Source organism: Taudactylus pleione, unplaced genomic scaffold (assembly GCF_031769625.1).
Source record: "Taudactylus pleione unplaced genomic scaffold, aTauple2 ptg000642l, whole genome shotgun sequence".
Classification (NCBI taxonomy): domain Eukaryota; kingdom Metazoa; phylum Chordata; class Amphibia; order Anura; family Myobatrachidae; genus Taudactylus; species Taudactylus pleione.
Genome location: NW_028285044.1, coordinates 4621336 through 4765514, shown reverse-complemented (window position 1 = coordinate 4765514; position 144179 = coordinate 4621336). Strand labels below are relative to the sequence as shown.

The 144179-nt window shown below is 43.2% G+C and overlaps 1 long non-coding RNA gene and 1 pseudogene across 1 annotated transcript; both read left to right on the top strand.

Annotated features, from left to right (window-relative positions):
* Positions 1-41562: 41562 nt before the first annotated feature.
* Positions 41563-86609, top strand: LOC148479026 (uncharacterized; annotated as a pseudogene).
* Positions 86610-122964: 36355 nt separating this feature from the next.
* Positions 122965-134559, top strand: LOC148479025 (uncharacterized). Its single transcript, XR_015872011.1, has 3 exons — positions 122965-123013; positions 128970-129123; positions 134175-134559. It is a non-coding gene; the product is annotated as an uncharacterized LOC148479025 (long non-coding RNA).
* The last annotated feature ends 9620 nt before the right edge of the window (positions 134560-144179 follow it).

Below are 144179 nucleotides of genomic sequence, written 5' to 3'. Positions count from 1 at the left end.
TATGTCATCCTCCATGTGGGTGGACAAAATCAGTGTGGTGTGGTGAAAAATCGCTAGCTAGTTTCTATGGAAACATTGGATAATGTGTAGCACAGATATTGGGGCAGGCAATTTGCTGCCCCAAAAATTGTTTGGAAAAATCGTCAATTGTTCATCGATCTGATATATCTTACCGTGTGTATGCACCATAAGTTGTCGGGTTAATGCATCTCCCCCAGAGTGAATAAAGCTGAGATCTGATATCTCCTGCATAAGGTTATTCTTAAATTGCCTCAATATTTAACTCATACAGAAATGTAATTTTCAAGATTTTCAGGAAAAAAAGAGGTTGATCACCAGGCCCCTAAAATTTTCTTATGTATAAAGTAACAGATTTTAATACGGATTGTGTAAATCACTGCCTGAAAGATGGGGCACGCTGTGCGCAGTAACATCTGATTCTAATAGTGCTGGCAGAAGTATTTACCAAATCTTTAGCACAGTAGGGAATAACATGTACTTGTCAGGAAATTGTGATGGGATTACTGAGTTTTCTGATGAAACTGGGTGTATGTTCTAGTCATGGGAGCCAACTTTTAAAAATTGTTGGGGTGCTGTAGTTATGACCGAAAAATGCCATAGACAATATTGGGGTGCTCACCAATGGTGCACCTCGGGGTGTTTCTAAAGGAACCCCTTGTGATGGACACATTTTTTTTCTGACACAAAGACAACGTTGTCTCCATCTGTACACTGAGACTGTCAGCAGCACGCTTTCAGAATCTCTCCCCCTTCTGGTGTAATGTGGGTGTTTGGGGAGGGGGCGGGCCAATATGATGCATATATATGCATATATATATATATATATATATATATATACTACGCAAGCGGACTGGCACTCAAATGTAGAGATATTAGTGACAACTGGTGGGTGCCTTCAGTCAATGTACACATGCACTATAGAAATAAACTGCGGCACTCCAAACTTGAAATATAATAGACAAGCTGTATTGGACAATATACTGCCAACGTTTCAGAGTAGCAGCTCTTTTTTCAAAGCAGCCAATATACAGCACATAAATAGTCAGCTGACTATTTATGTGCTGTATATTGGCTGCCTTGAAAAAAGAGCTGCTGCTCTGAAACGTTGGCAGTATATTGTCCAATACAGCTTGTCTATTATATTTCAAGTTTGGAGTGCCGCAGTTTATTTCTATAGTATATATATATATATCCCAAAAAAAGTCCTTATGCAACAAGAACAGAGGGCACTCACCAAAAGCCAGTAGTTTATTTTATTCCAATGTCCCACATGGGAGAATAGATACAATTTGATCGGGATTTCGATCCCGGAGGACCTTTGTCCAGACAATCATCATATATATTCAAAAAATAAATGTTCCACCAACACACGTGCATCACCCGTAGCATCATAACACATATTAAACACTGGTCCCCATTTATATCATACCTATTGCCGCCGCGCGTCTAGTCCCATGTGGAGCACATCCCGGAAGTAACAAACACTTCCTGTCATGTGACACAAGCAACACGCTGGTCTCCAATACACTGCGGGCACATGACTTGTTATCCAGCACGTGCAACACGCTGCGTCACAGTGCGTTGCTATGCAACCAAAAAACCACCGGTCTCCCACACAGGGCTTACACATGGCTAACGTCACCTATAGAAAGCGTGATGGCCATGCAAACAAACATCAATTAATATACCACTGCTGAGCATCATGGAGTTGTTTACACTGTGCTATACACTATCATTTCTAAACCCCTTACTCACAGATAGCAAATGCTGACACTAGTGATCCTAATTTTGGCGGATGTCAAAGGCAAGATACAAATGAGGACCAGTTATACATAATGAAATACTTATACAACTATAAAAGCACACCTATAATAAAAAGAACATTAGTCCAAATGGACTATTATGATGACCCACTATCACTGTCCATTATACCCTGCAACTTTTTTAAAAAACATGGTCATTGAATTGGACTCATTCAGTCCACGTGGGGTTAGTGTCCCAAGTCGAAAAATCCACAGACTCTCAAGTTTAAGCAATTTCAGTACCCTGTCCACTCCTCATACGGGGGGTGGTACCCAGTCAATCAGTCTACACCTCAGTGTGGTTACCTGATGGTGCAACCTCCAAAAATGTAAGGCCACCGGTTTGTCCGAAACTCCTGAGGTTAGGGCTTGGCAAATGGATAGCCGATGATTAGCCATCCTTTCTCTGAAGCATCGAGTGGTCATGCCAACATATCCCCACCCACACGGACATGTGAGAAGGTATATGACATGATCCATAGTACAGACCAACTTATATTTAGTCTTTATCTGATGCCCAGTCAAAGGATGTGGAAAAGAGGGACCAGTCTGCATTGCGCTACAGGTGATGCATCCCGTGCACTTGTAGCACCCAGGTTTCTGGCTATGTAGCCAAGTAGACGTATACTCTGGTGTTGGTCTCAGTGTAGTCCTCAATAACATCTCCTTGAGGTTAGGTCCTCTCTTATAGGACATCAGAGGTGCTCGCACACCAACCGCTTCCAGCTTTTTATCCGAGGAAACAATAAGCCAATGCTTTCTCAACGTCTTCTTGACCAATGGTGTCTTGTTATCATATGTACTTACGTGCACCATCCGATCTTGTTTTTTAACAGTGTTTCCCTGTATTCCCGTCAGAGCATGATGAGCTTTGTCTTTGGTAAGGCACCTCTGTATCACATCCTTTTTATAGCCCCGTTCACTAAATTTCATCGTCATCTTGGTCAGTTGTTCTTCCATTCTAACACTATTTGTGTTATTTTGAAGGACCCGGAGATATTGTGAAACCGGTAGACTTTCCAATAGATGGATAGGATGAAGACTGGTAGCCTGCAAGATGGTATTCCTGTCAGTGGCTTTTGTATACAGGGTATCTTGTCCAGGAACCATGGGAATATCTCAGTGGATTCATACTCCGATATGTAGATATTTGCATAGGCCGGAGCGAGATTAGAACCCATCGCTGTTCCTGAGCGTTGCAAGTAATAATCCCTTCGCTGTTCCTGAGCGTTGCAAGTAATAATCCCTTCCACCAACTCCAATACAAAGTCAATAGGGGGATGGTCCATTCCCTCATCACCCGTCCAACTCCTAATCAACGAGTTACGGAGGGCATCCAGACCTCCTTTATGTGGAATTATAGTGTACAATGAACATACATCCATTGTCACTAAATACACATGCGATGGAACATTCCCAATAGATCTCAATTTCTCCAAGAAATCACCTGTATCTCTAATATAGCTCATATTATTAACCACAATCGGTTGTAACAATGAGTCTACATAGACTGTTAATGGTTGTAATGTGGAGTCTCTAGCGGAGATTATTGGCCTACCAGGCGGGTGCACAGGATCCTTGTGCACCTTCAGCAATGTGTAAATGATCAGACTCACCGGGTAGTCAACCCTTAGATAGTCCACCAGCTCTTTCCCCAACCAATTATTGGAGTATCCCAAATCAATCAACTTGTCCGCTTTGATCTCCTGCTTTGGGTTATAATCCAATTTAACATAGATATTATCATCTGCTAATTGTTTTAGAATTGCTGCATTGTAATCCGACCAATTCTGAACCACCACAGCTCCCTCTTTGTCAGCAGGTCTATACACAAGGTCGGTATTATTTCGCAGGGAGCATAGGGCCAATCTTTCATCTTTGGTCAGATTATCAAATACACGGGGGTCAAAAGACAATGGCTTTTTCAATTTATTATTAACCTGTTGTTCACCTTCAACACCAGGAAAACATTCCTTTAATCTAATCTTACGTCCAAACCTGTAATGTTGAACCCCCCATTCAAATGCATTATGCCTAAATGTTGGTACAAATGACAAACCACGGGACAGGACACTCATTTCGGGTCCCGATAAGGGGGTAGACGACAGGTTAAACATAAGATCTAAGTTCTTCTGCGTCTCGCCCTTCTTTTTGTAACCACCTCTCCTCTGATGTAACCTGTGCCTCTTTGTTGTCGAGTTACCAGACTTGGTACCCCTAAAAAACGACTTGTTGTTGTATTCTCTGTATTATCTGTATCTGACGTAGACACAGAAGAAACAGTATCAACGGCTGATAAGGCCACTTGCCTATTTGATCTAAAAACTCTGGATGTTTTTCTAGTACCGGAATCTCCAATGAGCCACCGATACACAGTATGATTTTTATAATCGGTGTTAACCGTTGTAAGTTTCTTTCTTTTAAATGCAACCAAGTAATTTTTATAAACCTCAACTTGTGCAGACAATTTTTCCAGCCACTTCTCTGATTTATCATTAGCTAGTGTCGCACTATGTAGACTATCAAAAGAACCAATTTCTTCTTTAGTTTTTCTTAATTCAGAACCCACCTCTTCAACAACTAAAAGGATTAGGTCTAGGGAGCATTTTTGAGAATGGCGCACCACCGGCTACAGAAGACCGGATTATTGCTGGCCGATGGTGGGCACGTTGCCAATTGTAAACCCCCGGGGTATCTGTTTGGTCCTCAAATATTCAGACAAAAATTGGCCGTGGAGTTCTAAATCTACTTCCCTTCGTTTGAGTTTCAAAAATCTATAATAGAGATCTACTGTCGTTTCAGCTGGTAGTCCTTGAAACTCAAACTGATCGAATAAACATTTCTCAGCATCATCGTCAGTTAGTGAAAGAACTCCACATTCTGCCTGCGCAAGTAACTCTTCATCAAGAAAACCAGATGCTCCTTGAGCCATCCTTAAATAATCCCTAATACACCAATACTATACTACAGTGAGATTCACAAAAAGTATATTTGGAGTAGGGGTGAGCGGGTTCGGATTTCTGAAATCCAAACCCCCCCGAGCCCCCCCGATCCGAGGCAGATCCGAGTCAGGCTCGACTTTTCCCGCCTGACTCGGATCTGAAATCGAGGCAAAACGTCATCATCCCGCCTTCCGAGTCTCGCGGGTTTTGGATCCTATATAAGGTACCCGCGTCGGCGCCATTTTCTCACTCGGCTGTGGACAGTGAAGAGGGAGGGTGGGAGTTAGGGCTGGCTGGGCTGTGTAGTGTAGTGTAGTGTAGTGCAGAGTAGTGTTGTGCTGTGCTGTGCTGCGCTGTGCTGCTGTTGTCCACTACTTCAAAGTCCATAGGGGCTGGCTGTGTTGTGCTGTGCTGCTGTTGTTAATAGGGGCTGTGTCCACTACTTCAAAGTCCATAGGGGCTGGCTGGACTGTGTTGTGCAGTCAGTTCTCCATAGGGGCTGTGTCCACTCCAAAGTCCTGTGCAGTGTCCCAGTCCTAAAGGGGTGCTGTAGTGTTGTCCAGGGGGTGCTCTGTCCATCAGGGGTGCTCCCCCCAAGTGCTAAAAAAATAATATTTTTTGTGTGTTTGTGAATTGTGTGCGCAGTAGCCGCACGTGCATCAACAAAGTAGTGCCAAGCGTGCGCCTGTGTCATAAGTAAAGGGCCGGCTGGCTTGACCGTTAAAGGGTGCTGTAACCCCCAAAGTACACTCCAGTCCAAACCAAAAAAATAATTATTTTCTGTGTTTGTGAATTGTGTGCGCAGTAGCCGCACGTGCATCAACAAAGTAGTGCCAAGCATGCGCCTGTGTCATAAGTAAAGGGCCGGCTGGCTTGACCGTTAAAGGGTGCTGTAACCCCCAAAGTACACTCCAGTCCAAACCAAAAAAATAATTATTTTCTGTGTTTGTGAATTGTGAGCACAGTAGCCGCACGTGCATCAACAAAGTAGTGCCAAGCGTGCGCCTGTGTCATAAGTAAAGGGCCGGCTGGCTTGACCGTTAAAGGGTGCTGTAACCCCCAAAGTACACTCCAGTCCAAACCAAAAAAAAAATATTTTCTGTGTTTGTGAATTGTGTGCGCAGTAGCCGCACGTGCATCAACAAAGTAGTGCCAAGTGTGCGCCTGTGTCATAAGTAAAGGGCCGGCTGGCTTGACCGTTAAAGGGTGCTGTAACCCCCAAAGTACACTCCAAACCAAAAAAAAAATAATTTTCTGTGTTTGTGAATTGTGTGCGCAGTAGCCGCACGTGCATCAACAAAGTAGTGCCAAGCGTGCGCCTGTGTCATAAGTAAAGGGCCGGCTGGCTTGATCGTTAAAGGGTGCTGTAACCCCCAAAGTACACTCCAAACCAAATAACAAAATATTTTCTGTGTTTGTGAATTGTGTGCGCAGTAGCCGCACGTGCATCAACAAAGTAGTGCCAAGCGTGCGCCTGTGTCATAAGTAAAGGGCCGGCTGGCTTGACCGTTAAAGGGTGCTGTAACCCCCAAAGTACACTCCAAACCAAATAACAAAATATTTTTTCTGTGTTTGTGAATTGTGTGCGCAGTAGCCGCACGTGCATCAACAAAGTAGTGCCAAGCGTGCGCCTGTGTCATAAGTAAAGGGCCGGCTGGCTTGACTGTTAAAGGGTGCTGTAACCCCCAAAGTACACTCCAGTCCAAACCAAAAAAAAAATAATTTTCTGTGTTTGTGAATTGTGTGCGCAGTAGCCGCACGTGCATCAACAATGTAGTGCCAAGCGTGCGCCTGTGTCATAAGTAAAGGACCGGCTGGCTTGACCGTTAAAGGGTGCTGTAACCCCCAAAGTACACTCCAGTCCAAACCAAAAAAAAAAATTATTTTCTGTGTTTGTGAATTGTGTGCGCAGTAGCCGCACGTGCATCAACAAAGTAGTGCCAAGCGTGCGCCTGTGTCATAAGTAAAGGGCCGGCTGGCTTGACCATTAAAGAGTTCTGTAAACCCTAAAGTACACTCCAAACGAAAAAATTATTTTCTGTGTTTGTGAATTGTGTGCGCAGTAGCCGCATGTGAATCAACAAAGTAGTGCCAAGCGTGCGCCTGTGTCATAAGTAAAGGGCCGGCTGGCTTGACTGTTAAAGGGTGCTGTAACCCCCAAAGTACACTCCAGTCCAAACCAAAAAAAAAATTATTTTCTGTGTTTGTGAATTGTGTGCGCAGTAGCCGCACGTGTATCAACAAAGGAGCAGCGCCAAGCGTGCGCCTGTGTCCCATAAGTAAAGAGCCGGCTGGCTCATTTCTTAAAGGCTGGTGTAACCCACAAAGTGCACTACTCTCCAGCAAAAATAAAAAAATATTTTCTGTGTTTAGCCGCACGTATATATCAAATCGATATAACATAAATGGAGGACCAAACTTTCTCCGATAAAAATAAAATAGAGAAAGATCAAGAACCACTTCCTGCTAGTGCTGAAGCTGCTGCCACTAGTCATGACATAGATGATAACATGCCATCAACGTCGTCTGCTAAGGCCGATGCCCAATGTCATAATAGAGGGCACATACAATCCTAAATGACAAAGTTTAGGAAAATGACCTTGAAAAAAACTTTTAAATCAGCTGAAGAGAAACGTAAACTTGCCAATATGCCATTTACGACACGGAGTGGCAAGGAACGGCTAAGGTCGATCCCTAGTATGTTCATGACTAGTGGTTCAGCTTCACATGACGATGGAAGCCCTCCTCCCACTAAAAAAATCAAAAGAGTTAAGCTGGCAAAAGCACAGCGAAGAACTGTGCTTTCTAAGAAGATATCACAAATCCCCAAGGAGAGTCCAAGTGTGGTGGTGGTTGCGATGCCTGACCTTCCCAGCACTGGATGGGAAGAGGTGGCTCTTTCCACCATTTGCACGCCCCCTGCAAGTGCTGAAAGGAGCACCCACAGTCCACTTGCTGATATGCAAATTGAAGATGTCACTGTTGAAGTACAACAGGATGAGGATACTGGTGTAGCTGGCGCTGAGGAGGAAGTTGGCGAGGAGGATTCTGATGGTGATGTGGTTTGTTTAAATCAGGCTCCGGGGGAGACAGTTGTTGTCCGTGGGATGAAAAAGCCCGTCACGGTCATGCCTGGGCAGAAGACCAAACATTCCACCTCTTTGGTCTGGCAATATTTCTATCCAAATCCGGACAACAACTGTCTTGCCATATGTACCTTATGTAAAGGTGGAATAAGTAGGGGTAGGGACGTTAACCACCTAGGAACATCCTCCCTTATACGGCACCTGCAGCGCGTTCATAATAAGTTACTGTCAAGTTCAGAAACTTTGGCTAAGACCGTAAGCAGTCCAGGGACACCTAAATCCCGTTGTCCTGTTGTATCCAAGCGCCTGCAAACCACACCGTCAACTCCCTCCTCGTCAATTTTCTCCTTAGTCAGGATCGGAAGTAGTCCTGCAGGCCATGTCACTGGCATGACTGACTCTCCTATCGGGGATGCCTCCGGAGGATCCTGCATTGCTACGCCTCCTGCTGCCACTGCTGCTGTTGCTGCTGCTGGGAGTCGTTCAGCATCCCAGAGAGGAAGTAGGAACACCACTACTTTTACTAAACAATTGACCCTCCAACAGTCCTTAGCGAGGAGGATGAAGTACGACAGCAGTCATCCTGAAGCAAAACGTATAAGTGAGGCCTTGACTGCTATGTTGGTGTTAGACGTGCGTCCGGTATCCGCCATTAGTGCAGTGGGATTTAGACAATTGATGGAGGTAGTGTGTCCCCGGTTCCAAATCCCGTCTAGATTCCACTTCACTAGGCAGGCGATACCGAGACTGTACAGAAACGTCAGAAAAAGTGTCCTCAGTGTCCTGAAAAATGCCGTTGTACCCAATGTCCACTTAACCACGGACATGTGGACAAGTGGAACAGGGCAGACTAAGGACTATATGACTGTGACAGCCCACTGGGTAGATGTATCACCTTACGCAGCAACAGCAGCAGCGTCACCAGTCGCAGCATCTCAGAAACGCCAGCTCGTTCCAAGGCAGGCTACGCTGTGTATCACCGGTTTCAGTAAGAGGCACACCGCCGACAACCTCTTAGAGAAACTGAGGGAAATCATCGCCCAGTGGCTTACCCCACTTAGACTCTCCTGGGGATTTGTGATATCTGACAACGCCACCAATATTGTGCGGGCATTACATCTGGGCAAATTCCAGCACGTCCCATGTTTTGCTCACACAATAAACTTGGTGGTGCAGAATTTTCTGAAAAGCGACAGGGGCGTGCAGGAGACGCTTTGGGTGGGCCGAAAAATTTCTGGCCACTTTCGCCATTCAGCGACTGCGTGCCAAAGACTGTAGCGCCAGCAAACACTCTTGAACCTGCCCCGCCATCACCTGAAGCAAGAGGTTGTGACGCGGTGGAACTCAACCCTCTATATGCTTCAGAGGATGGAGGAGCAGCAAAAGGCCATTCAAGCCTATACATCCACCTATGACATAGGCAAAGGAGGGGGTATGCACCTGACTCAAGCGCAGTGGAGAATGATTTCCGTGTTGTGCAAGGTTCTCCAGCCCTTCGAACTTGCCACATGTGAAGTCAGTTCAGACACTGCCAGCTTGAGTCAGGTCATTCCCCTCATCAGGCTTTTGAAGAAGCAGCTGGAGAAAGTGAAGGAGGAGCTAAGATGGAGCGATTCCGCTCGGCATGTGGGACTTGTCGATGAAGCCCTTCATTCGCTTTGCCAGGATTCCAGGGTGGTCAATCTGTTGAAATCAGACCACTACATTTTGGCCACCGTGCTCGATCCTAGGTTTAAAGCCTATGTGGTGTCTCTCTTTCCGGCCGACACAAGCCTGCAGAGGTGCAAAGACCTGCTGGTGAACACACTGTCAGCTGAAGCGGAACGTGACAAGTCAACAGCTCCTTCTTTATTTTCTCCCGCAACTGGGGCTGCCAGGAAAAAACTTAGGTATCCTAAGCAACCCGCTGGCGGTGATGCAGGGCAGGCAGGACCAAGTTTGGACATCTGGTCCGGACTGAAGGACCTGGCAACAATTTCTGACATGTCTACTGTCACTGCATATGATACTGTCACCATTGACAGAATGGTGGAGGATTACTTCGGTGACAGCATCCAAGTAGGCATGTCAGACAGTCCATACCTGTACTGGCAGGAAAAAGAGGCAATTTGGAGGCCCCTGTACAAACTGGCTCTATTTTACCTGAGTTGCCCCCCCTCCAGTGTGTACTCCGAAAGAGTGTTTAGTGCAGCCGGGAACCTTGTCAGCGAAAGGCGTAGGAGGTTGCTTCCACAGAATGTGGAGAAGATGATGTTCATCAAAATGAATTATCAGCTCTTCCAGGGAGTCCAGCCTCCAGAACATACAGAGGGACCTGTGGTGGTGGATTCAAGTGGGGACGAGTTAATACTTTGTGAGGATGAGGATGTACACACTGAAGAGGGTGAGGAATCGGTGGATGAGGAGGATGAGGATGACATCTTGCCTCCGTAGAGTCAGTTTGTGCTGGGACACATTAATTGCCAGCTTGTTTTGTGGGGGCCCAAACGAACCAATCATTTCAGCCACAGTTGTGTGGCAGACCCTGGCGCTGAAATGATTGGTTTGTTAAACTGTGCATGTCCTGTTTATACAACATAAGGGTGGGTGGGAGGGCCCAAGGACAATTCCATCTTGCACCTCTTTTTTTTCTTTGCATTATGTATAGTTTGGGGCCTAGTTTTTCAAACTGTCATCCTGTCTGCCACTGCAGTATCACGCCTAGATGGGTCACATGTTTGTGCCGCCCACTCATGTCGCTTAGCATAGTCATCCAGCTACCTTGGTGCAACCTTTTGGACATAAAAACACTATTGTGAGGTGTGAGGTATTCAGAATAGACTGGAAATGAGTGGAAATTAAGGTTATTGAGGTTAATAATAGCATAGGAGCAGAAAAACCTACAGATTCTGTGATTTTACCTGTTTTTATGGTTTTTAAAAAAAAAATACAGATCCAAAACACAAAACCCAGAACCCAAAACACGGAAGGGTGGTTTTGGCAAAACCAATCCAGATCCAAAACACGAAGAAAGATCCAGATCCAAAACCAAAACACAAAACACGAAAAGTGGCCGGTGCACACCCCTAATTTGGAGTGACACTAAGAGAACTGTAAAATACATATAAATAGCTAAATCTAAATATCAATATCATACATATATAATATACTAAATATATGAAAAGATGCCAAGGCATATATACCACATGCAAACAAAAAAATCCAATCAAAGTGACGTTTCGATCCCGGAGGACCTTTGTCAAGACAATCATCATATATATTCAAAGAATAGATGTTCCACCAACACACGTGCATCACCCATAGCATCATAACACATATTAAACACTGGTCCCCATTTATACCATACCTATTGCCGCACCGCGTCTATTCCCACGTGTAGCGCATCCCGGAAGTAACACTTCCTGTCATGTGACACAAGCAACACGCTACATCTATTCTTTGAATATATATGATGACTGTCTTGACAAAGGTCCTCCGGGATCGAAACGTCAATCAAAATGTATCTATTCACCCATGTGGTACATTGGAATAAAAGAAACTACTGGCTTTTGGTGAGTGCCCTCTGTTCTTGTTGCATAAGGACTTTTTTTGGATATATTGGGACTACACGTTAGTCTTGGGAGGTCGCACCCCTCTGTTGGACTTATTGGGACATGAGTGCAGGACTATCGGACACACACACACACACACATATATATATATATATATATATATTATATATATATATAAAGGATATCACATCTACTATACTGTGGAGCTGAAAGAGTGTATGTGTGCATGCTGGCAGCATGCACACATGCACTCTTTCAGCTCCACAGTCTGTTGTATTGTTATGAAGCCTTGACAAAGGTTCCGGAGTGGAACCGAAACGTTGGCAACTATGGATTATGTGCATGCTAATAAAGCTTAAAGTATGTTTTGACTTCAAAAGTCTGGCGAGTGCCTTTATCTCTACGTATAGTAGATGTGATATCCTTTATCGTTAGGTTACCCACAGTTCAGTGGAAACTCTAAAGAAGCACCCCAGCAAATTACAAGATATAAGGTGTGAGTGCTGGACCACAGATACCTTGTCTATATATATATATATATATATATATATATATATATGTATATATATATATATATATATGTATGTATATATATATATATATATATATAATACTACAATACATTTGCCCCTGCATACGCACCCACAGCACCTACAGAGCTTGCTCCTATATTTATAGTGAACCTTAAGTGATGGGTAAATAGTATCTCAGAATACAATTGAAAATCATGATCATTTAGAGCGTTCCCTATTGAATCTTGGTATAAGACATAGAGGGCCTGATTCAGAGCCACTCGTAAGCGTCCACTCGTTCGCTCCGAGCGATGTTCCCACATCTGCGCATGCGTATGGGTCGTAATGCGCATGCGCCAACCAGTCATTGCGGTCGGAAATCGAGCACTTGCAAAATAGCGAGTGCCTGCTAATTTGAGTGACAGGATGAGGCGTTTGTGGGTGGTAACAGGGGAAGGTGCTTGAAAACGGGGAGTGGTGATCCGAACGCAGGCGTGCCAAAAGGTCAAAACGAGCGTTTTAAGGGTGTGCATAATTAACAAAATAGCGTTATCGACCACGTCACTTGGTTGTTTCTTAGCCTAAACTGTTCGCATGATTGCGGTAGGAAAATCCAACCACAAGCACTGCGAGCAGTTCAGATGCCTGTCGATGTACTCGATTAATCAAATAAATAGCGGAGATGACGTAGGATGCGAGCGGCCAGGGGGCGTCTTTACAAAATAGCGAGCGCATGTTTCGTTCGCTCGCTCAGACATAGAGGCGTCAACAGACCGCAAAGAGCGAGCGCTCAATTTAAATAGCCGGACCCTTTTTATGAACGAGCGAGCGCAAATAGCATCCGGCTCTGAATCAGGCCCAGAGGTAGAGGGCCAGCATCTTTCACTTATGACTTCCTATGATTCTATGATTAGAGAGGCGGACTGAGGGAGGGAAGGGGGCATTGAAAGCCCGAATATGGTAAGGCCGAATTCAGGTAAATATGACAGAGACGCGTATGCGCCTGTCAGGAGGCGTTTCTCTTGATATTCGAACTCTGGTGTAAAATATGCACTGATGATGATGACGACTAGCAGCCTTCTAATTGGCTGATTGCATTTGGACCCCTCTCATTGTATATAAATCATTAGTGTGGCTGCTATATTATATGAAGTCATGGCCATCTATTTACAGTATATTATTTAATTCATATTCGAATTTGGACTATGACTGTTATTTAACAGGAAAGACATTGGTTGTTTGTATTCAATTTGTATTCAATTAAATGTCCTTTGTACTTTTACTTTAGTTTTACAGGGATGGACATAATATAAAGGCTTTATTATTAGGCTGCCTTTCATTGATTTGTCTAAAGTTAGGAAAGCAGAATTGCATGATGGTGTCTGTAGTCCTAGATCGAGGTTCAGTGCGATAAGCTCCTAAGCCTACAGCAAACTACAACTCCTGGCAGCACGTGGGTAACCATTCTCCTCTCCCAGAGCTGGTTAGATAACTTGTCTGTACAGGGACACGCTATTGGCTGCATGTGTTTCTAGAACTGTACGGTAGCGCTGTGCTAGTCTTGTTTCTGGGAGTGAGGAGACTAGGGCCCTCATTCAGACCCGGTCGTTAGATGCAAGCGGTCGCTCTCAATGAGGGCGGCCGCTTGCATCTTGAAGTGTGGCCTCCTGGTCGCTAGCTAAGCTGTGGGTTACCACCCACAGCTTAGCAACCGACCAGGGTGATGGTCGCAATGGTCAAGACCATCTCGACCATCGGGGCTTGTGACGAGACCCTAAGGTTGGGTCTCGGCAAGCACAAGCCCCAGGGAGCTCCCTGCTCTGATCGAGCAGGAAGCTCCCCACTGACATCATTGCTGATGTCAGTGGGGCCGCCCCCAAACGGCAAGCGTTCTGTCGGGAACGCCTCCGTTTGGCCGGCCACCTCCCCGGCCCGCCTCCCAAACGGGACGAGCTGTCATTCAACATCGACAGCTCGCCCCCTAAGATGCCAGACCCGTAGCGACGGAGCGCCTGTCGCTAGCCGGGTCTCGCGCATGCGCACCTCAGTGCCGGCTCCGATGTGCGTATACCCAGTGGGTCAACATCGACCCGGTTGCGAGTGCTCAGCGCTTGCGACCGGGTCTGAATGAGACCCTAGGAGAGAGCAGTAATGTCCATATACAGAGGCCAAATCAGCAAAAGGACCCCTGAGACTTACTGATACCTGCCATCAGGTAGGTGGTGTGGAAGGTTACTCCAGCTGCTCCTGAGGGGGTGGCATTCAGCAATTTAGGGGCACCAAAGTGAAATTATATCTTACCCCCAATTTAAAAACATTGTGGTGTCCTGGTTCCCAATCTACAGGAGCCCCAATGTCTTGAAAAATGGTTACTAAGGGGGTGATTCAGCAAGGATCGCAATTGCAAAGCTGCATGCAGGCCATTCTTGCTATTATGCAAATGCAGCTGGAGGTGTATGAGACAGAGGTCGCAGGCTGGGATCACCATCGCGACCATCGGTGGTTGATGGTCGGGATAGTGGACGGCGCCGGGCCACCAGCCAGCTGAGTGAGCCTCAGCTTACTCAGGCTGGGTCGTTTAGAGCCAAGGACACTGCGTTGACGCAGTCCTTGAGCTTGCCATTCCTGGAAAACGGGGCAGACACTGCCCCCATTTCCGGGAATGCCGGTCGACCCCACACCGCCCCTGAAATGCATCTGCCTGTCAATCAGGCAGAGGCATAGAAGGGTCTGCATGCGACTAAGCAGGACCCATTCTGCACACTCGCAGGATAGGTCCTGTGAACGCGCACATTTCCGATAATCGGGAATCTACGATCAGCGGTGAACTTGCGTGCACTGCTGAATCAGGCTCTAAGTTCTCTGCCCACATGGTCCAGAAGACAAATTTTTGTTTGATGTTTAAAAACTTGTTTGAATAAATGACTTTAAAAAGGGCATTGTGGGTTTAAAACAGCATTTTCATGTACAATGCCAATAACATGACTGCAGATAATTGTCATAGCACAAATCTTCCCTTTCCCTACCAAACTTAATTTAACCACTGTAATTTACTAAGCACTAAACTGTATTAGTATTAAGGCCCTCATTCAAAGGCGCTCGCATAATGCGAGCGCTCGTTCTGAATGTGGGCGGCCGCTTCTCTTTTGAAGTGCGGCCTCCTGGTCGCTAGCTAAGCTGTGGGTTACCACCCACAGCTTTAGCGACCAACCAGGTTGATGGTCACGATGGTCAAGACCATCGCCACCATCGGGGCTTGCGATGAGACCCTAAGGTTGGATCTCGGCAACCGCAAGCCTCAGGGAGCTTCCTGCTCTGATCGAGCAGGAAGCTCCCCACTGACATCACTGCTGATGTCAGTGCAGCCGCCCACAAAACGGCATGCGTTCCTTAAGGAACGCCTCAGTTTGTGAAACCACCTCCCCGCCAGCCTACAAAACGGGGCAAGCTGTCGATCACCATCGATAGCTGCCCCTTTTGTAGTGAGCTCCGGAGCGAGGGAATTTCTCTCTCGCTCCGGGGCTTGCGCACGCACAGTGCGGCCACTGTGCGTGCGCAGGGCCTAAACATTGACCCGCTTGCGAGCGCTCAACGCTTGCGAGCGGGTCTGAATGAGGTCCTAAGTCCTGTTCCTGAGAGATTATTTCATTATTATAATTATCATTTTCTCATCTGAACCAATTTTCACTTTGTGCCTCAGGCTTCAGTGATGCATCTAATTCTTAGTAAACTGATATTAGTTCAGCTCAAAAAACGGACTTGTGTATGACGGTGAATGACGGTGACAGGCACAGGTACACTTTAAGGTTAATTTGAAAGCATGCCAGAAATAATGCAATGGTCTGTAACCCATAGCAGCCACACAGATATGTGTTTTCAACAGGTGTTTTCAACAGGTTAATGGATAATAGGTGAGTGTAATCTAACACATGGTTGCTATGGGTATTAATTGGATGTAAGTGAAATTGTTGTAAAAGTTTTGCACAAACTGAGTTTACAGCAAAGCATCTATGTGGGGGGATTCAATTAAACACAATGGCCCTCATTCAGAGCCGCTCGTTAGCGGCAGTACGCTCGTTCCGAGCGATGTTTGCACATCTGCGCATGCGTACGGTTTTTAGTACGCATGCGCGAACCAGTCAGTGCGGCCAAAAATCGTTGGTACGCAATATAGCGAGTGCCTGCTATTTTGAATGACAGAATGAGGCGTATGTGGGTGGTAACAGGGGAAGGTGCTTGAAAATGGGGAGTGGAGATCCGAACGCAGGCGTGCTTAAAGGTCAAAACGGGCGTTTTATGGGTGTGTATATTTAAAACAGCAGCGTCATTGTTCACGTCACTGGGTTATTTTATAGCCAGAACTGCTCGCAAATTTGTGGTAGCAAACACCAACCACAAGAATAGCGAGCAGTTCATACGCTGGTCGATGTACTCGATTAATCTAATAAATAGCGGACATGACGTAGGATGCGAGCGGCCAGGGGGCGTTTTTAACAAATAAACGAGCGTATGTTTTGCTCGCTCGTTCAGACTTAGAGGTGTGAACAGACTACAATGTGCGTACGGATCATTTGAATAGCCACCCCTTGTTTTTAAACGAACGACCGCAAATAGCGAACGGCTCTGAATGAGGGCCAATATTGTTTAGCTCAGGCAATTGGTGCTCGCAGCTATTCAAATGGCCGCACTGTAAACCTGTGACTAGAGGTGTGAGCAGAAATCCGACTTAAGTAGCGCCACGATGCTAGGTGCGGGATTACGGTGTGCGAAACCAGTATCGTGCTGGCCAATTAAGTTGGGGAATGCTGTTCACGTCACTAAACCTCAGGCATTAGTCGCTGTAAACTGCACCTCCCGACTTAATGGCCAGCCGTGATGCAGAAAGTTGAATAACTCCAGCTATTCATTCCCAGAGCTAAACAACATAACGTTCAAATGAATTCCCTCCTATGTTACAGATGTGCAAAGTTCCAGCGATAAAATCCCTTTTGCGTCACCCTCCTGTGCAATGCCATTATACACTGTGGGTCTGATTCAGAGATGTACGTCTGTGCAGCTTCGCAAATCCAAGTGACTGCGTACTAAATCGCAGCATCAGTCGCAGATCACTTGCTTATCAGGGTTCTAAGTAACCCTATGATCACGCAGAATGGCCGCAGGAACTGAGACGCTGGAGCCATATTATCTGTGTACAGAATCGCAGGCTGCAACATGTCCCCAGAATGGTTGCGACACGACTACGTTTTTGTTACCATTCCCCCTTTACCTCCCCAAATGGTCCCTGATGGTCAATCACACTGTAGTCAAATCCTAGCAGTGGCCACCGATGGTATAATGTTACGTGACACATGTGCAGTGCCATACGCATGTCCAGATTATCGATAATCGCTCAATTGCGTAAACATTGCGTCCATCTCTGAATCAGGCCCTGTATCTGTAAATTCACATTTCATAGATTTCATAGATCTGGGACAGTGATAGACAGTTCATGTTACTTCCTAGTGTGTGCAGAGTAGGACTGGGAACACTTAAGGACAAATTCCATTTGCAAACTGGAACGAAGCAAATATTTCATGCAATAATTTAGACCATTTTGCACAGTTATACTGTAGTGTTAGCAGATTTGTATTATTTGCAGTATGTGATCAAATAAGCTTTTTGTGTACTGCTAAATTGTCACAGCAGTTGCACAAAATCCAATGACAACAGACAACCCTGGTAACCTACCACCAGCTGAAAAGGTTAACCCATGACGTCTTTGATAACAGAGGTGGAGAGGTGTCTGGGAAACTTTATTTGACGTTTCTCTCTGCCCCCGGGGATTTGCTGACAAATGCCTCTCTCACTGCATGACTTCATGGGAGATACTGATATTTTGCAGAGGATGAATGGATACGATTGTACACAGAAGGTCATGTACAGAGAGAATTGGAAGAGACAGTTGACAAACCAGAGATTGGAACGTTATAATCTGAGGTCAACTATTTTTGGCACTTTAGGATAGTTTGTAATAAATCAATTAAAAAAATACAGAGTAATCTTTAATGTTGCACAGTTGCCTTATACCAGAAAACATGTTGTGCAGTTTAGTGATCTAAGAGAAACAGTTAATTAATAAGGTGCCAATAAAATAAGGATCTTTTCTGTGAAATATTCTGTTTATCATTAGGTAAGAGTGGAAGGTTATTATAGTTCTGTGCTGTTCAGTAACACAGGCATTTTAATGCATTATTTCTGCCTTTTAGACATGAATATACTCATGTAAAGAAGCAGTAATTGAAAGAAGCTCCATAAGATCAGTACGCTCCATAAGTTTTCCAAAAAGATCCCCATATAAGTATAAATTTAGTAAAAATGCAGCGTAAAAATCTAGAATGAATAGGAGATCATTTAAAAGCAGCAAGGGGCATATTAACTACAATCCGCATTTAAAATCCAGTTGTGTGGGGGGCCGGCACTTTACTGCATCTCAGCTGACTGCACACATCAGCAGGTCGGGTCACACAGCCTCCCGTTGCAGGTAAGTTTTATTTTATTAATTTATTTATTTCTTACACCTCTGTAGGATGTTATGTAGTGTGTTTTGCTGTGGGATTTGTGTAGTTGTGTTTACATTTGTGTAAATAGAATAGAAAAGCACTTTGCAGAGGAGCAATAGTTTGGGGCATCTGTTGCCAAAACAGATTAGGCAACTCTACTACAGTACATTAGAGGGTGCATAGCACAAGATATCATGACCCATTAGATAAATGTAGAAAGTGCTACATAATTGCACATTGCCTCACCTGTAGAGGTAGGATGTATGGCTCAGGGCCTTCAGAGTGAAAATGAGACTAGGGGTGATGTGCCATGAGAGAGAGCTATAGGAGATCTCCAATGGTCTATGTGGACTGTCACCTGGCTCAGGCAACAGCAGGAAGGTAGAGCATGGGGTGCTGTTATGTTTTTGGGCGCCAGTTCCGCTACAGGATAAGGAGCCCTGGTCAGGGCCGGATTAAGGGCCACATGGATCTGGGGCTTAAAGTGATCAAGGGCCTATTTTCCGAAGTGGTGAGCTGTGACCAGTACTGTGTGGATGTGGCCAATGTCATGTGAGTGTGTACACACCCTACACTATCAGCCCCACTGTCTGTAAATTCATTAAAGTAGAAAAAGTTGCATCATCAAGGAAAATAGAAATACAGTTTTAATACTTATGATTTATGGCCAGCCATGTGGGCATCGGGTCATCATTATGCTGTCATGATGATGGGTGTATTTTTCATGGAGGCCTGGGGCTGTAGTCCCATCCGCCTCTTTGTTAATTTCTCACTAGCCTCAAATCCAAAAGGGTGTTCAGCAGTGTATCCCACTGCAGCAGCGGACAGGAGCAGGACCCGCGGATTATGAGTTTCCTAATACAAGGGAGAAATAATAGCACTGTCCTCCAGTGTGGAGAAAGGCCGTCTGCCCCCCCTTGCTAGGTTGTTCTTATGATGCAAAATGGCTGCCCACCACCGAGCATGGTTATGTGTAATACTGAGTGTGATTGTATAATTGTACGTTTACTGTATTTACACTAGGAAACCTTGAAAACATAAAACAATAGCATTTTAATTGCAGTTAGTCAACAACATTGACCACATGGTGGATGCAGCAAGAAATACCAAGTCTATTGTAAATATGTCTTGTTGCATCATACTTGCCTACTTTTGAGAAAGCATTTCAGGGAGATTGTAAAAGCAACACCTATAAGCACGGCGGTAAAGTGGACGTGTACTGCTACATCTGAGAGGCGTGTCATAAAATTGAGTTATATCCAAAATGTAAAAGAGCCCAAAAGCAATTAGTAAGATCTATTTGTTGATGAAAACAAACTAATACTTTTCAGAAAATGTATGTAGCCATAGTGATCATTGTGCCTTATAGCCAATGCAGGGAAATTATACTAATGATCACATTTGAATGTATATACAGTATCTCTGTTTTTTTTCTAATATAATAGCTTCATAAGGGAGATAATGTGCAATCAGGGTGATTGTCAGACTGTTCAGGGAGTCAGGGATATTGCTGATATGTCAGGGAGTCTCCCTGACAATGAGGGAGAGTTGGCTAGTATGTGTCACATACTTGCTGCAGTCCTGAATATACCTGAAATATACACTGTGTGGTGGATGCACCTAACTTCACTGCAGGTAAAATGCATTTACAGTGTGAAAAACAGCATTTTACTCTAAAGGGAGATGTGTCAAGCAGTGTAAAGAGTAGAGAACTTGCCTATAACAGCCAATAAGATTTGAGGGGATATAGTTTACGGCCGCCAGTCTCAATCCCGACATCGGAATCCAACATAGGCGTCGGAATACCAACACCTATGTTAGTCCCGATGCCAGAACGCCGAGGACACCAGCCCGAATGACGGATTGGCAGGGGGGGTTTAAAGGATTAGGGTGTCTAGTGGGGTTAGGTTTGGGGGGAGGGGAGATTAGGGTTAGGCACCCCTAGGGGGGAGGTTTGGCTTCCCCAGGGAGAGATTAGGGTTAGGCACCCCCCCCAGGTGACTTAAGTTTAGGGAGCGGTAAGAGGGGGTTAGAGTTAGGCACCACTAAGTTAGGGGGGGGGAGTTAGTCACCCCCGGAGGGAGGTTAGGGTTAGGCACCATTGGCTATGGGGGGGCAGGGGAGGGTTAGGGTACTTACCTGCTCAGTCTGGATGTTCATCCTGGCGGGCATCCCTTGTCGCCGGTATTTCAATCCCATTCCAGCTTTGAGGTAGCATTTGTCAAGTACATTCTATAAAATGATAGGTAGAAGCTGATTGGTTACTTTGGAAAAGAAGGAATACGTTTTTTTTTAGAAGGAATAAGATTATCAGGGTAACATAGTAATCTGCTGTAAATATCATTATGACTTTGGGCCTGATTAAGATAAGGACGGTATTGCACAGCCGCAAAAAAGCAGCTGTGCAATATCATCCTAACTTAAAAGTATATTCAGCAGCAGGAGGTGTCTGTAGGAAACATCTGTGATCCAAATGAAGCGTCCATAGACGCTGTCTCGGATCAACATCGCGACCTTAAGTCGTGCTGGTTGTCCCTTTGGCCTACATAAGCTGAGACTTACTCAGCCTGGCCGGTTCCTGGCAGCTTGCTAGGCCAGGAAACCTGCATCCACTGTCGCAGACCCTGGCCTAATACCTCCATTTCTGGAAATGCTGGCCAGCCACACCCCCACTCCTTCCCCCGAATACCGCAGCATGTCAATCATGTTGTGGCTTGCGGGATCTGCAAGAGAGATCGCAGGACATGCACAGACCCCTGACTATCGTCGATGTAAGCAAATCATCGAGTTTGCATACATCTCTGAATCAGGCCCTTTGTCTGCAATCATGAAAACCCGATCTCTTTTCTCATAAGTGTTTGTGAATTACATTTTGTGACTGGCTGGGAAATGTAAAAACCTGTGACTTGCAGGCATCGTCAATACTCCGTGAGTCTACCTGATGTTTTCACCACTTAACTGACAAATAGTTTTTCTAAAAACCGCTCAGAAATTGGCATTTTTTATATGAGTGAATTTGGTGAAGAACATGTATTTCAACTGATCCAAACTTCTTCTTCTTATTATTATTTTCTTAACATTTGTAAAAAAATTGTTTTTTCAAACATCGGATCACCAACATCGGAAACATCGAGATCATTGTGACTTTAATTTTGACAGCGGCTTCAGGCACCAGGTACACTTACGGTGCGTACACACTGGGCGATTAAAGTGGACAACTGAACGATAACGATATCGGTTTCGTTCACTTTATCGTCCATTTTTTTACCTAAATGATGAACAATAACGATGAACAACGAACGATGTGCCTTCCCACAGGTCGTTCGTCTTTGTCGTTCATCGGGCAAACATCAGGCCAACCTGATGATGTTTTCAGGTTGCTGCATGTTGGGGGACGGGGGAGAGAGCCCGGCGCTGAACGATATCGTTAATGATATCGTTCAGCGGGTGTGCTCAATGTCATGGACGACATTGAGCACACCCTGCCAGGGACACACTAGACGATATCGCTCAGGGAGCATATCGTCTAGTGTGTATGCTCCTTTAGATTGTGAGGGGTAGGTAACTTTATTTTTTTCCCAGCGGCTGCTAATCTCTGTAGCCGCTGGGTGGAGGATCCTGTTGTGCTGACCGATCAGCAGTGATTGGCAGCACAGCAGACACTGGGGGAGGGGTGAAGGGTGCAGGCAAGCAGAGGGACTGGAAGGTCCCTCTGGTAGCAGCAGCTGTGAGAAGATTCTCTTCCTGCAGCTGCCCACACTGTTTATCTGACTGGTCGAAATATTGCAACCAGATAAAATAAAGCACTGCCTGGCGCGGTCGGAAAAATGCGACCATGCCAGCAGGGGCTTTCTAAGGCCCGTGTGCAGCGTCTGTTTGGGCCCCCTCCTCTCTGACGGCGGCTCAGCGGCACTGAACACTGTAGATTCTGGGTTCATGCCAGAATCTATAGCGCATGCGCGGGTCTCTGGGAAAATGGTGCCTGCGCCTACTTTCCTGGGGACATCTTTTCTGCGCATACGCAGATCACTGGGAACATGGCCACTGCCATTTTCCCAGTGAGTGTTTGCTGCTCTGAAGCGCCGGTCAGTTAGATCCAGTCAGGGCGCCAGCAGCAATGACAGCATGGACGATGGCTCAGGTAAGCACTGGGGGGGGGGGGGGCAGAACTACAGGGGGGATGACACAGAACTACAGGGGCACTACTGGGGGTACTGCATATGGGCACCTATACAGGGGACGCTGCATAAGGGCACCACTACAGGGGGCACTGCATATGGGCACCACTACAGGGGGAACTGCATATGGGCACTACTACAGGGGGCACAGTATGGCGGGCAGAACTACAGGGGCACTACTTTAAGGGGCACAACTACTGGGGGCACTGCATATGGGCACCTATGCAGGGGGAAAAATAATTAGTTGGATGAAACTAACGCGCTGTCAATCAAGCAGCTGGTAAAGGGATGGTCAGTCCCCAAAGATAATAGGAAAATGTAAATAATGTAAAAACCAGCGCTAAAAATATATAGGCAATAAATAAATGAATGGTAAATAGTAAATAAGTATGCCAAGATGAACGGTTGTAATTAAAAAATAATTGACATTTAATTAGACATACATCCACATAACAATAAATAAATAAATAGAAAAAATAGATGTAAAACTGTTCCGATGAATAGATAAATCGCCTGATAGGCAGTGATACAACTGTGGAATATAGCTATAAAGTATCGATTGAATTCATGAATCAATTACAATAGCACAACTAAAAATAGTTCTCATCAATAAATTACTGGGATAGGACACCCTCCTTAATGTCCCAAGGATAATATTGAGCAGCGTGGGATATTACCAGTCTGTGGTATGTATTCCAGGAGTTCCTTTAGGCATCCTTGGTGCTAGTCTGTGGTGTATAATCCAAGGGTTCCTGAAGCACCCTTAGTGCCAATCCATAGGAACAATAAATGGAAAACAACCAGGTATCTCGTATCGCCGCAATCCTTGATAGGAGGGGTTAATGATGAAGTCCAAAACACATCCAGTAAATAGTCAATGCAAAGATATTCCTCTCAACGCGTTTCACTGGTGTATTAGCTACCAGCTTCCTCAGGAGTACAGGTCACTGCATATGGGTACCACTACAGGGGGCACTGCATATGCAGTGGCAAACGCAGGATTTTTAGAGGGGGGTTTCCAAATGCTTGATTTTAGCGTGAGTGTGGCCAGTCCATGAAGAGGGTAGAATTATCCAGCTTTAATATGCATCATACAAAGTATATTGTGTGTCATAATTCCAGCATATGCAAGACCAGCAATCACAGTAAGCCATTAAATGTGGCAGTAGGGCCATCTTGCCTGAGCTAAATGTTTTTATTTCAGATGTGGACTCCATTCCAGAGCATTGGATCAAGTCCGGGAGTCTGAGAGCAGCAGTAGAACCTAGCACTGCCCTGGACATATATGTACATATTGGTCTTCTTATGCACTGAATAGTGTATTATACTGTATTACTAATTTACCCTATTGATGGTCTGTAGCATTGCACCCCTAACAGTGCATGTTTTCCAGATCTCCTAGTTGGTGCACAGGTGTATTTTATACTGGCTGACACATATTAAAAGATCAACAAGGGGTGCTATTTATTTCATTTGTCATTCTGAGAAGAACATTCAGTAAAATCCTATTAAATTACAATTTCTATTGTGGTTCTGGGCTGGGGAGGGGGGTTTCCAGGCAACCGGAAACCCCCCTGCATTTGCCTATGATATGGGCACCACAACAGGGGGCATTGCATATGGGCACCACTACAGGGGGAACTGCATATGGGCACTACTACAAGGGGCACAGTATGGGGGGGCAGAACTACAGGGGCACTACTTTAAGGGGCACAACTACTGGAGGCACTGCATTTGGGCACCTATGCAGGGGGCACTGCATATGGGCACCACTACAGGTCACTGCATATGGGCACCACTACAGGGGGCACTGCATATGGGCACCACAACAGGGGGCATTGCATATGGGCACCACTACAGGGGGAACTGCATATGGGCACTACTACAGGGGGCACAGTATGGGGGGCAGAACTACAGGGGCACTACTTTAAGGGGCACAACTACTGGAGGCACTGCACTTGGGCACCTATACAGGGGGCACTGCATAAGGGAACCACTACAGGGGGCAATGCATATGGGCACCACTACAGGGGGCACTGCATATGGGCACCACAACAGGGCACATTGCATATGGGCACCACTACAGGGGGGAACTGCATATGGGCACTACAACAGGGGGCACAGTATGGGGGGCAGAACTACGGGGGCACTACTTTATGGGCACAACTACTGGGGGCACTGCATATGGGCACCTATATAGGGGGCACTGCATAAGGGCACCACTACAGGGGGCACTGCATATGGGCACCACAACAGGGGGCATTACATATGGGCACCACTACAGGGGGAACTGCATATGGGCACTACTACAGGGGGCACAGTATGAGGGGGCAGAACTACAGGGGCACTACTACAGGGCGCACTGCATATGGGCACCACTACAAGGGGTATTGCATATGGGCACTACTACATATGGGCACAACTACAGGGGGCTGCCTCTAATCTTTATTTTTATTTATCTTTGCATTAATCCCATATGGACCTGCCTCCTCCCTGGAACAGTTGAAGGGGGAGCCATAGCATGCACGTGCTACGGGCGCCCTGGCTACACGCTACTCCTCTGCCGGAACCTCACCGATACCTACAAGTCGCAGGCTATTACATTTACCCCATGATGTATTAAATAAATGTAAATATATCTAACCAGTGCTTTTTGTGGTGGTACTCAGGGATACATAGTATTAGCATCTTTTTTTTGTCTAAGAGCCCCCCATGATTAAGTATCCACCTTGGTGCATGGGACACTTATTACCAGAGCAGTTCAGCATTGCTCCAGTGTGGGGACAGCTGCTCCGAAAAGCAGCTGTCCCCATAATTAGTAACAGTGCTACCAAAGTAGCAGCGTTACTACCTCCCCCGTGGCCAGCTTCTGTAGCCCTGAGGTAACGCATGCGTAAAGACGCTGGGGAGACAGTGAGGAGTCAGCGGAGGGATCCGTTCGAATCCCTCTGTGCATACCTTGATCTCTTCCCATAGGGGGGAGTAGGACTCAGACAACAAACGCCATCTGAACATGGCATTTATTCTCGTGGAAGTTTTCTGAGTTTGCTGAATATCAGGTGGTCCTATCAGAGCCCTGATGATGAATGGCACATGTGTAATAGGCCATTTACTGATGACGAATGGACCCCTAATATTTATTGCTTAAAACTAGTTAAAGATGCAAGAAGTCAGTAATTATAAAGTACCTGTACACTTACCCAGAGTGTGGCAGCTGCTATAAATCTTGTATCAAGAAGTAGCTTTATGTGAGTACCAGCACATTTTTTGCTACTGTAGCACCTTTGTTCAATAGAAAAAAATGCACTGTACCTAATACTGTTTTAAGAAACACAATTTGCCTTATTTGGCTGTTGAGTCATTTAGTATTAGTCATCCTGTTGGCATTCAGAAGGCAGAGACAGGGAATGGATACAGTATAATATAGGCTATGTGACCCTTATTAGGAGTTTGTTGGGAATTTTGATGGTTCCTGTTTACCACCTTGAGATGTTCTTGTTGTTCCTGGATGCTGACTCAAGCCGTACCCCAGGTGGATGTCTCTTTCACTGCTACCTGTTCGTCACAAGGACAGGAAAGACTGATTAAGCTAAGAGTAGATCACAGTGTGCTGTATGGAGCAGGGGATTCACAGGCTATTGTGTGAGGAGCATGTGGGGGAAAACATTATGGTTTTGGTGCATAAAAACAGACAATAATAACGTTGATGGTGTGGCAGATCATACAAATGAGAGGAAGTGACCACAGGGTAGAGCAATAAAGAGATGAACGTAGCAAAGTATAGCAATAAGAGCGTAATATGCAAATACAGCCATTGCCCTTCTTACTGCTATAGTACTGGTATAATGTAAAACATGTATTGCTTTAAGGGCCTGATTCAGCATGGATCACAAGGCTGCGTGCGCACGCACCCGCTCGCTGCAGAAATATGCTAATGAATGTGATCGCACGACAACCGCAGCACTATACCAAGATGCCCACCACTGTATAAAGCCTCCCACTTCCCATTACATACATCCGTAAGTCAGCGAAAGCATTGTTAACATAACATCGAGTGACATCGGACCTATACACAGAGTTGTGGTTGAGCATGTTGTGACTCACAACCTGCAACGCTTCCTGTCGCCATGTAGACCTCTGGCTGCGTATTCCGTCGCTGGGGCTCAATTGTGCATGCCCCTGTAATGGCGTTCAAATGCACAGGCACACCTGCATTCCGCCGAAAGTCACCACCACCAAATGGACACTTCCTGTCAATCACTGTGTGATGGGACTGCGTGCTTTCTGCGATCGCTTCCCGATCACAGCGGCCAGTTCATGGACATGCATGTGCAGAATGCAAACATCGACCGTGCTGAATCAGGCTCTAAGACAACTAAAGTAACCATTATGGTATATAAGGGGTGCAAAATGGACAACCAATACATGGGTAATAAATGTTAAAATGCAGAGGTGAGTTTTATGCATTGGTAACCAAAGGCTCAAATCAGTGTCGTTTTAAGAATTGAGGGGGCCGATGTGCAAGTTGTTTGCATTGGTCCCCTTCCCCCAGAATTACGGAGCCAGCCACCATGCAGAAGATAAAATAGACCCTGGCACTGTGCTACAGTATTTGCTATCTTCTGAACAGATGACTGTGCCATATCTCTGAAGAGATCACCGGAAGTGTGGCCCTGCAGCTGCTGGGACATTACCTACATTGGGTATATAGAGATACGTCATCGGCTCAGATGAATGTTGACAGTTGTATCTCCCTTAGCTGGATTGGCTAATTTGAGATATATTATGTTAAAATTATTGATCTGATTTGTGTTTGCCGCTGTTATTAATAGCTAACTCTCCTGCTTGCTGTTAATACAGGATTCCTACGTGGGTTGTTTTATTAACCACTTAACTGGCTAATATTTTTTCCAAAAACCGCTCAGAAATTGTTCTTTTTTTTATGATTGAATTCGGTCAAGAACATCTCTTTAAAACGTATCCAACATGATTTTATTTTAAAAAAATACATATTTTTTAAACACAGTTTACCATAAAAATATTTTTTTTATGGTATACTGTAGTGATGGCCATTGACAGCTGTACCAATGATGGGCAATTGGTTTAACCATTGATAGGAACCATCGATAGTTTAGCTATCGATGGTTGAGTTCTGCACAGACAGCAGTCGCAGATGTTTCCTTTCCTTAATGTTTCCGGTTGGGGGGGCTGACATCGATGGTGTCCAACAGTAATGGCAAAACCATTTGCAAACCATCGATGGTCGGTAGCCATCCCTAGTATACTGTATAGTATACTATCTCTATTCCAAGTCCTCGTATTGAGTCTTGATCGATATGGGACCACCATAATCAAAGTGAAATGACCCATAAAACCGATATTAATATATTATATATACAGTATATAATATGTCGTTATTGTCATGATGTGGTCCTGATGACGGGGCTGCAGCCTTGAAACGTTGACCGGGATAATACACATGATGTTTGTTTGCAAAAGCCTCTGAGTGCCAGTTCTTTTGGATATGAGATATATATATATATATATAATATATATATATAAAAACATTTATTCAATATATGTATATATTTATATAAATGTTCTTATGTATCTAAAAATCGATTGGTATTGATAATCTGCTGGAGGCCAGGGCTATGCTGTTTATATGCAGGAGCAGCTGCCACATATACATCGGGGCAGGGCGCTGCTTGGGTTACTCTTCCTACAAGTACAAAGGGAAACAGCACGCTGTCCAATTTATGTTTCCCTGGTGGCCGCTCCGCCCTCTCTGCAGCCACCGTGTATATATGGAGGGACGGCGAGCTGCTTGCTTCCATTTTCCCGGCGGCTGCTCCATCCTATCTGCAGCCGCCGGTTGGGGGTGCTACCAGCTCCAGGCTGCCCGATCACTGCCTCCAGCAGGAGGGGGGACAGCACACTACTTGCCTCTATTTCCCCGGAGAGTACTCCATCCACTCTGCAGCCGCATGGTGCTGGGTTTCCAGCAGTGAACGGGGAGGATCCAAGGGTGTAGAGGGACAGGGAGGACCCTCTGTGATTGGCAGCTGCTGGAAGATTGTCTTCCGCCAGCTGCCCACTGGGCATTTCTGAATGGTCGCATCAGATGTGACCATGTCAGGGAAGCCCAGCTTGGTGTGATCACATCTCATGCAACCACACCAGGCAAGTGGTTAATAGGATAAAACAGACATTCGCCTTGGGTGCATGTGGATAGGGGCACACATTACACTTCCTTGTAATGGATGCTGGGAATAAGAGTCTCCAAAATAGCTTTTTTGTGCTCCTTGTTTAGTGAACCTTTACTCTAAGTTGGAGTCTGATCTGCTAAGGTCACCCAAGTGTAACAAAAAGTGGAAAAACTTTAAAAACTTTAGTCATAACCTTGATATCTATAAAACCCTCGTATGACCCTCAAATTCAGTCATCTGCATGTAAAATGATTCAAATGCTAATTTCTCCTCTGTGAAGTAAGAATCCTGACCTCATACAGCATCATTTAGACCTGTTAAAAGGTAAAGAAATGTTTTTGTCATTTTGGGCTCTATTTATTAACATTGATTTTACTAAAATAAAGTGAAAAGGGATTTTCACACCCTTTTCACATTATTTTAGTTTCACAGAATTTTACTAAAGGGCATGTGGAGTAGAATTCATAAAATTGTACTCCAAACTGTAATAATCACATATTTTTAGTAAGCAGATCACATTTCCCATAATTGTAATGGGAAATGGGAAAGAGTTACTAAAAATAAAATGTGAAAAAATCCCGTGGGAAGCCCAGTGATAATAACGCCACCTGGAGATGGCGTTATGCAGGGTTTCCCACAGTTCCCCAACACCTGTTCTGCACTGACAGGCAGAGCAGAGCCGGGAGTCAGGCCCCAGGGATGTAGTCTTAACAGACCACAAGCTGATCACTGCAAAAAGAAACAAAAATAGTTAAAAAAAAAATTACCTGCATCCAGGGTGATTGGTGCTCCGGTGATGTTCTCTGGGGCTCCGTTCAGCTGGTCTATCGGCTCCTGCACTGTAAGCCTAGAACAGCTGACCGAGGTCACAGTGCAGGCTGGGACACCTGCTGACCAGAGCCCCAGAGGTCACGGGGAGGGGGGGGTCGCGGTCACGGGGGGGTTATGGTGAGTCGGTCACGGGCACCTTCTCAATGTACTTTTTGCAAAAAATACAGCAAGAAGACTGCAGAGGGGATTCGCAGGGAATAGCTTTACCACAAGCACTGTGATATTTCCTAAATTCCCAATGCACATTTAAGTGAAAATATCACAATACAACTGCATTTTAATTTCAGATTGTAGTAAATAGGGCCCTCCTGAAAAATCTGTTACCCCCTCATGGCTCACAAAGGAATCTGGGAACCCATTAATATGATCTGCAGCCAAAGACCATTATCATCTTCAAATGGTTCCTGTTCCCATTGATCTAAGCCTTATTCTCTGCAATATAACTGCTACCCAAAAGCAGCATAAAATCTAGATTGTACATTATATAGACTGACTGCTCCGAGATGTCTGCACCTGCACAGTACAAACGGGCCACGGAGTTGGACTTTTAGAGCTGTCCCCTGACATTGTGCTAACAACAACAGTCTTAAGGTGTGTATCCACTAGCAGACTGCAAAACAACTGCACGATTATGACATTGTAATCGTACAGTCGTTTCACAGTCTGGCACCCTCCCTCATCCCTGAACATAGCCAATCTGTCCTTATCAGCAGTTTGACCAGCATGTTCGGACGATGATAGATGTCAAAAACAACCAGCGGGAGCGCGCATTGCTGGTCATTTTTTACATTAGGCTGCCCGATTAAAAAGCGATTGAACGATAACGATGTCGTTATCGTTCAATCGCTCTGTTTAATCGGGTAGTGGATACCCGCCTTTAGGCCCCTGCAGTCACGAAATTCAACATGTCATTCTGTGCAAATGAAAGCCACTGTGCTTATCTGGCTAGAAAGTCTGTGTCAAAGTGTACTGTCACTCTATAAATGAACTACAATAGTACAATATATACTTATATATAACTTATATATAACTGGCTCTGCAGGAAACAATGCAAAATTCTATTTGTTTGAAACTTGGCTGGATTAAACTGGATCTTTGCATTATTTCCTGAGTGTCATTTTCTTACTTATTGATCTACAGGACTGGCACTGGGGCTATATTTGGAGACTGGATTGCCCAGATGTTTGCAATTTGTTACATAAATATATACATTTATTTTTTTTAGCAGTTCCTTTTATGCTTATACAGCACCTTCCATTCATGTTTGTGAATGTAAAACATAGTATGCATTTTAGGTCTATCCCACATAACATCATGTTAGAGGTGGGAGGGGGGTGAGTGGTGAAGTCAGATATTTAGGTCTCCAGGTGATATGAGCTCATAGATTCTCAGTCAAGAAAGCAATAGACAGAAGCCTTTTAACCTCTTCTCCTTCTCTGAGTCATGTTCCGCCTGCACCAGGCAGGAAAAAACAGCTCTGTTTGCCTTGTCTGATCCTGTTTGTGACACACGGATGTGCATGGAGAGAAGAATGAGTTGGAGGTTGTCCTTTCCGCCACCCACAGCTCCTAGACAAAATACTTTACATGGACAGTAGTGTGGACATGACAAACATAAGCACGGCATGCACAGGAACAAGGATATGCTGCTGACATTTTTCAACAGTATCCTGAAAAAATTTAAGTTCTGTTAAGTATGTTCATAGCCTGTGACTCAGTAGTTACCAGCAGGGGTGTGTAGCATTCTAATTACACTGGTAGGTATACTGACACAGTAACTAGACATGGACTAATCATGTACATTCACTTTTTTCTAATTAGTGGCAGTGCTGTATTTTCTGAGGTTTACATATGTTTTCCTTTTTTGAGGACCAATAGAAGCAATGTTTAGGACCAATAGGAGCAATGTTGAGGACCAATAGGAGCAGTTAAGTTAATTACAGAGCAGGGGTGAAGAAGATGTGTACAGTGCAGCCACACAACCAGAGACTGAAAGATGGTTTTCCCCATTCACCATATAAAGTGTCTTGGGTTTGAATAGTCTTATATACTCATCCTTTTCAGTCCTTGACTCACTTTATACAGTATACTACAGCTTTCACATTATGCAAATAACGGGATAGATTCAACTCAGCCATTGGCAGCACGCATTTCGCAAATATCTGTCAATTACATTAGACAGATCCTGCTCACACCTCCATAGGCTTCAAGCAGAATCTGCCTTCCGTAGCCCGGCCCAAAATGTCAGTAAAAGTATCGTCCTTTAGTAAATTTGAATCAAACAAACATGTAAAACTAATAGTTGGGAATCCCATTGCCTGACTGGCTGCCCACGGTTTGGCTATTTGGTAGCCCTCTACATCTCTGCAGCTTCATTAGTTACCAACAATTATATAGTTATAAACATTGTGCAATGACCTGGTGGGCTGCAATTGTGCGGCACAAATGTAAGAACAGAAATGTTTCCATAAAACTGCAACCTAACTTGTATATCTCAAGCTTTGAACAACTTAAAATTCTGTGTATATACAAAAACAATATATAGAAATATTTGGGGCATATGTATTAAACATGTTTTGTGAAAAATCCTCTAAACACAGCCGGTTTTGTAGGGTTTCTGCATAAATGAACTCTACCCTCAGGGCCTGATTCAGTGGGAGGACGCGATGCTGATGTTTGCAGAGTTCGGTGATTCATTTTGTATTGCAGAGCGTCTGAGTTGCAATGTGCATACATCCCAATGGATTACTGATGGCGGTCGCAGTGGAGATTTGGATGCAATGTGAGTGACAATCTGTGAGCATCTGTGGGAGGTCACGGGGGTGGCAAGTCAAATGCATGCTTGTTGCAGCCGTTCAGGGTCGTGTCTCAGCCTGAGACTGAATCCGTATATGCAGTTACAATGGCTCCAGCTGGTGACTTCGGACAGACATTCTGAGCAACCATAGGGTTGTCAGAGGCTCGATGGTGTGACCGATGCCCGACTTATGGTGTGTCTTTGTACGCAAGTGGCGGATCAGATACGCTGCTGAAGGGCTTCTCAGTGCAAATCCTGGGGCCTGCAGCATTTGCATATTTTCGCAAAACCGCTGCATACGGATTCGCAATCCCAATGGGATTTGTGTCCACCTCTGAATCCGGGTCTCAGTGTATAAAGGTTGAGCACAACAGGTAACACATATATCTGCAATAGTCTTTCTTCAATCACAAAAGCAGTCCCCATAGGATTACTCTCGGTAACTAAGACTTGCACACGCTAGGTCCAATGACTGAACATGTGCTTTGAGAAAGCTGGATTTAAACCCAGAAGTATAGTGATAGTGGAGTTTGTATACCTGCAAGAGATTATTTATATATACCCCCGGTAAATAATTTCTTATTGATGCAATATGCGGCAATGACAAATAAATAATTCTTATTGGGGTAAAAATGTGACGATCAATACATCAGCTCCATAGAAATATCAGCTCCATAGAAATATAGGCACCAATGGTATAGTCACTGCAGCTTTCCATAGTAGATAAGTGAATCTCCAGTGGTACAGTCTGACATGTTATATTCTGCTTTTGTCCACTAATTCTGGTTTGTTTGTTTTTTGGTATTTTCATGGTTCATGGTTCAAAAAGAAAAATATAATTTCCAAAAATTTTAAAGGTAAAAAATTTTTGTTATGTAACTTTGGTCAAGTATTATTTTTCTTATTTTTATGTCAAAAAATGATGTTGAGTTTAAACCAAAAATGAAAATAAATATGTGTGGAGATGAGTGGAAGCAGCAATGGGGAGAATGGATATGGGGAGTAATGCATAATGGACTAATGGAGTAATAAACCAAACTATTCACTGCCAGTTGGAAACATGAAAATGGACGAGAGACAGTAAGTACTGCATATCAACAGAAATGAAGGACACACAAAGTAATCACTTAAATACAACTATAATTTCTACATATTCCTTTTCTGAAGAATGTGTTGGCCAAAAACAAAATGTTAAAATCCAACAAATTCTGAGCTGTGACAAACTGTTTTGCTCATGTCTAGTCCCAGTCATTTGTATATGTGGCAATATATATGTCTGTATATTACACAAGATGTGCAACAACTAATGAATAATATTCACTGAATATATTTCATCACTATACATTTGTAAGTTTGCCCATGGCTTATGTGATACTGTACATGAAATATACCTTTTTCAGTCTGTCACATTAGTAATGACCACAAGGTGGCTCCTGCTTCACACGCTAGCTAACTTTTGTTTTCAGGCAGTGAAAATTCTTATAAATAAAATGATTAATTAATGAAATATTAATTTCTAACAATTGTTGAAAGCATGAGTACAATAGTTTTGCACATTTCAAGGATTATAAAGCAAGTGTGTAGTGTGAACATTTAAGATGCCATTTTCAGATAACAGTAAATTACCCATATAAAGCTTTATGGCCTATTTATCAATATCATTTTTACTAATAAAAAATGTTGGGGTGGGATTGGTGAGTCGGCAGTGCATGCGCGGACACCTTCTCACAGTACAGTCGCTGTGACAAAGTACTGAAGGGACACACTGCTGTAAGGACTACCCGGACCTTGTTCATGTGGACTCTGGTAAACCGGTATCCAGTATTTCACTACCCTTTATCATCAGTGGGGCAAAGCAGAGCGGGAGAGCCCAGCAGGGATCCTTAAAAGGAGGAGGATCACATTAGTTTTGATATGCCTGCTTTTATTCATTAAATGTGAGTGCTTTGTGGAAATAAATTGTGTATTTTTCCTGTGGATATTACACTATTGTGGTGGTTTCTTTTCTGTTTATATGTTTTTGAAAGTGCAAAGTACTTAATTGAATGGTCAAAGGAAATTTCTAAGACCCGTGGAACATCAATTGGAATCTTTATGTGGGACTGAACATACAAACGGATTTGGCAACTTTTTTACATGATTCAAAGTGTAAGAGTTTTATTATATGGTAGATGGTGTCTCTCTCTGGACTTATTCTATTAGCGCCCGTGTGTTATACTTTCTTTTTCTGCACATGCACTTTATTGGAAAAAAGGTGAAGTTTCTGTGTATTCACAGGCAGCTTATTGAAGGTGGATGAGCATCTGTATAGATCAATTATTTATCTAATTTTTATTTTCCGGAAACAGCTCTGAAATTGTCGTTGTTTTTTAAACACTTAGGGGTAAATTTACTAACCTCTAATGACACCAAATGCGGCAATATTGGCTGTGAACTGCATATTTGGTATATAGTTATATACTAAAGGCTAAACTCTGCCGACTTTGCTACATTCAATGTATAAATCTCATCATAGAACACCCGCAAATCGGACGGTAATATGATTTCAGACAAATAGACCATCAATCCAACTCGGCAGCCTTTTGTCATAGAAAGCAATAGGACCTTGAAATTTACAAAAGATTGGCATTGTCATAACGGGTGATAATAGTGCAAATCGGCAGTAAAAGATGCCAATACAAACCCCAAATAGAGATCTCATATAGAACACCTTTTACTATTTGAGTTTCAAAACTCAACCGACACAGATACATGCACGGATCAGGAAGATCCGTGATACATGCATATGTGTGTAAAAAAATAAACACAGAAACACGGGCAGATCAGTGAGATCCATCTGTGCTTCTGTGTTTTAAAAAATGAAAACCTGTGTAAAAAATAAATAAATAAACGGCGTGCCCCCCCCCCCCCAAAAAAAAAAAAGAACAATCAACACCGGGCTTTGGAGACCCAGTACTGGTTGTGTTAAATATAGGGGACAAATTATGTAGGGGTGCCCTGTATTAAGCAAAACCAGCACCAGGCTATTCAGAACCAGCCTCGGTTGCCAAAATACAGGGGACAAACGACGTGGGGGTCCCCTGTATTTAGTGCAACCAGCACTTGGCTCTGAGCCGGTCCTGGTTCTTGAAATACAGGTAAAATAAATGTGTAGGGATTCCCTGTAAATTCCATAACCATCTCCAAACTCTTTTTAGCGGGTGGGGAGGGGGTAATGCCACAGCCGTTGAACCCTTTCACTGGGTCTCCCAGCCAAAGCATTACCCCTGACCACTAGTCAGCCCAGGTCAGGGATCCCTGGGCGCTGGGGACCCCCCAATAAAGGGGTCTCCCTCTCCAGGGCACCCCAAGCCTTGGCTGATAGCCCGAGATTATCCCCGGCTACCTTGGAGTAGTGGGTGCCAGGTTGATTATGTTGTTCTTTTACATTTTTACACAGGTTTTAATTTTTTTAAACATAGAAGCACAGACAGATCTCACTGATCCGTCCGTTCTTCTGTGTTTATTTTTTTTACACATACTGTAGATGCATGTATTACGGATCTGATCCGTCCATGCATCTGTTTGTTCGAGTTAGCCAAAATCTAATGCTAAATACAAATAACAAATTTGGCTAATCGCGGCTGAATGAATATTATCTTCCAGCAGCCACATACTGGCTAATCGCGGCTGAATGAATATTATCTTCCAGCAGCCACATACTGGCCCTCATTCAACCCCCGCTCGCAAGCGCTATGCGCTCGCAAGCGGGTTGATGGTTGTGCATTGCGCAAATGCGGCATGCGCAAGCGCGTGTGCAAGCCCCATAGCGTGTGAGAAATTCACTCACTCCGGGGCTGTCAATGTTGATTGACAGCTCGCAACGTTTTGTAGGCAGGGTGGGGGGGGTGGCTGGACAAACGGAAGCGTTCCTGGAGGAACGCCTGCCATTTGTGGGCGGCCCTACTGACATCACCAGTGATGTCAGTAGTGAGCTTCTGGCTATTAGAGCTGGAAGCTCACTGGGGCTTGCAGAAGATGAGATTCTACCACAAGGGTCTCATCGCAAGCTCGATGGTTGTGATGGTCGCGACCATCACCTGGCCGCTCGCATAAGCTGTGGGTGGTCACCCACAGCTTAGTGAGCGACCGGGAGGCCGGTTAAAAAAAAAAGTGGCCTCCCTCATTCAGAGTGAGCGCTCGCTTGTTGCGAGCGGCTCTGAATGAGGTCCACTGGGCGAGCGTGTCGATGTTAGGCCACTGCGCATGCGCACGCCGGAGCCAGCTCCGATGTGCGCATGCGCGAGACCCAGCTAGCGACGGGCGCTCCGTCGCTCCGGGGCTCGCACCAAAAGGGGGCGGCTGTCGATTTTGATCTACAGCTAGCACCGTTTTGGAGGCATGGTGTGGGGGTGGCTTCACAAACGGAGGCGTTCCCATGCGAACGCCTGCCTTTTGTGGGCAGCCCCACTGACAGTGGGAGAGCTTTTGGCTCTATTAGTGCCAGAAGCTTCTCAGGGGCTTGCGGCCACGAGACCCTACCACAAGGGTCTTGTCGCAAGCCCGATGGTCGCGATGGTATTGACCATCGCGATCATCATCCTGGTCGCTCGCAATAGGCCGCGCCAGAAAAAAAAATGCCCTGATTCAGAGAGAGCGCCACTGTGCGCTACTGACAGATTGCATCATTTGTGACCATGTCAGTTAACGTGGAGACTGGTATGGTTGCAAATGATGCAACCATATCAGGCAAGTGGTTAAGAGGTCAATTAATCATTGTGTGATAATAGGCTGTTACTTATAATTGTTTCTTGTAGCCAGGCAGCTGCTCCTACAAGCAGCTGTTCCAGTGAATCTAAAAAACATTTAGAGATTGATAAATAGTACAAATCTGCAATGTCTCCTGCGTTAGGACTAGGGGTGTGCACCGGCCACTTTTCGTATTTTGTGTTTTGGTTTTGGATCTGGATCTTTCTTCGTGTTTTGGATCTGGATTGGTTTTGCCAAAACCACCCTTCCGTGTTTTGGATTCTGGGTTTTGTGTTTTGGATCTGTATTTTTTTGAAAAAAAGCATAAAAACAGCTTAAATCACAGAATTTGTGGGTTTTTCTGCTCCTATGCAATTATTAACCTCAATAACCTTCATTTCCACTCATTTCCAGTCTATTCTGAACACCTCACACCTCACAATATTGTTTTTATGGCCAAAAGATTGCACCGAGGTAGCTGGATGACTATGCTAAGCGACATGAGTGGGCGGCACAAACACGTGGCCCATCTAGGAGTGACACTGCAGTGGCAGACAGGATGGCAGTTTGAAAAACTAGGCCCCAAACAGTACATACTGCAAAGAAAAAAAAGAGGTGCAAGATGGAATTGTCCTTGGGCCCTCCCACCCACCCTTATGTTGTATAAATAGGACATGCACACTTTAATAACACCAATCATTTCAGCGCCAGGGTCTGCCACATGACTGTGGCTGAAATGATTGGTTTGTTTGGGCCCCCACAAAACAAGCTGGCAATTAATGTGCCCCTGCACAAACTGGCTCTACGGAGGCAAGATGTCGTCCTCATCCTCCTCATCCACCGATTCCTTGGATAAAACAGGAAAAAGGGATTTAGGTGTCCCTGGACTGCTTACGGTCTTAGCCAAAGTTTCTGAACTTGACAGTAACTTTTTATGAACGCGCTGCAGGTGCCGTATAAGGGAGGATGTTCCTAGGTGGTTAACGTCCCTACCCCTACTTATTTCACCTTTACATATGGTACATATGGCAAGACAGTTGTTGTCCGGATTTGGATAGAAATATTGCCAGACCAAAGAGGTGGAATGTTTGGTCTTCTGCCCAGGCATGACCGTGATGGGCTTTTTCATCCCACGGACAACAACTGTCTCCCCCGGAGCCTGATTTAAACAAACCACATCACCATCAGAATCCTCCTCGCCAACTTCCTCCTCAGCGCCAGCTACACCAGTATCCTCATTCTGTTGTACTTCAACAGTGACATCTTCAATTTGCATATCAGCAAGTGGACTGTGGGTGCTCCTTTCATCACTTGCAGGGGGTGTGCAAATGGTGGAAAGAGCCACCTCTTCCCGTCCAGTGCTGGGAAGGTCAGGCATTGCAACCACCACCACACTTGGACTCTCCTTGGGGATTTGTGATATCTTCTTAGAACGCACATTTCTTCACTGTGCTTTTGCCAGCTTAACTCTTTTGATTTTTTTAGTGGGAGGAGGGCTTCCATCGTCATGTGAAGCTGAACCACTAGTCATGAACATAGGGAAAGACCTTAGCCATTTCTTGCCACTCCGTGTCGTAAATGGCATATTGGCAAGTTTACGTTTCTCTTCAGATGATTTAAATGTTTTTTTCAAGGTCATTTTCCTGAACTTTGCCATTTGGGATTGTATGTGCCCTCTACTATGACACTGGGCATCGGCCTTGGCAGACGACGTTGATGGCATGTTATCGTCTATGTCATGACTAGTGGCAGCAGATTCAGCACTAGGAGGAAGCGGTTCTTGATCTTTCTCTATTTTATTTTTATCGGAGAAAGTTTGGTCCTCCATTTATGTTATATCGATTTGATATATACGTGCGGCTAAGGCGCACACAAACACAGAAAATATTTTTTTATTTTTGCTGGAGAGTAGAGCACTTTGTGGGTTACACCACCCTTTAAGAAATGAGCCAGCCGGCTCTTTACTTATGGGACACAGGCGCACGCTTGGCGCTGCTCCTTTGTTGATGCACGTGTGGCTACTGCGCACACAATTCACAAACACAGAAAAACATTTTTTATTTGGTTTGGAGTGTACTTTGGGGGTTACAGCACCCTTTAACGGTCAAGCCAGCCGGCCCTTTACTTATGACACAGGCGCACGCTTGGCACTACTTTGTTGATGCACGTGCGACTACTGCGCACACAATTCACAAACACAGAAAATATTTTTTTATTTGGTTGGGAGTGTACTTTGGGGGTTACAGCACCCTTTAACGGTCAAGCCAGCCGGCCCTTTACTTATGACACAGGCGCACGCTTGGCACTACTTTGTTGATGCACGTGCGGCTACTGCGCACACAATTCACAAACACAGAAAATATTTTTTTATTTGGTTTGGAGTGTACTCTGGGGGTTACAGCACCCTTTAACGGTCAAGCCAGCCGGCCCTTTACTTATGACACAGGCGCACGCTTGGCACTACTTTGTTGATGCACGTGCGGCTACTGTGCACACAATTCACAAACACAGAAAAAATAATTTTTTTTTAGCACTTGGGGGGAGCACCCCTGACGGACAGAGCACCCCCTGGACAACACTACAGCACCCCTTTAGGACTGGGACACTGCACAGGACTTTGGAGTGGACACAGCCCCTATGGACAACTGACTGCACAACACAGTCCAGCCAGCCCCTATGGACTTTGAAGTAGTGGACACAGCCCCTATTGACAACAGCAGCACAGCACAACACAGCCAGCCCCTATGGACTTTGAAGTAGTGGACACAGCCCTTATGGACAACAGCAGCACAGCGCAGCACAGCACAGCACAACACTACTCTGCACTACACTACACTACACTACACAGCCCATCCAGCCCTAACTCCCACCCTCCCTCTTCACTGTCCACAGCCGAGTGAGAAAATGGCGCTGACGCGGGTACCTTATATAGGATCCAAAACCCGCAAGACCCGGAAGGCGGGATGATGACGTTTTGCCTCGATTTCAGATCCGAGTCAGGCGGGAAAAGTCGAGCCTGACTCGGATCAGCCTCGGATAGGGGGGGCTCGGGGGGGTTCGGATTTCAGAAATCTGAACCCGCTCACCCCTAGTTAGGACCTTAGTAAATAGGATATTACTTAGAATTTCATTAATCATGCTGAAACTTTTGTCTCCGCAAGATTATCAGTGTCTGGGCCCCTAAATCTTTCTTCTGTGGGCAGGACCATAGGGAGCTGGCACAATCCCAGGTACTGATGGGGGGCATGGCCAAATCCAGGGTGACAGCGACCGCAAAGGGGACCCCAGCGGATGCACAGGGGACCATTTGCTCTCCTCACCAGGGCTGCAAAGGAGGAATGTCGCCTTTAGCATTTGATCTGGGTAATTAATATCTGCTTCCCCCCCTCTCTGCACCCCTGAGTCTGGAATTCCCAGTATACCAGGTACCTGCGAGCAAAAGTACAGGCCCTTGATATCCAGCTTGATACAGGTCGGTCGCTCCCACTGCAATTTGGCTGTGCTGGTCCAGTCCTTTGTCTCACACACTCTACTCTCCACCACTGCTATACAACACCCAGCTGAACTGTGAACTGCAGCCGGCAGGATGCAGTGGCGGCCGCACTGGAGGTCAATGTACCCCTTAGCAGCTGACCCAGGTACCTCCGACAAGCCCGGGCCGGGGTATTTAGGACACGTTTCCCTACCCCCCTCTCAGTGAGTAACACTAGCAAAAGATTCTCTTGCTGAGTGGTCCAACTGGGTTGTTTTGAGTGCTCATAGATGACAAAAAGGTTGATGTATCAAGCAGTGATAAGAGTAGAGAAATGGACCAGTTGAAAAGATGCCCTTACCATTCAATCAAGTACAATCTATAAAATGATAGGTAGAAGCTGATTGGTTGCTATGGGCAACTTCTCCACTGGTCTACTTCTCCACTCTTTTCACTACTTAATACATAAACCCCAAAGTGTCAGTGATTGTTTTACTGCCATGGCCCCCTTTAGAGCCAGTAAATATGTTAAAAAAAGGCATCAAAGCACAAGCAACAAGTATACACAACATCTGTACTTAGGAGCATAAAACTAGCCACATCTCACAATTCCCTGCTTTAGTCCAAACCTGTAGATATTTAATACCTGCAAACAGCAGTGGCTCCTACCCTCTTAGATGAGGGGGGCTGCTGCTGCCTGTGCTATCTATTCGGGATGGAGAGGATGATACAGTCCATGGCCAGCCAGGTCCCAGCTGTCACGAATGAGGATTGGTTTGGTCTGGAACAGGCATGGGAGGCTGAAAAGGAGACTTGGGAGGTGTGAATAAACTTGGGTGGCTTGAGCTAGGACTTCCTCATGTATTGCTGTTAGAAGGTAGAGAAGCTGTAGAGGATGATGAGCCTGAAGGTGAGAACAAGAATTGTTGGAATAATAACTGGAGATGATAATACGGAATGAATGAGCAGAATCGAATTGGGACCAATGATGCTGGATTGAGAGCTGGAACAGTTTGAGACCGATGTTGATGATTTGAAAAACTTGATGGATTTGAATCCGATGTTGAAGAATTGATGAGCTTGATTGGTTTGAGACCGATGTTGAAGAATTGGAGAACTTAATTGATAAGAGTCTGATTTTGAAGAATTGATGAGCTTGATTGGTTTGAGACCGGTGTTGATGAATTGAAGAACTTAATTAATATGAGTCCGATGTTGAATTGATGAAATTGATTGGTTGAGAACTTGAGGCAGATGTTGAAGAATTGAAGCACTTAATTGATATGAGTCCAATGTTGATGACTTGATGAACTTGATTGGTTTGGACTAGGGATGTGCGCTGGATCATTTTTGCCGGATTTGGATTTGGTTCTAATTCATCGTCTGGCTTTGGATTTGGTTTTGCCAAACTACAGGGACTGGCTTTGGATTTGGATTTTTTACAAAAATTGACAAAAAAAACCTAAAATCACATAAATTGGGTTTTGTTTTGTTCCTAGAGTATTATTAACTTCGATAACATTAATTTCCAGTTACTTACAGTAAAATTTAGACCACCTCACAGCTTATAATATTGTTTTCACCATTATTGGCCAAAGGTTGCAGTGAGCTGACTGGGTAGTAAGCGACAGAGCAGTGGCACAGCGACACAGACACCACAGTTTAAAGCACATCTATGAAACATTGCCACACAGCAGTGGCAGAAATGAAAGGTAGTGCAAGATGGAATTGTCCTTGGCCCCAAAGTGGTGTACGGCCAGCAGAATCACAGTACTTGTTTACAAAGTGGGCTATGGCCCAAGGAGCACTGAGCTGTAACTTCAGCAAAAAGTGACATTGTACTGGCAACAGAGGCCAGTAAGGAAATGGAAATTATAAGGGTGGATTCCCAGGGATTGGGGGAGCACTCTGAGTGGAGGAAGAGCATCAAGTGACAGAGTCCAACATGGCTGTGCCCATGCTATTGTTTAGAAAGGAACTCTGGTGTTCCATCATGCTGGGAAGACGCTATGAGCAAGGGGCTGCGGAGAGCCATCTCCATGCTCAGTGACAGGACACTGAGGGCTTGGGGCCAAAGCAGGACAAATAGACCTCAGCACCAGCCGGGAGTAATGTGCAGTGTGAGCAGACCTCTGTGCTATCCTGGAGTGTTACACAGCACGAGCGGACCTCAGAGCTAGTCTGGACAGGCACCGGAGAGGTATGAAAGTGGTTTTTAATGTCCGGAAGGGTGACCGACGACTGCACACAAGTGGTAATGGGATCGCGCATGCGCAAAACACTGAATTCTAGGGACTGCATTGGCTGTAGCCCCTAGAAGCAATGTAGGGCTGCCCAAAAGGCAGAGGAGTGACTTCCCACTGGAAGCACACTCTCAATCGCAGTCAGGACTGGCATTCCCAAGGGGGATGAAAAACCTCCATCTGGGACTGCCTGTCCTGTGTGTGATTGGCAGATAGCACTTCCTGCCAATCACACGTGGGTTCCAGCCAATGAAAGGGCGCTAGATGTGAAGCAGCCTCTGATTGGCTGGCGGGATGTGGGAAACCTCGCAACGTCCCGGCAGCTGGCATTCGCATAGTAGTGGTATGTGTGACAAGACACATACCAATACTAGTCCGTTTGGTATCGGGGAAGGTTGTTATTTTTTTGCCAAGAACCCCTGGGATCCTACGGAGACCAGTGCGAGGATCAGGTGAGTATACGATCTTTGTTGCAGGTCATACCTCAAGGATTCTACTTGGACAAGGGAACAGACCGACTGGTACAGGTAAGTATGTGTGATTGATTTATGTGTGTAATCAAGCTTTACTAGTCACAGTGTGTGTGTGTGTTATGTATTTATTTAACTATTTATTTTACAGTGGGGGTACGGGTGCCAGCCACCTGCTGGCACTTGTAGTTCCACAAGTGCCAAAAGGCAGGCATGCTGGCACCTGTAGTCCCACTGCAAAATACAATAGTTTTCTACTATTCTACTCTTTGTTACCCCCGCACCCACTGCTCCAGGGGTGCGGGGAAGAGCCCAAAGCTTCAGACTAAGCCTGGGGTTCGGGAGAGGAGGGACCCCTTTTTCTATGAGGTCCCCACCTCCCCGGCTTGGCCTGACTGACTTGAGGTGAGAATGCTTTGGCCCTGGAGACTCGGTAATCGGATCTCTGGGCTGTGGCATTACATCCCAGTTGTTTTGGGTCCGGTGCTGCTTTTAAATATAGGGGGAACCATACGCATTTTTTTCCCCTATATTTAAAACCAGGACTGGCCCTGCAGCCTGGTGCTGGTTCCTAAATTATGGTGGAACCTTACTAGTTATGTCCCCATAATTTTTGGAACCAGGCCTGGCTGACCAGTCAGGGGCTGGTTATCCTTTTGGGGGGATAATTTTTTCTTAAAAATAAACCCTAAAAACACAGGTTTCATTACAAAACATACACAAATGACACTGATTTGTGTATGTTGGATGGCAACTCGCAGCTCAGGAGGTGGTGCATTTAAAACTTCTATCAAGTCCCCGATTTGAGTGTAAAATGACCGAATTTAGCAAAACGAATAATGGTAAATTCCCGATTTAGAGCTGTATTCAATTTGGAGCGAAAAGCCGGAATCGTCGAAGAAGTTTCGCCGATGATGTCATTTCGCCAGGTGGAAAAGTATCGTCATATTCAATTTGAAAGACTTTCTGCCTAGGTGGAAAGTCAATGCAATGTAACAGGTGAAAAAAAGCAGGCGGGAAAAGTATCGTCGTATTCAATTTGAAAGACTTTCTGCCTAGGTGGAAAGTCAATGCAATGTAGCAGGTGGAAAAAAGTGCAGAATTGGGGTTTTGGAGTGCAGCATTGCAGGAACCCCCGTGCAGCCTTCAGACAGTCCCCCAAAGGTAAACTGTGTCAAAAAAGTTTTAAAAAACACTTAAGAACACCCCAAAAACTCACTTTCAATTTGGGGGCGAAACAAAAAAATCTTGGGGGACAAAGTTAAAAACTAGCGAACTAGACTCTAGGGGGGTCCCCAAGTATGCCCCATGTGTTTTTTTCATTGCAGGTGCTTGCGGCAGGGGGATTTTTCACAATTTTTGAAGCTTAACTTTAGCAAATCTAAAATATGCTGGCACCCATATTCACGTACCCCAAATTTGCTGGGATGTTATTTTCTGCAAAAAATACTCCTGAATACTATTCTTCACCACTTATACAAAAATGCAATTTAGCAGCTATTGACCCCTTATAAAAACACCAAATACCTTCAGCAAGCCAAATCTTTGGTAACCATAGCTAACCTCCATGTCAGAGCATCTTTTGAGGGGTGTCAGGCTGATTTCCCCAAATCTGACATGACTTTCCACTTGTTTAAATTTCGCCGGATCCCGTTTTCACTTACTTTCAAATTGAATATGGGGATACGCGGGCACATGCGCGATACTTTTCCACCGGCAAAACAGGCGAAGTAGGTGAAAAGTCCGGGAGGCGGAAAAGTATTGCGGGTCCGCTCAAATTGAATATGGCGATTAGGCTGAAAGAAGTGAAAAGTACTTCCGAATTGAGCCGATGATGATATCATTTCTATTGTTCAAAACGCCCATATTTGCGGCATTAAACCACCTGATTTCAACCCCAAAAGATGAAGAAATCACCCGACTTTAATGATAGTAAATTCCCGATTTGTAAAAAAGTTACATTTTCACCCGAGAATGCCAGTCGTGACCAACACGAATCTTAGTAAATTTACCCCTAAGACAGCCTTCATACACGTGGTGAGCAGGGCTGTTTTAACTATTGGTCAGTCATTAAAATAGTGTGACAAATACTAATAAGTCCAGATACTTCTCAAAAGATGGTCTTGCTGACCTAGCCGTAAATTTACAACTTTGCTAATCTGTGTAAACTTCATAGAGGATGTGAAATTCCTTCAAAAGGCTAGGAGGTACTTCAGAATCCTGAAATAAAGATAATGGCCCCATTTATTAATGAGTTTTATCACCAAAAGAAGTGATACATTTCACGGTATATGATAAATGTCGCTCCAGCCAATCAGCTCCCAACTGTCATTTTTCTAACAGTTGACAGTTGGGAGCTGATTGGCTGGAGCACCATTTATCTTATACAGTGAAATTTATCACTCGTTTTGGTGATAAAACTCGGTAATAAATTAGGCCCACAGTGCCATCCAAGAAGCCCTTTACATGGGTACAATGGTCAATTTGAATCAGAGGACTGGTCTATTACTCCAACAGTAATTTCCAACCTAAGTTCGGTGTGTAGTATATGGCCCTAATATGTGGAATACCATTTTATGAGAGTCATCATGGACCCATCTCCTTCTCTCAATTCTATATTCAACCATTTCCAAAGATAGGTGTTTCCCCATTTCACAAACTGTTCTTACCAATTTGACAGTCCTCAATGTAACCCTTTATAAGGGAAATGTTAATGGAAGATGCACATGTCATGGACTGGGTAATTTACCATAAAGAAATAAAATGGTTCTCTCAGGCCAGTCCTGACTGTAAAATCCTTACATACGTTTATTAGCTTTGCTGTTTCTATTGAGAGAGGATTATTATTGTGAGAAGATCTATAATAAAAACTTATTTATTAATAGGCTTATTAAAAAGAATACTTTTTTATTATAAAATGTCACTACCCTATCATTGTTTATATAGTATGGGTTGCAAAAATGACATCTTTCTCCTATAGCACAGTTCTTCAGATCAATACAGATATGTTTTCAATATATACATCATATAGCTCCATACCTCCCAACATGACCCTCTCCAGGAGGGACACAATGCTCTGGTCCTGGACTTCCCTGGTAAGAGGCGGGGCTGCAGCGCAGTTCAAAATTCAAATAGGGGAGCCACACCAACTGTCATTTAACACACTGCCAAACATCACTAGCTGGGACTCACTGGCAGTTGGTGTGACTCCCCTATTTGAATTTTGGACTGTACTGCAGCCCCACATCTGGAGCCTCCACCAATCATAAATTACCAGGGAAGTCCAGGACCAGAGCATTGTGTCCCCCCTGGAGAGGGTCATGTTGGGAGGTATGTAGCTCCTCACTGCTCAATTTGGATTCAGATTTTGAATCAAGAGTTTGGCAAATCAATGTTCTATTGTTCCTGTGCACAGTCCAAATGACCCCTAATACATCTCCAACCACATGCCTTATATAGAGGCTACACCAGTTCTAGCCAGAAGTATCATTCCAGTTTACTCAGTCTGGCCATCCAAACTGTGTTTTCCTTTGATACATCCTTAGTTTAACCACTTAATTGGCTAATAGTTTTTTCCAAAAATGTCCTCAAAATTGGTGATTTTTTTATTTACTTAGTACAAATATGCAGATTTGGAAAAAAAAATATTGAACCAAGGGGCTGATTCAGATCCGCTTGTAAGTGGGTCGATGTTTGCACCCTGCAGTTCAGTCGCTCAGGGGCTCGCTACAAGATGGGGCGGCTGCGATGTTGATTGACAGCTTGCCCCGTTTTGTAGGTGGGGAGGGGGGGTGGTTAGGCAAACGCAGGCGTTCTCTTAGGGATGCCTGGCGTTTGTGGGTGGCCCCACTCGTGATGTCAGTAGTGGACTTCCTGCTCTAATAGAGCAGGGAGTCCACTCGGGCTTGCAAGAGCTGAAACCCTACCACAGGGTCTCCTCGCAAGCCCGATGGTTATGATAATCACGACCATCTTCAGCCCGCTCACATAAGCTATGGGTGGGCACCCACAGCTTAGCGAGCGGGCAGGAGAAAAAAATAAATAAAAAAATCCCCGCCCTGATTCAGAGCGAGCGCTTGCAAACAGCGCGCGGCTCTGAATCAGGCCCCAAGGCTATAGGTATTGTTTACATAATTAATTAAAATCATAATTTAAAATAAATCAACAATTTTAGGGACATATTTGGAATTTGAAATTGTTTTATACAGTTAAAATAAAATTTAATACCGGTGGACATGTCTGACACGGTTGTATCAGATGCGACCATGTCAGGGAAAGCCCAGCTTGTGGTTAAGGGATAAAAATGTTTACAGTTGTAGTAACTTAAGTTCGGGTGTGGTATAAGAGATAGACAGTAATTAGTTAGACAATGTCTAGATAGACACCAGATATTAGACAGTGAATAGTTAGACAGAGACAAAATTTCGATGCACTACAGTTTGACATGTAAAAAGGTCGACATGTACAAAAGTCGACAGGGTCAAAAGTTCGACATGAAAATGGTCAACACAAAAATGGTTGACTTTTTGTTTGTTTTTTTAGCCCTAATCTTCACCCTAATCCTAACCCTCCCTCCTGGTGCCTAACCCTAACCATCTTGGTAAGTGCCTAACCCTAACTGTGGGGGTAAGTGCTTAACCCTAACCCTCCAGTAAGTCCCTAAACCTAACCCTAAAAAATGTTTTTAAAAAATATGTGTCGACCATTTTTGTTGACCATTTTCATGTCGAACTTTTGACCCTATCGACCTTTTGTACCTGTCAACCTTTTACTTCTCGAGCTTTAGTGTGTAAGGTGGCGCTAAAGGACACAAAGCATTCAGATAAAATATCCTATTTTAATCACAATATCACAGTAAATAAAATACAATCTAAAAATGACATTAGGACATATGCATATAAAAGAGGAAAAAATTCCTCACTATGATGTACTGAATTGGCACAAAATCCTATGTAATAAGACACTAATGTGTCCACATTCTAATAAATGTGTACAAGACAATAAAACAACAATGTGTCACATAAAAAGCTACAATACAATGTTACAGTAGAGCTAGTGCACAGATGTTTTACAGTTCCAATAAAGTGGATTTACAAATGTATTGTGCATATATTCAATGTATCAATGGAATTCTGTATACTCACAGTCCTGGGAAAGAGAGAAAAAATATATATGATAAGAGGCACCTCTTTATGGCTGATGTTAATGAAGTAGGTATGCTACTTTATCTGTGTAATCTGCAGAGTAGATACTTTAATAGCTATTAGATATCAGTCCCAATGTACTCCAGCCATGTGCCAAGTCGTAGGCACTGTATGTTCAGTGCTGGCTCTGTGCTGCAGAGCACAGCAAGCTCCAATAATCCGCCAATGTCTGTAGCAGATGTTACAGTAAAGTCCGTGGCAGAGCTTAAACACAGTCACACATGGGACGAAGGAACAATAATTAACCGTAAAGAGGGTTATTGAGTTTTTTATGTGACACATTGTTGTTTTCTTTTCTTGTACACATTTATTAGAATGTGGACACATTAGTGTCTTATTACATAGGATTTTGTGCCAATTCAGTACATTATTTGAGTCATAGTGAGGATTTTTTTTCCTCTTTTATATGTCCTAATTTCATTTTTAGATTGTATTTTATTTACTGTGATATCGTGATTAAAATAGGATATTTTATTATCTGAATGTTTTGTGTCCTTTAGCGCCACCTTATACATTTTTGGTTGTATCTTTCTTTGTGAGAAGCTTGACGAAGCCTCTCGTATAGGTGTGCAGCAAATTTTGACACTTTATCCATATGCACCACTGTTAGTGCCGGGTACCTTTTTGTTTTATAGTTCGTGCTTTAGTGTGTCTGACTTTTGTCCTTGTCGAACTTTTGTCCCTGCCTAACTATCACTGTAGAAAAGAATACAAGTAGTTCCGCACAGAATTTAATTAATTTGTATGTATCCTACATCTAATGGTTTTAAGAAAAACACACAGGCCCTGATTCAGAGCCGGACGCTCGGACCAGAGCGCTCGCTCTGAATCAGGCCGTCCTATTTAAATTTGGAGCGGCCTTTTGGACGCTTGCATAGCTGTGGGTTACCACCCACAGCTTATGCGAGCGTCCATGATGATGGTCGTGTTGGTCAAGACCATCGCGACCATCGGGCTTGTGACGAAACCCTGCGGTAGGGTCTCGCTGCCGCAAGCCCTGGAGTGATTTTGGCTCTATCAGAGCCAAAATCACTCCCACTGACATCACTAGTGATGTCAGTGGGGCCGGCCCCAGACGGTAGGCGTTCCCATGGGAACACCTCCATCTGGCAGCCATGCCCCCGGCACGCCAACCAAAGGGGGCGTGCTGTCACTCACCATCGACAGCACGCCCCCTTTGGTGCGAGCCCCGTAGCGACAGCTTGGCTGTCGCTATGCAGGTCTCGCGCATGTGCAAGACGGAGCTCCCTCCATTGTGCGCATGCGCATTTGGGTACCATCGACCCACTTGCGAGAGTCCTGCGCTCGCGAGCGGGTCTGAATGAGACCCACACTCCCTTGTCTCCTTTGTAGCCCCTTTAATGGGATACTGTATATAGATTTTTATTTCTTTATTTAACTCTTATTGTGTATTTCTCTCATAAGAGACACTTAGGTGCTACCTATCTCACAAGAAAAAAAAATATTAAAGAATGAGAACTAATGGTGCTCTCTGGGGACTGTTATTGTAAGGCTTTGGTATTTCTATTAAAACTTAACCTTTATTTATCTGTTATAATAATTGTGCCAAGAATTGTTTAAAAATTAAAACAGTGATAAAGATTAGAAAAAAGTGGTTTAAAATAAATAAGAATAAAAAACCTCTGTGTCTTTATTTGTGTCTTGAATTTCTCCTATGAAATTCACTTGAGTGTTTTAATGATATTTTGTACTCTTTATTTGGATAGAGAAAATCTGCTGTATGTGTAGTCTTATTCACCTCAAAGTAATATTATATATTTATATGTAACTATTCCAGATGTTGTTATAATTTTCACTTGTGGGTGGTGCATACTAATAATGTTCATACATAGCTCAAAGGTTTAGTTATAGTATAACCATCAGACATCCTCCACATAAAATCTGTGATATATGGTTGTATTAACACTTATTAGGTTTCAATATCCCTATTTTATGATGGTGTCTGCTGTATCTTATTGCCGTTAATATAACTAGCTATTTAGGACATAGCAAACTGGTCTTATGTAATATCTGCCTCCTGCCGCTGAATGCACGCTGCTTATTGTGGGTACTGGGCCTGATTCAGAGCCGCTCGTAAGCGGCCGCTCGTTCGCTCCGAGCGATGTTCGCACAACTGCGCATGCATACGGCTCGTAATACGCATGCGCGAACCAGTCAGTGCGGTCGAAATTCATGTGCTCGCAAAATAGCGAATGCCTGCTAATTTGAGTGACAGAATGAGGCGTTTGTGGGTGGTAACAGGGGAAGGTGCTTGAAAACGGGGAGTGGTGATCCGAACGCAGGCGTGCCAAACGGTCAGAACGGGCGTTTTAAGGGTGTGCATAATTAACAAAGCAGCGTCATCGGCCACGTCACTTGGTTGTTTCTTAGCCTGAACTGTTGGCATGATTGCGGTAGGAAAATCCAACCACAAGCACTGCGAGCAGTTCATTCGCCTTTCGATGTACTCGATTAATCAAATAAATAGCGGAGATGACGTATGATGCGAGTGGTCAGGGGGCGTTTTTTACAAAAAAAAGACTGCATGTTTTGTTCGCTCGTTCAGACTCAGAGGCGTCAACAGACCGCAAAGAGCGAACGGTCAATTTAAATAGCCAGCCCCTTTTTCTGGACAAGCGAGCGCAAATAGCGTCCGGCTCTGAATCAGGCCCACAGTGTGTGGTGTCTAATTGCCGTTGTTAAAGGCGGCCAGTAAAGAACGCTATGCATATATGATTGTTAGCGCCCCCTGCATGCCATTGTTGCTCGCGGCTATAGTGGGCACTATGTGCAGGTCTCTATCTGGACCTGTGTTCTGTGCTGTAGCACGTCTCTTCACCACATGCTCTGTTTATGCTGTGGTGACAGGGATCATCAAAGCCCGCTCCCCGCCGCTCGCATTAGACTGGAGCGCTGGTGCTGATTGTATGCACTGTATTATAAGCTGATACAATGTATTAGGGAAAAGACTGACACATTATTGCTATTATTTAGCACATAGAGGAGACACAGTAGGTGCAGCTGCCTCTGTACATTCATCAGATGTCCAACTTCTTCAGGGCAAAAACTTTTTTGCCCTGAAGAAGCCGGACATCCGGTGAAACGCAGGTCCGTATAGAGCCCTGCGCATAGTGCCCACTATAGCCGCGAACAACAATGGCATGCAGGGGGGCGCTAACAATAACTATTCACTGTCTAACATCTGGAATCTATCTAGACATTGTCTAACTAATTACTGTCTATAGTCGGGAACCAACAGGTGCTTTATTGCATGGAACACATTACATCATAACACAGCATGACAAAGCATATAGGTGCAGGAGTGGAGTAGTATAATATAATATATATAGATACAGGCTCTTTCCATGCAGAGTTGTGGATAATAAAACCTCCCCAACACTAGCTCACCAAATAATTGCTCTTGAGGCCTTAAATACATTCAGTTTCCATTCCATATTAGAGGTTAAACTACATCCTGAATGAGAGGAGGTTATCTCTTTCATGTATGTGACATTCAACATACCTCCTTGGTCACTGACTGCCTAGTCCAGAAAAAGACATCCTGGGCAGTGATGTATCTCAAAAGTAAAAGGCTGGAGCACCAGGTATCTTCTGAAAAGGAGTCCTGCATGGAGTGAAGCCAACTTAGAGGTGAATGTTCATTTACCACAACAAAAAGATCCTGACATTCTTTTACCACTACCAAGAAGCAGGGTTCACAAGGGTAGAGCTTCCAGCTAATATACAAACTGTCACACTCTGCACAAATTGTGTGACTTACCTTGCCATTTGCTGCAGGTCAGGATTTCTGCCTGACCTTGCTCAGGAACCATGCAGTGACCTCACCATCATGCACTATGTCAGCTGATAGCATTCTTCCAGTGAGAGTGCTCCTGCCTCAGCTGACCTTAGCAACCTATGAGGGACTAGCAGCAGAGTCATATCCCCTGTGAGAACTCCCACTGGTGCCTGAGCAATGTGTCGATTCCTAGAGTTCAGTTCTAACCTGTGGCTCCTTTGTGCAGAAAACCACCACTGCTATCAGGCTCATTTACCAGACTCCAGCGTTCCTGTGATATTCCGTTACCTGTTCCTGACCTTGGCTTCGTTTGTGACCCTGATTTTGCCTGACCCCTGGTACTGCATCTGATATCTGGTTTTGACTTTGGCTATTCCCTGTGACCTGTTTACACCTGCTCCCTGGTACCGTCTAAGTCCGTTTGGTTCTAACCCGGCCTGTCGACTAAGCTATATGTCTTTTCTGATTCATCCGGAGTTTACCAGCACCTGTATAATGGAACCTATCCTGAGGGCTGCGACCTGTGTGTCGGACGCAGCCAAGCCCATACCTTCTTGCGAGGGTCCCTGGTGAATACCGCCGGCACATTACACTCCACGGCTTAGGTCTAGCCAACTCCCTAATATGGGTGGCATCCATAACCATCTGGGAGTTGTGACACAAACCTGGTGCTCTACACCCTCAAAACCCTGAGCACCAGCACCATGCTAGAAGCATCTGTTTGCAGCACAACCTGTTTGGCAAAGTCAGTAGCCAATAACACAGAAACTTAACAAATGATCTGTTTAATAGTAACAAAGGCAGCCTGATGCCTGGAAAACATTAAATTTTTTTGTAGTTTTTTATCAGGTTTGTTAAACTCTGTATAGTAGCCAGCGAAACCTAAAAAAGAGTGTAGCTGCTTTTTCGTAATAGGGATCGGTGCTTTGTTGAGGGGCTTATGAAAACCACTACCCACAGTATACCCCAAATATTTAATCTCTTTCATTCCCAAAGCACAGTTCTTGAGGACGAAATGTGTTAGGTGATAATGCAAAAGTGACCGAAATTGGGCTAACTTGCTGTTAAAGAGCTCATACACCTGAAGGTGAGGGACATCAAGTTATTAACACCTAGCCCATATAGGCCACTCTGTATGTGCTATGTAAGATTTTTAACCTTTTATAAAAAATAATTATGAATCAAGTGTACAGAAACTGATGATTGCAACATTTGGGTGAACTCTGGTGTGAGGGTCTCATTGTAGAAACAATAAGAAGAACCATATCCTCCAACTTCAACAACTAAAAGAACACCGAGAGACTTAACAGGACAACTAAGGCGTTATTGAACTATTATAAACAAATTGTGTTGGCGCACCTTGAGACTCCCCAATCCATATAAATCAAATAAAAGGTACGGAAGTCAGAATATAAACAAGTTATATCACTGGTGCTGGGACTGGGAGAAAAATAGCACAGCTTCCGGTCTGAAATTGGTGTCCTCGAGGTCTGCAAATTTCAGACTGTTACATGCCCATTTAAGTACTTGGTAACAGAAATAAGTACAGGAGGTAACAGGTGGTGATCGTGGACTTTCCCTGGACTATCTTATCTACAGTCAGCTGCACACGCCGCCCGTTCCGTCCCGAGAGACGTCATCTCCAGAGGCCGATCGCGGCCAGACGCCACGGGACTACAGAGAGCTACAGCCAAGGCCAGGCTTCAGCTCTCTGACTCCCCAACCATCACCACATCCGGAACCACCGCATTTGGAGGAGACGGAGCGGATGGTCTCAGGAAGGGCAAGGTAGGGAGAGACAGCTTACATCTACTTTTGCGGGTGGAAGTGCCAGTCCACTCCACGAAGAAATCCACCAAAATTCTCCAAAAGGAGCTATAAACAAAATTGTTTTAACCAATTTTTATTTTCACAGGTGCCACATTACTATTAGTCATAATACACATAGCGCTCAGTATTTATTTTATTTCTCTTGCCATTTTTAATTGAGCTGCTGAACACATCAGAGCGCGGTGGTACATTTATTTCTTTATAAGTACTTGGTAACACCTGTGAGTGATGTCATACACAAAACTCCTGTGAGTAGCTGACTGAACTTTTGACCAATGCTACAGCCATTTCAGACCATGCTAACAATGTTTCAGACCTTGCTTCAAAAACTAATACTTTGGCCCATACCCCCCCCCCTAGATAACAGTCTTGGAGACTAAACTAAATCTTACTACAAGAGTCTTATTGCAAATTCCAACTAGAAACTGAAACTATTGAATAGTCCCTATAGATAGTAAGCTTGCGAGCAGGGCCTTCCTACTTACATATCTGTCTGTTATTATTACCCAGTTTTGTTCTATTGTTTTCAATTGCAAAGTGCAATGAATATACTGCGCTATATAAGAAACTGCTAATAAATAAATTGTGTTTAAACTATAACAACTCTGTTGACCTCTTGAAGATAACAATTTGGGAATATAAAAGCACAGGCCCAGTCCAATGGTTACTAATTATTACTAAATCTTTGGTGAGAAGTTGATTCCCACCCTCCTCCAAGGTTTCAATGAAATTTCAGATAAAACTTTTACAAATTAATTTGACATAACCTTAGGATCCACTCTGTGTCATAGCTATAGGCCTATCTTTCCTCACAACCTAGATGTATGACTGTTTGTAAAACTGTTGGCCAGTTTGATCCACACGGATCAGTTGGACTTTGCACCAGACCGAGAGGCACGGGTAATTGCTCAATTCATCTGATCCACTTTATTTCACACTCAGAAACATCTGCCCTACTCATGTCAAAGGATTCAGAAAAAAATATTTGACAGGGTAAACCATAGGATTGGGTATAAATTGCTTCTTAGGAATCCTACAGCCCTGATTAAAAGAAATAGTTTCATGTCTGAGCCCTCCAATGTTAAAAATGTAATCAGAAGAGTAGCTCTCTATCTGCTCATACTTCTGTTGTATGGAGGCACTGGTTAGATCAGTTAGAATCTATCTTCATGTCACAGGTGATTGGTTGGGGAATGAAGCACATTAGCAAATGGGGAGAAGCTGCATCAGCGCACATAACGTGCACTGGTACTACTAAACCCCAAAGGCATACTTGCCTACACTCCCGGGATGGCTTTGAGCCACTTGAAAATCGGGTGGTGCTCCCGGCATCCCGGAAGATTGGGCAAGTCTCCCTTGCCGGCGTCCGCTTCCGCCTTCCCTCGCTGGTGTCTGCTTCCCCCTTGTAAGTGGGCAGTTCGGGGGAGCCGATGACACGATTCTTTCTTCAGCTCCGTTTTTATCTTGGAAGAAATTGTTTTGTTAAGTCTTTTCTGTTTCTCTGCAGATTGTTGTGCTGGGCTTCAATCCAGGTTCTACATCAGTATATGCAGGTCTACATTCTAGTGTACCAACTGCTGCATACAACTACGGCTTGATGTCAACTTTGTGTATGAACTCCTACATAATACCATAGTTATGACTTGTCTCCATTCCTGTGTATCGACTGTTGCATATAGACTATGCTACTACCTCTATAGCTTATTATGTACAATCAGTTGCAAACAATTACAACTGCGGCTTGCCCGTTAAAATGCTTAAGTTCTTTGCCCTTGACCCCAGCTTGTTGTTAACCATTGTCTTGTTCTTTGCCTGAACATATCCCCAGGCCCGCTGAGAGCCGCGGCGGGCCCGGGTAATAGGGGGCATGGCCTAATCACGGGAGGCGTGGCCACGCCCCCTTCCCGAAAAAAAAGAGATGTGGAGCGAAGCGATGCTGCGCGCTGGGGAGGGGGGCACTCTGGGCCCCCTCAGCCCTGCTCAAAGCCAGGGGGGGCGCGATCAGTGTGATCGCTCCCCCCCACAGGCATAGGAGACTGCTGTGGCTGCTGCTCAGCAGCCATGAGCAGTCTCCACTGCAGCTCAGCACACACTGTGTGCTGGGCTGCTGTGAGGGAGGGGGAGCGGCACCGGACCCAGGCCCCCGCCAGGCCCCTCAGGAAGCCCGGGCCCGGGTAATCTGTACCCGCTCCCCCCCCCTCTCGGCGCCCCTGCATATCCCAGCTAGTAGGTAAATATCATGACATTTACAATATAAAATACAATTAGCAACCAGCACGATTATCATTATACTGTATGTATGTGTATATGTGACTGTGTTCATAAACTTCAGATCGATGGGACACAGCTGCAGCCTGATTCCAGATCTTTCTGCATGGTGAATAGAGGAAGTATAGACTGCAGTTAGTACAGTAACCACTTCCTAAAAGTAATCAGCTGAGCTTTTACCTTGAGAAAGTAATTGAGGACAGGCAAGGAACCCTTCTTCTGGAGCTAGGGCAAGCAGCTGTGGTCAGACGACAGTGGCCTCTTCAGTTGTCAGTATCATGTTAGGGGTCTATTTATAAACATTTGCGGTACATAATTGTTACTTATCACTATAGATCGCATCAATTTAATGCGATCTACAGCTTAAATAAGTAATGATTCCTGTACACTTACCTGTTTTGTGAAGAGATGTGGTATATGCCATTGGATGAGGTCTGGTCTTCTCTTTGTTTTTAATTTTGTCTTATTTTTTTCTTTTATGGCAATAACAGTACACAGCCCGCGGGTGGGGAACGTGGAGACACAGCCTGCAGACCGGAGGGAGAGAGACGCAGCATGCAGACCGGAGGGAGAGAGACGCAGCATGCAGACCGGAGGGAGAGAGACGCAGCATGCAGACCGGAGGGAGAGAGTCGCAGCATGCAGACCGGAGGGAGAGAGACGCAGCATGGAGACCGGAGGGAGAGAGACGCAGCATGCAGACCGGAGGGAGAGAGACGCAGCATGCAGACCGGAGGGAGAGAGACGCAGCATGCAGACCGGAGGGAGAGAGACGCAGCATGCAGACCGGAGGGAGAGAGACGCTGCATGCAGACCGGAGGGAGAGAGATGCAGCATGCAGACCGGAGGGAGAGAAACGCAGCATGGAGACCGGAGGGAGAGAGACGCAGCATGCAGACCGGAGGGAGAGAGACGCAGCATGCAGACCGGAGGGAGAGAGACGCAGCATGCAGACCGGAGGGAGAGAGACGCAGCATGCAGACCGGAGGGAGAGAGACGCTGCATGCAGACCGGAGGGAGAGAGATGCAGCATGCAGACCGGAGGGAGAGAAACGCAGCATGGAGACCGGAGGGAGAGAGACGCAGCATGCAGACCGGAGGGAGAGAGACGCAGCATGCAGACCGGAGGGAGAGAGACGCAGCATGCAGACCGGAGGGAGAGAGTCGCAGCATGCAGACCGGAGGGAGAGAGGCGCAGCATGGAGACCGGAGGGAGAGAGATGCAGCATGCAGAGCAGGGGGGAGCCGGGACTCAGCAGAGTGAGGTGACCTGGCGCCTGGTCAACTCACAGATTGGCGGCAGATACAGCGAGGAGGCAGCAGCAACTGGAAGTGACCCGGAGCGGGGAACAGTGTGCAGTGTAAGGGGGGAGCGGGTGTCTTATACATATGCCCAGGGCTCCTCTGATTGTCTGCTGTCACAGAAAGGGGGCAGAGCCATAACAGAGGAGTGCTTGAAAGACAGGGAAGTATTCCATTTCCCTGTCCTTAACATAGGAACGAACAGATTACTCCATCCACAGACGGCAAATCTGTTCCAGCGAATAAATGGAAAACAAAGCTTTCTGTTTCTTAGTGAATAGCACTCATCATACTACAGTATAGTGATGCCATGCTTACACTAAGCAGAGGTGCCACAGGAGAAAGAGTAACTTTCTCCATGGTGAGCCTATCTATTGTCAAAGTCAAATAAAATGGATATGATCGCTGTACAATTATTATCTGACGATATAGTCGTCTATAGTCTGATGACGTGTTACTAAGACGCTACTTTACGTCGGTGCAATCCGATGCGCTAAAATGCGTATCCACAACATACATACATACGCTGATGTACATAACGCACAAATATATATACATATATACACACAGATGCTCATATGCGGATGCACATACTTACACATAGACGCTCATCTGTATATATTCAAGTACATACACATAGACGCACATTTGCTATTTCAATACACAGATGCACACATTCGAACGCATACATACAAAATGGTTCCCATACCTTATAGTTAATAACCAGAGTTATTAAAGGTATTTGTTAGCTAATAATTATGATGTGAGATGTACTTAAATGAGATCTAAGGTTCAGAATACAGTGGACATGTCATGTTTGGTATCATACTAAATCCCTATTTATTTGCAGACATCCGTTTCAATCGGTAAAGAAGTCGCATCATGTGTCCGCTACTTATGGATGATAGGGAGTTATTGTATAGAATGTTATTACTAGTATGCAGTATCATAGCCAGTATTAACTAGTTGTTCGGCGGGAAACTACACAATGTGACCGTTTGAAGACTGAGCCATACCCCTGATGACACTGTATGAACTGACCAATGACCAGATTGACCAGAAGCAAGAACCAATGAGAACCTGTCAATTTGTCCCTTTGTTAACTTTGAAACCTGTAAGGTATATAAGCTGTGTGCTGACCTTAGTGTACAGGTATCTTCTTGCGACTGCAGATGTCTGGATTGATGACTGTTTACTGGGACCAGTGCGCACGCGTATATATTGGGCTGTACTATTTTCATTGCTTTTTACTCTAATTGTTAACTCTTGCATCATGTTACCCCTTTTTACATAAATTACTTTTTGTGCTTTGGAACCACATGATTGGACTGGAAAGCAATTCTTTCTTAAGCGACTTGCAGCGCTAAATGGTGACTTATAGGTATTCATAGATGGGGGCTCACGACTGATATCACATTACCAGAGATCACGCATATCGTACGGATTTCGATTCCTCTATAAAGGGTGGACGCATCATATACGGGTAAGAACGCAATCTGTTTAAAGCCTGTGTAGCACTTTATGATGTGAAACCGAAAATCCATTTTTGTGTGATATAAAGAGCGCTGATTAGAATCCAGGGACAAGAGAGAAAAGTCAGTTTCTTTTATTGTCACTTTTGCGCTGCAATAGGCGATTCGCAAATAGCGTATGCGTCTTCCCTGTAGTACTGCCACAAGTTTAAGCAATCGATTTGATAGATAGTCTTGTATCGCTTGTTAAAACCTCTGAATAGGTATTGTCACGAGGGAAAGCATTTTTCTGGCCAGAAAACAAAGGTATATGAATGTGAACGTATGCTTGTGATGTGAAAAGGAAAAAGAAAAATGGAGAAGGTTTTTGCTTTTTGAACTGTTGAAAATATCCAAGAGGTGGGTAGGACAGCTGTAGCAGTATACACAGCAGGTATAACTGGGTGAGAAACCAGAGGTTGTTTCTCGGTCGACTTCCAATTGTAATCGCAAAGTCAATTGATAGGTTAGTGTCTCTGGGCAATGCGATCGAACCGCATGGTTGTGTGAACCGTGATTGTGAATTGGTTGTGGTGGAGGAAATCACTGGCAAGGTTACCAGTGGAGAGTAACTCAAAGTAGGAAGCGGTCGGACAAAGCTTTGTATAATTTTTCCGGAAAGCAGAATAATTGCATAGGCTATTTTCTGTTTCCTCGTTGTGTGAGCTAACGAAAAAACGCTTAGCGGTCGGCTGTGCACAACGGGTGGAAGTGAGTGGACACAGCTTGTTTAATTCATCTACCGATCGAAATCTCTAGCGAAAGAAGCCAAAGCATTGTCCCAGATAGGTGCTAAGCAGTCGCTAGGGATGGTCGATGAGGTGCTGCTTATGAATGGGCCGACTGGGTTGGCAAGGTATATAATGAATGTGAAGTATGGCGCTTATGCTAAGTTGTGGCTGCACGAGGGGAACACTTGTCAAAATAGCGCGACGCAAAATGGAGCGCTGAAAATAGCATACACACATGGCAAAGTAGCATGCTGCAAAACAGCGTACTCATGCTGCAAAGCAACATGCCACCAGGTAGCGTATCCATGCTGCAAGGTAGCGTTACCGCGCATAAAGGAGATAGTGCATGTGCACCTCGGCCGCCATCTGTGGCCGCAGGTGGAAGTACAGCCTATACCAAAAATAAACAAATCATAACAAGTAACTTATACCCTGATTTAAGTCACCTTAAAGAAAATGTTGTTGTAGAGGACGATGAACCCACTGTAATTTCAGCCATTACATACATGCTGTTAATATGCTAGATGTTTCACAGAGATAAGGAAAGGTAGCGATCCAACCAGCAGGGCCAGCAGCTGAAATTGGTGAGACTAGTGGAGACCATGGTAGAAGAGGTAACATTCATAGTACTGAAACAATAAGCCCAATTATTAATCCTGAACATACTGATGTGGTAGGTATTCATTCTGTCCGTACAATTGCAGTTCCCAATGGGAAACCGGACAAAGACAGTGTAGCTCCTATCAGGAATGTAGCAATGCATTGTCCATGGACGAGAGCAGAATTACATTCAATAATGTCAGACTTCCCAGATCCTAGGAAACAGTTAGCCAAATGCCAGAAATTTGTTAAAGATTTAGGTAATGCTCATGAGCCAACTAATAAAGATTGGCAAGTGGTGTTAAGGGCCTGTCTCCCTTCCAATACTGATGTACAAAAGTTTATTAAGGATTGTGTATTGGAGGAGGATGAATCCTTAATGGATGAGGATAATCAGGTAAATATAAAGCAAATAATCACACAATTGGCCATATATTTTCCAGTGGTAGTGAACTGGAGTAAAATTTTCACTATTAAACAAAAGGATAGTGAATCTGCAGCAGATTATTTCACCCGAGCACTGCAAACAATAACCCAGTACACAGGGATAGCAGATATTAAAGATAATGTACACCACAGGGAGGTAGCTGTTACGGTACTAATGGATGGTCTCAAAGATAATCTAGAGACCAGGGTGCAAACCTCTCTACCTAACTGGAGAGGAATTACTGTAGATGCACTTAGAGAATCTGCCATAGAACATGATAAGAACATTTCCAGGAAGAAAGAGGCACAGAGTGAGACATTAATGGCAGCGAGCATTCAGGCACTACAGGAAGCATATACATGGACACAAACTTACAATACATATAAACCACGAAGGTGTTATAAATGTAATAAGGAAGGACACTAAAGAGGGACTGTAAATCAAAAAATTGGGGGCCACCTAAGAAGGGAACACCTAGGTACACTCAGAGAGGGCACTCGCAAGATTCAGAAAATTTCCAGCGTTTACCCGCTCACATAGTGACAGCAAACGCCCTGCTGGAGGATGATAGTAAGTGCTAGGGGTCAAGTCATACCTGTAGTCTACAGCCAGTCAGGTTAACTGAGAATACTAGGGAAGAACCTACAATGACAGTTGATATATCTGGTACTAAACATACTTTTCTTGTAGATACAGGGGTGACCAGATCCGTGATAACTTCTCCATTTAATTTACAGGTTACCAACAAAACCATACCAGCAATGGGAGTAACGGGGAGGGTACAGCATTACCCTTTAACCAGCTCTGCAGATGTTACTATCGGGCCGCTGCAAACCAAGCATTCCTTTCTTCTGGCAGTGGCGGCTCCTACTAACCTGCTGGGAAGGGATTTGCTGTGTAAAATGGGATGTGTCATATACTGTACCCCTGATGGTATATTCCTAGATATACCGGAAAAGGATCTATTGGACACAGCACATAGGTTAATGTTGCACTCTGCCATTCTAGAACAAAGTCCATCTCAGGTAAAAGAGATGTTATTGTAAATACCGGGTTCCCTCTGGACCAAAGATGGACAGGACACTGGATTGATGGCAAATTTAGCCCCTGTAATGGTTAACTTGAAGAGTGGTAGGCAGGCTCCAAAAATCCCTCAGTACCCATTAAAGCCTGAGGTGGAGCTAGGGGTGTATCCCATAAATGCGAGCTTATTGCAACATGGGATTTTAATTCATACAGCTAGTCTAGCCAACAGTCCCATTTTTCCAGTGAAGAAGACTGGGGGGAGGGGCTATAGATTAGTACAGGATGTTAGGGGGGTTAACAAAGTTGTTGAAAGCCAAATCCCCGTAGTGCCCAATCCAGCTGTCATCCTCATGCAGATTCCACCATCTCCTACCCATTTTACTGTCATTGTTTTATGTTCTGCTTTCTTCTCTGTTCCTCTTCACCCTGACTGTCAATATCTATTTGTATTTTCCTACAGAGGGGTACAATACACATGGACATGATTGCCCCAGGGTTTCATAGATAGCCCCAGTATTTTCTCTCAGGCCTTACACGACAATCTTTTCAACCAAGCAATGGGTCTGTCCTCATTCAATATGTAGATGATTTGTTGTTGTGCTCTGATTAATTTATGTCATGTTTAAATGATACTAAACTGTTGTTGCTTAATTTCTTGCAAACAGGGCACATGGTTGCAAAGGATAAATTACAGCCATGACAGACTAAGGTGAAATACTTGGGATACTGTCTAACCCAGGGGCTAAGACACTTGGCAACAGACAGAATTCAGGCCATAAAGACCATGACACTGCAGCAAAACCAGAAGCAAATCCGTACCTTTTTGGGCATGTGTGGATACCGCAGGACATGGATCCCAGGTTTTTCTATTTTGGCATTACCATTGCAGGACTTAGTTTCATCCTCAAAACCCAACCATGTCATACACACTGAGGAGACAGAGCAGGCTTTCCTTAACCTTAAGGATAGTCTGACAAAAGCACCTGCCTTGGGAATACCAGATTATGAAAAACCCTTTGAGTTATATTGTACAGAAGCTGATGGCTGTGCAGCAGGTGTCCTCACACAGAAACATGGTGATGCTAGCAGACCTGTAGCATACTAAAGTGCACAATTGGACACCATGGCAAGATCACTCCCTACGTGTTTAAGAAGTGTAGCTGCAACTGCTCTTCTGGTAAATAAGAGCGAGAACATAGTATTAGGGCATGATACAACTGTCTATACACCGCATGCAGTATCTGCTTTGTTAAATTCTGCCCAAACCAGACATGTCTCTTCAGCAAGGTTCACGAAATGGGAACTAGCTCTGATGGCACCTGCAATTATTACCATTAAACGGTGCAATACGTTAAATCCAGCAACGTACTTAGCATATGTGCCTCGAGATGCACAAAGGGTGGAGGAAGGTGAGTTTCTGGTTGAAGGTGAGTTTTGCAGGTATACTGACACACATGATTGTATGGAATATTTGAATCAGACCTTTACTGCAAGACCAGACATACGTGACACACCATTAGAAGATGTAGATTCGACATTTTACATGGATGGGAGTTGTCACAGACAGACACAGGAGAATTATGCACAGGTTATGCTGTTGTAAATGATGGGGATGTTGTAGAAGCTGAACCACTTGGTCCACCTCACTCAACCCAGGTGGCTGAACTGGTGGCATTAAGGAGAGCGTGTGAGTTGGCAGAAGGTAAATCAGCTAACATATACACTGATTCTAGGTATGGCTTTGGGGTAGGACATGATTTTAGGGCACTTTGGCATCTTAGGAACTTTATGACAGCAGCAGGCACACCAGTAGCAAATGCACAACACATAAAAGGACTTCTGACAGCAATTCAAATACCAAAGGCAGTAGCTGTCATCAAATATAAAGCCCACACATGCGAGGAAGACCCAGTGTCGATGGGCAATAACAGAGCAGATGAAGCTGCTAAATGGGCAGCAGGGTTGCACATAAATATACCAACTAACAAAGTGATGGTCTTCCAGACAACAGACACACAGAAATTAATTGAAATGCAAGATTTGTGTTCCCTACAGGAAAATGCGGTCTGGAGATCGAAGGGATGTGGTCAGGAGTCCTCAGGACTCTGGAGAGATGGACAAGGTAGGCCTGTTGCTCCCAGGGCAACACTACCCAAGCTTGGCTGAGGCAGCGCATGGTCTGACTCACCTGGGAAAAGATGGTTATTTGACAGGTGGGAAGAAGGTTGTTTGGTGGGAAGGTCCTTACCAGGTGTTGATTACAAGTACCACATCGTTGAAGGTAGCAGAAAGAGATACCTGGGTCCATTCCACTCACTGCAGAAAGGTCAACCACCCAAAGGAGGTACAAGGCGAGGTCGAGACAGACAACGTGGACCTGTCAATTGCGAGCCTGTTCCAGGAGAACTAAAGACTGCAGTGAAAACACCTGAGTCAGAGATGTGTACAGATTACTATTCCAGCAATGGAGTGGCGATCTGTTTCTGTGTCTTCTTCTTGTTCCATGGTTCTTCTCATTCTTATTTGTTTCAGGATTTCCTATTTCTGTGAAGGAGGACAGATGACGGCGAGGGAGGCCGATAGTGATGTCGATAGAGTGGAGTCAGAGCAGAGAGCAATAGAACAATCAGGGCAACCTATGGTCAAACTCAGCTCAGGGATTGTTAAGCGATCTGTTAGCCATGGAACTCAGAGACAGTGTGAGGGGTTATTGTCTGAGGAATACTGTATTTGTGAGTACTGTGGATCCCTAGTTGATTAGAAATGCATCCAACGATGCCAGTCCAAGAGTAATCTGTATTTGGGCGAGTATCCTTTAGAGGATTACCATTCCTTAGTGGGTAATGTCTTAAACCAGACTGAATGTTGGGTGTGCACTCATGTGCCTCAGGGACAACATAATGTAGGATTAGTACCATTCCCATTAAATTTCTCTGAGGTCCTTGACTTATGGGGAGGGAGGTCCATAGACGGGAAGTATAACATTACCAGATCCCCTAGTTAAAGCTGCGCCAATACTCCATAGATCAGTCTTTGCTGTGTCTGAACATTTCATACATATAAAGACTGGAGAATTGGGAAGTAGACTTATTGGATCAGACAATGGCTCGTCACACCTGTAGTGATGAACACCAGAGACGAGGACAAAGGAACAAATCGAATGTGGTATCTATTGGAAAAGTTTCTACGGGTTATTGTAAAAATATTATTCAGGCTGAAACGTGTCTTGAACATATGAGGACAATAGGCATAGGTAGTTTTGTTAAAACTTTATGTGATAGTGTGCAAGATCATAATATACCATATGTCCCCCCAGATAATGTATACTATGTTTGTGGAAGAAGGGCATATTCTTGGTAATGTCCGAGTTCCAAGGGTTTATGTTTTATAGGTAAATTGATCCCAGAGGTAATGACCCTTACACATGATGAAATGATTGGTATCCATAAAACTGCACCAACCCCATACATACACACGCAGTATGAACATTGCGACAAAAGAAATATGATCCCTGGTGAAGAACATATAGCCGCACAGTTGATTAGCGAACAACTGGCTTCCAAATTTTGGTAGCATTAGATCCCACCAGGATCACTCGGGGAACTTTAAATTTTAGATACATCCAAGACCTGGCTAAATTAATAGACAACATCACCGAGATGTATGATGACACTTTCAGGTATACAGGTAAGGAGCTACAGGCTTATAAAAAGGAATTGGTACAACATAGGCTAGTGTTAAACTACCTGACAGCTATTACTGGTGGATATTGTGTGACTTTGGCCACCCAATTTGGTGTCAAGTGTTGCACGTACATCACCAATAATATTAATGATCCCAAAGAGGTGATTGACCAGAGAATGGATGAAATCCTACAACTGAAATGGGAATTTCGGAAGGACCATAATACTTCCTTGTATGAAGCTGAGGTAAATGTAGAGAAATGGTTCTCGTGGTTAAACCCTGTAAAATGGTTCTCCAGTCTGGGAGAGTGGGCACAGGAGATGATTGCTAGTATAGGTAAGCTCCTTATTCTTATACTTGTTGTCATCTTCGTAATTGGTTTATGTGTCAGATGTGTTCTTAATGTGTTAAAGTGTGGAAAATGTACCACCAAGGAAAATCGTGGAAAGGAAATCCTAATGGTGGTGAGTGGTGGTGGTATAGGTACTAAGGTTGATGAAGAACTGCATTACAGTACTGAAATTGCATGTACCATCAGATAATAACAAGAGAATAGGCTTGGTCATGTATAATAAAATATTGTAAATGTTCCGTTAAACATCATAGATAATGTAGTCTCAATTCCCCCCCCCCCCCACAAACTTCCTTTATAGGTTCGATGAGGTCCCACATCCTAGCAATGGTTCCCTATAGATCCGCTGAGTGCGTATAAGGGTTGTTTTACACTTTCTTGAAGCACATTATTGACGGTTCAATTACCGAGTTGTGTCATACCATTTAGAACATTGAATAATAATTTATTATGCATGACTAAGTAGGTTAAGATTAGAATGTAATAGTTTTATGTTTGCTATCAAAGGGTGGACTGTCAAAGTCAAATAATTGGATATGATCGCTGTACAATTATTATCTGACGATATAGTCATCTATGGTATGATGACGTGTTACTAGGATGCTACTTTGCGTCGGTGCAATCCGATGTGCTAAAATGCATATCCACAACATACATACACTGATGCACACATATATACACATATATACACACAGATACTCATATGCAGATGCACATACTTACGCATGGACGCTCGTCTGTATATGTTCAAGTACTTAGACATAGACGCACATTTGCTATTTCAACACACAGACACACATATGCGAACGCATATGTGCAAAATGGTTCCAGCACATTATAGTTAATAACCAGAGTTATTAAAGGTATTTGTTAGCTAATAATTATGATGTGAGATGTACTTAAAGGAGATCTAAGGTTCAGAATACAGTGGATATGTCATGTTTGGTATCATACTAAATCCCTATTTATTTGCAGACATCCGTTTCTATTGGTAAAGAAGTTGCATCATGCGTCCGCTAGTTATAGATGATAGGGAGTTATTGAATAAAATGTTATAACTTGTATGCAGTGTCATAGCCAGTATTAACCAGTTGTTCGGCGGGAAACTACACAATGTGACCGTTGGAGGATTGAGCAATACCCCTGATGACACCGTATGAACTGACCAATGACCAGATTGACCAGAAGCAAGAACCAATGAGAACCTGTCAATTTGTCCCTTTGTTAACTTTGAAACCTGTAAGGAATATGAGCTGTGTGCTGACCTCAGTGTACAGGTATCTTCTTGCGACCGCAGACGTCTGGATTGATGACTGTATACTGGGACCAGTGCGCACGTGTATGTATCGGGCTGTACTATTTTCATTGCTTTTTACTCTAATTGTTAACTCTTACATCATGTAACCTCTTTTTACATAAATAACTTTTTGGGCTTTGGAAACACATGATTGGACTGGAAAGCAATTCTTTCTTAAGCGACTTGCAGTGCTAAATAGCGACTTATAGGTATTCATACTATGAATAGATAAAGGCAGTGAAAAGCCCTGTTTTCAGCTAAACAGGGCTTTTCACTGCTACATGAATAGATCCCTTAGTGTCTAAAGGGATACAACAAATCTTATCTTTCCTCAACCCCTGGTGCACTAAGATAATTAGGGGTATATTTAGTAAAGTGTGGGTTTTTAGAAGTGTAGATGTAGTCCATAGCAATCAATCAGATTCTAGCTATTATCTTCTAGAAGGTGCTAAATAATTAAGTAGACTCTCCACTTTAGTAAATATCCCCCTTATGGGTAAATTTACTAAAGTGAGAATTTTTAGAAGTGAGTTTTAAAAGTGATGTTGCCCATAGCAACCAATCAGATTCTACTTAACATTTAACTAGCACGTTTTAGACGATAATAGCTAGAATCTGATTGGTTGCTATGGGCAACATCACTTCTAAAACTCACTTCTAAAAATTCTCACTTAATAAATTTACTCCATAGTCTTTTGTATTTGGTACACTATGGGGTTAGTATTGGCAGGAACATTTATTGTTGGAATTGTTAGGGAGACAAGTGGCTATAAAATAGAGGTGAAGTTGAAATTTGAAATACATCCGGTTACAATTGTTGTTATTATTATTATTATTATTATTATTATTATTATTATTAATAATAATAAGAAGAATAATAATAAGAATAATAAGAATATTTATACAGATACCCACCCCATTTATATCTCTAATTTAGCTTGATAAACAATTGTTATGTTATGTGGAAGTAAAGTTGAACCACTGCATTATATTTCTTACTGCACTAGATACAGTATTTGTGCACTTAGAATAGTACCCACACCCCAGGGGTAAGCATTTGATGGCAGGTGTGGTTCAATTGGATTGTTTAGCATAGCACTGTGATTAAGCACTAAAGGCAGGCGTGCCAGTTGTAATGAGGCGCTGAGTTGCTGTGACAGGGATACACTCCCCTATTACGAGAACATTGTGTCTTGGTTTAATTTCAGTGGGACTAAGGTAGAGTAGCCACCCTGTATAGAAAAGCATAATCTCTTACATAGTTCATACTGAGATGCATACCATTAGAGTTGTTCACCCAGATGCACAACTCCTTATCAGATACATAAATCTCACTAATTTCATAAAGACACACAGCCAGGTATTGTTAAGGGAGATATAAGACACACATTTATTAATTATCAAGTCCTAGACCCGATAATTATCATTCATTTCATATCGCCGCTATTTGCGGCAATAAGAAATTAAAGATAGCTGACACACAGCAGCGGCAGGGGTTCCAAGATCATAGCATTAAGCAGTGAGGGCAGGTTCACGATGACACTGTGTGTATACTCCACTCCTGCGCCTCCCCCTGGTCCTCCTCTCTGGTATCTCCCTGATGAGGAGAATCTAAATGTCATCAAGTCTTGGCTACAATAAATTACAGATGGTTTCCTACACAACCACATTATGCACTTACTTTCAGTTATAAAGAAAAATAACATAGAATTACCCCAGCGCTGGTGAGCCAATTATTCAATCTCATTTACCTACTGCAATTCGTTAAAAGGGAAAATTTGCAAATCCCTTATATAAACCTACTAAAAAAGAATAGGATTATGCTGGTAAACAAATGAGGCATACAGCAATGCATTTCGTCCAGATCTCTGGACTTTTTCAAACTGAAAAAGTCCAGAGAACTAGAAGAAACGCGTTGCTCTGTGCTTCATTTGAAGCTTAACCTGAATGCCCCTGTGACCGGATTACAATTTACAAATTAACTACCAAGCAGTAGGAACCGGTAACTTGGACTTGCACTACCTGGCTGTTTCCAACTAACGGCCCCTATCATATCAACAAACAGGTGAGGCTGTAAGAGAGTGCCAACTCCTCACGAGGAAAGGGCAAGGAACTAGACAGATACAGCTTTTGTCCAACCTGGATACTTAATTGTGCCACATGAAGCAGCCATCGGTCAGCACGCTAATATCGGGCGCTGGATTAGCCAGGAAAGAGGGACTGTGAATACAGAGGTAACGTGTCTTATCTCAGATTCTGAGACTTTTGTTCCATACTGTGATTCAGCTTGAATATAACTTACACAAGTACAGTGATTATCGGAGATAACTAATAGTATTTAGTCTACAGGAACTCTTTTTACTATAGCAATACGGACACTATTACAGCTGGGTTCCAAACATCTGATATTGTGTCAGTACCTAAGCCAAATGGGACGCTGATACACTGTTACTCTTGTGTTTATGTTGTATGTGAAGTACAGTAGTAAACATTCCTAATGCTGTTAGAATGAAAACCATAAACAGGTTCACTTTAACTGAATATTCAGGTGCTCCTACATTTTATTATATATGTTCTGTTGTTTCTGTTTTAAATTATTTTATACATATAACAGAGAAAAAATAAAAATATTTTGTATGTGGAATTTCAAATGCGGTCTAGAGAATTTGTTTACCAGCACAATCTTTTTCTTTTTTAGTTACTTTCAGTTGTATCTAGAGCCTGATTCAAACCCTATATTGCCCTAGGCATGATACTGGTTTCGACCCACAGTGCCCCACTTTAGTTGACAAAAACAACACACATAAAAACAGGTTAGATTAATCTAAGATTATTACAAGACTCCTGCTAAAGATGGTCACACATTGAGCCAACTTTCATCCAAATAACCAACTGTCTAACTTTTGTCTAACTTGTCTGTCTACGGCTGAGTACACATTAAACGACCCGGCAAGCTTGCTGATGGTTGGGCCGATTACCCTTTGCCCCGAACCATGCAAGGTTGTCGGTTGACACTAGATTGCCCGATACCGCACCACATGCATATCGTGTTATGGGAAGTGCAGTACGACCAATCACACATTGTCACTGACGACACGCGGGAGTGTGTAGTAGTGCATACATACTAGGCTATGTGGACGATTTGTCATTCCAATGCATCTAAAATCATCCACTTTATTTTCTAGTGTGTACCCAGTAGTAAACGATCATGAAGTATACTCCCCACATCTAACCAACTTCTTCATCAGACCAGCCAGCCATCCAACTTCTTTTCAACTGAATGATTTTGTGATGTCACAAAAGTTGGTGGACACTTTTTACTCTGGAGAGACCAACTTAAAGAAACCAATGTTGGCACCTTCTTTCGCTGGCCTTTGGGATTACTTTTCTGGGTTAAACCATTGTAAAAATAATTTAATACCTGTAAGGTATATAAGCTGTGTGCTGACCTCAGTGTACAGGTATCTTCTTGCGACCGCAGACGTCTGGATCGATGACTGTATACTGGGACCAGTGCGCACGTGTATGTATCGGGCTGTACTATTTTCATTGCTTTTTACTCTAATTGTTAACTCTTACATCATGTAACCTCTTTTTACATAAATAACTTTTTGGGCTTTGGAAACACATGATTGGACTGGAAAGCAATTCTTTCTTAAGCGACTTGCAGCGCTAAATAGCGACTTATAGGTATTCATACTATGAATAGATAAAGGCAGTGAAAAGCCCTGTTTTCAGCTAAACAGGGTTTTTCACTGCTACATGTATAGACCTCTTAGTGTCTAAAGGGATACAACAAATCTTATCTTTCCTCAACCCCTGGTGCACTAAGATAATTAGGGGTATATTTAGTAAAGTGTGGGTTTTTAGAAGTGTAGATGTAGTCCATAGCAATCAATCAGATTCTAGCTATTATCTTCTAGAAGGTGCTAAATAATGAAGTAGACTCTCCACTTTAGTAAATATCCCCCTTATGGGTAAATTTACTAAAGTGAGAATTTTTAGAAGTGAGTTTTAAAAGTGATGTTGCCCATAGCAACCAATCAGATTCTACTTAACATTTAACTAGCACGTTTTAGACGATAATAGCTAGAATCTGTTTGGTTGCTATGGGCAACATCACTTCTAAAACTCACTTCTAAAAATTCTCACTTAATAAATTTACTCCATAGTCTTTTGTATTTGGTACACTATGGGGTTAGTATTGGCAGGAACATTTATTGTTGGAATTGTTAGGGAGACAAGTGGCTATAAAATAGAGGTGAAGTTGAAAGTTGAAATACATCCGGTTACAATTGTTGTTATTATTATTATTATTATTATTATTAATAATAATAAGAATAATAATAATAATAATAATATTTATCCATCTACCCACCCCATTTATATCTCTAATTTAGCTTGATAAACAATTGTTATGTTATGTGGAAGTAAAGTTGAACCACTGCATTATATTTCTTACTACACTAGATACAGTATTTGTGCACTTAGAATAGTACCCACACCCCAGGGGTAAGCATCTGATGGCAGGTGTGGTTCAATTGGATTGTTTAGCATAGCACTGTGATTAAGCACTAAAGGCAGACGTGCCACAGTTGTAATGAGGCGCTGAGTTGCTGTGACAGGGACACACTCCCCTATTACGAGAACATTGTGTCTTGGTTTAATTTCAGTGGGACTAAGGTAGAGTAGCCACCCTGTATAGAAAAGCATAATCTCTTACATAGTTCATACTGAGATGCATACCATTAGAGCCGTTCACCCAGATGCACAACTCCTTATCAGATACATAAATCTCACTAATTTCATTAAGACACACAGCCAGGTATTGTTAAGGGAGATATAAGACACACATTTATTAATTATCAAGTTCTAGACCCGATAATTATCATTCATTTCATATCGCCGCTATTCGCGGCAATAAGAAATTAAAGATAGCTGACACACAGCAGCGGCAGGGGTTCCAAGATCATAGCATTAAGCAGTGAGGGCAGGTTCTCGATGACACTGTGTGTATACCACACTCCTGCGCCTCCCCTGGTCCTCCTCTCTGGTATCTCCCTGATGAGGAGAATATAAATGTCATCAAGTATTGGCTACAATAAATTACAGATGGTTTCCTACACAACCACATTCTGCACTTACTTTCAGTTATAAAGAAAAATAACATAGAATTACCCCAGCGCTGGTGAGCCAATTATTCAATCTCATTTACCTACTGCAATTTGTTAAAAGGGAAAATTTGCAAATCCCTTATATAAACCTACTAAAAAAGAAAAGGATTATGCTGGTAAACAAATGAGGCACACAGCAATGCATTTCGCCCAGATCTCTGGACTTTTTCAAACTGAAAAAGTCCAGAGAACTCGACGAAACGCGTTGCTCTGTGCTTCATTTGAAGCTTAACCTGAATGCCCCTGTGACCGGATTACAATTTACAAATTAACTACCAAGCAGTAGGAACCGGTAACTTGGACTTGCACTACCTGGCTGTTTCCAACTAACGGCCCCTATCATATCAACAAACAGGTGAGGCTGTAAGAGAGTGCCAACTCCTCACGAGGAAAGGGCAAGGAACTAGACAGATACAGCTTTTGTCCAACTTGGATACTTAATTGTGCCACATGAAGCAGCCATCGGTCAGCACGCTAATATCGGGCGCTGGATTGGCCAGGAAAGAGGGACTGTGAATACAGAGGTAACGTGTCTTATCTCAGATTCTGAGACTTTTGTTCCATACTGTGATTCAGCTTGAATATAACTTACACAAGTACAGTGATTATCGGAGATAACTAATAGTATTTAGTCTACAGGAACTCTTTTTACTATAGCAATACGGACACTATTACAGCTGGGTTCCAAACATCTGACATTGTGTCAGTACCTAAGCCAAACGGGACGCTGATACACTGTTACTCTTGTGTTTATGTTGTATGTGAAGTACAGTAGTAAACATTCCTAATGCTGTTAGAATGAAAACCATAAACAGGTTCACTTTAACTGAATATTCAGGTGCTCCTACATTTTATTATATATGTTCTGTTGTTTCTGTTTTAAATTATTTTATACATATAACAGAGAAAAAATAAAAATATTTTGTAAGTGGAATTTCAAATGCGGTCTAGAGAATTTGTTTACCAGCACAATCTTTTCTTTTTTAGTTACTTTCAGTTGTATCTAGAGCCTGATTCAAACCCTATATTGCCCTAGGCATGATACTGGTTTCGACCCACAGTGCCCCACTTTAGTTGACAAAAACAACACACATAAAAACAGGTTAGATTAATCTAAGATTATTACAAGACTCCTGCTAAAGATGGTCACACATTGAGCCAACTTTCATCCAAATAACCAACTGTCTAACTTTTGTCTAACTTGTCTGTCTACGGCTGAGTACACATTAAACGACCCGGCAAGCTTGCTGATGGTTGGGCCGATTACCCTTTGCCCCGAACCATGCAAAGTTGTCGGTTGACACTAGATTGCCCGATACCGCACCACATGCATATCGTGTTATGGGAAGTGCAGTACGACCAATCACACATTGTCACTGACGACACGCGGGAGTGTGTAGTAGTGCATACATACTAGGCTATGTGGACGATTTGTCATTCCAATGCATCTAAAATCATCCACTTTATTTTCTAGTGTGTACCCAGTAGTAAACGATCATGAAGTATACTCCCCACATCTAACCAACTTCTTCATCAGACCAGCCAGCCATCCAACTTCTTTTCAACTGAATGATTTTGTGATGTCACAAAAGTTGGTGGACACTTTTTACTCTGGAGAGACCAACTTAAAGAAACCAATGTTGGCACCTTCTTTCGCTGGCCTTTGGGATTACTTTTCTGGGTTAAACCATTGTAAAAATAATTTAATACCTGTAAGGTATATAAGCTGTGTGCTGACCTCAGTGTACAGGTATCTTCTTGCGACCGCAGACGTCTGGATCGATGACTGTATACTGGGACCAGTGCGCACGTGTATGTATCGGGCTGTACTATTTTCATTGCTTTTTACTCTAATTGTTAACTCTTACATCATGTAACCTCTTTTTACATAAATAACTTTTTGGGCTTTGGAAACACATGATTGGACTGGAAAGCAATTCTTTCTTAAGCGACTTGCAGCGCTAAATAGCGACTTATAGGTATTCATACTATGAATAGATAAAGGCAGTGAAAAGCCCTGTTTTCAGCTAAACAGGGCTTTTCACTGCTACATGTATAGACCTCTTAGTGTCTAAAGGGATACAACAAATCTTATCTTTCCTCAACCCCTGGTGCACTAAGATAATTAGGGGTATATTTAGTAAAGTGTGGGTTTTTAGAAGTGTAGATGTAGTCCATAGCAATCAATCAGATTCTAGCTATTATCTTCTAGAAGGTGCTAAATAATTAAGTAGACTCTCCACTTTAGTAAATATCCCCCTTATGGGTAAATTTACTAAAGTGAGAATTTTTAGAAGTGAGTTTTAAAAGTGATGTTGCCCATAGCAACCAATCAGATTCTACTTAACATTTAACTAGCACGTTTTAGACGATAATAGCTAGAATCTGTTTGGTTGCTATGGGCAACATCACTTCTAAAACTCACTTCTAAAAATTCTCACTTAATAAATTTACTCCATAGTCTTTTGTATTTGGTACACTATGGGGTTAGTATTGGCAGGAACATTTATTGTTGGAATTGTTAGGGAGACAAGTGGCTATAAAATAGAGGTGAAGTTGAAAGTTGAAATACATCCGGTTACAATTGTTGTTATTATTATTATTATTATTATTATTATTATTAATAATAATAATAATAATAATAATAATAATAATAATAATATTTATCCATCTACCCACCCCATTTATATCTCTAATTTAGCTTGATAAACAATTGTTATGTTATGTGGAAGTAAAGTTGAACCACTGCATTATATTTCTTACTACACTAGATACAGTATTTGTGCACTTAGAATAGTACCCACACCCCAGGGGTAAGCATCTGATGGCAGGTGTGGTTCAATTGGATTGTTTAGCATAGCACTGTGATTAAGCACTAAAGGCAGACGTGCCACAGTTGTAATGAGGCGCTGAGTTGCTGTGACAGGGACACACTCCCCTATTACGAGAACATTGTGTCTTGGTTTAATTTCAGTGGGACTAAGGTAGAGTAGCCACCCTGTATAGAAAAGCATAATCTCTTACATAGTTCATACTGAGATGCATACCATTAGAGCCGTTCACCCAGATGCACAACTCCTTATCAGATACATAAATCTCACTAATTTCATTAAGACACACAGCCAGGTATTGTTAAGGGAGATATAAGACACACATTTATTAATTATCAAGTTCTAGACCCGATAATTATCATTCATTTCATATCGCCGCTATTCGCGGCAATAAGAAATTAAAGATAGCTGACACACAGCAGCGGCAGGGGTTCCAAGATCATAGCATTAAGCAGTGAGGGCAGGTTCTCGATGACACTGTGTGTATACCACACTCCTGCGCCTCCCCTGGTCCTCCTCTCTGGTATCTCCCTGATGAGGAGAATATAAATGTCATCAAGTATTGGCTACAATAAATTACAGATGGTTTCCTACACAACCACATTCTGCACTTACTTTCAGTTATAAAGAAAAATAACATAGAATTACCCCAGCGCTGGTGAGCCAATTATTCAATCTCATTTACCTACTGCAATTTGTTAAAAGGGAAAATTTGCAAATCCCTTATATAAACCTACTAAAAAAGAAAAGGATTATGCTGGTAAACAAATGAGGCACACAGCAATGCATTTCGCCCAGATCTCTGGACTTTTTCAAACTGAAAAAGTCCAGAGAACTCGACGAAACGCGTTGCTCTGTGCTTCATTTGAAGCTTAACCTGAATGCCCCTGTGACCGGATTACAATTTACAAATTAACTACCAAGCAGTAGGAACCGGTAACTTGGACTTGCACTACCTGGCTGTTTCCAACTAACGGCCCCTATCATATCAACAAACAGGTGAGGCTGTAAGAGAGTGCCAACTCCTCACGAGGAAAGGGCAAGGAACTAGACAGATACAGCTTTTGTCCAACTTGGATACTTAATTGTGCCACATGAAGCAGCCATCGGTCAGCACGCTAATATCGGGCGCTGGATTGGCCAGGAAAGAGGGACTGTGAATACAGAGGTAACGTGTCTTATCTCAGATTCTGAGACTTTTGTTCCATACTGTGATTCAGCTTGAATATAACTTACACAAGTACAGTGATTATCGGAGATAACTAATAGTATTTAGTCTACAGGAACTCTTTTTACTATAGCAATACGGACACTATTACAGCTGGGTTCCAAACATCTGACATTGTGTCAGTACCTAAGCCAAACGGGACGCTGATACACTGTTACTCTTGTGTTTATGTTGTATGTGAAGTACAGTAGTAAACATTCCTAATGCTGTTAGAATGAAAACCATAAACAGGTTCACTTTAACTGAATATTCAGGTGCTCCTACATTTTATTATATATGTTCTGTTGTTTCTGTTTTAAATTATTTTATACATATAACAGAGAAAAAATAAAAATATTTTGTAAGTGGAATTTCAAATGCGGTCTAGAGAATTTGTTTACCAGCACAATCTTTTTCTTTTTTAGTTACTTTCAGTTGTATCTAGAGCCTGATTCAAACCCTATATTGCCCTAGGCATGATACTGGTTTCGACCCACAGTGCCCCACTTTAGTTGACAAAAACAACACACATAAAAACAGGTTAGATTAATCTAAGATTATTACAAGACTCATGCTAAAGATGGTCACACATTGAGCCAACTTTCATCCAAATAACCAACTGTCTAACTTTTGTCTAACTTGTCTGTCTACGGCTGAGTACACATTAAACGACCCGGCAAGCTTGCTGATGGTTGGGCCGATTACCCTTTGCCCCGAACCATGCAAGGTTGTCGGTTGACACTAGATTGCCCGATACCGCACCACATGCATATCGTGTTATGGGAAGTGCAGTACGACCAATCACACATTGTCACTGACGACACGCGGGAGTGTGTAGTAGTGCATACATACTAGGCTATGTGGACGATTTGTCATTCCAATGCATCTAAAATCATCCACTTTATTTTCTAGTGTGTACCCAGTAGTAAACGATCATGAAGTATACTCCCCACATCTAACCAACTTCTTCATCAGACCAGCCAGCCATCCAACTTCTTTTCAACTGAATGATTTTGTGATGTCACAAAAGTTGGTGGACACTTTTTACTCTGGAGAGACCAACTTAAAGAAACCAATGCTGGCACCTTCTTTCGCTGGCCTTCTTGGATTACTTTTCTGGGTTAAACCATTGTAAAAATAATTTAATACCTGTAAGGTATATAAGCTGTGTGCTGACCTCAGTGTACAGGTATCTTCTTGCGACCGCAGACGTCTGGATCGATGACTGTATACTGGGACCAGTGCGCACGTGTATGTATCGGGCTGTACTATTTTCATTGCTTTTTACTCTAATTGTTAACTCTTACATCATGTAACCTCTTTTTACATAAATAACTTTTTGGGCTTTGGAAACACATGGTTGGACTGGAAAGCAATTCTTTCATAAGCGAATTGCAGCGCTAAATAGCGACTTATAGGTATTCATACTATGAATAGATAAAGGCAGTGAAAAGCCCTGTTTTCAGCTAAACAGGGCTTTTCACTGCTACATGAATAGACCCCTTAGTGTCTAAAGGGATACAACAAATCTTATCTTTCCTCAACCCCTGGTGCACTAAGATAATTAGGGGTATATTTAGTAAAGTGTGGGTTATTAGTAGGGATGTGCAGGCTCGGTTCTACTCGGTTCCTTTCGGTTTTTTTTCCCGAATCTTATTGGGTTTCAGCTGTCACGAGTTTTGGATAGCCAATAAGATTCGGTAAAAAAAAACGAACGGAACCGAGTAGAACCGAGCCTGCACATCCCTAGTTATTAGAAGTGTAGATGTTGCCCATAGCTATCAATCAGATTCTAGCTATTATCTTCTAGAAGGTGCTAAATAATTAAGTAGACTCTCCACTTCAGTAAATATACCCGTTATGGGTAAATTTACTAAAGTGAGAATTTTTAGAAGTGAGTTTTAAAAGTGATGTTGCCCATAGCAACCAATCAGATTCTACTTAACATTTAACTAGCACGTTTTAGACGATAATAGCTAGAACCTGATTGGTTGCTATGGGCAACATCACTTTTAAAACTCACTTCTAAAAATTCTCACTTAATAAATTTACTCCATAGTCTTTTGTATTTGGTACACTATGGGGTTAGTATTGGCAGGAACAGTTATTGTTGGAATTGTTAGGGAGACAAGTGGCTATAAAATAGAGGTGAAGTTGAAATTTGAAATACATCCGGTTACAATTGTTGTTGTTGTTATTATTATTATTTTTAATAATAATAATAATAATAATAATATTTATCCATCTACCCACCCCATTTATATCTCTAATTTAGCTTGATAAACAATTGTTATGTTATGTGGAAGTAAAGTTGAACCACTGCATTATATTTCTTACTGCACTAGATACAGTATTTGTGCACTTAGAACCCACACCCCAAGGGTAAACATCTGATGGCAGGTGTGGTTCAATTGGATTGTTTAGCATAGCACTGTGATTAAGCACTAAAGGCAGGCATGCCACAGTTGTAATGAGGCACTGAGTTGCTGTGACAGGGACACACTCCCCTATTACGAGAACATTGTGTCTTGGTTTAATTTCAGTGGGACTAAGGTAGAGTAGCCACCCTGTACAGAAAAGCATAATCTCTTACATAGTTCATACTGAGATGCATACCATTAGAGCCGTTCACCCAGATGCACAACTCCTTATCAGATACATAAATCTCACTAATTTCATTAAGACACACAGCCAGGTATTGTTAAGGGAGATATAAGACACACATTTATTAATTATCAAGTTCTAGACCCGATAATTATCATTCATTTCATATCGCCGTTATTCGCGGCAATAAGAAATTAAAGATAGCTGACTCACAGCAGTGGCAGGGGTTCCAAGATCATAGCACTAAGCAGTGAGGGCAGGTTCACGATGACACTGTGTGTATACCACACTCCTGCGCCTCCCCCTGGTCCTCCTCTCTGGTATCTCCCTGATGAGGAGAATATAAATGTCATCAAGTATTGGCTACAATAAATTACAGATGGTTTCCTACACAACCACATTATGCACTTACTTTCAGTTATAAAGAAAAATAACATAGAATTACCCCAGCGCTGGTGAGCCAATTATTCAATCTCATTTACCTACTGCAATTCGTTAAAAGGGAAAATTTGCAAATCCCTTATATAAACCTACTAAAAAAGAAAAGGATTATGCTGGTAAACAAATGAGGCACACAGCAATGCATTTCGTCCAGATCTCTGGACTTTTTCAAACTGAAAAAGTCCAGAGAACTCGACGAAACGCGTTGCTCTGTGCTTCATTTGAAGCTTAACCTGAATGCCCCTGTGACCGGATTACAATTTACAAATTAACTACCAAGCAGTAGGAACCGGTAACTTGGACTTGCACTACCTGACTGTTTCCAACTAACGGCCCCTATCATATCAACAAACAGGTGAGGCTGTAAGAGAGTGCCAACTCCTCACGAGGAAAGGGCAAGGAACTAGACAGATACAGCTTTTGTCCAACCTGGATACTTAATTGTGCCACATGAAGCAGCCATCGGTCAGCACGCTAATATCGGTCGCTGGATTGGCCAGGAAAGAGGGACTGTGAATACAGAGGTAACGTGCCTTATCTCAGATTCTGAGACTTTTGTTCCATACTGTGATTCAGCTTGAATATAACTTACACAAGTACAGTGATTATCGGAGATAACTAATAGTATTTAGTCTACAGGAACTCTTTTTACTATAGCAATACGGACACTATTACAGCTGGGTTCCAAACATCTGATATTGTGTCAGTACCTAAGCCAAATGGGACGCTGATACACTGTTACTCTTGTGTTTATGTTGTATGTGAAGTACAGTAGTAAACATTCCTAATGCTGTTAGAATGAAAACCATAAACAGGTTCACTTTAACTGAATATTCAGGTGCTCCTACATTTTATTATATATGTTCTGTTGTTTCTGTTTTAAATTATTTTATACATATAACAGAGAAAAAATAAAAATATTTTGTATGTGGAATTTCAAATGCGGTCTAGAGAATTTGTTTACCAGCACAATCTTTTTCTTTTTTAGTTACTTTCAGTTGTATATAGAGCCTGATTCAAACCCTATATTGCCCTAGGCATGATACTGGTTTTGACCCACAGTGCCCAACTTTAGTTGACAAAAACAACACACATAAAAACAGGTTAGATTAATCTAAGATTATTACAAGACTCCTGCTAAAGATGGTCACACATTGAGCCAACTTTCATCCAAATAACCAACTGTCTAACTTTTGTCTAACTTGTCTGTCTACAGCTGAGTACACATTAAACGACCCGGCAAGCTTGCTGATGGTTGGGCCAATTACCCTTTGCCCCGAACCATGCAAGATTGTCGGTTGACACTAGATTGCCCGATACCGCACCACATGCATATCGTGTTATTGGAAGTGCAGTACGACCAATCACACATCGTCACTGACGACACGCGGGAGTGTGTAGTAGTGCATACACACTAGGCTATGTGGACGATTTGTCATTCCAATGCATCTAAAATCATCCACTTTATTTTCTAGTGTGTACCCAGTAGTAAACGATCATGAAGTATACTCCCCACATCTAACCAACTTCTTCATCAGACCAGCCAGCCATCCAACTTCTTTTCAACTGAATGATTTTGTGATGTCACAAAAGTTGGTGGACACTTTTTACTCTGGAGAGACCAACTTAAAGAAACCAATGCTGGCACCTTCTTTTGCTGGCCTTCTTGGATTACTTTTCTGGGTTAAACCATTGTAAAAATAATTTCCAGCCAATTTTGGTACTCACAAAATTGTGGGAAAAACTGATGTTAGATCCTCCCTCTAATTTAGGGTAACCAGCACTAGGCTGGTGAAACCTTAGAGGGGTCATGCACAATGGTTTCAAATCAGCCCCAGGCCAGTTCATGGCAAGGATGTTTACCCATAGACTTCTTCCTGGGTATAACCAGACCTGGTGCCAATAGCACCAGGGCTCTTCTTTCTACCCTTGGGACTTTCAGTACATAGGTAAAAAAGGGTAAATAATAGTTTTTAAAAATGTGGTTGTTGGTGAACTACTAGTCCCAGCATCCCACTGAGACTGAATGGGAAGCCACTGCCAGTCACAGTGTAACCAGTGCAGTCACTGACTGCTCTGACTACACTGAATTGGCGGATTTTACTGGGGAGGCTGCAGCCCTGCAGCCCCTATGTTAAAAGTAAAACCGTCACTGGTCCTATCCTTATGTAGCGGTTCCCAAAGGTTAATTCAGGTCATATCCAAGAAATCCTCAACATACTTTGGTAACTGGTATCATGTGACAATAAGTTAATAAACAGTCAATTACCTGTTTATGCTGATTAAGTCATGTTTCCCTTATTGATGAACATCTGTGGTTTTTTATTGCTAATAGTACAACATTACATCTGCGGTTTTCATTGCCTGCCAAAAAATTGTTGTTGCAATTCTATTTATGTACAACATACATTAATGATAAAATTTTGTTTTTAAATATGTAAACAATTAATTAATATTAATTAATAATATAAAAACAATAATAATAAAAAACACTGATTTAATGAAAAAATGTTTAGGATATTATTTATGATTCATACTTTTCATTGTGTATTATTGAATGCTTATAGTACCACTATTGCTGATGAGAGATGTTCTTTGTATTTTATGCCCTTCATGTTCGACATTACTGTGACATAATTTTTTCCAGAATCTGTATTTGCTATTAGCGTTTCAGAATTAGGTCAATTGTACAGTTTCCGCTGCCCATGCAGTTTTTGTAATCTTTGACCAATAGTTATCTACAATAGCGACACCATTAAATAAATACATTTATTATTATTATTATTATTATTATTATTATTATTATTATTATTATCATCATCATCCAAATCTTCAAGGGAACTTGTGTGTCTCTTTTCAGCATGACTATTTCCAATGAGTTACCGCATCAAGATTTTGGCTTTACCTGCCCAGAGTACCACTGCACCACTGAATTGCTTTCAGGTTGCTAACTTATATGTCAGTCAATTACTTCTTACCAGCCATGTTCTGAGTCTGCAGTTTTATCAAATGAACTTTCTGGTTGGGCATGATTAAGTCAAATTATAATTAAAAGAACAATGACTGTTCAAGATCACACAACTAATACTTGCAGAAGAGTGATCATTATGAATATTGTAGAACAAAGGCAGACCTATTATCACAGTGCTTATTAGATTTGTTTGTTACTAGTCATGTAATTCCTCTGAGTTTATTGCATGAGTTTAAGCTGCTGCACCTCTGCTAAAATAAATTTGCACTAATAAATTACAATACACTTTGTGCACAGTTTGAGACTAATACCCTTTTCAGACATACCGAGATTCCCAGGTTTTTGCTGGGGCTTGTCCAAACTACCCGGATCTCGTGTATGTCTGAAAGGCACCAACCCGGGAACACATTCCCAGGTCACCACCTTTTTTCTCAACACTTTAATCAGTATAGCAGAGCATACATCACTGTGCAGTCAGTGTATCCCCTTACACAGTCACTTTTGCCAGTACAGCCACTTGTGAGTCTCTGGACACAGCACTTAATCAGCAGAGTATAGCGCAGCATCAGCGTGCAGTGTGCCCCTATACAGCCACTTGTCCCACTCAGCCAGCCAGTGAGCAGCGTGCCCCCAATACAGCCACTTGTCCCACTCAGCCAGCCAGTGATCAGCATGCCCCCTATACAGCCACTTGCCCCACTCAGCCAGCCAGTGATCAGCATGCCCCCTATACAGCCACTTGCCCCACTCAGCCAGCCAGTGATCAGCATGCCCCTTATACAGCCACTTGTCCCACTCAGCCAGCCAGTGATCAGCGTGCCCCCTATACATCCACTTGTCCCACTCAGCCCGCCGAAGATCAGCGTTTCCCCTACACAGCCACTTGTCCCACTCAGCCAGCCAGTGATCAGCGTGCCCGCTATACAGCCACTTGTCCCACTCAGCCAGCCAGCCCAGTAGCAGGGCAGTGCACAGTCCAGAGCGTGCAGGAGAAATGGCGCCGAGTCGCGTGACTTGGCACCTTATGTAGAGGCGAACTCTCGCGGGGATCCGACGTCAGGACGCTGACGTTCGGCTCGCAGTGGGGATCCGAGTCAGCGAGAACTTGGATCCCTATGTTTGGAGCAGTTCAGATTCCATAGAATCTCTAGTTGATAGTGCTGCTCTTTAATTAGTAGTACAGTTTACAATCATGTGTTTCATACATTATTTGAACCTTTGTGAGGCTTAATTTTATTTTTCTTTAGTTTTTAGTTTTCACAGTCCCAACACAGGGAAGAAGATGAAGACCAAAATAGAGGTTGATACAAGAGCCATGGTCCTGTGTGAGCAACTACGAGAGCTGGATTTGGAATGGCAGGCTCAAGGGGATGCCAGACTGCAGTGATTCATGGACAATGAATGTGAATTGCAGAGCATTTTTCTATCGCAAATGGTAGCTATGCAGGAAAGGGTCAGTCACAATAACTGTGATTTTCTCGCTCAACTTTTCACTGAAATCCACTCAATACCACCACAGTTGCCACCCCGCACCCATTATGCCCAACAAGCACACTGTCCACCTCTTTTGGGCCTGCATCCCACTATATGCAACAAGCTCAGTCTCCCACCTCATTTGGGCCTGCGTCACAGTATGTGCAACACGCTCAGTCTCCCACCTCATTTACAAGCTCAGTCTCCCACCTCATTTGGGCCTACATCCCAGTATGCGCAACAAGCTCAGGCTCCCACCTCATTTACAAGCTCAGTCTCCCACCTCATTTGGGCCTGCATCCCAGTATGTGCAACACGCTCAGTCTCCCACCTCATTTACAAGCTCAGTCTCCCACCTCATTTACAAGCTCAGTCTCCCACCTCATTTGGGCCCACATCCCAGTATGCGCAACAAGCTCAGTCTCCCACCTCATTTGGGCCTACATCCCAGTATGCGCAACAAGCTCAGTCTCCCACCTCATTTGGGCCTACATTCCAGTATGCGCAACAAGCTCAGTCTCCCACCTCATTTGGGTCTACATCCCAGTATGCGTAACAAGCTCAGTCTCCCACCTCATTTACAAGCTCAGTCTCCCACCTCATTTGGGCCTGCATCCCAGTATGTGCAACACGCTCAGTCTCCCACCTCATATACAAGCTCAGTCTCCCACCTCATTTACAAGCTCAGTCTCCCACCTCATTTGGGCCCACATCCCAGTATGCGCAACAAGCTCAGTCTCCCACCTCATTTGTGCCTACATCCCAGTATGCGCAACAAGCTCAGTCTCCCACCTCATTTGGGCCTACATCCCAGTATGCGCCACAAGCTCAGTCTCCCACCTCATTTGGGCCTACATCCCAGTATGCGCCACAAGCTCAGTCTCCCACCTCATTTGGGTCTACATCCCAGTATGCGTAACAAGCTCAGTCTCCCACCTCATTTGGGCCTACATCCCAGTATGCGCAACAAGCTCAGGCTCCCACCTCATTTGGGCCTACATCCCAGTATGCGCAACAAGCTCAGGCTCTCATCTCATTTAGGCCTGCATCCCAGTTTGCGCAACAAGCACAGTCTCCAATCTCATTTAGGCCTGCATCCCAGTTTGCGCAACAAGCACAGTCTAGGTATGTATATCAAATTCCATACAGAACTATGGAGAGTATTCTGCACAGAAGTAGATGCTTTTCTTTTGTATTTTTATGGGTGTCTTTTGTCTGTCATTCTTTCATATGGAACAAATATGAAAGTAAGGCTTTCACACATGTTTTTGAACTTAACAAAAATATTTTATTAAAATAAAACTTGGATCGACAACTGGCTTGCCGTTTATTATATAATATTTACTTATAACATTGCATTAATATTTTTAACAATGGTGCTTCTTATTAATTCAACATAATTATTTGTACTTTGCACAACAGAGGTGGTTGCTAGGGGAACATGGCTCTTCCACGACGTCCCACTCCAGCAGATAGTGATCTCTCTGTATATTTCAAATATTATACAAGATACAGCATGCCGCCACAACATCCGTAATCAGGCGAATGTCTTTATCATTGCGCTTTAACAAACAGTGCCAGTTCCCCTGAGGCATCCAAAAGCATTCTCCACCACCATTCGGGCAGAGCTGTGGGTATAGGTTTAGTAAATCTGTTCTTGTGACAGCTCAATCTGTTGGCTGTACCCTTTTATAAGCCACCTTCTTAAGAGATACGCAGCCTCCCCAATGATGAGCACCTGTCCCACCACACCATCCACAAACTTGGTAAATCAAAACAATGGTTTCAACAAATATTATAGGTGTTACAAGTATATACAATAGATTCTTTAAGTATATTTGGTTTTACTTGCTTGTGTGACATATTCTTGTTTTTTACTTTTAAAAACCATTGCACTAGGCCTGGCCAACCTACAGCAAATCCACCAGACAAATCAAGCTCTCCATTCTACACATGTTCTTGTCAGCCATGAATACAGCAATGCAGCCCATACCTTTGCATGACCTCATTATTGTTGGCCAGCAAAGCATCCACTTTAAATGACAAAACTGTGTAAAACACTGAAAAACCCTGCTTATGTCTGAAAGGGGTTGACCCGGAAATTTCCCCGGTCTCAGGTGTAGTTTGAAAGGGGGTCTCGAACAAACACCTGGGATTTTGCAGAGGTGAAAAATCCAGGTCTAAGCAGGGTAATTCCCGGGTCGTATGTCTGAAAGTGGTATAAGGGGAAAATGTACTACAGAGTGATACCCCTTGCACACAGAATGTGTATAAAATCACGGCTGTACCCGGCATTTGAGTGCCGGGTCAGTTTGCTGTTTCTAGCCAGACTCCCCTTTCACACAGAAAAGCAAATTACCGAATAAAGCACTTTTACCTGGTAATTTGCTGAACAACACAGGGTTTTTTTCTGTGTAAAAAGGTCAACCCAGGTTGAAATTGCAGAGTCTCCGACTCTGGTAAAAGTCGAATTCCCGGGAATTACCTCCCAGGTTGACCCATTCACACAGAAAAATACCTGTGTTGATCAGCAAATTACAGTGCTTTATCCAGTAATTTGCTTTTCTGTGTGAAAGGGGTATTACTGCAAAAACAGTTTTTGGTGGTTTTTCCAACAGCTTGCAAATCACCATATTTACTAAAGGCAAACCCACCAAAAAACCTACAGCTTCACAAAGTGTCGCACTCCACATCTCAAGTTTTTACCTGTAAAGGATTTTTACACCAGTGTAAAAAACTGCCGTGAGAACCTTCGGAAAACCTTCCAAAGAAATGAGTTGCTGGTAGCAGCGGCTCCTGTCCTCTTACCTGAGGGGGCTGCTGCTGCTTTTGGTCTGGCCGCGGTCGGCCGCGTCCCAGCACCTGCGCAAAGAATCTGACAGACGCTGGGACCGGCGCATGCACATGAGCGATGGTGGCGCTGCGCATGTGCATGCAGACCCGGCTCCGGTGTGAACGGTGCCAACTCGGGAATATCCTGGGTTGGTGCCGGCTAAATATCGGGTCTGATCTGGATTGGAACCCTGTTTCAACTCTGGTTCAGACCCGGAATTTAGGTGTAAAAATGGTATTACAGTGCCACTCACATGGGATTACCAGAATTAAGGACATCTGCCGGAGACCAGACTGTAGAATGAAAAGAGAATTGGACAGTGTTGTTTTTCTTTGGTGCAATCATATAGTTAAACTATAACTTGTATTAGTTATACCCCTTTTACACCAGAGCAAAAACCTGGGTTTTTGCTGGGTCTACCCGGGTCGCAGCTCAGTGTAAAAGGGTCCCTGAAAAATAACATGGGTCAAGTGACCCAGCAATCCAACCCAGGTAGCTACCAGGGTTGGACCCAGGATGGACCTGGGTAATGGTGCAGTGTAAACGGTTCAACCCGGGTTATCTGACCTGGGTCATGCCTAAAATGAGCTGATTGGCGGTTGTGGGGCATTCACCTCCCACTTTTTATGACCTCACAGGTTTAGCAGGGCAGACCTGAGTTCAGTGTGAACAGGGCTGACCTGGGAGTAACCCAGATCGAAGCTGCAGTGTAAATGGGTCTGACCTGGGTCTGACCAGGGTTGGAACCATGTCCAAAAACCCGGGTCGGACCTGGGTTTTTGGTGGAAAACAGGTAGAACATTACCAAACAGTGAAATTTTAAAAGTATAGAGAAATGTGAATAAATAATGAAAAGGTGTTTTTTAATAAAATAGAAAATGATGCCGTACGGTCCACCACTTATTAATATATTTATAAATGTGGTAATATATATTTTATATTTGTCTCTTTAACTCAATTATGTATCGCTGAGTTCAATAAATATGTACCCAGTCTTCTGATACTAGCCAGCGTTTTGCAGCCTCTTATATACAAAGTATCCCTTTAGACTTCTCAAACGACTGTCTTATGCAGTTTTATCCATTGTAACATAGTTGCATGAACCAGAATACAACTTTTTAATATAGAGTGCTTATTGTTGAGATCCTCATCTGGATATTTGTGTCCAATTCTACAATATATGCTGTATATGTTACAGGATTCCACTGTTCCTCCGGTGCAGCAATATTAGAGTCTCAATTTCTACTAGAACTGTGGAGTCATCACTGAGGGGATGTTTATTATAGTTATTACACTTAGATAGTAATAGGTATTGTAGTCTTATTTATTCACATATAATTATAACTTTATGGTGTGGGCTGCACCTTCAATTCACAACATGCAAGTGAAATGAATCAAGTGTATATTTATGTTCAGTTTTTTAACGGGAGTAATAGATCCAACCAACCATGGATATGTTCCATAGAAATCATGGAACATATCCCATATATGTTCTCTCTGCACTTAACATTGCACTCTATATCCACTTGGTCTATCTAAATTCATATATTACATTACATACATACTCCACGTGTGTCCTGCATATAAAATAACACTCTTGTTATGGTTCTTTTTAATCAGCATTCATGAGATGGAGCTTATGTATACTATATACTGTACATCGTGCAGACTCTACCTTTCTGTACATTTATTCTGTCCTGAAGGATTTACACAACAGGACCAGTGTGCGCATAGCATGCTTTGTTATAGTGACTGTCTGTCAATTTACTTTTTGTGAGATTATGCCATCTATTAGAATGAGTGAAATTGACCATATGCACACATGTCTAGCGCTATCTTTCACACTGTTATTGTTGTTCTCTTTAACAGGGTCAGACCTATCCTCCATGTATTATGTGAGCTATATGAAGATCTATTACATTTTAATCATGCTGTGTATAACTGCTGTCCCTCACAGCTAATCGCGGTTACTTGGCTGCCGCTGGCCTGAGTGAGCCTTTTCATATAGACATCATTTAACTGGTTTATACAGAAATGGAATTTCACTTAGCGCAAACACCTGAGTAAAGGACTACAATAATGCAATGAACCTTAAGTCACAAACGGTAATAACGGTACAAATAGAAATAAACATAAAATTAAAAGGAAATAGTCCTCCCCAATGGGTTGAAAAGTATTATTCCAACCTTCAATATAATTCAAAGTGGATGAAGATCAGCTGATCCCCGTCTATGTTCCAATGGGTTCTAGGTCTTCTTTTCTCCTCCAATGTTTAATATCCATATGTGGACAAAAATGGAGAGAAAGGGGTCCAAAATAGTGAAATACCGCAATTTTAATGGAATAATTCATAAAATAAATACATAGAAAATGTGTCATAAGTGTCTGACAACAATCATATAAATCCACCACAAGTAAGTAAATCAAGGCATACCAAAATAAGTGGATGCATAGGAAACACACCTGTACTCGCATGATCAAGATACACACTCTCCAAGACTAGAACTCTGAGTATCACGATCTGCATACAGTCAGATAAGTGTTTCCTTTGTCCTCTACACCTATGGATAGCATGGACCTTCAATATCACAAACGCGTTTCAACTCACTGCTGAAGTCTTTATCAAGATGTAATGGATAGTGGTGGGGGCCATCTTAAATACCCTCTGATAGTGTCTGATAGGTTAATCCTATCCTTGGTGTAAAAACTTAACAAACTGCTCTAATTATTCTAACCTAATATATTCCAGTAGATTACCTGTCAAGGTGGATATAGTGGTGTGGTAATTATACTCACATCATTAAAAAAAAACTCCTGCAAACTAAATGTTCATCTGGAACGCATTCCTCTACTTCCGGTGTTCCCAAGGAACGCACCAACGTCACTTCCAGTTTCGTATATTGTGAGAAAGAACTTTAAATCTGAAGTTCATCTATATCTGCGGCCAATAGATCATATTTTCCTGTATGCTGGGATTTAGTCACCTCTATATTATTCTATCCAGCCGTACCAGTATAAAAATCTATCTAAAACATTTCCTCAATGAAAGTAATACACAGGAGGATAACACACAATTTAGTCAGTGTCCAGGAATATAATGAATTTTTTCCCACACGCCTTGGACATTTTCTCCACCTGGACTGCAGAGACAGTGTGCTCAGTCTCGGTGTGTGCTTCTACAGCAGATCCACTTGCCGATTTTAGAATTGAGAGAGCAGAGGAGACCGGTACCTGGTACCAACCAGTCCAATTTGTCTGTGTACAAAGTAAAAAAGGTATTAAGTTTTACTCTGAGCAAACCAACATAAAAAAAACAATGCTTGCACCTTGTTCCCTTGGTCTACTTGGATTGTTTTTCTGGGTTAAACTATTGTAAAAATAAATTTTTGTTTTCCAACTTTTTGTTAGAAATTGTGTTGTTAAATATTTCTGTCTGCCCTTTAGGCTTTTTTCCCCCCAAGAATGGTTATGTATCATATTGACTAAATTGCAGTCAGTGTCATATTATAAAACCCAGCAAATATTATTTGATCAATGGGATCCTATGTCCATTTATCGGATAGGTGCACTATCTTGTGTGTCCATCTGAAATGCTGGATCTCAACTTCTATGTAAAGACACTACTCATATGGAACCCGTATGAAATATCGCCGGCCGCAATACCTGGCAGCGCCTGGCCGACCAAAGCAGAGTTCCCGGCAGCGGAAGCCCGACAGCACTGGAAATCCCGATCGTCGATAGGTAAGTATTGACTAACCTAACCTAACCCCCTAACCCTAACCCTCCTTAGGGGTGCCTAACCCTAACCTTCCCCCCAAGTGCCTAGCCCTAATCCCCCCTGTAAGTGCCTAACCCTAACCGCCCCTTCCCCGCTGCCTAAACCTGTCCCCCGGGGGGTGCTTAACCCTAAGTCCCCCCCACCCAGGGGTGCCAAACCAAAACCCTCCCTCCCCCTATGCCATCCCTATCCCTCCCGGGGTGGTGCCTGACCCTAAGTCCCCCCCGGGTGCCCTAAACCTAACCCACCCCACCCCCCCCTGCGGCTGTCCGCTTGCGGCGCCCGGCATCCCTTCGATCGGGATGCCGGGCATTGTATACCACTCATATTGTGTGTTCTAAGGTATGAGAATGTAGTGCCCCAACATATGAAGCCTACTGGTGATTGTCAGAGACTCGCACTCTACACTGTGCCAAAAGTCATGGGATAGCAGTATGTAAAGGTAATGGTAGGTAGCTTTACCATACTGTGACATCTTGTAAATGCTCATACCGGCAGCAGTCTCTCTAGTCTCTCACTGCAGCCCAACATACAGCAGTGTGTGCTGAGCTGCTGACAGGTAAGAGGGAGGGGCCCCTCCAACAGTACCCGCTCCCCCTCTCTTGGTCGTTCCTGCTGGGTTGCACTTCTTTTATCGACTGTAGGTGATTGATTTTATTTTTTACACCATGACTGGAGTAAAGTTACTGTAGTTGAACTTAACTGCAGCCACACCAAGTGATCGTACAATGAGATAGAGAAATGAGGACTGTTACCTTTACCATGCAGTTTTATTAAAAGACTGCAGGGGTTTTTTTTACACCAGAATTTTTTTTTTATTTTCCACTACTCATTTTTTTTGGGTGCAGCAACACTCATAGTAAGTACAATAATAGACTCTGCCTTTCCAAGACACACACCCTTGAAATACTATTTAAATTGAATTATATTATATTATTTTTCCACTTTATTTTTTGTGTCACAGTGTTCATAACTGCCTTTCTTTCACTAAGAGCCCTGCCGTGTGGCCTCGCTGGCAGGGGGCATGGCCTCACAGGAAGGGGCGTGGTTTTGCAGCCGAACTTCCGTTTGGCGTTCTCATCACTCAGGGGTGGTGGTACAGTGTCGGCTCCCTCACTGTAACAGCAGCCCAGTGCTGCACTTAATGCTACAGTGCAGCACCCGGCTCCTGTCACTGAGGGGGAGTGGGCACCTTGGTGTTACCCCTCGGTGGGTGACACCCAGGTGCAGCGCGAACCCCCAGTACCCACCTTGTGATGCCACTGGATCCAACACTGGGAAGATGGCGTATTGCCTAATTTTAGTCAGATGGGAAATCCTGAGCCCTAACTCGGATCCCGTTGTACCTGAGCTATTCGGGTGGGTCCGGTTTTCTAAGAACCGGACCCGCTTATCTCAAATAGCAAAGTACAGTAATATATGCTTCCTCTCCAAGACACACAATCTAGAAATACTATTTATGCTAAATAGGTCTTCTTTGGGGTGCAGAGAACTCAGACACAACACAGTATACTATTTTGTGAACAAATAATCTTGAAATCATACTAACTCTCTACCCTCATACACAGGTAAATGATATACTGCAGTGTAGAAAGAAAAGATATCCTTGTGAAAAAAAAATGCAAGAAGTTCACTTTAACAAATATATACAACAGCCTGTTTGCAGCACTGGATTGCAGTGACAAACAAACACACAGTAACCTGTTTGCACTGCACCTACACTATCTATCTACTACAACTTTCTCTAATCTTATGACATCATAATGGCGTCTTTAGAAGAGCAACTACAGCCCATATTCTCTCCATACGCTCTCCTGTGTGAAATGGCACCTGATCATAAGGGAGGGACTCTTATATGCGATCCAAAATACACAAGACCAGTCATTTCCGGGAAATTTATGTTTTGAGATCTGAATGTGGTGGGAAGACCCGGGTTGGGACTTAGGACCCAATTCAGAGCTGCTCGCCGATTTTTGCTATATATGCATGCGTACGCATCTCAGTGTGTGTGCACGAACCAGTCTCTGCGATCGGGAAGCGCTCGCACGTCAGCCATAGACTGCTCACTAGCATGAGTGACAGAAAGTTCCATTTGTGGGTGGTGACAGGGGTTGGTCCATGAAAACGGGGGAGTGGATGTGCAAACGCAGGCGTGCCTGTGCATTCCAACTGTGTTTCTTGGGCGTGCAGAATTAACATGGAGCGTCAATGTGCACATCACCTGGCTGTATTTCACACTGCAGTGATCGCAGTAAGTGCTGCGAGCGGCTCCGACGGCACTCGATGTTACTGATTTTACATACACTTCCTGGAGATGACGTGTGTTGCGAAGAGAAAGGGGGCATCATTAGACTGGCTTGCGATTGCACTGCCGTTGCACTCTAAGACATAGTGGGCGTACTAATGCCTTACTGTGCGATCGAGCCAATTCATATTTTAGCAGCTGAGCGGCTGTGTGTGAACGCATCTAGCGAGCAGGTCTGAGTCAGCTCCTTGGTTCTACTCGGAAAACCCAAGTTCGGGTGTGTTCGGTTTTCTGAACTACTCATCTGTAATTGTGTTTGTACCACCTGAAAATCAAAAGTAGATGCCCCAAAATCAAATGCAGGAGCCATTGGTGGTGGTGTTTGTGCTACCTGCTCTATTATGAAGCATGGAGTGCTTGGAGGTGAGGGGGAGCAGTGACTTTTCTTCAGAGTAATGAGTGTGTCCTCCTCTTTGTGTTCAGCAGTTGCTTTGGGTACAAGATGAAGCTTTTGGCTAGAATATAACAAGTGTACATATTATATTAGCCAAGGACAACCTGTATGTGTGCAGGTGTTGTGAAACTACAAATCCCAGCACACACTCAGTATGCTGAACCTTATAATTTCACAATGGCCTGCATCACACACTGGCATTTGCAACCTAGGGCGGGATGTACTAAGCATCGCATCCACAATGCAATACATCCCACCTATTATCAGTTACATACCCGCGTTAATTACCTCGGTATGTACTTAGAAATGCGATTTAATCGCAAAGGACAACTCTCCCGATAAGATAAGAATTGTCCTTTGCAATAACCTCGGATAGAGGTACTTCGTTTAACACCCAGAAGTCCCTCTGACATCCTTCTGCGCATGCACATAAGGAAGCACGCACCGTGTGGGGAGCTGGGAGGGCCCATAGCTTCTATTGGGTAATGCCATCTTCAGAGGATGGCGTTACCCATGGGGACGAAGCACCCGAAAGCACCACATGCCGGTGCTTAGTACAGGGTGTGGATAAACAGACAGTAAAAAGGTCAACAGTGTCTAGATAGACACCAAATGTTAGATAGTCAATAGGTCGACTGGGGCAAAAGGTTGAAAGGGACAAAAGGTTGACACACTAAAGGTCGACATGTAAGAAGGTCAGCATGTACAAATGGTCGACAGGGTCAAAAGGTCGATATGAAAATGGTCAACACAAAAATGGTTGACACATTATTTTTTAGTTTTTTAGCCCTAATCTTCACCCTAACCCTCCCCTTGGTGCCTAACCCTAAGGCTAGTTTCACACTTGCCAGTTTTGGCTGTCTGGCCAAGAAACAGGCAGAAGCCGGACGGTGTTTTTCAGGCACTCAATGCCTTTCACAAGCTGCGGCTTTGAGACGCTTTTAATATGTTTTTTTTTTAACTTATCGACTGTGCATGCGCAGCAGCTGCTGCACAAGCCAGCCGTTGTGTATGTAAGGAAACATTGTTTCCTATACACCACTGGTGTGCAGGGACGGCACGGGCACAGCAGCCGTCCTTCCAGTGGATATTCCCAGCTGTAACACACCAACCGTGCGGTGCCTGAGCCGAGTGAAAGGACCCACCTGCTTCCTTGCTTAGCTATATTTCACATACGGCAAAACACCGGGTGGCTTTTTGCCGCCCGGCCAAAACCGGCAAATGTGAAACTAGCCTTACCATCGGGGTAGGTGCCGGACCCTAACTGGCCCTTCTAGTGCCTAACCCTAACCCTCCAGTAAGTGTCTAACCTCAACCCTACCTCCTGATGCCTAACCCTAACCGTCAGGCTATGTGCCTAACCCTCCGGTAAGTGCCTAACCCTAACCCTAACACTAAAAATGAAATTGTGTCAACCATTTTTGTGTTGATCATTTTCATGGCGACATTTTGACCCTGTCAACCATTTGGACCTGTCGACCTGCTTACATGTCGACCTTTATTGTGTCGACCCTTTGTCCCTGTCGACCTTTTGTCCCAGTCGACCTATTGACTGTCTAACATCTGGTGTCAATCTAGACATTGTTGACCTTTTTACTGTATCCTCTAACCCCTTTAGTATCTTCTCTATCCTTCCCTGCTAGAGATGCCTTTCCTTCTCTACTGACTCTCAGCCCCTCTCCTTTCTCTCTCCATTCCTCCTCCAAAAAACAAAACACAAAGAAGCAGACAACACTAACTACACTATTACTAATGACATTTACACCACAGTCATTCATAATGAACACAGATAATATCGGAATTATGGGCTCTATTCATGAAAAAGTGGAAAGCCTTATAACAGGGCTTTTCCCCAGTGATGTTCAACCTGACCAGCAACTTGCACGTGTGACAGACTACAGATACCTCTTTAGAATTTAGCAAAATACAATTCATGGAGTCAGAGAGCCAAATGTAATAGGGTATGAGCAGGGGTGTCTTTGAAGAGGATGGGGCCCGGGTGCATCCCCCGACACGGGCCACCTCCTCTCACTCTGGTGACCGGAAGCCGACGGACGCGGCTGGCTGGTCACCGCAGAATCAATAGACTGTGGGCACCAGAGTGTGCCCAGGGTCTATTGCGCATGCCCAGATCGCCGGGAAAAAAGCGTGCCCGCTATTTTCCCAGCGATCTCCTCACAGCGTATGCGCAAAATGCCGGAAAAATGGCCGCGGCAGCCATTTTCCAGGGTTTGAACATCGCTGGGAGACCCGACACGGGACTCCGGAGAGGTGAGTTTTAAAAAATATGGGTGCAGGGTGTGCGGTGCACTTGGGCTCTCGGGTCCAGGGGGGCCCATGTGCACCGCACACCCTGCACCCATTATAGATACACCCCTGGGTATGAGTCTGAAAAAGTGCAGATTTCATATCTCATAAATGCACTTTTATGCAAGTTGCAACTCTAGCCTTACTTATAAAGGTACAATGTTTGTGAGTTGCAGACTGTGACAAAGCACCTCTAAAAGCCATTGCATGAGTTTATGTACAGAGATCTATACATTATGCCCAAAAGATAGAGAGTTTGGAACAATAGAGTGACAGGGAAGACTTCATTGATAGAAGGTTTGAATTCTAAAGATGGAATGTACCCTGAAAATACAGTAGAAGAGTGCGCAGACTGTTGATCTATCAGCGTAGCCTTACAGTAAGCAGCTCTGGTCCATCAGAAGCTGGCATAGGGGACAAAGGACATGCACATTTCCTGACCAAGCTTATCCATTTAGAATATAAATATTTACGTCTGGCCCTGATAACAGGAACTGTTGTATAGAAAGAAACAAGTTGCGGTAGTTCCTCATTCCTATTTAGAGTGTAGGAGCACCGGAAGCTTTTAAGTACCCCCACAAGAAGGAAAGCTTAGGCCTGATAGACTTGCAATTGTTAAGTGATAGTGATACACTGGTATTGACTGTCACACTGAGGGTTGGAGTTGGTCGGAACAGGCATTGGAGGCTGAAGTGGAGACTTGAGAGGCATCGATGAGGTTGGGAGGCTTGAGCCAAGACTTCCTCATGTATGAGGTATGAGGTGAGGAGTTAGAGGAGCTGTAGAGGATGATGGGCCCCAAGGCGAGGACAGGAATGCAATGTCTTTATTAACAGCGAATAGGAATGAGAACTGGAGATAATGGTACTGTATAGATGAGCAGAATCAGGTAGGGACTGATGATGCTAGATTGTTGAGTAGGGCTGGATTGCCCGGTAATGCTCAACTGAAGAGCTGGATCGGTTTGAGACCAATAGTGATGAACTGGAGTTCTAAATCGGTTGGAGACCGATGAAGCTGTTTTGAAGTTCTGAATTGGTATCAGACCGATGATGATGAGTTGAGATCCTGGAGTGGTTTGAGACCGATGATGATGAATTGGATTTCTGAATGGGTTTGGGACCCATGATTAATGTATTGGATGGGACCGATGTTTTGAAGATGACAGCTGGAATCAATGATCGGAGATATTAGATGAAACCGATGATTAGAGGTATTTAGTATGATTTGAAGCTATTGAATGAGATCGATGATTGGAGGTATTGAATGAGACCAATGTTTGGAGGTATTTAATGAGACCGATGATTGGAGGTATTGAATGGGATCACTTGGAGGTATCAGCTGGAACCGATGGAGGCAGTAAAGAAGAGTTCAGAGGTAAACCAGGCTGGAGTGCAAGATGGTATGGTATAGACTTCTTTACCAGACTTTCAAACTGGATATAATGGACTGAGACCGTTCAAATACTGAGGACCTTATTCAGAGTCGGTCGCGAGTGCTGAGCGCTCGCAACTGACTCGATGTTGGTCCACAGGGCATGCACACAACGAAGTCGGCTCCGTCGTGCGCATGCGCGAGCCCCCGCTAACGACGGGTGATCAATCGTTAGCGGGCTCGAAGCAGACGGAGTGAGCTGTCGATGTTGAGTGACAGCTCGCTCCATTTGCTGGGCGGGCAGTGGGCGTGCCTGCCCAAACAGAGACGTTCCAGTCGGAATGCTAGCCATTTGGGGGCGGCCCCACTGACATCATCAGTAATGTCAGTGGGGAGCTTCCTGCTAAAATACAGCAGGAAGCTCCCTGGGGCTTTAGGTTGAGGAGACCCTACCCTAGGGTCTCGTCGTAAGCCCCGATGGTCGCGATGGTCTTGACCATCGCAGCCATCCCCCTTAGCGGTCGTTAGAGCTGTGGGTGTTAACCCACAGCCTAACAATCGACATGGAGGCGGCCGTTCAGGATGCAAGCAGCCGCCCTGTTTCTGAACGACCGATTGCATCCTACGACCGCCTCTGAATGAGGTCCTGAGTAACTGGGAATTTAGCACAGAGCTGTCATTTCAGCAAGAAGTGCCATTGTACTGGCAATGAGGGCCAGTCAGGGAATGGAATTTATAGAAGTGGATCCCAAAGGATTGGGGATCAGCTGGTCAGCTGGTCTGGGAGAAGCGCTCTGAGTGGATGAAAAGAGTTAGGTGACAGAGTCCAACATGGTTGCGCCAAAACTGTTGTTCTAGAGGGAACTCTGACGTGCAGTTTGTATCCCATCATGCTGGAGAGACAAGGGACAGAGGGCCTGATTCAGAGCCGGACGCTCTTTCAGAGTGCTCGGTCTGAATCAGCTTAATCAGAATTAAGCTGTGGGTGACCACCCACAGCTTTAGCGAGCGGCCAGGTGATGGTCACGATGGTCACGACCATCGCGTCCATCAGGGCTTGCGACGAGACCCTTGTGGTAGGGTCTCGTCTTCCGCAAGCCCCAGTGAGCTTTCGGCTCTAATAGAGCCGGAAGCTCACCACTGACATCACTCATGATGTCAGTGTGGCCGCCCCCAAACGGCAGGTGTTCCTACGGGAACGCCTCCATTTGGCCAGCCACTCCCCCTGCCCGCCTCCAAAACGGGGCAAACTGTAAAGCACCATCGACAGCCGCCCCGCAGTGGTGCGAGACCCGTAGCGACGGTCCTCCTGTCACTGGCCGGGTCTCGCGCATGCGCACGCCGGAGCCGGCACCGGCGTGCACATGCACAGTGGGGGACCATCGACTCACTTGCGAGCGCTGTGTGCTCGCGAGCAGGTCTGAATCAGCCCAAAGAGCCATCTCTATGCTCAGTGTCAGGACAATGAGCAGATGGGACAGGAGCAGTGCAGGTAGACCTCAGCACCAACCGGGATCAATGTGCAGCATCAGCGGACCTGAGTGCTAGCCTGGACATGCACTGAAGAGGTAGGAAAGAGGTTTTAAGTGTCCGGAACGTGACATTGACTTATTATCACATGAGTACATCCCCTATATCAGGTGTAAAACTGAGGTGCCAGGGGGAGACTCAGCTGCGGACGCAGAGGCTATTGCATATACAAATATTAATAAAACTTGCGCTCCACTACACACGGTGCTGCACTGCCCGCGAGGATGGTCATCAACACCCTCAATAAACCAGACAAAAAGTACCAAGGTACAGACAACTTGCAGTCAATTGCGCTCCTCCGGGGTACAGGGATTACCAATGTACAGGAAAATTCCAGGAGCCCTTGTCCTTAAAAATATATTTCACAGTCCTCTTCAAAGAACTTTTCAGCCTCTTTAATAAAGTGCTTCTTAAAACGAATAGGTATTTTTCCTCAAAAAGAAGGTATATTCACAATATAGTGAAGCATAGTTTATACAAATTTATTACATTAAAAAAAATACAGAAAAACAATCTGATAAAATAGCAGCGTACCAGAATGTGTGGGGTGTGGAATAACACACACCCAAATAGACATAAATGTGGGGTACTAACAGTTGCCTTCCAGGTATTAGGTCTCTGTGGTTCCCCCAAATATTTATCCAGAATACTCTGTTCCCACACAATATCCTGCATGCATTACTGATCCGAGCCGTGTTCTTCCGTGCAACACCTTCGTCCGGCTGACTCAACCACACAATTGAAACATTGGTGTTCAACTCTCCCATTAACAGAACCCATCCATTCAGGTGGTGTAGCCATTACCCAATCAGGACAATTGGCCTATTATATATCACATCATGAGGAGAGTGCACCCACTAAGCCTAAAATAAACATTAACTAGCCACAAACCGTTCTATACTGCCAGACACAACTTGACAGACAAATAGGGTTGGAAGGTGGGGTACCGGAACAAACAGACAGTAAAATGCAGAGCAGCAACTGAGAGTCCAAAAACTCCTCCCCGTAAACAATCCTGTAGAGCAGGAAAATCCATAACTAGAATACAAACAGCACATTAAAGGAGACAATGAACAGGAAACATCTTGTGGTTTATCTTCCTTCATGCTTAGTGTAAAACCTTCAGTTCCATTTCTTAGTATAACAAGTTGCTAGGTATAATATACTGGTTATTTCTGGCCAAATGACATGGAATACTGTAAGTGGTCCAAGGTTCCTAGCTTTGCACATATTTGTTTTTATCGACCATTTATGTTTTGCAATGCTGTGTTTGTGGGGAGTGATTGTTATTAGTTTAATTAGACTGAAAGAGATTCATTTTTACTACATTTGCATTGGGAAAGTGTGTGAGGTGACAGGACATGGATAATAACTCCGATTTGATACATCCATTTATGAAACAGAGACTTAACATGGAAGCAGTTATCTAGCAAAAACACTAAAGGAAGAGGGTGTGCACTATGCAACATTTTTGAAACTTATAATGCTACGCACACACACACGCACACACACGCAGACACGCAAGCACACACACGCACACACACACACAGCAATAGCGACAAATATGTGACATGTCCAAGAATCATCTGATTAAAATTGATGAAATTATGAAATCGTTTCCAAGTCTGCATTATACGTGGAATTAGGTTATAGACCTCATGGGGCCCAAAGCAAGATACAGATTTGGGGTCCCCCTTCCTCAAACAATCCAAAGCACTATATTTTCGTCGTCCCTCCTCCCCCCCTCCCTATGTAGTAAGCAGGGAAAGGCTCAGGCTCAGTCAGTAACAGTGCAGTAGTTCAAGTACCAAATAAGGTTGTTTTGCAGGCTCTGGGACGTGCTGGTGAACCAAGCAGCTACAAAATAAAGGGGTAGTCACACCCTTACAAATACATGAAAGGAAAATAATGAAGTAGCGCTATGATGGATGATTGCATGTAATGATCAAAATAAATTGGTTTTAATATAAAAACATTGTTCACATATAACAATAAGCAATTGCATAAAAACAGATAGAGCAAGCATACGCCTCACCCCCGTGATTGTGAAACAATTGGGCCTCTTCCTATGTAAACTTCCAAGTACACAATGCACATTGGTCATGATGCAGAAAACACCACTCTCATATTAGGAGAAAAAGGACTGTCCAATTAGTATGTAATTACTAGGTCCTGTTACCGATAGAGGAATATTCCTATTGGCATAATAATCATATGCAGCACTCGGAGTCCTCAGACGACACGGTGCACATATCCAGTGCAGGAACAAATGGAAAAAAGTCCCAAAGTAGTAGAATCCTTGTGGTGAATCAGGAAAGTTGGTACAGGCTTATAGCAGGCAAATCACAAAGTCACTTGAGGGCAAAGGCTGGGCCACTGTCTAAAAGTGGCAGCCTTTTCAAAGGTCAGTAACAGTGTATGCCACCCCAATTTGTGGCAACCAGGGACAAGCTCAGTCAGTGTATGCCCCCATCCACCTCCAATTTGAAGCAAGCAGGGCCAGGCTCGGTCAGTGTATAATCCCCACCCCCCTGTTTATAGCAATCAAGGCGAGGCTGGCTCAGTCAGTTTATGTGCCCTCTCCACCGCACCAGCGCCCCCCATTTGTACAGGGCCTGTGCAAGGTTTACGGGTGCCCTAGGCAACATTTCACTAACCGCCCCTGCTCCCTGGAATTCATAATATGACACGCATCAGTCTCCCCAGTTAAATAACATGCCACACAGCAGTGTCCCAAATTCATAATATACTATATAGAATATTACGCACAGCAGAGCGGCAAAATTATAATTTACTTCATAACACTGCCGTCAATTCATAATATGCCACACAGCTGTGCCACAAATTCATTATATTCCACTCAGCCATGAATTATGCCATAATTTTTTTTTGTGGACTCAGCGGCGCCCTCCAGTGGCTGGCGCCCTTAGGCGGCTGCCTAAGGTTGCCTAATGGTAGCACCGGCCCTGCATTTGTAGTAAGCGGCAGGTACACAAACACTTCAGGCAGGCACAGCCTGGCAACAACTGCGTCAGCTGCACATACAACAGGGCTCAGGCTCACCCTTTCTCCACTCTCCTTTGGGCAGTGTGGGCACGTCCCGGGCCGGCTTCTCGCGTGATGACGCAGGCGTCATGACTGTGCACGCGCACAATACAATATGATGCAGGCATGCGCTGGAGCCAGCACCCAGCAGCTGTCTAATCACTGGCAGCTTGTCGGGGGTCATGTACTCTGCCTCCCACATTTCCAGCGGTGCTTGCGGTTCACTGGAGATTAGTAATACCCTCCATGAATCAGCACTGTTGGCGGGCTCCTGGGACCCGCCATGCCCTAAGTGGCAGCCTGGGTTGCCTAGTGGCAATTCCGCTACTGACTTGCTTTTAGCACAAAACCGGGGTTAATATAAGGAACTTTGAAGTTGATGGGACTGAACCCAATCTGAAATTAATTAGAGACCAATCTTAAGTGACATAGCTCAAACTTACAGAGCCGACTACAATAGAAAAAGCTAATTAATATGTTTGAAATTTACCTTTAAGTCCTTTTTAACCCAATAGGAATATAAAAATATAAGAAAGCATAATACTGTTCACTAAGAAGCCAGCACTGGATGGGGCAGCTCTATCAAAGAACCCTATTGCCTGTGTGAAAGGTTCTGTTTAGCATCTATAGGGCTCTAATTGAAGTGAATGTAAGCAGCAATAGCAATTCACAAGGGTTTTCCATGCTAGCCGCAATGTAATTGTTACATGCAAAGGCTTTGGGCCAAGTTATTTGATTGAATCAGGGTTTGGACAGATTGTCTTTAAAATGTAAACAGCTTTACTTTTTTATTTCATTATAATGTATTTTTGTTGAAAGTTCATGTAATGTGGATTGTTACTGACAATAAAGTTTAATCTTGATTCTATAATTCATTGGAATCCTACTGTCCATGAATCTGTTCATTATTCAAATAGGGGAACAGTTCATTGAACATGAGTTAAAGTAAAATGTAAGGAATTGAAAAGTTCCTTTCGATCCAACTATACATTCTATAGGTGATATGGGCTAATAATGTCCTTTTTTGAGATTGTGAGAGTTACTAAAGGGCCTGATTCAGAAATGGACAGAATTGCATAGCTGCACACAAGCAGCTAAAATGCTAATACAGCAGGAGGTATATGTAGGAAACCTCCTTGCTGCCTCTGTGGTCCCAGATGAGGTTTGGGGTGGTCTGCGAGTGAGATTGCAGGCCCTGTTCTGCACATGCACAGACCCTAAAGCATCAGCGATGTATGTTAACTATCAGGATAGCCTACATCTTTGAATCAGGCCCAAAGAAAGTATTGAATGGGGTAAAGGTAAAAATATATCCCATTTTCAATTATGAAGCATTATCACGCATGACAATGGGGAATTGAAAAAGCCAATTAACTGTTCCATACAAATTTTAATTACTATAAAATAAAACAGTAATCCCATTCATTCCAAGGCATATAAGTAAGGGTTGCTAAATGTATTATAGCTAGAAAATGGTTATCCTACAAAACTATACTATGCCTATACTATGTAGCTATGGATACCTAATTAAAACCTCTATGCAATCCTGTCTATACCATCTAAAATCCTGCCTATACCTTCTAAAATTGTCGCTATTTAGCGTTGACTCTCACTCTCCAATACAGCATTTACGGCCACAATTGGAGCTGGTGACTGTTGTGGGTTTCCTGTACTCTGTGTATATCCCTTATGGGGATATCCAGGTACTCCCTGGTTAGGGGGTCCTACCTTCTTTACCCTACAGTTCCTACTTACATGTCCCACTTGGTTGCAGTTAAAGCACCTTCCTGAGTGGGGTGGGTGAAAGGATTGTTGTGTGGGTTGAGCGGTAGGGAAAGATTGAGGGTGCGGATAAGGAGTTTGAGGGTAATATGGTGGTTGTGGATAGTATGGGTTTTGTGGCTGTGTTTGATAAGTGGGGTAGGGCTGTGTTTGTGGTGGTGCAGGATTGGTGAGAACATGTATTTGTACAGGTGCATGTGTGTCTGCTGGCTGTGATGTTACCGTCATTCCTTCTAGAGCTTGAATACTGACAGCCATTAGCTTCTCGCTGTGAGTCTCTCTCTTTTTAAGGATGTTCTTATCATGTTCAATAGCGGATTCTATGAGATTGTCTACAGTGACTCCCCTCCAGCCAGGTAGTGAGGTCTGAACTCGGGTCTTTAGGTTCTCTTTTAGACCATCCATAAGTACAGTGATGATCATTCCCCTGTGATGAGCGCTATCTTTAATATCCTCTAACCCAGTATACTGGGTGATAGCCTGCAGAGCTCAGTTACAATAATCCTCTGCAGATTCATTCTCTTTTTGTTTTATGGTGAAAATTTTGCTCCAGTTAACTACTACTGGAAAATATACACCCAATTGAGTTATAATACGGGTTATGTTACCTTGGTTAATTTCGTCTGTTAAGGGAACATTTCCATCCAATACGCAATCCGTGATAAACTTTTTCACGTCGGTATTGCGTGGCAGACAAGCCCTTAACACCACTTGCCAATCTTTATTGGTTGGCTCGTGAGCACTACTCAAATTCTTTAAAAATCTTTGGCATTTGGCTAATTCCTTTTTAGGGTCAGGGAAATCATTCATTATGGAATTTAGCTCCGCTCTTGTCCAAGGACAATGCATTGCTACCTCCCTTGTGGGCACTACACTGTACGCATCCGCATTCCCATTCGGAACCGTTATTGTCCGGATGGGATGCAGACCGGCCGCACTGCTACTTTTGACCTTGTTACCTGGCTGGGGATTTAGTCTATTACTGCTATGTATAGGGTTAACAACTTCCTCTATGGGTGCAGTGGATGTTAACACTTCCTGTACTATCACTGATGAAGATGGCAGCACCACTTGTGCTTGTTGTGATGGAGCATCTAACATGTGTACAGCATGGGAAATGGCAGACATAACAATAGGCTCATCATCCGCATCATAAACATTTTCTTTATGATTACTCAAGAGAGGGTACAAGTTACTTGTTACATTTTTATGGGTTTTTTCAACAACTGTACCTGCACCCCCATCCGCATAGGGCGGCGGTGGTGCGTTTGAACCACTGGCAATACCTACTGCAATGCTACCTTGCTATCTCGTGGCGCGCACGCACTGCAGTTTAGCACTGCGTGTGTACATTCCGGTAACATGCTCGCGATGCTAGTTTGCGTCGCGTGCACATTTTTAAGTCACGCATCCCCAGCATGCTGCCATAATTTTAAACACTCGTTATATTTTACCTTTTTCATTCGAGAGCGCACCATACAGATGCTATCTCGGACATTGTTCAATACCTCCTTATCAAAGCTGCCAATTCTGGGAAATGGTCTACCACTCTTCATCGTCATTTTAAACCATACATCACAGTACCTAATTGCATAAGCACCGTACTTAGTATGCATAATATGCCGTGCCGACCCAAGCGGCGCTTCCAACAGCAGCACATCATCTAACATCTCTACCGTTTGTTTGGCCCCCTTCCTGGGAGAACCGTAAGCTTTTCGATGGAGAGTTAAACTTGTGAAAGACAATCAAGATACTTTCACTTACCTGTGGACATCTTAACAGGATGCGCCCACAAACCTATGGAAGAATAACCAGGCTGCTTCCACGCACCTAATCCCTTTTTGACTACCTTTCAACTGCTAGCATGTAGGTATTCCAATAACACCTACCCTTTTCAGTGATTTTTTCCATCCTCTATCCAGTTCACAATCACAATTTAGCCAAAACTGTGTGGTTCAATTACAATGCTCAAATAACCCTAACTGATCACTGAATACTGTAATCACACTGGGAGCCGAACCTACAACAAAGACAACAACTACACCTGCTTATGTGTTAGAAAGGTATCTACTACCAAGCTACTAGGTCGACCCTTGCGCCTAGTCCTTAAGAGTCCTACGATACCCTTAACTAGGGAACTGTTGTCCCTACCAACAAATGCTCACTGTTACACACCCTTTTCCTGCGCATAAAATACACGTTTTCCCAGACTATGGCAACACTGATCAATGTATTTACAACAATGCTATCTATCCATATCACCGTGCACTCTCAATGGCTTTGTTTAAAGCACGTGGCACCTATACAGGAAATATGTATACGCTATTGTGCGACCAGTTGCATTCACAATAATGCGACTACTACACAACACGTATTATGATTTTTACGCTATAGTGCGACTGGTCGCATACTCAATAATGTGACTTCCCCTTTTTAACACAAAAAAAAACTATCGATGAAGGAAAACAAACTTTTTCCTCCCTCGTCCGTGGATTCTCAACCAGTGCTCCTAAAGCCACAATAACAGGTAGCGGACTCTCAGCAACAAAGTGGTAGCAGATTTCGAAGGCACAATGCGTTCTCCTGCTATGGCGCCTCCACCCTTTTGCTGAGAGATCGCTACCGAGTGTTACTATGTGACCGGTAGCGTGATTAACACTGCGAGCCCCCAACTATGGATACCTAATTAAAACCTCTATGCAATCCTGTCTATACCTTCTAAAATCCTGCCTATATCTTCTAAAATTGTCGCTATTTAGCGTAATGAGTCACACAGTAAATAAATACTTTCAGACTTTGAATGTGGTTCCAAAGTACAAAAAGTTATCATTCAATATAAAAACAGATGGTTAGACACTGTGATATAAAGACAATTAGTGCAAATAAATCATACAGACCCAAGGTACAGTTGTTATATACGCACGCGCTCTGGGCCCAGATACCGGCATCGGCATTAGAAACCTCCGTCAACATCACAGCAAGAAGACTCTAGACTGGGGTCAGAGAGCGCACATATATACTCTTATAGGGATACTCAATACAATAGACAAGTTTGACATGATTCAATTGGTTCTTCGTAAAAATGCTTCTGTTACAAGATAGTTCATAGGTCAATTCGAATGGACACAAACAGCCTTTAACAACCCTTTGTGTCCTTTTTCCCGCTGCATGCTAATCTAAGCTGCTAACATTATAGAGTACATTTTAATGTTTTAACTCTCTATAGTCCATAGTTTGCAGACGCATGTTGCGATCTTCTCACCGATGATACCAGAAATCTGTGGAGACACAGTGGATCAGTACAACACCAAACACGGTCTGCTTACCATGTACTAAACCTTAGGTATCAAATAACCTTTATTACACAACATTAATAACTACTGCATAAACCTTGGATATTACACTTTAATGCTAAGGAACCTTTTATGTAAGTGTGCAGTGTGTAAGTATTGGGGAATTGGGAAAAGACGCTAGTTAGCGTTGTGCGACTATGTGTTTTGTGGAGCACACCATGGTATGTGTTTTGCAGGGATAATCATTTAATATGTTTTAATGACTGTCTGTATTTGTATAGTGAGGACCTTTAACTTCTTTCTATTGCGTGGGAATCGCACGATGCTAAACAATAGCATCGCCGTATGTACTTATAATGGCGAGTTTCACTAAAATGGCGCTGGGCGGCCAGTCGCAAAATGGCGTCTCATTACCATTCGCAAAATGCCGTCGCCCCGATCTAATTTTACACCGATCCTGTCTCAGCCAGTTATCCGGCTTCGACATAGCTTAGCTACATAGTAATAACATTTTACCAATATCTCATTTGGATGCCTATATTGCAATTGAAAAAGCACTTCATTTCCAAATACATCAATCATGGCTACCTTGAATAAATCATGAAATATTTGCAAAAAGCAATGTTCTTCAATACTTTCATGATGATCACTAGGAGGCAAAAGGGTTTAAAGTATAGCCAAATTATAATAGTCTATAATCTGCAGGCAACAAAGCAATATATACGATTTAAAGTGGGTATAATTTAAAAGCCAAAACCAATCATCTTTCTAGTTTAAGGTTATTGTCTATTTAAATCTATCTGCTAAATTGCAGAGATCATGCCGCTGCCTGCATCTTGCAGACTATTACATTTGGGCCTATGCATTGGACACAAGTGCATTTGCTTGTCGTCATTTTGTTCAGCCTAAGGTGGTCACCTAGGGCACAATGGTTTAAGAGATATCTAAAGCGTAAACAGGTAACAAGTTACTCATTCCCTATTTTTATTTCCATGCAATGTCCCGCTCTAGACAGCAGCCACTGTTCATGATGGAGCAGCAGTTGGTAGCTTTACAGTTGTGAAGCAACTGCCCGTCCTTGTTGGCATGGGATTGTGGAATGGACTGTATCAGGTAGGCATCACACTCCCATTCTGGCACAAAAAAGCAGCAGATGTTCCTGTCCCTGATTGGCCCTACACACAACTATCACCTTGTATTTTGAACTGCACAAAATGACCCCCTGGGCTTTGACAGTTGGATTACGATCATTAAGCGACAAGTACAGTACAGTAAGACTGTAGGTTCTTGTGATAGAAGACAGAAAAATATTACAGCCAGTAATAGCATACCCAATGCCATTGTATGAGGAAGCCTTTTAGCAAGTTTTGGGGTAGGACAGATGTAAAACATCCAACAGAGATGGTCTGTTGCATGACAATGATAGAGATGGTCTTTGAGATGTGCTACCCAGCCACGTATGAGACAGTGCCCACAGAGTTTTTCAAATAAATGTTATGGCCACCAGTAGTTTTATATATTGCGGTTTAAGTCTTTGTGCATTGTTGTGTAGTTTGTCCTCTAAAAAATTGCACTTTATACTGTACATCATAGAGCCAAAAACTATGCACTTGTGCTAAACTGAACTTTGGTGATTCTCCCCATAAATCTAATTTAAATAATCCAGGCCTGCAAAACAAATGTCAGGTCTGCAAATGTGGGTCAATAACTAGGCAAATTCATGTACACTCACTCACCAAGGAATTCTCTGATCTACCCAAATCTTTCAATAAGAAGATGTATAATTTAGCCCCCTGCAGACACTTCCAATCTGGCTTGCAAGTCCTTGTGCTGACCTGTAAGGGTTTGTGCAAAATTTTGTGGCAAAACATAACCCTGTTAGCGCTCAGGGTCAGATTTAAGCTTGTGGGGGCTTCGGGGCAACTAAGTTGTGGAGGCCCCATCAATAAAATTGCCACATCCTCACACAGCAACTGCTATGCCCCTTACCTTATCTCTGGACCCTCCACTGACAGACAAGGTAGCAGCATACTACATCATGTCCATGACACTGCTGGGAACCGACTCCTGACAGCATAGCGGACATGATCTAGTACACTGCTAGGGGCCAACGCAGGATTTTAAGTGGGGAAGATATATAGATAGATAGATAGATAGATAGATAGATAGATAGATAGCCAATTAAATGCCAATCTATCTATCTGCTATCACGTGTTTTGGATAGCCAATAAAATACATCCGAACTAATCCGAACTTGCGGTAACCGTGTAAATCCGAACCCGCTCATCCCTAATATATATGCAGGGCCGCAACTAGGGGGGGGCAGACTCAGGGCCAGGGGGGGCTGAAGGTGCACGTGCACCGGGTGCGCCGCTGCACCCAGCGCCAGTGTCCTCCAGCCCAGCGCCGTATGGAGGCTCCGAGCCGGATGCCTGCTGAGATTTTATTACCAGCGGGCGCCCGGCTCCTTCCCTGCAGCGCCGTGTTAGCCGGAGGCTAGAGTTCTCTCCTGAACTCCAGCTTCCGGCTCTCCCCATGCGCACTATGGGAGAGGCGTCATGACGTCTCTCCCATAGTTCCGAGAAGCAGCCGGGCAGACTGCACGCGACGCTGGATGCAGGAGCGGGGATTAAGGTAAGTATTGTTTTGCTTTTTTGTTTGTGTAAATGGCACTACAGGGGCATTACTATGAGGGCATGGATGCTACAGGGGCATTACCTTATGGGCACTACAGGGGCATTACTATGGGGTCATGGGCACTAAAGGGGCTTACCATATGGGAACTACTACAGGGGCATTACTATGGGGGCATTATTATATGGGCACTACTGTATGGGCACTACTAAAGGGGCATTACCTCAGGGGGCAGTACTTACTATAGGGGCACTGCTCCAGGGGGCATTACTATTGGGGAATTACCAGGGGGGCGCCAAATTACTGTCTTGCCCCGGGTGACCAAAATCCTAGTTTCAGCCCTGATATATATATATATATATATATATATATGAGACACAAAAAAGTGGTATAAGGCGCTGGTTCACTATTCGCTAAATAATGTTTATCTAGCCAAAGTATGGCTACTCATCAATCCCGGACGGTCCTTTATGTCCCAAATATAAGGCACTTCCCCTAGTTCAAGGGGGGCAGCTATTCTCCAAACAACCGTTATCCCAACAGTTCAAATAGGTCTCTAAAAAAGAAGATAAGAAACAGCGCCTCCTAGTGCAATAACGACAGTTATAATTTTTCCACCACCAATCAATGAGGTAAGAGGTGTACCTATTACATTTGTAAAAAACACTATTTTGATTGCAATTGGAAGTATCTTGCCAGAAAGAAGTCTCTCCTTCAATAATATTCACATTTGGATATGATCGTCCAAAATCATATCCAAATGTTTCCATTCCATCAGATTATGTGGCCCGAATGAGGAAAATAAGCATCATAGTGTGATATAGATTAAAAAACAACATTTATTACACACAAAACCAAGTAAAATGCCCGAACATAAAAATCCTCCTGATGAAGTCCAGCAAATAGCACAAGGATGAAACGCGTTGAGGTGTGGTACTCTATCCTGGAGATATTGGAAACTCTGTGGGTTTTGGGAAAGGTTCCCCTCCAGATAAGCTGAAATTCTTTTATTTTTATGTACGGCATTTTACTTGGTTTTGTGTGTAATAAATGTTGTTTTTTCAAATTATATCACACTATGATGCTTATATTCCTCATTCGGGTCACATAATCTGATGGTATGGAAACATCTGGATATGATTGTGGACGATCATATCCCATGTGAATGTTGTTGAAGGAGAGCCTTCTTTCAATTGTGTTCAAGAGAGTGGTTTTTACCACTGTAATATATACACCTCTTACCTCAAGGGTGATTATTGATTGCTGGTGGAAAAATTATTATTGTTGTTATTGCACTAGAAGGCGCTGTTTCTCATCTTTTTTGTTAGAGATAAATATATATATATATATACTGTACAGACAGAGAGAGGGGGGAGAGGGAGACAGAGAGAGAGGCAGGGAGAGAAGCGGAAGGGAGAGAAAAATGGGGAGGAAAACAAAAAGAGGGTGGGGGAAGAGAGAGAGAGGGCAGAGGGACAGGGAGAGAAGGGGGAAAGGGAGTAAGGGGAGAGAGAAAGGGAGGAATAGAGAGAGGGAGGATGGGGAGGGAGGGAGAGGAATGGAGAAAGAGAGACAGAGGGGGGAGGGAGACAGAGGGATGAGGAAGGGAGACAGAGAACAAGATAAAGGAAGAGAGAGGGGGAGAGAGACAGAGAGAGAGGAAGGGAGGGAGAGGGGACAGAGGGGTATAGAGAGAGAGAAGGGGAGGGAGAGAGAAGGAGAGAAGGGGAGAGCAAGAGCATGCACACAGTACCTGTTTCAGCTGCAGCATCAGCTTTCTGATAGATGGGGACAGGCACTTCACTGCATTAGGAACCACCCCCTATCCATGCACCCGCGAATCGTGGCATTATGACAGCAAGGGGGAGGGACTTCCATAGTCAGCCACGGTCAGTGAGTGAGTGTGTGCTGTGTTCTATGCCAGAGCATAACTAGACTTTTTGGTGCTCTGTGCCAGAAAGAGCATTGGTGTCCCCCCCATAATTTTTCAAATAGGGACATGTACCCGAAGGATGGCCATGGCCTCATAGGGAAGGGCCAGGGAAGAGATAGGGGAGGCCAGGAGCTGCTGGGGATAAAAGAAGAGGAAGCTACAAGTGATAATGATAATAAACAGAAAATCGACAGGCCCGAACAGCGCCCCCTGCCCTGGGATGCCCTGTGCCATGGCACAGGTTGCACTACCCTAGTTACGGCCCTGTTCTATGCTGATGGCAACTGGCCAGGGACAGTCCAGAGTGGCAATGTTCCAGTCAGTATTTGCGGCATTGTGGGGACCCTCAAGGTATGGGGGACCCTGGGTAACCACCCCATTCGCCCCTCCTATTATCTGGCTCTTTTTGCGCTGCAGGACTGTCCCTGTACAGTTTTCTAATTGAACCTAAGGCTGGGTACATATCAGAACGATGTGTTTGCCAGCTGATAGGGCAACCGACAGAATGACATTGCAGTTGCCCTTTCACACTGGACGATAAAGCGCACGACCATGCGATATATCCTTCAGTGGCCGAATCCAGTAGCATGAGGTCGTACATGATATCTTCTAATTGACTGTGCAGCATGGCCAACCAGAAGATGTCGCATACGACCCGCTGGAGCGCGCAATCAGGCATATACACTGTGCAACCCGCATTAGATGTTGTTCCAATTTTCCTGGAAACGACACATAGTGCGAATACCGCTCTAGTGTGGGCCCAGCCTCAAGGCCCCCATACATCAGCAATTGATTGCAGCAATTGTGCAATTTGCAATCGATTGTGTATAAAAATCTTTTCCTTTTTCAATCGATTGTGGCAATTTTGCAATCTTCAATCGATTGAAAAAGGGAAAGATTTTTATACACAATCGATTGCAAATTGCACAATTGCTGCAATCAATTGCTGATGTATGGGGGCCTTTAGTTCCTGTTGTTTAAGCAGTACTTAATGAATTGTATATGTTGAACTTTTGCATTTAGCATGTTCTGTGCTCATGTCTTTTGTGGATTTCTGTTAAGACATCAATAGTCCCATGAAAACTACACTTCCTTAGCTCACTGTCCAATTGTGCAAAATCTGATACTGCTTCTAAATGGACGACGTCTTTTATTGGCTTTTAATATCCTGACTCTTGTCTCTGAATATTGCTTAATTTCACACTGGCTTGCTTTTGTGCTATGTTTTATGACCAGAATGGAATAGGGTACAGTTTGCCAAAAATGCAGATCTTGTGGCAATTTTGCAGCAGGTGTTAAAATTATGATTTTTTTTTAAAGGGAAAACAATCCTGGTGTTTTCATTTAAAAAAAATGCTACTTTAAATTAGGGATGAGAGGTTTTGGTTCCCTGAGAACCAAACCCACCCGAACTACAGGGATCCGAGGCAGATACGAGTCGGCTCGACTTTTCCCGCCTGACTCGGGTCTGAAAACGAGGCAAAACGTCATCATTCCGCTGTCGGATTCTCGCGGGTTTTGGATTCGATAAAGGTCCCATGATCGCCGCCATTTGTTATTCTGGCTGTGGAAAGTGAAGAGGGAGGAGGGAGGGAGCTGTGATCTGTGATCTGTACTGTTGCTGTTGCAAGCTGACGCTGTGCATAGGGGCTGACTGTTGTCTTGTCCATAAGGGCTGGCTGTTGGCTATAGAGGGGCTGGCTGGCTGTTGTCCTGTCCATAGGGGCTGGCTGTTGTCCTGTCCATAGGGGCTGGCTGGCTGTAGTGCTGTGTTGTCCAGGGGGTGCTCTGTCCTTCAGGGATGCTCCTCACACACCCCCAGTGTGAAAAAATACAAACATTTTTTTTGTTCGTTAGCCACACTTGTCATCAGCGCAGGGGTACTGTGCTGCTGTCTCTTAAGGGGCTGCTGCTTCTTTCAGGAGTTCACCCCATTTTTTTGTGTGCGTGTCAGACACACCTGTCATCGGTGAAGGTGCGCAGGAGTGCTGTGCTGCTGTCTGACAAGGGGCTGCTGCCTCTTTCAGGGTTTCAACCCAGTGTTAAAAAAACAAAAAACATTTTTTTTTCTTGTGTGCGTGTTAATCGGTGTAGGTGCGCAGGGGTGCTCTGCTGCTGTCTGTCAAGGGGCAGCTATCTCTTTCAGGGGTTAACCCCCAGTGTTCAAATTAACAAAAACAAAACATTTTTTTGTTTGCGTGTTAACCACACCTGTCATCGGTGTAGGTGCGCAGGGGTGCTGTGTTGCTGTCTGTCAAGGGGCTGCTACACAAAATAAAATAAAAAAAACTTTTTTTGTGTGTATGTGTTAGTCACAACTGTCAAGGGGCTGCTGTCTCTTTCAGGGGTTCATCCCCAGTGTTCAAATTAAAAAAATAAATAAATAAATAAAATTTTGTGTGCATGTTAGCCACATCTGTCATCGGTGTAGCTGCGCAGGAGTGCTGTGTTGCTGTCTGTCAAGGGGCTGCTGCCCAAAATAAAATAAAAAACATTTTTTTTGTGTGCGTGTTAGCCAAACCTGTCATCGGCGTAGGTGCGCAGGGGTGCTGTGCTGCTGTCTGTCAAGGGGCTGCTACCCAAAATGAAAATTTTTTTTGGGGGGGTGTGTGTTAGCCACACCTGTCATCAGCATAGGTACGCAGGGGTGCTGTGCTGCTGTCTGTCAAGGGGCTGCTGCCTCTTTCAGGGGTTCACCTCAGAGTTAAAAAAATAAACCATTTTTTTTGTTTGCATGTTAGCCACACCTGTCATCAGCGTAGGTGCGCAGGGGTGCTGTGCTGATGTCTGTCAGGAGGCTGCTGCCTCTTTCAGGGGTTCACCCCAGTTTAAACAAATAAACAACACAATTTTTTTTGTGAGCGTGTTAATCGCGAAGGTACACAGGGGTGCTGTGCTGCTGTCTGTCAAGGGGCTCTTGTCTCTTTCAGGGGTTCACCCCTAGTGTTCAAATGAAAAAAAAAATCTGTGCGTGTTAGCCACACTTGTCATTGGCGTAGGTGCGCAGGGGTGCTGTGCTGCTGTCTGTCAAGGGGCTGCTTCCCAAAATAAAAATAAACAATTTATTTTGTGTGTGGTCGTGTGCATAGTGAGTATGGAGGACAGTCACATGACCAGACAGCAGGATCCACATACCAGTCTTGTAGCTGCCAGCAGCAGTCATGATGACAATGCAAGGCCGTCAGCGTCATCTATGAAGGCCGATGTACCAGGGCTTAAGTCAGGACAAAAAGTCAGGCTAAAAAAAAGTCAACTTTTACCCTATTAAAGCAAAAAAAATTTAAAGCTAAGTCAGTTTTAGAGAAACAAAAAATTGGCAATATGCCATTCACTACACAAAGTGGTAAGGAAAAAATAAGGCATTGGCATGTATTTATGATGACTGATGGTTCTAATGATAGTTTAAGCCCCTCTGCTTGTAGGAGAGGTACAAAAAAAATGAAAATTGTTAAGACAAGTAAGATACCGGAACCAACTGTGTGCTCTGAAACATCACAAATCCCCGAGGAGAGTCCAAGTGTGTTTGCTGTTGCCATGTGTGAGCCTGACCTTTCTAGTAATACTGTACTTCAAGAGGATCCTCCTTCCACCATTTGTGTGCCTTCTGACGTAGAAATCGAAGATAAGTCTGTGGAATTGCACAAGGAAGATGAGGAGGATATTTATGTAGTTGGTGATAGAAAGGATGATGAGGATGTTGATGATGATGAGGAAGTTTATGCCGAGAATGTTTGTGTAAAAACTGTAAATCAGGCAACAGTTGTTGCCCATGGTGGGAAAAATCGCATTGTTGCCATGCCTGGGCAAAGGAACAAAAAATCCACTTCCATTGTGTGGAATTATTTCCACCCAAATCTGGACAACCTTTGCCAAGCCATTTGTAACCATTGCCAAGTAACAGTGAGTAAAGGTAAGGACCTTAACCATCTTGGAACCTCCTCCCTGTTACGTCACATGCAGCGCATTCATCAAATTGGAAACAGTATTTCAAATTCTAAAACTTTGGGGACAAAAATCCAAACAACAATCAGTCCTGTGTCACCTAGCTGCTCCCTTCTATCTGGATCCAAGCACCTGCAATCTCCACCACCAACACCTGCATCATCATCAACATCCTCATTCATGATTGGAAGTAGTCCTGCATCCAATTTCATAAGCATGACTGACTCCTTTCCTATCAGTGACTGCTTAGAAGGATCCTTGAGTGCTATGCCTATTGCTGTTGATGGGGGTGGATGGTGAAATAAAAAAAAATGAGGATGATAGTGTGGATGAAGTGCAAAAGGAGGATGAGGGGGAAATTTGTGTCCTATCTGATGCTAATGTGGATGTTGATGTTGAGTATGTGGTTTGCGTAAATCAGCCACCAGTGGCAGCAGTTCTTGCTCATGATAAAAAGAAAGCCAGAAAAGCCATGTCTTGGGTGTGGAATTATTTTAATCTTAATTCTGACAACAGTTGTGAAGGCACAGAAACAGACAAATCTCAGGTACACAACTCCAAATTACTGATCATATATAAAATGATAAATGCAATAAAAGTTTGCAATCAATAGAGGTTTTTAGCATAATCATGGGCAAGGTTATGGGCCTACCCACCATATCCAGGTAACCTCTTAAGGGTAGGTCCCTAACATAGTAGGGTTCAAATCCGGAGCGCAGGTCACCCCCAATGCTAGCCCAGCTAAGCCGCCCCAGGGCACCGCCATAGTAAGAAAAGTGTAGTGTAAAAGAGATAGTTAAGAGCAGCCACAGCTGCATATAAAGAATGAAAATTAAAAAAGTGAAGTACATGTATAATAAACAAACAGTGAAGGGTTAAAATGTGTTATAAAAGAAAAATGTGTTATATGTGGTGCCCTGAAACAGATCAACCAAAGCAATCCAGGGGGACCCACGCCCCAAAAATGAACCAAAGTTGCACTACAGTATATAACTTGTAGGACTTACCTAGAATTTTGCCTAATACTAGAGTGCATATACATTACCAGACTCCATGCTTTTAAACCAATAAGGAAGGGGTGCTAATACAGACTGTGGCTGCTCTTTACTATCTCTTTTACACTACACTTACTATGGCGGTGACCTGGGGCATCTTAGCTGGGCTAGTTTGAGGGTGTCCTGCGGTCTGGATTTGAACCCTAGTATGTTAGGAACCTACCCTAAAGAGGTTACCTGGATATGGTGGGTAAGTCCATAACCTTGGCCATGATTATGCTAAAAACCTCTATTGATTGCAAAATTGTGTTGCATTTATAATTATATATAATTTGGAGTTGTGCACCTGAGATTTGTCTGTTTCTGTGCCTGCAATTAGTCTCATCAGGTAGCACCTCCCATTATATATATTCAGAGTGTGCAGTCCAGGAACCTTTCCTATATAACAGTCTGTTCCATTTGTAAAGCTAAAGTTAGCAGAAGAAGGGACTTTAGCCATCTAGGCACCTCCTCCCTGTTACATAATTTGCAGCAAGTTCATGCAATTTGTTTAACAAAATTATAATAATTTGTAAATGAATAACAAGATGTCCAGTATCAGCTACCAACAGATTGGACCAGCACATGCAATCTCCACCAGTAATTGAAGGTAGTCCTTCTAAAAATGTTTTGTGGGGGCCCAAACAAACCAAGGAGTTCATCCACGAAAGTGTCAGATCTAGTCACTAAAGTGCTTAGTTTGTCAAACTGTGCATGTCCTTTTTAATATCCCACATAAGAGTGGGTGGGAGGGACAATTCCATCTTGCACCTCTTTTCTTTACATTTTGCACAATTTGGGGCATTGCCGACTGACATTATTACAGATTATTAAACTGCCATCCTGTCTGCCACTGCTGTGTGGCAATGTTTCATAGATGTCCTATATTTTTTTAAACTGCAGTGTGTTTGTGCTGCTGCTCTATTGCTCACTTTAGCCAGCCAGCTCGCTGCAGCCTTTGGCCTATATTGGTGAAAAATAGTGAAATCATTATTGTGAGCTGTGAGGCATGGAAATGCCTGAAAATGATTGTTATTAAGGTTAATAAATACTGTAGGAACAAAAATTATATGGTTTTAGCTGTTTATATCATTTTTTGGAAAAAATACAGATCCAAAACCAAAACCAAAACCGAAAAACAACACACCAAGGAAAAAGATACAAAACCAGATCCAGATCCAAAACCAGGGGAGATCCAGATCCAAAACCAAAAGAAAACCAAAACAGGGGGTCAGCGCACATCTCTACTTTAAATCCCACAGATAATCTGCACTTTTACCAAACTGAATTTGGCCATGTTTGCTTTTCCCATTCCATTGTTCATGAACTTTTTCTTTTAGCTAGAGATGTGCGCCGACCACCGTGTTTTGGTTTCGGATCTGTATTAACCTTGTGTTTTGGTTTTGGTTTTGCAAAAAACCGCCCTTGCATATTTTGGTTTTGGATCTGCATTTTTTTTTTTACAAAATTTCTAAAAACAGCTAAATTCAAATTATTTGCACCTCTTTTTGTCCCTACAGTATTATGAATCTCAAAAACATTCATTTCCAGTCATTTCCAGTTAGGTAGTTCAACTTCCAACATGGCACATCAGGAAACAAATGTTTTTATTAATCAAGAGGCCTGAGGGAGAGGGGTATGTAGTTGAAGGCAGGGAAAACAAGGAAGGATTGATTCGAAATAAATTTAATTAAGTTTTGGATTCCGAAGCAAATTTATGAGGGAGGAGGGGAGGCATTTACAGAGGAAATTTTCCCATTCACATCAGTTTATGCCTCAGTAGAGCTCTTCGGTGGCTCAGAATTTTTTTTTTTTAAAAAAAGGGGCATGCAGGAGATGCTGTCTGTGGGCTGAAAAATTTATGGACATTTTCTGCATTCATCAACCACATGTCAAAGATTTCAGTGGCTGTGGCAGTTCAACTTCCAACATGGCACATCTAGGAAATAGAGTGGCAGTAACTTTTCATTAATGAAGAACTAGATCAGTCACTCGAGGGAGGTAGAGTATATATGTAGAAAGCAGGGAAAGGAAGGATTGGTTCTTTGGTAAATGTAATTACATTTTTTGATTCCGAAGAAAATTTATGAGGGAGGAGGGGGTTTCGAGCCCTGGCTGGGGTTTGCCCACCAAGCTTGGATTCAAAATCGAGGCAAACATCATTATCCCACCGTAGGTTTTGGATTTGGATAAGTCCCTCTTGCAGTGATTCAGGCACCATTTCACACAGGACCGACAGGAGGAGAGCACATACTAGACTCCCAAGGCAGAAATTAATTAATAATTACAACTGAGGGAACATGTCCCATGTTTTGCTCACAAAATAAACTTGGTGGTTCAGATTGTTTTTCCAATTAAAGGGGCATGCAGGAGATGCTGTCTGTAGCCATAAACATTTCTGGACATTTTTGGTATTCAGCAACTGCATGTGCAAGATTTCAGTGGGTGTGACAGTTCAACTTCCAACATGGCACATCTAGGAAACTGTGGCACTGCAGTAGCAGAAAGGTTGGCAGTTTCATAAACTATACAAATTTCAGTAATGCCCCACACAGCGCATAATGCAAAGAAAAGAGGTCAAGATGGAATTGTCCTTCTGCCCTTCCACCCACCCTTATATTGTATCACTTCAGTGACAAAGACTGCCACTTGTGGCTGAAGTGATTGGTTTGTTTGGGCCCCCCACAAAACAAGCTGCCAATGGGCAGCTGACATTGCTGGCAATAATCTCTACAGACTGGCTCTACAGAGGCAAGATGTCATCGCCATTATCATCCTCACCCTCATCAGTGTGTACATCATCTTCACACAACATTAATTCATCCCCACTGGAATCCACCATTACAGCCTTATGTGCCTCAGGACTTTGACGTAATTGCCGGTGAAAGTCCTCCTCGTAGAATTTGTAGATCATTTTGATGAACATCATCTTTTCCACATTTTGAGGAAGTAGCCTCCTATGCCGATCACTGACTAAGTTTCCAGCTGTGCTGAAAACTATTTCTGAGTACACACTGGATGGTGGGTAGCTTAACCACTTAACTGATGTGGTCGTATGGCATGCGAATGCAGGCAGCTGTGCTCCAGCTGACAATGTGCAGAGGAGAATGGATCTCCTCTGACTCCTTGGACTTTCCTGCGGACTTGGAAATTTCTGACCGGTTTTGCTGGAAAAATCATTAGTTAAGTGATTACAAAGCCAGTTTGTGCAAGGGCCTCCAAATTGTCTTTTTCTCCTGCCAGTAGTCAAATGGACTGTCTGACATGCCTATTTGGATGCTATCATTAAAATAATAATCAACCATTCTTTGAATGGTGACCGTATCAGATTAAGTCACTGTAGATGTGTCACAAATTTTCGTAAATTCTTCTAGACCTGACCAGATGTCAAACTGTTGCGTTGACTCATCTGCATTAGCAGTGGGTCTCTTAAGAAAGCTGAAAGCAGCCACAGTTTGCCGGAGAAATTGAAGGTGTAGGTGTCGCCATCTCACATGCCACTTGAGCTGACAATTTGCTTGCCAACATCTTTTTGCACCTCTCAAAGCTGTGTCCATTGGACAAAAAGGAGACGATGTACGACTTAAACCTAGGATCAGGCACTGTTGCCAAAATGTATTGATCCAATTTTAAGATTCTGACAACCCTTGGATCCTGGCGAAGCAAATAAAGGACTTGATCTACAAGTCCAATCTTTCTTAGCAGAATCACTTTGTTTTAGCTTCTCTTCCAGCTTCTCAAGCGCTTTTCTAAAAGTTTAATTAGGGGAATGACCTAACTCAAACTGGCAGCGTCTGAACTCACTTCACAGGTGACAACTCCGAAGGGTTTCAGCACCGTGCACAACACAGAAAGTATTCTCACTGTGCTAGAGTAAGGTATATTCCCCCTATGTCATGGCTGTTCCTCCGCAACACAGAAAGTATTCTCACTGTGCTAGAGTAAGGTATATTCTCCCTATGTCATGGCTGTTCCTCCATCCGCTGAAGCATATGAAGGTTGGAATTCGACCTTGTTACTACCTTTTGCTTCAGCTGGTGGCAGGGCAAATTAAACTGTTCTTGCAGGTGCTGCAATCTTATGGCAGTGGCCCTTGACTGGACCCACTAACCATTAGACAAGGTAGCACTGCCTTCCTGTGGTGTATGAATGCAAACACACACAAATTTTTTGGGGCGTGCAACAGGCAGCACTGTTGCACTGCACAACACAGCCTTCCTGTGTTGGCTGAACTCACACTAGTGTTAGTGATAGTGACACTTATCAGTAGTGACAAACACAGCTTCTTTTATTATTTTTTACACTACGTGTTGTCACTGCCCTGAACACACCAGACTCCCTTACTCCACTCCACAAAGACACAGTACCCCTGCCTGCCCTATACAGACTTAAAGGGACCTGTGACTATGCACTGCTGTATTCAGTGTCACACACACAAATGAAATGCTCCCTCCTCCATACAGACAGAGGGTCTCATTCAGACCCACTCGCGAGCGCAGGACGCTCGCAAGCAGGTCGATGTTACCCCAATGCGCATGCGCACAACGAAGGGAGCTCTGTCGTGTGCATGCGCAAGACCCGGACAGCAACAGCCAAGCTGTCGCTCTGGGTCTCGCACCAAAGGGGGCGTGCTGTCGATGGTGAGTGACAGCACGCCCCCTTTGGTGGGTGTGCCGGGGGCGAGGCTGCCAGATGGAGGCGTTCCCATGGGAACGCCTACCGTCTGGGTCCGGCCCCACTGACATCACTAGTGATGTCAGTGGGAGTGATTTTGACTCTGATAGAGCCAAAATCACTCCAGGGCTTGCGGCCACGAGACCCTACCGCAGGGTCTCGTCGCAAGCCCGATGGTCGCGATGGTCTTGACCATCGCGACCATCATCATGGACGCTCGCATAAGCTGTGGGTGGCAACCCACAGCTATGCGAGCGTCCAAGAGGCCGCTCCAAGTTGAGGTAGGAGGGCCCTGATTCAGAGTGAGCGCTCTGGTCAGAGCGTCCGGCTCTGAATCAGGCCCAGTGTCCCTGCCTATACATACTTGAAGGGACACTGACTGTGGACTACAGTAGCTGCTGCTAGCTAACTAACAAACTTTTTCACTGAGAGCCCTGCGTTCACTGCCTACTCAGTCGGATCTCACTCGTGAAATGGTTGCCAAACGCGGGGAGGGACATTTATATGCGAGCCAAAACATGCGAGATCTGACAAATGGAAGATGATGGTTTGTGTTCGGGTGGGTCCGGTTCTCAGAAACCCAGACTCACTCATCTATACTTTTAACTGTACCCCAAAAAATCAACTAACTATGGCATTCACAGACAGTTTTGCAGCACTGCTGATGCCGACATATCTGAAAGATATATTGGTGCATCTGGCTGTGTGTACAGGCGACGCGCCCATCGCCTGTAGACTAGCTGCAGGGAACGCCAACACTGAAACCTTAACTGGACAGGCAAATTTAAATGCCCGTCCAGTTGTGATGTTAGGCTATACATATTCAGCAGTGGATTTGTAATTGTGTATAGCTTACCAATCAGCCGCTCGGACGGCGGATTGGTCAGCAGACCAATCCGTCATCTAAATGTGTACCCAGCATTAGATATCTTAGATCCTAGCTGATGCACCATTGAAACCTTCCTACATTGGCCTCTTCACATACCAATGAGACCCAACCTTGGAAACCTAACTCACAATCATGCCCACTGTGTAAGTGTACTGACTGATTGAAAATCACATATGCCCCATTTGAAGGATACATGCTGCTACATGATATAGGCCTAGTGGTAAATTTACAAAAGTTTGTGTTTTGGCAAATTGTAGGTGTTGTCCATAGCAACCAATCAAATTCCAACTTTCATTCGCTACAATGTATCAATCAAATTATAATTCTACAGTAATTCTGTCGAATGTATCAAATAAATGCTGGGCAGAATCTGACTGAGTACTAAAGGCAACACTGCTTTTGTTAACTTTAGTAGATTTACCCCCTAGTCTGGTCAACTCTTCTTTCTGCAGATGGTTTAGCGGTCCATGGCCCATTTTGGAAGATGAACTTGAAGTCACAGCAGATCTCTATCAACTTTATTATTAAATCATATTTCCTAGACAGAATAGAAATGACATAGTGCAAATAATCAGGGATGGGGAACCTCAGGCCCTGGAATAATTTTGTCTGTCCCTCGGAGCTTTTTTCTACTAGCCTCATCTGGCTAGTAGGGTGCTTAGAATGGCACCCTGCAGCCAGAATCTGTGCAGCAGTGCTGCCTGGAGCATCCTTGGGAAGCTTCAGACGGTCACACCGCTGCCCTTACAGCTCCCCAAAGCATCTTCAGGATGCCCTGGGCATTGCTGTAATCACTAGCGATTGTGGCCCCACACCATGTGACTTCACAATGAGGGGGCGTGGCCTGAACCGCGCCCGCAAATAATGTTACATATATCAAAATGGCTCTCGGCAGAAAAAAGGTTCCCCACCCCTGTTCTAGATAAATCAGCTGCACCTATAAAATGGGTGAAAAACCCACTGAACATGCTGTTATATTTAAAAGGTGGATGTTCCGGTTCCAAAGTATTGCTCATATAATTGTTTTTACATGCTCAGCATTTTTCAGGGTGGAGTACTATTTTTTCAGGTTACAATGGGCTGTGCCAAGTATATAAAGAGAATATACAATAGTACTGGTATAATTCACTTTGGTTTAGAGGTTTCTGCTACTGGTAAGTATATGCTTAATCAATTTAACATGATATATCTACTGGAATATGGTGATTAGTAGTATGACAAGAGGATGTATTGCATTTTTTTAAAAAAACCCTAATAATCAATATTTTAAGGATATGCTCATCAGAACAGAACAGATAGACTGTATCATAAGTCAATAGTAACATTGGTTAACTTGCTGTTACAATATATAATAACTGCTGTTATTGTATCAAGATTATCGCTTCAGCAGTGATTTGTATCTAGCTCTGAACAGTCACTTAGGATTATGGTCAGCTTCACCATATATTTGGTTACGATACAGTCAATCTGCTCTGTTCTGATGAATAGCAATAGACTTACGATACAGTCAATCTGCTCTGTTCTGATGAATAGCAATACTGAAGCTATATAATAAGTGAGCAGATATATATATTTTGTGTAGTATTCAGAATTATTATTGACCCAGCGGCCTTATCAGGAATTTTAATTCAACACTTTTTCCTACTTTATGCACAATATCTATTATTTTAACCACGAATGTTATGGTATATATTTTAATATAAATTAATAAAAGTTATTTTTTATTTTATTACCATGTTGCTATTGTAACATCAACATTATCAGAGCCTAGCACTTGCCCATCACCTGAGAGTGCACCCACTAGCCTCACACTTTTTTTCTTTTTTTGTTGGAGTGTATTTTGTGAGCAGGGTAGCACCTCTTCCAATATTCCTTTTCTGTTTAAAGATGGCAAGAAAAGGATGAATATTTATTGGCAAATAACTATACAGAATAATAAGTAAGAAGGGTGAAATCAATTAGAAACATTAGGATCAGAGCGGATTCTTTTTTCTCTTTAAATGGTCACTAGGACCTACCAGTGTTCAGTCAGAAGTGGTCGGATCTCTGACGTGCTACTGCACTTGCAGGGCCTCTCCGCATGTCTTTACTACATTGCTTCTATGAGGACAGGGCGGACTCTGAGACTCTCACCACAGTCAGAGTAATTTCAGTGTCCAAACATAACTGCGAGTATCCTGTACCACCACTGACATATAGTAGTATACCAGGGCTACCATCCGTCGGTGCATTCGCCCAGCCCACACACGTCGCACTACAATGCCCAGCAATTCCCTAAGATCCAGGCTGCTATATTCCACAGAGTTTGCATACCACTATTACACCTACAGTATGATATTCCGGTGTCATTTGTTACTTACTGTTCTACCAGATTATAATAAATCTAAGAACTGGTTAAGCTGTACCACGTGTGGCCTAACCACCACCAGCACTAACACCTGTGTTACACACACAGTATCATCAGTACTTTGGGCAATACATATGTACTTGGGTTTAACTTCTCATCTAGAGGTCTACTGCACTAAATACATTTCCGCTACCCATATCTGTGACAGCTTTCCTCTGCTACTACTATCTCTGTCACCATACTACTCTGCTACTGCTATCTGCTGTCACCATACTACTCTGCTACTATCTGCTGTCACTATACTACTCTGCTACTACTATCTGCTGTCACTATACTACTCTGCTACTACTATCTGCTGTCATCATACTACTCTTCTAATACCATCTGCTGTCACCATACTACTCTCCTACTACTATCTACTATCACCATACTACTCTGCTACTGCTATCTGCTGTAACCATACTACTCTGCTACTGCTATCTGCTGTCATCGTACTACTCTGCTTCTACTATCTGCTGTCACCATACTACCCTACTACTACTATCTGCTGTCACTACTATATTACTCTGCTCCTACTATTTGCTGTCATCATACTACTCAGCTACTACTATCTGCTGTCATCATACCTCTCTGCTACTACTATCTGATGTCACCATACTACTCTGCTACTACTATCTGATGTCACCATACTACTCTGCTACTACTATCTCTGTCACCATACTACTCTGTTACTACTATCTGCTGTCATCATACTATTCTGCTTCTACTATCTGCTGTCACCATACTACTCTGCTACTACTATCTGCTGTCACCATTCTACTCTGCTACTATCTGATGTGACCATACTACTCCGCTACTACTATCTGCTGTCACCATATTACTCTAATACTACTATTTGATGTCACCATACTACTCTGCTACTACTATCTGCTGTCACCATACTACTCTACTACTACTATCTGCTGTCACCATACTACTCTGCTACTACTATCTGCTGTCACCATACTGCTCTACTACTACTATCTGCTGTCACTACTATATTACTCTGCTCCTATTATTTGCTGTCATCATACTACTCAGCTGCTACTATCTGCTGTCATCATACTATTCTGCTACTACTATCTGCTGTCACCATACTTCCCTGCTACTACTATCTGCTGTCACAACTATATTACTCTACTTTTACTATCTCCTGTCACCATACTACTCCGCTTCTAATATCTGCTGTCACAATACTACTCTGCTAACAGCTCGGGCCTGGGAGTACATTAGATGTTTTGTCTATTTTAACTATATAATCTTCTAAGGATAAAATATGCTTTTAAAATGCTGCTATTCAACAGTCATTTCTTCCCAAATGGCCACTGAAAGAAGGGAAAATTATACATTTTATTTTTTTGGAAATTATTATTTTGAAGCGTATAGGGATCAGTGTGCAGAGACATGTTTTTAGTAGAGGATGTACTAAGCAGAAAGTGCTATTGATTTATATTTTTGGTTAAGGATACTAGAAGAATGTTTAGTCTTCTTTTACCTGGGTCTGGCCTTGTATGAAGGGCCCAACAGGGGCCCCAATCAGCTGTTGTGGGGACAAATGCTCCATTTCGCAGCATTGATTTTTACAGAGGGGGCATGGCCAAGTCTCACAGATTTGGACATGCCCCCACAGTTTCACCTGTATGTCTTGATGGTCCTTTCAGCGCTAGCTATTCACCCAAATATGTCTTAATAATAATATGATTTTTTTTAAAATTACTAAATTCTAAAGTATATTAAAGTCACTGTCCTATCCCAAGAATACTCATCGCTAACTCAATTGGAACTTTGAGGATATTTATTATTTATTACCAGTTATTTATATAGTGCACACATTTTCCACAGCGCTTTACAGAGAATATTTGTCCATTCACAACAGTCTCTGCCCCAGTGGAGCTTACAATCTATGTTCCCTATCACATCCACACTAGGGTTAATTTTTTTTTTTTTTGCTGGGAGCCAATTAACCTACTAGTATATTTTTGGAGTGTGGGAGGAAACCGGAGTACCCGGAGGAAACCCACACAAGCACAGGTAGAATATACAAACTCCACACAGTTAGGGCCGTGGTCGGAATTGAACCCACAACCTCAGTGCTGTGAGGCAGTAATGCTATCATTACACCGTGTGTGCTGCCCTAATATCAACTCCAAATGGCTTATTGGTCATAATCTTATAAAACATTTTAATTGTGATACTATATATTTATATTTTTCAGGGATCTTGATGTATTATATATGTTATTAGATTATTATTACCAATTTTCATTAGCATGCCTTTTTTCTGCCTTCCAATTTATACCCCTTTTACACCGGAGCTAAAACCCGGGTTATTGCAGAGTTAACCCGGGCAGCTCCCTGATGTAAAAGGGGAGAGGGTTGGATCGCCGGGTCGAGTGACCCGGCAATCCAGCCCAGGTAAATAGCAGGGTTTAACACGGGTGTAGCCCGTGAAACCCTGCTGTGAGAACAGCGCACTCTGGGGCATGATGACCTGGAGTGCGCTGCAAGCCGGCCGATTGGTCCGGCTTCAGTGGCGCTTGGAGATGACATCATCTCCAAGGGTCCACTTTAACATCGGGAAAGCTGGGTCTATGCAGACCTGACTCCGGTGTGAGCGGTGCCGACTCGGGAATATCCCGAGTCGGCGCCGGCTAAATTCCGGGTCTGATCCGGATAGGAACTCTGGGCCTGATTCAGAGCCGGACGCTCTGACCAGAGCGCTCGCTCTGAATCAGGGCCCTCCTCCATTAAAATGGAGCGTCCTCCTGGACGCTCATACAGCTGTGGGTCACCACCCACAGCATATACGAGCGTCCAAAAAGATGGTCGCGATGGTCTTGACCATCGCAACCATCGGACTTGTGACGGAGACCCTGCGGTAGGGTCTCCCTGCCACAAGCCCTGGAGAGATTTTGGCTCTATCAGAGCCAAAATCACTCCCACTGACATCACTAGTGATGTCAGTGGGGCCGGCTTCAGATGGTAGGCGTTCCCATGGGAATGCCTCCGTCTGGCAGGCACGCCCCCGGCACGCCCACCAAAGGGGGCATGCTGTCAGTCACCATCGACAGCACGCCCCCTTTGGTGCGAGACCCGGAGCGACAGCTTGGCTGTCGCAGTCCGGGTCTCGCGCATGCGCACGACGGAGCTCCCTCCGTCGTGCGCATGCGCAGTGGGGAACATTGACCCACTTGCGAGCGTACTGCCGCTTGCGAGTGGGTCTGAATGACCCCCACTGTTCCAACTCCAGATCAGACCCGGAATTTTGGTGGAAAAGGGATATTATAGGGGTCAATCCAATTAGTAGTGAGATGCGAGTTGCTGTTTTCTCTGCGAATTTGCATTGCGATTTTATTTCAATTGAATTAGCAACTTGCATTGAACTAGTCAGAGTAAACTTGCATATTTCCGTTCGCACCTCCATAAGGGTTATATTTACTAAAATTAGAGTTTTTTTATGTTGCCCATAGCAACCAATCAGATTATAGCTATTATCTTCTAGAATGTGCTAGTTAAATGATAAGCAGAATGTGATTGGTTGCTATGGGCAACATCTCCACTTCTAAAAACTCTCACTTTAGTAAATATACTCCAAAGGGTGAGAGATGGTAAGGAAAATCTTTATTTTAAGGTTAAAATGTCAGAGAACCACTTGGACACTCCAGAATGACTAATTAGGCAATTGGAAGTTTCCAATTAGCTTAATTAGTCCAATAATTGCATGTCAGTTTTTGCGGATTAGAAACATTTCCTCAAATTACCCCAAAGTCAACTATTTTGCTGCTTTATGCACCACAAATTTAATTAGACTATTTATTTATTTATTTGAAATATAATTGCATTTTATATTTTTTACATAGTTTTAAAGTCACCTCAAACGTATCTTTTTTCCTAATTTTATTTTTCATTTTTCATTTTTATTTGTATCAAAATAAACAAAAGTTTAGCTTTTTAGCATTTTTGTTACTTTTCTTTAAAAAATGCACAAATCAGCCATTTAACACTGTTTAAATACTTCAAGTACTTTTCTTATGCCTGCTAACAGCCTTCTGTATATTTTTTTATATTATTTTGGGGTGCAGGAAGGTCACCCGCCTTTTTCAAGCACTTCTCCCACATCGCATTTCGCTGACAATTTGCTACCCCCGCTGTGAATATCGCAAATAGGTCTCTTTAATTGGATTGGATAATTCTCGGGTACGCGCATTCGTGCGAAGTCTACGAGCTTCATGAAACAAACTTGCAACTCACACCTAATTGTATTGACCCCTATAGTGTTTTATTTCCTGATAAGTGCAGTTCCACATCTTTTTGTTGTGGTTTATTAATTTTGTTGGATTAGTTCACTATTCACCATTGAAACTAGCTGCTAAATTTTTGCACTAGTGTTAATTGTTAATATCTAATTGGTTGTTTTGTAGTTATATACTTACCTACTAATAGTGCCAAGGAAACTTTCGTTTGATGCTTTATTGATAAGTGAAGCATTTCTCATTCAGGTTTATTGTTTGACTAAATGAGACCAAATATAAGTTGTATTGACTTACTAAAATGTCATATATCAGTATATTATCCCTTCACACTATGCTGAAGACTTCTTCCTTTCTAGGTCTCTGCTTCCTTTACCTGGCCAGGCTCAGAATATTTTATACTTCTTGCCTCTTTCTTACACTTTATTTTACATGGAGAGAGTTGTCTGCAACAAATCTATTCTTTACTTTCCAGGAATTACCACATCAGAATAAAAATGACTACCCCTCTCATGATATGTCTAGAAACAATTAAGAAAGAGTTTGTTAAGTATGCTGGGCAAGACGAGATATTAAATGAAGCGGAATTTAGGAAATTACTTGATGATAACTTTCTGGAGGTTATAAAGGTGAGTTCTAATCTAAACAGTGGTTTCTTTTTAATAGAGCAACAAATGACAATTATTGAAGTGCTAGCACAGTGCAGCACACCCATGTATGTGAAACTGGACTTCTTTTACAGGTGAGTACATACATAAATCACGCCCACACTAGTACGGCCATTTTCCATATGTGCATCTGGTGCATCTTTCAAGTTTGGTTTTAAAAGTTACCGATTAGCAAAGTGAGGAAATATGTCCATAAAATCCTGAAGAACCTTATGAATTTGAATGCTGGACAGTAGGATCTAAAGCTGGGTATACATTAAACAATATGTGTACCCAGCGATGCGATGGATGACCCCCTCTCCCCCGCTGACAGGTTGACATCCCAGGTGGCCGGAAGACATTAGAGGATCCTGTAAATGATCGCCCGATATGTTGGCCCTTGACATATCCCGCTGCATGGGGTTGTCAGCTGCATCGTCAGGTTGAGCTGCATGTAGGGACGACTTGACGATGTGGCTGGTGACCAAACGGGAGCGTGCAACAGCCGACATAGTGGGTACACACTAGATGATTGTGATGCTATGTCACCCCGATACATAGGAATTGGGCATATTTTCAGAGAGATCATGTGTACATAGCTTTAGTGCTACGCAGCAGACATAACCAGTGGCATATCTATAATGGGTGCAGTGTGTGCGGGGCACACGGGCCCCCAGGTCCAGGGGGACCCCGCACCACACACCCTGCACCCATATTATTTTAAACTTACCTATCCGTGGTCCCGCGGCAGGTGTCAGCGCTGCTCAGAACACTGGAAAATTGGCGCTGCCGCCATTTTTCCGGTGTTCTGTGCATGCGCAGTAAACTCTGGGCACACTCTCCAGGGAGAGAGGAGGGGGCCCCACACAGGGAGTGCACACGGGCCCCCTCCTCTCTTAAGACGCCCCTGGACAAAACATACTTAGGAGAAGCGAGAAAGACATGAGGAAAAGGCACTTCAAGTAGTGCAAATCATTTACTCAACTGTAAAGGTTCCTAGAAGACAAAGCAATTGATCCAAAGTTTAGTATGACAAGCTTCTAATTTTCCATATCCTTAAGAATACAATAGTGTGCCTGCTGCCTCTGTCATGGTCTGTGGAACCTGTTGGAAGATATTACCATAACAGTGTGGTTGTTTATGTGACACCTTACTGTTATTATAAATGGGTTTTGTGGCTGGTGATTATTATGTCATGTGAGTACATAGCATGGATTCCAGGGTAACAGATATCAGAGCCGTAACTAGACTTTTTGGTGCCCTGTGCCAGAAGAAGCATTGGCACCCCCCTCCCGTTTTTTAAATAGAGACATAAGATAGTGCACCTGAAAAAGGGCCATGACTTCATGGGGAAGGACCAGGGAAGAGATAGGGGCACTCCCGTGGCAGCCAGGAGATGCTGGGGATAAAACAAGAGGAAGCTACAAGTGAGAATGATAATAAACAGGAAAACTGACAGGCCTGAACAGTGCCCCCTGCCCTGCAGTGCCCTTTGCCATGGCACAGGTCGCACTACCCTAGTTACGGCCCTGACAGATATAAGTCACCTCAAACACCTTGACACAGAACAAAACAATAATCATCTGGCACAATTAATATAGATCAAGACTCATCATCACAGCAAAATGGAGACTTGTGAGAGATTCAACAGAAAAGCCAACTATCACTTTGAAGGAGTTCAGTGGTTAAGACTGGAGTGAAGCTATCCTGTATGGGAGGGTGGCTAACAGGAAGCCATTACTAAAGAAGAAACATCTGACCGCATTTGTCGTATGAAAACATTGACCCAGCTAAAATATGGGATAAGGTTTTGTGGTCAGATGATTAAAAAATGTAAAACAAACGTAACACTGCCCACACGTGTGGTGCAAACATAACACTGCCCATTCCTTAGTAAATACCATCCCAACAGGGACGTACGGACGTGGCAGCATCATGTTAAGGGGAATGCGTTTCCTCAGCGGGGACGGGAAATCTTGTTAAAATTGAAGGACGGATTGATGGTGCAAAATACAGGGAGACACTGCAAAATAACATGCTTCACTCTGCTAGAAAAGCACAAGACCAAAGCAACACTGGCCTGTTTGAACATCAAAAAAGTGAATGTTCTTCAGTGGCCAAGTCATATTCCAGATCTCAATCCAACTGGGAGTTTGTGGCACTATTTGAAAATTGCAGTCCTCAATTGTCATCCAAATAACTTTAACAACCTGGAGTGGTTTGCAAGGAAGAATGGGCAATATACATTATGAAACAATGTGCAAGCCTGGTAGAAACTTCCCCTAACAGAGTTAAAGCTGCAAAAGATGGTTCTATCAAATTCTATTATCGTGGGGTTAAATACTTAAAGAAAGCAGCATTTTATAGTTTTTATTTAAAAAAAAAAATTCTGCAGGCAAATAATGAATTGTGAGTTTTACAATTTACTTTAAGGGTCTGCTGGTGCGCAATAAAAAAAAAGATAAATCTGTTGAATATTTTGCAATACATTGTTTGTGTAACTTTAAAACTACTGTATTGTGCACCGTTACTGCAGTAATCACCATCAACTTCACTACTTTCACCCATTTATTTAATGTCCTTCACAATCCATGGAGCTAATATTAAAATGCATTGTAGACTTAAAATTAGTTTTCTGAATAAATGTTTTTATATTGCACCTTTAACATACTGTATGTATTTATTAGCGGCCACATGATGTGCACATAAACTGTAGATAGGTATTCAGAAACTGCGGAATCAATGGGTTTTTTCCCCGCGCGCAAGTCCGATATGGTGGTTTTTACGCGAATTTACCTCGCACCTCCATGAGCTGGAGGTAAAGTCCGACTGCGGGGACTCGCGCACGAGAAATCCCTGCTAATTGAATAGGTCCGGTGCGGCAAATAGCCACGGGTTAAAGTCTGCAGCTAATTGAATATGCCCCATAGTGGGGTAGAGATTTTCACTATTTTAGCATGAGCAGAGGCAGAGCATAGCATTGTTGTGCACCATAGTAAATTTGGGTAGAGCCACGTGATGCTACTCCACCCTCTCAGACCCCTGCTCTCCCTTTCTAAGCATGAGAGTCTCTATGACATTTGCAGTGAAACCACTTAAAAGTAACATTTCTCACTATCTATAACCCAGTTAATATTCTCACAATTCTAGCTAATGGTTTATAGTAGCCATCATAATCTCTATCCTCAGAGCAAGAAATAAGAGAAAAAAGTTCTTTATTTTACCAAAGTACCTTTGCTTATACAGAAAAACAGATAATACAGTTGGTTACTTAAAAATTAGACAACATGTACAAATGCAGTTTTTAAATAATCGGAATAAACAAAATAGTCACTTTTTGCCCAAGTTATTAGAATGTTCCCTGAGACTAGCAGTAAGGGTTGGTTTTTCCATCTCAAAGAATAAACATGAATTTTTGGACTCCATGGGGTAAAGTTACTAAGATGGGAGTTCTATTTATGAAGTGATTTTGCCCATAGCAACCAATCAGATTCTACTTCTCATTTATCTAGCACCTTCTAGAAGATAATACCTGGAATCTGATTGATTGCTATGGGAACATCACTTCTTAAAAGAACTCCCATTTTAGTAAATTTTCCCCATTAATCTGCTGTTTCTCTCCTCTCTCATGGGCGTTTGATGATACGTCATATGACTTTTGGTCCTGCCCCTACTGTATACAGTATGCAAAAAATCTTAAAATAATTATGTTTCTGGGTTTGTGCGGCATCCCCCTAAATGTATTATAGTATTTCCAAGCGTGACTTTGTACCAAAAATCATTAGTTAATGTCGTTTTGAACCCTAGTTAATAGTTATGCAAGTACTTTTATATCTTTCCTATGTAATAGGTGGATCCATTTGAAATATCCCATATCCCTAGACTTTTTAGGCAATTTTATCAAATTTGATGATCCCAACTGTATTCTAAAGATAATTTTTAGGGGAAAAATACATTTGGCTATTCAGGCCCTGTATGAATCCATTTTATTATACTGACAAATGGTTCCAGAAATAAACTGGGCCTCCTGCTGGGGTTGGCAATCATCCTGATGAAACTCAAGTGTGAAAAATCCATTTGAAGTTGAACCTTTGGAATGAAATCTCATTTCTAAGACCAGAAATGTTCTATATGTTAAAATGACCCTATTGTACTGTTATACTCCTCCTGGAGTTAAGACAGGGTTAACTGTTTCAGAGCTTAGAGGGATCATCCACAATACTTTTTGGTAATATTGGCGCCCATTTATCAATTAATTTTACCATATGCATTGAGTTTTAAGACTTGTTGCGTATGATAAATGATGCTCAAGGCAATCAGCTCCCAACTGTCATATTTCAAATAGATGACAGTTGGGAGCTGATTGGCTGGAGCATCATTATCATGCGCAACAAGTTTTAAAACTTATTGCATATGATAACACTTGTTGATAACTGTGCCCCATAGTATTTTTATTATTTACACAAGTGCCCATTTCTACACTTCTACAATAACTATTATGTGAAGACTTGTAGAACATGGAGTACAGTATGTCAGTGCTATCCCTGAGACAACTCTTTAATGCATTGGGCAAGGAAGAAAATAAGAGTTTTTCAGTCTTTGACAAATATGTCCAGAATGAAATTTTTTGGAAACTGGTTAATTAATGTTAAAAAATAAAATAATTGATTGAAACAAGTTTTAATTTAGAGTGACCAATTCACTCACTCCGGGGCTCGCTACAAAAGGAGTGGCTGTCGATGTTGATCGACAGCCAAGGGTCTCGTCACAAGCCCCGATGGTCGCGATGGTCTCGACCATCACGACCATCACCTGGTCACTCGCTAAAGCTGTGAGTGGTCACCCACAGCTTAGCGAGCAGCCAGGAGGCCAGATTTTAAAAAGGAAGCGGCCACCCTCATTCAGAGCGAGCACTCGCATTTTGCGAGCGGCTCTGAATGAGGTCCAATGTGTCCAGTACCAGGAGATCAGTGTTGCTGTCACTTCATTTTATAATACTGCTGGCAATAATTTAGCATTTATTTTCTCTGCAGAAATCAGAACATTCTGAAGTGATTAAGCAACTACTGAAAGAAGCTGAACCTTCCATAAAAGCAGGAGCCAACTTCGAGAAATTTGCATCAGTAATTTGTGGTTTATTAATGGGTTTCTGTAAAACTCAATTAATCAGTAACATAAAACCCATCTGATTGAACTGGAGCCGAACAGCAATATTTATCAGCTACTACTTTTGTTTTCAGCATAGCTATACCCTACCTACAAAGTACATTTTACATAATGAAGTTAGTGATTTAATTTCATGTCTTATAATGATGTAGTAGCTTATGGTATTTTTGCAATGTATGCTTTATATACACATCTATACTTCTGTCTTAGTTTCCAGCTGCTGGCTAATAAAGCAATCTATTGGTAAAAATATATCTCTGTATGTCTATCTGAAAGATTATTGAGTTTAAAAGAAACATAACAATAAAATTAACCTATGTATTATTTTTAAACAGAAATACTTAAGGTACAGGCAATTATCTTAATTATCTGAACTATTTCATGCCACATACAGGGGGTGGGGAACATAGTCAGCAGCAATTCTGTAATCCTATCGGAAAATATTTCTTGCAACATGTAGTACATACTTGTCGACTTATTATATCTCCTCTACGGGAGAAACACGGAAAGGAGACGTAGCTTGCCAATTCGGGGGGCAGTGCCAGGCTCCTATGTCATTAGGCACCGGAAGGGGCGGGGCTAAATTATGCATTTTCATGTCGTTTAACCCTATCCCCTCCATACGGAGCCATGATTCCCAGCAAATATCTCCCCATCCGGCCCACCTCATTAGTAAGTGGTTGGGATGTGGGAGATCCAGGCACTCTTCCAGGGCACGGGAGGCTACCTGAAAATTCGGGAGCCTCCCAAAACTTCCGGAAGAGTGAGTAAGTATGGTGTAGTATAGACAGATAAAGAAAAAGGTAATTGCAAGAATAAACCAGTTTAAACCGATAGACAGCAGAGGCGTTATGAGTATTATATGAGACACAGCTGAACTGGAATACTGATACTGTTTAGCGCCATTCTGCACTGTAGAATGGTCAGTTCAAATATACAGGCAGAGGTCGATACATAGGGCCCCATTTATAAACAAACGAAAATACCAGCTGCAATTTTCATTTAGTATCACTGTGATACAAACGAAAATGCCACTAGATGGCGAAAGCGATGCTGTGAAAACAGCTGTATTCTTAGATTGCCATTGTTTATTAAACACAGAAAGGTGGCATAACCCCTTTAGTGAGCGCTAAAGGGGTTATGTTTCGTTAGTAAATGGAGCCCATGGTGAGGTGAGAATACATCACAGGGACTGGTCAGAGGGTACAAGGCACTCGATATCAGGGAGCTGGAGGTAATAACCAAATGGAGCTACAGGTCTTGCTTTAAGGAGGATGCCAGTTGGTGATGTCTCTAGTTGTAGGAGCGAAAAACTGGCAGACGTCAGCCGCGGAGCCGACCAGCTCCCAGAGCACATTGTTTCACCATAGCAGCAAAAAGTGCCATTACCCTACGAGACAGAAGACAGTATCATACAGTCCTTGGTCGCCAAAACCCCTGCTGCACCTCGGACCACCGCAGCAGATTCCCTAGTGCTGACTTGCAATACTACGGTGACTTTTGTAGCAGAATAAAAATTATAGCTTGTGCTTAGGACACATATTCATGGATACAAGCACTAAACTTGCTGGAAAAATGGCCAATGATACATTTCACCCTTCATATAATATAGCTGTGATGCCAATGATTTATCATTTAAGCTGCATACACACACAACGATTTTGTTACCAACGATTTTATGAACGATTTTCTGTCAGATTATCTGTCAGATTTTTTAAAGGGTAATGAATGATTTCTTGAACTACAAACGAGTTTTGTAACTTCCCTTAATGAAAATCGTTCAGTTGGTCAGTCAGAATGAACTACAAACGGGAACGTGCATGAACGATAATGGTTCATCGTTATAACTCAGAAATTAAACGATTTTTTCAACGATTGAACGATAACGACGTCGTTATAGTTAAATAGTTCAAAAAATCATTACGTGTGTATGCACCTTAAGGATGCAAAATCAAACCAGGGAGCTAGATAGTCCTGCAAATAGTAGTAATGATCTTATTGTATCTTTGCACCAACCCTCCAATAATCACAAGAAATATGACTCCTAAAAGATTTACATTATCGTTTGAAGCATCCTTGTCTCATTTGGGGGGAGATGTATCAAATTTTCTAAAGGGGACAAATTGAGAAGTTGCCCATAGCAACCAATCAGCTTAGTACGGTCTACATATAAAAAGATAGCTAGGAGATGATTGGTTGCAAAGTGTTTTCCTTATATACTTTTAAACAATTATTTATTTATTTTGATTTCTTGTCTTTTAATGTCCATTGTGAGGTTGAAAAAAAAGACCAACAAGCCCATCGATTTCCATCCAGTCCAAAGTTATGTTGTTTTGATCCAGAAGAAAGTTAAATAGATTTAACTAAAATTCTGCAGCAAGTTTAACTTCACTAGTGCAATCAGCTGTATTCCCATTATCAATCTTTGAAAGTATGTAATATACTGTGCTAGCTATAATCACTGATAACATTCCTGATAATTCAGTTCATTTTTGTATCCAATTATTGAATCTACCATGACCATATCCAATAGCAGGGAATTTCCCAACTTGACACCCCTTATGATGAAAAACTTTTCTGTGTTAATGATTAAGCCAGTGTATTCCAAACCTGGTCCTCATGGCCCACTCACAGTCCAGGTACTAAGGATATCCATGTATGAGCACAGGGGGTTTAATTATTTCCTCAGTCAGTTTGATTTCATCTGAAGCAGAGATGTCACTAATGTCTGGACTGTGAGTGGGCCATAAAGACAGGGTTTTGGAAACACTGGATTAAGCCAATAGTTGACTACTGTTGGGAGGGCCATAACAGGGTACAAATGCACCCTGTGTTTGCCCCACCCCCAGAGCATCTGACATCATGACATTGTGCAAAATGGGCTGGGGCGGCAGCACCGGTAGTGCCGACCGGGCATCCTGATGCTCCGGACAGCACTGCACAAGTGATCCTGGCTGCAGTGAGCTGTTCCAGGCACTCTGCTAGCCAGAAACAAGGGCCGTGGAGTGGCAATGGTGTCACCCACAAAGCCTTGTGCTGTTACCTAGTTACTCAACTGAATATTGGGATCTCCTCTCATGGAGATCAAGAAGGGGAGGTCCAAATGGCAAGAACAGGGGGTGTGATGACCAGGGGCATAACTATAAAGTTTGAAAGCCCCTAGCAAACTCTCAAGGTGGGCCTTCTATTTGATTTCTCTAAACCCTTAAGGTGCATACATACTAGATGATATGCTCCATGAGTGATATCGTCTAGTCTGTCCCCGGCAGGGTGTACTCAATGTCATTCATGACATTGAGCACATCCGCTGAACGTTATCATTAATGATATCGTTCAGCACCAGGTTCTCTCCCCCATTCCCCAACATGCAGCAACCTGACGATATCGTCAGGTTGGCCTGCATATTTGCCCGATGAACGACAATGATGAACGACCTGCGGGAACGCGCACCGTTGGTCGTTCATCGTTATCGTTCATCATTTTGGTGTAAAAAATGGATAATATAGTGAATGACTGAACGATATCGTTATTGTTCTGTCATCCACTTTATCGCCCAGCGTGTACGCAAATTCAGATCTACATTTTATCATAGCCAAATAATTTCTGTATCATGTATATTATAGAATACATAACAACTCAAAATACAAATTACAGTGAAACTCCAATTAATTGATCAACACATAGAACACAATGGGGCAGATGTATGAAGCGCTAAAAAGTGATAAAGTGCAGAGTGATAAACCACAAGCCACTCAGCTCCTGTCATGTTACAGGCTGTGTTTGAAAAATGACAGTTGGGAGCTGATTGGTTGGTTGTTTATCACTCTGCACTTTATCACTTCCCAGAGCTTCATACATCTGCCCTAATATACTGCATGTAAACCCGTTCAGCCGAAGACATTCTAAAGAATTGGAGCTTTACTGTATTTGCAAAATAAATAATAATCTGAATTGAATACTTGTTAAATGTTATTACTGTATAGCTTTTTCATAGCTTAAAATTCCTTCCTTCTATCTTTGACCTCTGCAAAGTTATCTATAACTTCTTCGAAATCCAGCTTTCTGGCCCCGTACTGGCCGATGGATAGAACTGCTGAACCTTCCAATCTTTCCTGACTCATGGTGCTTATCAGATAGTTTTTATGATTTTAAGTTTGGAATAAGAATGATCTGCGCTGGCTGGTGTGACAAGAATAGTCAAAACCAACAATACTAAGGGTCAATGTGATCCGCAATCACTAACAGGTCACTTCATACCCAGCAGCACCTGCAAGTATAATAACCCTTCTCCTGCTAGTAATCACCTATTTGTATTTAACTTTGCTGCTTGTTCATCATCTCCATCCACAGCAGCAGTGTCCTACATGCCCGGGCTCATCTCCTCCTTACTCTGCCCAGCAAAACACCTCACTCACTGTGCATCCTCGTGCATTCACAGCGGCAGCGTGCACTGTTGCATTCGGGACACAGCAGGTGTGTTGAGAGCATCAGGTGCGCACTCCCAGGTGAGTTTGGGGACCGCTGACTTTGGAATACTACTGCACCAGTCCAAGCATTCTTAGGTTGCACGTACAGCCTGCAGGCACCTGGACATTTACCAGTAGAGCCACCCTGTAGTTACACCACTGGTGATGACACAATTCGCATGAGCATCGCCTTAGCCCACCACTGTGATTCAATGCATCACACTGCAGGGGCAGGGGCCATGATGATGTATTTTGCAGCTAAATGGGTCATCAAGCCCACTCCCTAATGAAGACATCCAGGGAGAGTAGGCAAGTATGGTTAAACCATTTTTCCCAGTTGAAGTGGATGGACATGTGTCTCCTCCACAGGTATGAAAAGGCCATTATCAAACTGTTGTGTGAAATTCTCTCAAACAAATGAACCAAACATTTTTGAGCTATATGTGGATCTTAACCAATTTATCCGCACATTATGTCGCCAAAGATTTTTTGCCAAAAAACATCTTAATAAACAAAAGGATGATTCTATTCCCATTTTATTGGATAGTAATGATGATGTATTGTTGTCTTCCCTTGAGGAACTTTGGGAGGAGAACAATGTGATTGATTGTATGGTCTCCAATGAGGAGACACCAATTAAAATCTATGATTCAGAAAGAAATCAAACTGTCTTCAAAAACAAATCTGAGTTTTTTCCGATTAAGGATAAAAGCAGTAATATTGAATCCTTTTATAAAATGACTCTTGAGGACTTTAAAACATTATGTACCAAGAAACATGGAAGCACTAAATATGCCTCCAATTTGTCTAAAGAAGATAAAATAGCCCTTAAAACTCTTGTCAATGAAACTTCACTAATTTTCAAGGAGGCCGACAAAGGAGGTGGTCTAGTCATGATGGATTGGACGTATTATATCTCTGAGGCCTTAGGCCAGTTTGGTGATTCCACTTTCTATTCCACCTTACCCTATGACCCCACAAGTAGATTTCAGGGTGAATTAAACCAGCTGTTGAGCCATACACTTGATTCAGGAGTTATATCCAGGACAGAATTACGGTTCTTGTTTCCCCAATTTCCAACTGTTCCCACTTTTTACTTTCTTCCCAAAATTCACAAATCCCTCACTTCACCTCCTGGATGTCCCATCAGTTCGAGTGTTAACTCTCTTACTTCTAATCTTTCTTTTTATGTTGATTTTCACCTTCAGCCCCGTGTTAGTTCCCTCAGGTACATCTGAAAGACACTACTCATTTCCTTAGATTCAGTCAATTAAGTGGAAACCTTCATTTGCTTATCTTACTTTAGATGTGACTGCTTTGTACACTCACATTCCTCTTCTTCAAGGTATGGAAGTTATATCTAGATGACTTTAGATGATGACCTGGGGGAAAAATACAGGTTATTTCTTTTAGATTGTATTTCTGTTATACTTTCTCACAATTATTTTCTTTTTCTTGATATTTATTATCTTCAGGTAATGGGAATGGCCATGGGAACCAGGTTTGTACCCAGTTACACCAACCTCTATATGGGCGACCTTGAGGAAACCCATATTTGGAGGGGGGACTGGGCAGCAAACCTGGTTTGCTATGGCCATTACATAGATGATCTAATTTTTATTTGGGATGGGGATCTATCTTCAGCTTCATCTTTTGTCACTTTTTTCCTAACCAATTCTCACAATCTTCATTTTACTGCTACTTATAACAAACCAGATTGATTTTCTGGATGTAACTCTCGAATCAATAAATGATGTAATCATTACATCCAACTTTAATAAGCCAGTAAATACAAATGCGTATTTACACCTTGACAGTGCACACTATGCGCCTTGGAAATATAACATGCCGAAAGGCCAGTTTATGCACCTATGTCGTAACTGTACAAATATAGAGATGTTCTCTAAACAGGCTTATGATATGATTCACAACTTTAAGAAACGGGGCTATCCTGAGACTCTATTAGATAAATCTGATCAAGATGTACTTCAGATGAATAGACAGAAATTATTGAAATCTAAAGATCCATTGAGTCATCATATTAGTGAAAAAGACGAGAATAGGGATTTATCATTTATATGTAAATATAACAACAGCTTCCAAGAGATTAGAGACATTGTAATGAGGAATTATTGGGGATTTAAAACAAGATAACATCTTGAGGAAAATTCTACCATCGGAACTCAAAATAACTTATCGGAGAAATAAATCATTAAAAACTATCCTTGCACCTAGTCATTTGAAAAATATTAAGAACAATAGAAGTGGAACTATTGAGGGAAATTTGAATACAAACTGGCTATCCACAAGACCGACTGGATTCTATAGATGTAGAAAACGTAGATGTATGAAGTGTTTCCACATGGCGAGACATACCACTAAAATAGATATACCAATATCCAGAGATAAACACATATTTGACACTTTTATGAATTGTGATTCTAAATTTATCATCTATTTATTGAACTGCAATTGTAAAATTTTTTATGTGGGATATATAACTAGACCATTAAGAACGAGGTTTATGGAACATCGCAGAAATATAATTCATAAAAGTATCCAACATAGTGTTCCACGCCATTTCAATGACAAACATAATAGTGATCCATCTTCTCTAAAGGTGCCCACACACATAGCGATATTTTACCCAATCTGGCCGATTCCGACGCATTGGAACGACTGATCATGTAAAATATGGCCAAATCATGAAGAAATCGTGAGTTCCCACTCAAGATCACGATGCGATGCGCGTCCCCACAGGTCGCACATCGCATCTTTAGATCTGCTGTGCTGTAGGGCAGATCTGACAATCTCAAGTCAGGATATACTGGAGTAGTTAGGAGGCACAATAGATCGTGTGTCCAATTGGCAGCATTTTCAGGCCAAATCGTGTGCAGGACTGCCAGGGAGCTCACGGGGAGAGTTCAGGGGGAAATCGTACACATCGTATGATTGAGTTCACATTGGTATGTGTGTGGGCACCTTTAGAATTATAGGATTAGAAACTATACCCACAACAGCAAGAGGGGGCAACAGATTCAACAAACTGTGTAGCAGAGAAGTTTATTGGATGTTAAGATTTATTTCCTTATATCCTGATTGCCTTAACGAAGCAACTGAACTCAACTCTGTTATCAGTAATAGGGTTCCATACTCTCTAATTTTTCCTCTTTTTGATCCAATTAATTTTTTTCATTATTGTTTTTAATTTATTAGCTTTTCGATTTCTCTGTCATAATATTTTGTATTTTACAATATTGAATGATTAAACGTATTACTGTAGACATAAAGATTTCTCTATTAATGCATTAATACTATAAATTATAGAAATCATTATATTTATTTAATTTTCCCTATATATTGATATTTCCCTTTCAGGGATCCTTATGAAGGCTGAACTAATCAGTTTTTGTTTATTTATTATCATAGGCACATGTTTGAGGATCCGATCATGCGATTAGTTTTATCACATGACCGGTCCATCCATTATCGGTATTGGCACCCTGCAGATTCCCTGGGAATATATCCCATTATATGTCTCATCCCATCCGGTCATGTGACAGGGTCACATGATCGGAGGGGAGACCACAGGGATATGTAGTTCACCGTGTTATCTACTGTGACTGGTCACATGGTCGGAGGTCAGACTATTGGGAAATGGAGTGCACCGTGATCATTGCGGTGACTGGTCCACCCATAGTCATATGATGCATGGGTGACACGTTGAAATACGTGTCATCTTCTCCATGAGCGGGCATATGATCTATCCCATCCGGTCATGTGACAATGTCAGATGATCAGATGGGAGCCTGCTGGGTACTGTAGTTTACAGTGCTGACATCGGTAATTGGCCCATTGTGGCCATGTGACCCAATGACAACACATTATGTGACGCAACCCTGAATCATCAGTCAATATAGACTGTAAGATATATGGGTCCAGACAACTGTACGGGTCATGTCATTGGCTTATTGCCACACAATGATTCCCAGGGAGCTGGAATTATGCGAGCTGCAGGTGCTATTCCTCAACCAATAGGAGTACGGCAGTGATCATGTGACACCAGGATGTCACATGATCGCACTGCCGTTTAATATGAAATATAGTGGAATTGTTTATTTTATTTACATCCTTTTGCAGGTAAGTGGAATTGCTTCCTTTAAGCCATACTTAGGCTGTTTTAAAATGTATAGGAATGGATGGTTTTTCTTTTTTCTTTTATTTCATTCATTAACCGGTCACCGCATGTGTTGTCAATTAATCACTTATCTTAGGGTATTTAACCACCCCAGCAATATGAACCAACATACATGATCCTGAGGAAGCTGGGTGCCTTTTACCCAGTGAAACGTGTTGAGGTGATTGCTCTGGGAACCCTGTGAATATTGGACCATACCTTTGGACCTCCACGAACTCCTCCATGATTGAAGTGCAGTGCCAGAACAAAATACAGGTGGATTATACAGTCAGGTCCATAAATATTGGGACATTGACAGAATTTTCAGATTTTGGCCTCTATTCACCACCACAATGGCTTTGAAATGAAACAAACAAGATGTGATTTAACTGCAGACTTTCAGATTTAATTTGAGGGTAATTACATCCAAATCAGGTGAACAGTGTAGGAATTACAACGGTTTCTATATGTGCCTCCCACTTTTTAAGGGGCCAAAAGTAAAGGAACAAACTAAATAATCCTAAATCTAACATTCACTTTTTAATACTTTGTTGCAAATCCTTTGCAGGCAATTACAGCCTGAAGTCTGGAACGCATAGACATCACCAGACGCTGGGTTTCATCCCCGGTGATGCTCTGCCAGCCCTCTTCTGCAAATCTCTTCTATAAATGTCAAATAAATATATACCATTTATTCATAAAAAGCCAATAAATTCAGCAGTGGGTCACATATAATAAATAAATAAATGTCCAACAATCTTATAGTCTGAATTCCAGACAGTTGTATATACAATAAAATATCTCTGATCCTTTGTTTTGGATTAACTATAAATGGGAACTAGGACTCCTTCTACTATATCCAAAGCTTTGGGGTTTTCAAGCAGGCATAGGATAGTCGGTACAATTGGTTTCAAACAGTCTTTTGCATTCCAAATGCAAATTGATTAAGGCTGTATACAGTCAGGTCCATAAATATTCGGACATTGACAGAATTTTCAGATTTTGGCCTCTATTCACCACTACAATGGCTTTGAAATGAAACAAACAATATGTGCTTTAACTGCAGACTTTCAGATTTAATTTGAGGGTAATTACATCCAAATTGGGTGAACGGTATAGAAATTACAACAGTTTCAATATGTGCCTCCCACTTTTTAAGGGGCCAAAAGTAATGGGACTATCAACTCAAAAGCTATTCATGGACAGGTGTGTGCTATTCCCTCGTTATT